Source organism: Spea bombifrons, chromosome 5, assembly GCF_027358695.1.
Source record: "Spea bombifrons isolate aSpeBom1 chromosome 5, aSpeBom1.2.pri, whole genome shotgun sequence".
Taxonomy (NCBI): Eukaryota; Metazoa; Chordata; class Amphibia; order Anura; family Pelobatidae; genus Spea; species Spea bombifrons.
Window position 1 is genome coordinate 100,222,264 of NC_071091.1, and position 144,179 is coordinate 100,366,442.

At 41.1% G+C, this 144,179-nt stretch overlaps 3 protein-coding genes across 3 annotated transcripts; 1 reads left to right on the forward strand and 2 right to left on the reverse strand.

Annotated features, from left to right (window-relative positions):
• Positions 1-31,367: 31,367 nt before the first annotated feature.
• Positions 31,368-85,963, reverse strand: EIF3H (eukaryotic translation initiation factor 3 subunit H). The gene is made up of 8 exons (XM_053466583.1): positions 85,830-85,963; positions 70,976-71,132; positions 45,339-45,506; positions 42,367-42,466; positions 41,568-41,717; positions 37,359-37,479; positions 34,708-34,840; positions 31,368-31,560 (listed from the first exon to the last, which is right to left on the reverse strand). Exons 1-8 carry the CDS (start codon positions 85,920-85,922, stop codon positions 31,463-31,465), a joined length of 1,020 nt encoding a protein of 339 aa, XP_053322558.1. The 5' UTR covers positions 85,923-85,963; the 3' UTR covers positions 31,368-31,462.
• A 6,319-nt stretch (positions 85,964-92,282) lies between these two features.
• On the forward strand, positions 92,283-97,433 carry UTP23 (UTP23 small subunit processome component). Its single transcript, XM_053466615.1, has 3 exons — positions 92,283-92,571; positions 94,682-94,856; positions 96,803-97,433. The coding sequence occupies exons 1-3, from the start codon at positions 92,384-92,386 to the stop codon at positions 97,175-97,177; spliced, it is 738 nt and encodes a 245-aa protein (XP_053322590.1). The 5' UTR covers positions 92,283-92,383; the 3' UTR covers positions 97,178-97,433.
• A 29,547-nt stretch (positions 97,434-126,980) lies between these two features.
• RAD21 (RAD21 cohesin complex component) lies at positions 126,981-138,424 on the reverse strand. Its single transcript, XM_053466391.1, has 14 exons — positions 138,267-138,424; positions 133,770-133,948; positions 133,308-133,437; positions 132,881-132,980; positions 132,490-132,596; positions 131,765-131,968; positions 131,314-131,442; positions 131,109-131,231; positions 130,733-130,956; positions 130,397-130,544; positions 130,055-130,206; positions 129,146-129,277; positions 127,995-128,078; positions 126,981-127,513 (listed from the first exon to the last, which is right to left on the reverse strand). The coding sequence occupies exons 2-14, from the start codon at positions 133,911-133,913 to the stop codon at positions 127,322-127,324; spliced, it is 1,869 nt and encodes a 622-aa protein (XP_053322366.1). The 5' UTR covers positions 133,914-133,948; positions 138,267-138,424; the 3' UTR covers positions 126,981-127,321.
• Positions 138,425-144,179: the final 5,755 nt, after the last annotated feature.

The following is a 144,179-nucleotide window of genomic DNA, read 5'->3' on the forward strand; positions in this document are numbered from 1 at the left end:
TAATAGCAAAGCTCTGTAAATCCTGAATATACCGAACAAACAAATGTGGGAAAATATAAGCTATATTATATTAAATGAACCACAGTTACAGTTTATATATATATATATATATATGTAACTGTGGTTCATTTAATATAATATATATATATATATATATATATATATATATATACACTTTGAAATGGTATACCTTTAGAGGCTTTCTAATAGTAATGTAATTTATCTATAACTACAATTTTATAAAATATCATGCATTGTTTCCATCTACCAAGAAACGAGAATAATTCAATTTGAAATGTTTGGATATTGGTTTTCATAGTCATTCTTTTACATGAAATACTTACATGTGGATACTATTTATTGTATCTATAGATATTTTTATCCCGTGGATATGGTCTGCTGCTCTCCTCCAACAAACGATAAAGTATGCACAATTACACTTCACTTAACATTGAAGTATTGCGTTTCTCCTTATGTGTATTTTTATGAGCTGAATTCCTGCCATGATCCCTAATTTTACCTGCCTTAGAGGTAGATAGCAGAACCTGGCAGAGCTCTACAAACAATACTACCAAGTTGCCAGGAATCCTCTGCTTTTCAGAAAACTTTCTTAAATATTTTAGCGATGTATCATTTCTCTTTCCATTAGCGACAGGCTTTGTAGCAGGCATTTTATTAATTACATCATAATCATGTATCATTGTTCGCCACAAGTTTTGTCATGGACACCAATATCCAGATACAGACATGTAACTACCCCTGTACTAGGGTATAAGGTTGAATATGCGTTACAGAAGAAGATTATGGAGACATGTTTAAGGAAATGTATCTAGCAAATAGAAGGATGGAGAATATGGAAAAAAAAGAAAATATTAAATGTTCACTATAACGGTCCAATGCCAGTGAGATGCCCAGCATGATGGGTTTGCTCTGCGTAATGTACTGCTGGGCTAGAGGATATTGGTTTGCTGGCCCAGGATGGCCATCTGACAAACCAGACAAATGCCGCCTCAACTGGTGGCTCTAGTGCCTTTACTGCCACTTGAGCGTTGAATCAGGTTCTCCAGAGTTGAATACCAGATATACGTAGCCACGAGATGCAAGGGACGCAACATATGTCATTTAGCGGCCACTGGCCTTAAAGTGCCAGAGCCACTTTTCTCCAGTCCAACCCTGCTGGTCTGAACCCAACACTGTAACTTTCCCTAACACGTAGTCAGGCTTTGTAAAACTTTTCATCATACCAATACATAAAAGAATAAGCCCTTGTGTGGAGCATATAGGTTATTGAGATAACGGAAACCAAGCAATTAATACAATGCAAATGTAACAAGGTCTTAATATTTTTGCTCCTGAAGGATCTTCAAATTCTTTAGTATATGGCAGGGGTGGGCAATTAATTTTCCCATGGGGCCACATGAGAAATTGGAATGGTTTTAGAGGGCCAGACCTCTACAAACTACAAACTCCGAAGCCTTGTCCATTTTGTTAACTTATGTGCTGTTTAATAAAGTTATTCAAGCCTACGTCATTGGTAGAGGTGCTTGAATAAGTAAGGCCTGAATAACTATTAGCACAGCACAGAAGTGAACAAAATGAACAAGGCTTCGGAGTGCATACCGTATTTTTCGCTCTATAAGACGCACCTGCTGATAAGACGCACCTAGATTTTAGAGGAGAAAAAAAAGGAAAAAATATTTTGAGCTAAAAAATGGGCTAAAATATTTATTACAATAACTGAATAAGCTATGAACACAGTAAGACACACGCAGTAAGACACACACAGACACAGTAAGACACACACAGACACAGTAAGACACACACAGACACAGTGAGACACACACAGACACAGTAAGACACACACAGACACAGTAAGACACACACAGACACAGTGAGACACACACAGACACAGTAAGATACACACAGACACAGTAAGACACACACAGACACAGTGAGACACACACAGACACAGTAAGATACACACACACACAGTAAGACACACACACACAAACACAGTAAGACACACACACACAGTAAGACCTCCCTCCCTAACCCCCCTTCTCAGTATCTCCCCTCTAACTCCCTAACCCCCCCTTCTCAGTATCTCCCCTCTAACTCCCTAACCCCCCCTTCTCAGGATCTCCCCCCCCCGCCCCGGTCACTTACCTTAAACTCCTGTGTTGGAAGCGTGAGGCGTTTGTCTCGGGTGCCGGCGCTTCACTGCTGATCGCCGGCATCTGACGTAATATGCCGGCGCCCAGCGTAAAGCGCCGGCACCTGAGACAAACGCTTCCAACACAGGAGTTTAAGGTAAGTGACCGGGGCGGGGGGGGACACCGGACTCATTGGTGAGTCACCAGGACACTCTTTGCGGGCCGGTCCGAGCTATTCAGCGGGCCGGATGTGGCCCGCGGGCCGTGCTTTGCCCAGGTCTGGTATATGGTCACCAATAGATAAAGAATAAGTATACGCAAACCTTCGCTGTCAGGATTAAAAAAAATTTGTGCATTGCTAACACAAAACAGGTTGAACAATTAATAGATTATATAGATAAAACTAAGTCCCCATTGCATGACCAACAAAGGATAAATAATCAGCAGATGCCACCCAGTCTCCATTTGTGAAGATGAACAAAAAATAGTTTTAATCATTTTAAAAGGAACAATAATGATAGGTAAGTGATAAAATATTCCTGAAACCATTTTTATGAGAAGAGTTCATCATAAAATTTCAGTGATTTGATAGGAGATAAGAACCAGACTTTTTTTCTGACCCGGCTTGATCCTTGGTGGGCTTGTCTATTCAAGTTCAACAGAAACATATAACACCAGCGTGTTACGCTAATTGGGTATAAAGCTATATATAGCATGTGTATGGCAGTTTAAGTGTTCCTTGCTACTGTTTCATATGCAGTCCAAACAGAATGCACTTTTTAAAGCTTTGCTACTAAAGGAACCGAGTTTGTGGTCATTTCTCATGATTGTAATAGCAGAAGTGCCTTTGGAAGCATTACACGAGATCAGATAAAAATCCCTTTTAGAGGACGGCGGAATCTGTTGCTAATTTGCAGTTCTTGTATTCTGATTCATTCTCAAATCAAGGATACTTCCTGCTTTACAGCTCCTTTAGGGATGCAGGTGGTCAAGATCTAAATCTATTGTAAATGAAAATACATTTTCCACTTATCTTAAACATTTGTAAAATCTCAAGTTTATGTCTAGACCGTTTTATCGGCCCCGTGTCATACGGCGTATGTGAGTATTGATAAGTTACATATGCCAGCCTGTCAGATGTCCAAAGTATCAAAATGTGTTTTGAAATAGTGGTTCGTGTTAGCCTTGCTATAAAAATAGAGCTTTTTATTATATCCTATCAAAGTGATACACTATAATGGAAAATGTGCACCAAAACTTTATTTCTTTTTTTGCCTATGGAAGTGTCAATGTAATTGCCAAGATCCAAGACATTTAAGGTATACAATAAATTGTTTTTGTTGCGTTCTAAACAGAACTGTAGTTATTTTCTATGAAGACGACCTGAACTAACCTTAAAAGAAAAATCTGTGAGTATATTTTAGGTGCTAAAACACTCTAGCCATCATACGAACTTTTAGACCTGGACTGGTCTTGTGGCACACGGGGCAAATACCAGGTGGGTCACTGGCCATTAGAACCACATATTAACTATTCCTGGTCCTTCAGCGGCAGATCACTGGATACACATGGCCACGCTCTGTAAGATGTGCAACCGCACACACATCATTTAGTTGTTGCTGGCTGTAAAGTGCCAGGACCGCCGTGAGGTAGCTCTCCTTGATATGTTTCCCGAATATCTCTTTGTTTCACATCATAAACGTTTGTCCCATGTATCGACTGCTGCGAAACTCGAGCATTGGAAGAATCATGTATCTCCAACTATCCAAGAGGGCCCCTTCCTTGACAACACTACTATGAGAAAATAGCCACTCAGCTTCCAATACCTCACATATTTTCACTAAGACATGGAGCCAGTGGGACTCGCAACTCTTGCCCTGCACCATGGGGTTTCATTCTCTGTTTTAGACATACACCATGGTATAGTAAAGCTCTCAGTGCCCCTCCGCACCTTCTTTTCTCTCACTCCTGTCTCTTTCTTTCTTGTTCACCTTCCTTGTTCTTCCTTCAATGCACTTTTGTTTAATCTTTCTTCTGTTATGTATATATTGGGCGCGTTTGACCGCCTATTGATATTGCACATGTGAACATGTATGTAACACTTTGTATTCGATCGAAGGTATATGTGTGTATGTTTCTGTAATATTGTAACAGAAGACCTATTAAACCTATGTTATGACTACCATAATAAAATATAAGTGACGTCACTCTAACAGCTACTATAACAATAAAAGCATTCACAATATATCACTTTTTTATTTTTACTTTGGCGACCAGGAAAGGAATATACCGCGACATTAACGTAGTGCACCAGCAAGCTTCTGGCAGGGAATTATTGCATATTTTATATTCCTTTATTAGACTGACAAATTAAAGGTATGCTTTAGCCGTGACATCATGCCATAAAGCTTGTCACAGGTTAAGGAGGGATGATTGATCAATGGGCAAGATGCAACTCAAGGTCTATCACAACCCAGAAATGTGTCACCGGTTCCTATGGGAAATTAAAGTCATCCGTTTATTCCTTTGTAATTATAAATCTCGTGTTCCTCTTACACGATCACATTCTGCAAATCTTTTTTTTTTTAACTATATAAATTAGTATCTTAGAATCTAAAATATGATATAAATATAGAGATCCAAATATAACAAAATATGCTGAAAGATGTGCCTTTGTATTACATTCCAGATACAAGGAAAAGTGGTGGTTTATTTTTTTACCAAATATTTGCTTTTTAAATGTTTGATGCTTCTCGTCATCAGGTGTATCTTCTATAAAAAAAAAAATATGGCTGTGGAAAAAGCAATCTCACGGTTTCTGAGTCTGAGCCTATTTCAGGTAGGGGCCTGGAGCTGCAGCTCGATCAGCCCCTACGTTATCCCGGCCCTGATCGCTCCCCTTGGTTGATAGGAAACCCCAGTTTAATTTGTTTATTAGTAATTTTATTTTTGTTTTTGCAAATTGCAGGCAAGGTCATGTGAATCATCATTCAGATCGCATGCCCTCTCTTGCAACTTGCAAAATATATGCCTGCATGCGCTCTCAGCCAACCAATATCCAAGTGAATATATACATTTTTGCGAGTATTAACACACATGGGAATGTGACTTCCGTTGGGTCACTCAAAGTTTTAGCGAATGGACCCAAAAAGATCTACTCGGCATATAGCAAACCTAGGAACACAAGTTTTTCTTTGAAAGCTGCATGGGATAAGTTCAACGTCTAAATGTTTACGTAGATAAATACACATTTCCTATATAAACATTTAGAAGTTTGATCTTTAAGGAGTTACCAATGCTACCGGCTTTCATGTCATGTTGCAAATTTTCAACATTTTAGTTTTAGGTTATTTCTTGGCTTTTTATAATCTTATTAGTGTGTCAATCATACCTAAATTTTATGCAGTATTAGAGAAAATCAAACTTGATATCAATATGTACGGCAAATTAGTGAATTGAGTCAAGGTGAAGGATACAATCGGGATGAGAAATGTCCTTTAAAATAATTTGGAGTAAGGAGAAAACATTTGAGAAATTAATCGAGGCTACGGTGGATTGTAGTAGTAGGATCGCTAATTATTTAAAAAGTTTGTGTGGTGAATTGGTAAATCTTTGAGAAAGTTAAAACAAAAGATAAATATTTTTTATATAATTATTTTATCGCAGACAGGGCATGATGAAATTTGTTAATGATGAATTTGTTGTCCGCTGAAGCCAAAAAAACAAAAAAAAGATTAATTATCTTAATATTTAAGCATGAAGAGAAGGTGTTTGATTGATTGATAGTCTAATATGTAATTAGCACTTTATGAAAATGTCATGAAAATTAAAACAAGCATTGTTTATATAAAAAAGTATGTAAAAAAGAACTTTGTTGTGAAAGGACAAAGTAACTCTCGCCATTTGTGAAGTCACTCTTTATATAGAAAGTCCTATGTTCCTGTAAATGTAAATTATTGGACATTGCGTTTTCTTACATTTGGATCCGCGGACCATTTGCTAACCAAAATGTGGATATTTTTAGCCATTTTTGTTTGCTGCTGGCTCATATGAGATGAGGAGATCTGTTCACTTAATTGTTAGTGTTAAAAATAACTAAAAAAATTCCTCTCCATCTCCCTCTATCCCTACCCTGTGAGACAGACGAGTAACATAAAATGATGAGGTTGGGGTGACGAGGTCCCTCAAAGCTCCTTCTGGGTGTAAAAATCCCTCTCCACCATTTTGCCACTCCAAATAAAACGATCATCACTTTCCTTTTCTGTGACAATCTGTAAAACCATAGATCCTCATTTTCCAACCCAAAAATAACATTTAGCTAGACGCACACTGAAAAAGTGTACATAAAAAAATGTAAAGTAATTTATCAGCGCCCAATGGCAGCCGATTGAAAAACAACTGCAGGTTGCAGGGGAGAGGTTTTAGATTTTATATATACCGTATTGACTCGGATATAGGCCGCACCCGAGTATAGGCCGCACCTTAAAAGTTAGGTGCTTTTTAAAAGAAAAAATGTGATTTAAAGTGTAATAGATATGCTGCCACTCTGTGTGTCCCACTCTGTGTGTCTCCCCCCCCCCCGAGATATGCTGCCACTCTGTGTGTGTCCCTCAGCATAGTGTCGTTAGAGAGGCTCCAATTGGGAGCTAGGTTGTTTCTTTTTAGGATTTTGTTTTGGTGTGTTTAGGTTGAGCAGTTAAAATAAAGTGATGTTTTGCTACGTGTTGGTGTTCCTGACTCTGATTGCCCTAGAGGACTGTGCTTAAGACCCCTAATCGTGACATTATGGCCTTCAAGCTACAGGGTTCATCACATATATATTTATACAGCTCTTGGTATGCATTGCATCCTCTGTTAACTTGAATGGACCCCATATACTTGAGTGGCTCCGTTTGACTTTTACAGGCTTGAGTTAATCACCATTATTTATTATAACCACCACCACCTTTATGGCAGAAAAAATGTGCATGCAGTATTGATTAATTTACATGTCTTTGAAATGGTCTTGAATTATCTTTTTCTATCATCTCCGTTTTAGCAGTGCTGATTTTCAGTAGCGCCTCCCCAGGTTGATACCCCTTGGTGAGGGTAAATGTTGAAGGAAAGCTAAAGATTCAAGCATGATCCTGAAAACAGCATTTTGATATCTAGATATATACCGAGATTTATATGCCAGATTATTTGTGTACGTGTTTAATGGAGCACCCTGCAGTGTTTACTGAAGAATTTATGGCTTTAATAAGACCACTGACTTCTCGTTACGCTTCAAATGCCTGACTGACAGAACAGGCTCTGCTTGAAAAACTTCATTCTTATGTTTCTTCACTGTTCTGGCAATAGCTTTATCTGCAAAATGAAAAGTGATACGTTATGTGGAACGACAGACAAGAAGCCCTCTTAAGAATCATCATGACTACTATTTTGCAGATCTGTCCTCCATCACCCTTAATAATAATATAGATTTTTAGGCTACCCCGGCCAGATTTAGTCAATGGCTTCATTATGCCTTCATCCGAAGATACTCTTCCAACCTGACCTGCTAAAAGAAACCTGAGGACAGACATGAGTAACGGTAATCTACTGTTCTGTGATTCTACTGTTATCCATTTCTATTAATATGTGAATTATAAAATAATGTAAAATCTTTACATGAGCCCCTGGACAAAACAATTTTAAATCAAGTATCAGAAATGTGATCACTCTCCCACCCGATGCGGCTGACTTCTAAATAAAAATAGGATTATCCTTACCTTATAGGCAACCTAGATGGCCACCGGCTTCCTATCAAATTGGATCAGGCCAAGCTCATCAGTGCCTGTTCGAAACTTGAGTAGCAAATATGCTACACCCAAATAATAGAAACGGTGCCTTTGCACACATGGGGGGATCTGGGCCAGATGGGCAACAAGATTATTGCCCCCAACAGAGTAAGACATCCCGCGTGCTGGATTTACATCTTTATATTCCTAATTTCAAAGAGGAGGTTGCATGTGTGTCCTGGTATGGTAGTGTGTGTCTGTGTTGGTGTTGAGTGTCTGGTTGTGTTAGTGTGTGTCTGTGTTGAGTGTCTGGTTATGTCATTGTGTGCCTATGCTAGTATGAGTTCCCCTTCCTAGATAGGACTCTGGATCCGCCATCATTTGGACAGAAGTAGTAGCAGAATGCCCCTTTTTTGGTGTAATTAGAGGAGTGTAATCCGCCAATTCAGATGACTGTCCTTGCATATGACTCCTTGCCTAATAAATCTAACCAAAGCAACACAAATAAGCATGGTGATAATACATTTCTATCACGTCTATATAGATCATTCTATAGATCTGGGTAACATGCATCTTACCTTGATTTATTTTAATCATATTCTTAAACGATCTTTGTTTTTGACAAGTGGGATGAGTGATTCTAATACTTCTGGTTCCAGGAAGCACTTTGTTACTTATTCATTTCTCTGCAGAACCAGGCTGCAGCAAAATCAAGGTGGGAAAATAAAAGAAAACAAATGAAGAATTATGAATACCGGACGCATCAAGTTTACCGACTCGCTGAAAGGTATTTTACGTAGCACTTGTGCAGAGTTACATTCTGACCCATGTCTTTGATGTCTGGCGCAGAATAACCCATTTAACAAGTTTTGTGTTAAGCGAATCACCATCCCAGAATTATTATCATATATGTATGCGTTATCAACAAATTACCGCACACGGGATCTATAATTACAGCCCATGCTGTTGATCTTTGCACAGCAGGTGGCAACTTAATTGGAAAATGTGGTTCCCTCGTAACATAATTTGCTTTATTCTATGTCCCTGGAAGCACTTTCTATATCCTACAACATGTCTCTAAGCGATAAACATTTTCCCAAAATATTTTATACTATCCCTGAATGAAATTACCTGATTACCAAGAAATAATAATGAAAGACTCATTTCATGTCCTGTATGCATTTTAATTGCATCGAGTCAATTAGCAAAATAAGCGTGTGTGTGCGTGCCTGTGTGTGTGTGTACAGAATTTGTCTCTAAAAATAAAATAGATTTAAAAAGTGTATTTTAAGTTGTCTCATAAAAGAGACCGTTGTATGAGTAGAGAGGATGGGTACTTTTAAACTCTCGGCCTCACTCGCCTTTATTATAATAATGTATCTAAACGTTTTCCAGGAAGCAGACTGTCTTTTTATTTAATAGTCCACTTAATGTTTAGTCTTTACTGCTCCATTGAAAAGTAGAATGCCTCAGTGCAATCCACGCTGAAATGGTTATGTGCAGATTCCCGTGGATGCACGCAAAGTGATTCTTCTATCTGTCCTGGAGATGTTGCCGTTGGCGAGCTGTATACCCATCTCGATAACAATGCTTTATTACCGGCAGCAGGGATTTATTTTCTGACAGGCTCTTTAAACCATTTTCTTTCAGGACAAGTTGCCTTTATGCTACCAAGAAGACTATACCCGTCTTGGGTCTGGTGAAGCCAAGCTATATTGTGCATGCCATTGAGTTCCATTTTTTTCGTCCGCCATGTTTGAATCTGGACTACTATCATGCCATGGCTTTACTGGGACTTCTGGTCATCTTATTCATTTCCCATTACAGCTGCTTTCTTGATTATAAAGTCTTTCGCAAAAATAGCCAATAGTCCAAAATAACCAATAACTAATTTTTTGGCTTTAAATTAATAAAATTATAGCTTTACCAGGAGAATTGCTAGACATATATTTAAATGAATAAAGAACCTGTGATCCAATTCCCTTCTAACATTTACATCACCAGGAGAAACCTTTTTGGATATAATAAGTGTGGGACACTTTTTTATCTGTTGGTGAAGATCCTTTCAAAACGTGTCTGAATAAACACGACTACAACAGAGACTAAAACGAGACAGACTAGCTATTTACAGGTTTGGTCCCACTCTGTTGTTGACTTGGTTAAGAGGTATTTCCATGGTTGAAGACCAGCTGGTCCTGTTCAATAGTTTAATTGGTGAGATGACCGTCCCACTGCGGACTCCACATGGTCAGCTCAGCCATTCTTGTAGGAAAAGTCAATGAATTATACTATACTGTATTGAACGCAGAATTTATTTTCCGTAAGATCTGTTTACAATGGCCACCAACGTCTTCGCTGTATAGATAGGATGTCACCTGTATAACGTTCTTCAACATTATATCGCTGTCTTATTTCTGTTATGAACAGAGGATACTTTATCATAATAGGTCCCAAAAGGCTTTAAGGGATTCGTCTAATATCAGTCGTAAGATAATGTATCAGCGGCATTCTGGAATCCTCCGTCACTTTCTTTCTGTTTCACATAAATTCACATATTTGTGCCATCTGAAACGGATGAAACGGCTCGATGGAAAGCATATATTATCCCACCATATGGAAAAGAACTTTTAACTAATAGTCTTTCTTTGCTAGCAAGTAGACCACTGGATGAAATTACCCTAACTGCTTAACCAGACAATAAACGAACATCATTCATACTTAAATCACATCGTTCTTCCATGTTTATCGCATAACAGGCTGAAAACAAACTCATTTTTACTTTCTAATGGTCTCGTTTTCCAAGAGCACTTTTCTTTGTGATGTTAGCATTAGATTCCATAACTCATTTCAGGCTCAAAAAGTAACATAAAACATAATTTAATCTTATAACTCATCTTAAGTTACTTAGAGATTATTTATGTTTTCAATAAAATATAATATTTGGAAGGAGGCTACGGAGAATTATTCTTATGGTCTTTCCAGATTGTATAGATTTATTTCTATTCTTAATAAAAGGTATTTTCTTTAAGATATTTTAAGCATTGCTAGGAACAAATGCTAATAATTATTAAAGTGTGCCCTGTTTTTCCAGCAGTACACTGTTTATATATTTGTTTAAGTTATATGTTGGACAAAATTATTTTTTTTCTTTTCAAACTTCTTCATTAATGATACATCTCTTTTTCATTCTTTGCCTGTAACATTTTGGAACCATCTAAATAAAATGAAATAAAAATGTCCACAGTGCTCAGTTTTACTGTAAATACTATATTGAGAAGCAATAATGATGGCATTTAGTGATCAGCGACTTAAGTCCCCCATTGGTCTCAGGAGCCCCCTAGAGGACAAACGAGAAAGTGATCTACAAGATAAGCGTTTTTTAAACAAAACCTGGGATATTTAATACAACTTATACAAAGAAAATCGTTGTCGCCATTCTCTCGTCCCCTTTTGTGACAGAATGTGGCATAATTTTGTGTCTGCCCGTATTACTTTAACTATTTGGCACATTTGGAAGTTATCTTTAAATGTGTATTTTTTTTCTCCTCAGTTTCGGTGTCATTGTATATTATTTGTGGGTGATATTCAGTACAAAAAAAATGTTAGTGACGATATTTTTATTAACATGTGGACTGATAAATCATATGTGAGACTTGTGAGCCTCAGCCTGCCATTTCTCACAGTATCTAAGACTTTATAAAGTTTTGATTTAATTAAAAACATTAATTCATTTAATTAAGATCATACCAGCCCACTACTATCCTTAACCTTAACCCTATAACTCTAATTTAATTTTGACCCTCCTTCCTCCATCGATTGTTCTCGAATTCCCTATTGAACTTCTTCTACATATTTATTTCCTATTTCCATTGCAAGGGGATTAAAGAAATACTGAGATTTCCGAAAAAAACTGAAAATGTTTGACAAATTTCCGCCAGCACCCAAGTCTAATAATACGTATCATTATTTGTCTTAAAGATGGGACCCTGGTATTTTATTAGCATCACTTTAATTAGGGCATCCAAAAAAAGTAAAGCTGCCGCTGCCTGCCATGGCTACGTGTAAATGACAGTAATATTAAATATTAGCACACATATTAAAACCTTACTTTTTAATGCGGTAAGGCAAAGGACATTTCATTTATTTGTACCAAGGTGAGGTGTCATAAATCCATCTTGGAAAAAAGCCCATAGGCAGTGGCGTCACAACCCGGGTGCGGGGGGTGCATACCGCACCCGGGTGACACCTTACAGGGGTGACACCACACCAGGCAGGGAACTCTATGAGTTCTATAGGAATTCTATACGATTCTATAAGAATCCTCCGGGGCGTGGGGTCTTGGCTCGCCCCGCTCCCCACCCATTTTTTCCTTCAAATGGGGGCTTTCCCGCTGCCGTCAATGGGAATGCCCAAGACGTCAGCAGGAATTCCCTCCACGTCAGCGGGACCACCCACCGTCAGTGACACCATGCGTCATCGCACCGGGTGACACCAACCCTAGTGACGCCACTGCCCATAGGCTAATCACAAATAAATATTAACAAAAGCTAATTGGAGTCAGGAGTTAGAAAACCTATACATACTCAAAATACAGAAAGCGAAGCACACTGTAAAGCACATAAGTTAAGATTTTGGTGTGCTACCTAAAGGACCAATATGTACAGCAAATCTATTTAAAAGCTCCTCATGGAAGCATACATTTTAGGGTTTCCATCACTAGATGGCCATATATTGCTTAGTCCGCCACTATGTCAAAGTACCTAAACTTTCACAAGTCCTATCTAATTCGACATGGTTATATTGCTTACTATGGAGCTGAATCAGTGGGACTGCACTGCTTTTAACCCACTGGGGCTGTCCTGCAATCTAAAGCCTTCTCCGGACACCATTAATGAGGACCGCATTTGCAGGACCTGCAAATTAGCCCCCCAAAAATATGCCGTATAATGATCATCTATTGCTTAGCCTATTTATTATGTCAAAGTACCTCAATTATGATGTCAAATTATATAGGACCCAACAAAATTGGGGTACTTTTACATAGTAGCGGGTTAAGCAATATAATGTGATGGAATCCCCAATATTTATGCCTCAGATAGGTGCTTTTAAATGCTATTTACTGGGTGTGTGCTGACTTTTGGCTTTGTATATATATATATATATATAGATTGCATGTATTTATTTAGTGTACTAAACAGTAAAATTTAGAATTTGGGAAAACATGGCAGATCCACATTAGACACATTGAGACACAGCGTTAAAGTTCTACCTTTTCTTTTAATGAAAAAGCATAATTGTAATGTTAAAGAAATTGTAAAAGGTTTTCTTATTCAAAACGTTCGAAAAGACAAAGCAGACAAGCTGCAAAAAAAGAAAGCTAATGAGGACAAAAAAAAAAACAACAAAATTAGATATTCTAAGAAATGGAACCAAAATAGACACAGGTTAGGAAAATAAGAGCTGCTTTGTATGCTTAGAAGTGATCTGCGCAAATAACATAATACAAGATGTGGAAAAATTTACTTTCCTGTAATCCATGGTTTAGAAGCCGTCTTCTGCCGTACAAAAAGTAAAATTACTGAGCTTTTTATAGCTGAAATAGGATGTTGGAACTTTGCGTAATTGAACACAAATTTCATACTCACATAATTGCTGAGGATGAAAGAAAATTACCAGTCAATCTAGTATTTTTACTGCAAATATTTATTGAATCTGCCAGGGCTGTCTCTCTCTGACTGACCTGATGCACAAAAACCCTTCCTGTTTAAAAGATAAAATCAGTTCTGCTTGAGCTGGAAATATTTCTCTGTGGGAATTTTTTTGTACTGTGCCCGTCCTAAAGCTCCTTGGGCATGATGCAGGTACAGCACATGCTTAACATGCGCCAACGTTCAAGAGAGATGATGAGCATAACTAGAAAGACTCGGGTTTGAATCTTCCCCAGGTCTCCGGGTCGCTCTTCTTTCTCTGGGACTGGTGATTGGGGTTTAACCATGCCAGCCCCCCGCTCATTTCTCCTTATACTTCCAACCCGTTTAATATAATCTGAGGCTAGACCTACCATTGACTTGCCCCACTCCTTCCATGACTAGCCCTACCCCCTCAAGAGAGCTCCAGGTAGCCTGCCATGGAAAGTTCCCAGGTATGATGACAAACCAACCTCAGCAATATTCTATTGCAACAAAGGGACGTGATATCTAAGCTCACTGGGGAAGACCTTTTTAATGCCATGTTATTGTTTGTCAAGGCTTCCAAACAGTCATAACCTTGATCTAAATCAAGACCAGAGCTGCAGAAACACTTCTCTTTCTCTGCATTATTCTGGCCTATCAGAGTACTTCCACAGAGATAGCCTCTCCTTCGTTCCTCCAATCAAAGGAGAGGGGAACCCGGAGGTTCTGCCATTTTGCAGAAGTGCCCTGGAAGGCCTGGTTCACAGAGAAGGGGGCGAAGAAAGAATTAGAAGAAGATGCAAGAGAAGAAGTGGAGCTGCAGGAAAGGAGATGGGGACACGGAAGCAGTTGATGGAGAAGGTAGGGAGAAATTGAGACAGCATGACAGAGAGCGAGAGAGCGAGAGAGCATGACAAAGAGAGCGAGAGAGCATGACAGAGAGCAAGAGGGAGTGAAAAAAATCAATGAAATACTAATTAAATTTGGAGCTCTCTGCATGTGGTCCCTCCCCCATTTTTTAGACATTCGTACAAAATGACGAAATTGCCAAAATTTCATTCAAATTCATACAAATGCTTTAAAAGAAAGAAAATACTTTAAAGTAGAATAAAAAAATATTTCCGTATATTTTGTGAAGTAGAATATGTTCTGAGCAGAGTTTGAGGCTGAAACCTGTTTAACCAAATAGTGATTCATGTAAAGTATTCAAACCAACTTTATGAGATTCTGAAACCTTCAGGCAATTCGGTTCTCTGCTCCGCTGTTTACATTTCAGCTGCTGCGTTCCTACCCGTGCATTTCATCCGAATAATATTTCTTCATACATTTAGAATGTATATAATAATAATCATTACACGAGAAAGTGACCTTCGTGTAAGTAAGATATTGGTTGCTACAATACCTACTAGAAGAACAAGATGCATTTTGTGAACTATGATAGCCTCACCTTTGGACAATTGAAGGACTTTTTATTTTATTTTTGCCGGAAAAAAGAACAATTCTATATCAAAACGGGAATATACTTATTCACGACAGAGTGAAAAGCTGATAGGTGGCAGCATGTTTTACTTAAAGGGAAGGCATTATTGTTTATATTTGTTTTGTTGGTTTTTGTTTACAATAAGTACTAAAATTTACCTTTTGCATAACATCAAATATAGAAAAGTGATTAAAAAGTTAAAGGTGCTGTTCCACTAGTGGTGAATTTTATACTTGTCCAACTGCAGCATAACTATAGATCAGCTGAAAATGGCACACTTTTTTCTTCTTTTTACTAATGACATAGTAGCACTCGGTTTACTGCGTAGCCAATATGCGCACTGCTATCATCGGACACATACATGACTCTCTTTTTTTTGCTTGTCAGTTTTTTAAGAAACTACTAATCAATCTTGCTATTAAAATTTAGCAGCTATATAATTTTCACCCTTTCCATTTCATTCAGAATAAAGAGACGAACCAGCAGACAGTACCAATGAGAAGTATCAGAGACAGGCAATATATTTTCTTGAGGCCAGCAGGGTCAGTTTCTTTCAGCAGCTACTTCCATCCAGAAGAGTACAGCCTTTAGTGTTCAACCCTATAGGCTGGTATCTAAACTAGGGAGCAAACATATATATATATAAAGTGAACTGCTCTCAGAGCAGAAAACAAAATGCTGCGAGAGAGGAGAGAAAGAAAGAGTAATGGAGAAATGAAGGAAGAAAGAGTAATAGAGAGAAGAGAAGAGAGATGAAAGAGTCAAAGAAAGAGGGGAAGAGAAAAAAGAAAGGGAGATAAAGAAAAAAAGTGAAAAGTAAAATGTTGGAGATGAAAGAAAGGAGTGGGGGATAGAGCGAGTAGCAAGAGAAAAGGGAGAAAAGGATGAAGAAAGGGGAAGATAGGAAAAGAGAAGAAAAAAACAAGAGAGAAGTATAAGTGGAAATAGGTGGTGAGAGAGAGAGAGAGAGAGAGAGAGAGACAGAGAGAAAGGGAATAAAGATAGAGAAAGAAAACAAAAGAGAGATAGAGAGAGTGAAAGAATGAAGAAGGGGAGAAAAAAGAGGGCGAGCGAAGGAAAGGTGAGGAGGAAAAAAGAGGGAAACAGAGAACAAGAGGAGGACAAGGAAGAAAAGATGAGAGAGAAAGGATGAAAGAGAAAGATTTTGGCCACGTCATTTCAGTGAGGGTGCTAGGACATAAATAAACATGAAGATTTAGGCAGGGCAAGGGATTACATTCACAACAAATAAGCAATTTTGTCTTTGGATTTCTTCCTACAACTTAATTTTAAGAATCCATTTTCAGCTCGCTTCACATTCCTACACACTGCCACCCTAACTATGGGCCCAACATATTTTATTTGCTTGGAAATTTTGCAAGTAGCTCAAAGCTAGAAGATTTAAAGGCAATGTTGTTCAGTTTCTTAAACTAAATTACCCTGTTGTGCACAGAAACGCAGGGACAATGCAAAAGAGCCTGTTTATCATAAAAGCGTACATCTCAGTACTCAACCTTCACCTACAGTATGCCACAGTCTTTAATATTTACTATGTCATTTATTTCAGGGAATCGGGTATGCAATCATAGCCTTTCTTTCATGGCTGTAATGACTTATGAATATATATATATAAATGCATGTTTTGCTGTGTGGAGCGGGAGAAAATGTTCCGCTTGGGTTCAGGAGCCTTTTAAGACATTCTGTTCCAGAATGAGAGGGAAAAAAAAACAATGCACATATTTCTAAATAAGTTTAAATAAATGTAACGATCACCACAAAAGGAGACTTTATTACTTAACTGGATATTTTTTTTTTTTTAAAAATAGTTCGATCTGACACAGTGTCATTTATCGAGGATGAAAAGGAGCTTTATTGTCACCTCTGCATTCTACTTACAACGGGAAGCCATCAAAACAGGATGCACTCGGCGATATACTTTTGTAATTTTATCTCCATAGACCATTGAAACATTAGCAAATTAATTAATGAATATCCTCCCAAAAATATGTGGTATTTCTCAATTATAATTTTATCGCTATGGATGCTTTCTTTGTTTTACATGAAACTCTCCAACTTGCGCTGTGTGGCGTTTATATGTTTTATTATAGTCTGTGAGAAAATTCATCTTTATCATTAATACATTTATTATTTCATTTCTCCTGTTTAATCCAATTCATGACACCACGTATGTAAAGGCCCATTTCAATGACCTCTTAAAGAATATTGTAATCTATTACATTACATTACTTTTTATATTTTATTTTCTAAGGGGAGAAGTAAAAAAAAAAATATATATATATATAAAAAAAAAAAGAGGGGGAATATAATAAGAAAAAGAGGTGGAATATAGGCCTATGTTTAGCAGTGACTGGAGCTACCATCAAGCAATAATAATTTGCCCCAAAAATGGCTCCTATGATCTTTTTAGATATGGGGATTGTGAATCAGATGCAAGCCCACCAGTACTCCTCTAAATTTATCGTATTGGCCCGAATATAGGCCGCACTTTTTTCCCCCACTTTAAGTGGGGGTGCGGCCTATATTCGGGGTCTAGCGCCAGGCAGGCAGCGGGGTTAGGATACAGATCCCCCGCAGCGGTGCAGGGGGCCTGTATCCTACTCTCTGATACGCTTAGACAGCCTCCCCTGCCGGCACTTCCCACGGGGGGGAGTGCCGGCACGGGGGATTGTCTAAGCGCATCGCGCAGACGTTCACCGGCAGCGGCGATGAGCGTGAACGACCTCCGCTGCCGGCACGTCTGCTCGATGTGCTTGAACAATCTCCCTTGCCGGGAATTCCCACGGGGGGAGTCCCGGCAAGGGAGATTTTAAAGCACATCTTGCAGACGTGCCGGCAGCGGAGGTTGTTTATGCTCGCATCGCCGCTGCCGGTGAATGTCGAACAATCTTCCTTGCCGGTACTTCCCACGGCACCGCAAGTTTAATACGCGTTATGCGTAGATGTCCCCCGCCGGCCCCGCAAGACCCCGTGGAGTCTGCACCGGTAAGTCTGGTGGGGGGGGACATCTTGGGGACAGAGTGGCAGCATATCTCGGGGGGGGTAGAGTGGCAGCATATCTCAGGGGGGGTAGAGTGACAGCATATCTCGGAGGGGGGGATAGATGCGTCTAACTCTACCCATATGCCACATATATTTCTAAATATTTTCTTTGTTAATATCTGTGTCTGCTAGTTGTTTAACCCCTTGGCTGCTAAGCCATTTCCCACCCTGGTGCTAAGCTGGTTTTCGGCATTTTGGTGCATCTCACGTTTAAAGGTAAATTTCTTGGGAATAAACTATACAAACCATATATTGTTTTTTTCAGCACACCCAGCAGATTCCAAATATACCATTTTTATATGTGTATGTCTCATTAGGTTTGCAAAATAAAGCCAAAAATGGGAAAAAAGTGTAATTTTTCACTTCCGACTCAATAAAAACTAGTTCGTAATGTTATTTTTCTAAACTCTAATATCAAAAGCTGTGTTGCTAAATATTTGTAGCAGGTAACCGGTCTAAAATAAACAGAAATTGAGAACAGTAGACTGTGTTTTTCTAATATTTTATAGCTAAAAGTCAAATTTATTAGACTATCACAAAAGACATCTTTAAATTTAATGCATGGCTGCCGTCAATTAAACAGCTCTAGCTGCCCGGGATGTTAAAATATGCCAACAAAACTATATATTTTTTAGAAACTACACCCCCAGCTGCAGCAAATGAGGTCTTAGTTGTATTTGTATCACAAATCTGACGTGCACAACAAATAAGTGAATATCACACTTCTAAAAATAAAAAAAAAATTAAATTAAAAGCGGCAAGTTCATTTACGTCTTGCGCACTCCAGTCTTGTGCTACAAATACATGCAGCCCCTCATTTGATGCGACAAGGGGTGTAGTTTCTGAAAATATATACTTTATGTACCATAATTTAACTTTCCAGCTGTCTAGAGCTGTCTAATTGCAGGCATCACCCCTAAATGTTTTAAGACAATTTTTTAACAAGATTCTCCAATCTGCCATATCTGAAGTTAAAGTGGTCGAGACATCTGGGAAGTTAAATTAGGGTACATAAAGTACACATTTCAAGAAACTACACCCCTTGGAGCTTCAAATGAGGGGTTACATGTATTTCTAGGACAAAAGTTAAGTTCACAGATAATGATGGAATATGTCGCTTTGGCTAGAAAATATGTTTTTTCTAACCATAGCGACATGTTCATTTGTGTCTTGCGCACTCCAGGTTTGTACTAGAAACACACGCAGCCCCTCATTTGATGCGCCAAGGGGTGTAGTTTTTACAAATATGTACTTTTTGTGCCATAATTTAACTTCTTACGTGAGCAGTTATGCCACGTCAAGGCTTCAACCCTAATTGCTGACCATTCACACGCCTTTCATATCTCCATTCACTCGCAGAAGCACACACCATACTTTCCATACATTCACTCGCAGAAGGACACACCATTCTTTCCCCTTACAAACCCAAAGAAATGATGGTAAAGGGAGAACAAAAATCACTTTTACAGCAAAAATATGTTTTGCAGTAAAAATGCAAGGCGCTCCAGGGATGAGATGGTTACTCACGTACCGCACAGGCTAAATGGCTGATTTTAATAATATTTGCAGTTCATCAGGATTTAAAAAATTGCCTTCCTCTACCATTGGCTAAATTTAACCCCATGATCAAAGGGATCATGGGATTAAAAATTAGTATCGGCCATTTTTAAAAAGGGAATGTGACTTTTTCATAGCTATATGATCGCTGTGGTAACATTGGCTACCACAGTGATCATTTAGCTAGAATACTTAAACTTTTTTTTTAAAGTTAAACTGGTTTATGTTTAGATAATTAAATTTGGGAGTCTCTAGGCAATTTTGATCTTTATTTATCTGCCTTTAGAGACCCACAAATATTTTTTTTTAACTTTTTTTGTACATTTTTATTTTTTAACTTAATATTTTTTATTCTTTTTTCACATGCATTATACCGTTGGAAAGGTGCATGGTGCCGTCGTTAGCACCTGACTGGGACTGCTAGCGACGGCACCATGCCGTCGTTAGCAGTCAAGGGGTTAATATAATTTCAAATTTTAAAATCGAGGGGCTTTATACAGCGTTTGTATAATCTATAGGCTGATCCCTATCGAGGAGGATCTTTAATTCTATAGCCCGTTATGGTAGGTAGCCATCATCGGTAGATCATCTCGGCCCATAGATCGTAGTATTTCCATCACGTTATGCGTGTGATTGATGCTTGTCTTATTCTTCCACTGGCTGAGATGTTCTAGTCTGCATCCGCTCTCATCTGACATGCAACAGCTGGAACAATTAATTATAGTTTCTGTAAATAAGTAATCATTTTAGGTGTTATAAATATATTAGTTAGTAACACGCCTCTGTTTATGCATCCATCCCTTCTTTTTCATGCATTTTGAGTCCTTATTTTTTTCCCTTTGGAAGAAATGAGAGTCCCTGGAATACTAAACCGTTCTTTTGAGAATTGTTTTAAACAATCCTGGCTTCTCACCAGACTTCGAGGAACTAAACGCTCCCGCGAATTAAGTCCTTTGAGAAATAGCGCTTTTTTTCACAAAAACAAAAAATTCCTTTAATAAAATCTTCCAAATGATTACATAAAATATTATAACTTGTACCCTCGTTGAAGCTAATTCTGGTCTGTGAAATTAGACGACAATGCCACGTATATTCCTAAATATTTTCTTTGTTAATATCTGTGTCTACGAGTTGATTAATATAATTTCAAAATTTAAAATCGATGGGCTTTACAAAATCCCTATGGAAAAATATATGTTCTAGGGGAAAATGAAATATATACGATTAAATACTAGTTCATTAGGGATGATAAAGTAACCAAAACTGCAAAAACCCTGATTATTTTTAGTATCACACATAATATTAGCTTTAATTTAAGGGGAAATTACAGTGTCGGTTAAAAATCTAGCTGTTCAGCATGGAGAAATTTATTTAAATAAATATCCCTGGGATCACAATATTTTTTTGTTTACCAAGTAAAGAAAAAAAAAAAAAAAAAATCTAAAAACGGAATATAGGAAGCATTTAACTTTTTAGACATTATTTGATTACTTTAATATAGAAAAAAAACTAACAGACCAATATTTTTTTCTATCTTTCATTCAATTATATGTTTCTAATTAATTAAACGGTTTTAATATTTGACATTCAAACAAACTTTGGTTCAGTTCTACCCCTCCCCCACCTTTCGCTATACACTCATTTTCCTTCCCCACCACTCTGCCAATTATTATCGTTTTATATAGCGCCATCAAATTCCGTAGCGCTGTACAATGGGTATTCCTACGTTGGGTCCCTCTACCCTCCAGGATTAAATTCAAGCTCCAGACACTGACATCTATAGAGCCCTTAACAACTCTGCGCCTCCCCATATCTCTACTCTTATATTCAAACACACTCCTAACCACAATGCTTTCAGGATTTCAGCCATGCTGTACCAATCCGGATATTCCCTACTCCATCCTGTTAGACCTTTTCCTACTTACTCTTATATTTAAACTCTCACAAAATCTCACCTGTTCCAAGAAGCATACAACCTTCCCTTCTTATACCCTCAGTCAGCATGCCACGGACAGAGACGGCCTTAAGTGTTCTGGCGCCCTGTGCAGACTACTCCTCTGGCGCCCCCCATCCCCCCCATCCCCCCAAAAAAGAAAGGATAAGAATAATTCTGGCGCTCAGCATGAAACGCCGGCACCACGAGGGAGTCACAGAGATTGAGGGCCGCCGAGCGGTTTCTGAAAACTTCACGAGCGACCGCTCGGCGCCCCCTGCCCGGGACTTAAATTAAAACACCGGGTTTTTTTTGTTTTAGCTTTATTTAACATCCTCCGTGTTAAATAAAGTTAAAAAAAAAACTTTATTTAACATGGAGGATGTTAAATAAAGTAAAAAAAACCCAAACAAACAAAACCCGGATTTAAGTTCCGGGCAGTCGCCCCTGTTGCCATAGCGCCCTGTGTGGCCGCACAGGTCGCACACCCCTAAGGCCGGCCCTGGCCACGGAAGCCCTCTGCCATGCCCACCTGCAAGATCAACACAGAGGTCTCCATATCGACCTCTCTACAATCAACTCATCCAAGAAGTCCTCTCCTACTGCCCCACTTCCCCCTCATCCACCGAATAGTTTGTGAGAGCAGGACCCTCTTCTCCTTCTGTAGCCGAATGTTTTAACATGTGTTAATGTCTCGTTTTAAAATGTCTTTAGATATTTTCACCGTCCTATTGTAACAGCCTTACAGAATTTGTTGGCGCCATCTAAATAAGTGTACTGTAATACAAATCTGGCAATTTTAAGTACGCCTGAAACTTGCAATATAAAATATATGATTCATTTCTAGATGAAACAAGCAGAATAGCACGAGGAAGAAAATTTACAGCGCGGCTGTGATGTGATATCATTAGCAGATATGGGGAATTAACTGTGTCTTGATCTGCAGACGTGATGTCATTGAGAAAGCAATCCGCGCTCATATGATACATTTGGTAACAGAAGCCAATGTACAGAGGGCCAGATTGACTCTCTGGTAATCTCTACATACAGAAGCATCTACTCCAGGACGATAAATGAGCTTCTGCTCACCATTCCATCCCACACATAAGGAGATCTGTAAGAACTGCCTGGGATCGTTTTCTTGCGCACACCGGCAGTAACAAAGGGTAAGAAGCAGGCAAGAGTTGGATTTGACGCACATCAGTCTCTGCCTGCAGCCAGAAACGGAATTGTTTGCTTATCAGATCGGCACTTTTTGTATCAGAAAATCAGCCTTGGAGAAAAGTAGAGAGGGTGTAGCATGAAGCAAGCATCCATTTTTTTTCTTCTGTTTTATTTTATGTTTAGTTTGTATGTCCTTTTACTTTGATGAAAAATAAATATAATTATTTACAACGTAAAACTAACTGACTTTCTTTGAAAGAAGGGGTCATATTATGTTAACCTTTAATAGCAATTTAAATTATGCCTAAAGAAGGAACCTTAGTGTCTTAAAAGCTTGCTAAAATAGCCTAGGCATCTTCTAGCAGGAAAAACCCCTCTCCCAGAGGACACTGAAGCATTCATTAGGGCTTTCTGGGCAATAAGCCTGGATGCACAAAGGCAGAAGAGGCAATAGGACAATATGTGTGCGGCTCAATACACAGCCCCGTTTCTTAGCCTTTGAAGTCGATTTAAATCCTGAAGACCTCAGTGCTACTTTCAGGAAAGGTTTGAGGGATACAAGAGACAAGGAAAATCATTTTCTATGTTCTACGGAATTCAGACAAATTCATCTCTTTCCAGGAAAAAGGCCTGGAACAGGAACGAGGTCTGGAGCAAAATGGAAAAGAAAGGGGGAACCGATTTCCCATTCCAGCTATTCTCTTCCATAGCACAGGAATATCTGCCTTTCAATGAGTTGATGCCAAGAAAGCTGATTTAGAAACAGTTCTTAAACGTAGTATTAAAAACTGTTTCATTCTTTACCTAGATGCGACCATACTTAATTTCATAACGTCTCATTCACAGCAGGTATTTCTTCCCCATAAGAGGTCCCAAATATGTAATTAAATTTCACATTACAGGAACAAAGGTGGCTATTTCATTTGTGCAAGAGGCTCGGCTTTTTACTAAATAGTATACTGCAATGGCAACCTGTGCTACCCGACAAGAGGTAAGCACGGTAGTGTCCGTCAGCGTATTTACTAAAATTGTCTTTGTCACATAAGAGCGTGTGCTTGGGATTTGAGGCCGGATGCTTTTGGTTCATATGGCACTGCGGCAAGAACTGGACGTAGCGGCACATGGTGCACACAGCATTGTTTTCAGTAGGAAGAATTATTATGCCCTTCTAGGCTTTAAAATCAATTTCTTTTCAGAATGTACTAGTATAACCCAAGGGTGAGAACTGGTCAGGTACCATTGTTATACACAGCGGTATAAAACATCCGATTAAGTATGGATATGCCACATTGATGAGCCATCCTTTTCAGGTTGCAAAGCTGCAGAAGTTAAAGGACAGCACAGGGTGCGGAGGATTGTTAACATTTTAAAAGTGGTCTTCTAACCTTAATAGGATGATCAGTAAAGGATAAGGGGAGCGGATTGAATTCTGAAAGAAAAGAGTGATCTTCAAGAAAGCTTCCGCTAAAAGCACATTGTTACCTCTTACCTCAGCAATAAAGTACCAATATTGATTTTCACTTAAAAAGGTGCTGTTGCTAAGCTCTTTACTTTATTTCACAGACTAACAAAACCGGACCTGAATAAGATCCAGAATTTGTGCGATTAAGAGGCTTAACTTGACTTTCTTACCTAAACGGGGCTCATTTGCGCGGGTCTGGAGCATTAAACTACAAGTTATAGATCACAGGCAGGGGGAACAAATATCCAGATTTGGGGAAAATGTGTTTTGTGTCTCCTAAAATCCCCAAAAATCCAGAAACATCAATCTGAATATGGGGCAAGAAAGAAAAAGGGTACTGCCTCACTCAGTTTTGAGCTGTCGCTCAAATACATTTAACCTGGTATGTAGCTGGCACTCTAAAGTTTAATCTGTCTCTTCATAGGTTGGGGTTCGGTCCCATTAACCATAACCCACTGTCCAATAGTAAAAACAGTACAAATGCAGCATAGGACTTTTTATGCCATTCCAAAATAAAACTTTGAGTTCTGTAATGTTATGCCGCAGTCCCTATTAAGCAGAGTCTTGAAGCTACAGATGAGAAAGTGACCTTGCCTCCTCTGGACATAACTGCGGAGACCTGGCCATCTGACACACCAGCAAATGCCTGATGGGCCGATGGCCAACAGATCCACACACTCACCCGGCCACATGGAACGTGACCATACAAACGTAGTACGATCATGCATATACAGTGGTCTGATGTGTTGGCGTAATGATATGACCCTTCTTGTGAAACGTGTATGCAAAAAGGTGAAGATGCCCTAAGGAGGAATTTCTGCCGAAATAGCGGCACTTCCGGTGACGTCTTACCCCCACTGGAGGGTCGGGTGAGAGGACATCAGAGAAAGGATAAAAGACAAGAGAGAAGATGAAAAGTAGAGGATAGAAGGTGAACATGAAGAAGCGGAAGTGGTCGGCAGAGAAGGTAGGGAAACATTTAGAGAGCATGAGAGTGAACAAGAATGAGAAGTGTGAGAATGTGAGTGAATGTGGCACAAAGCAACAAATTCCAAACATGAATGCGCCAAAAAACAAAGCGAAGAAAAACGTCTGAATCTTTTTTGTCGTATTTGCACATGTGTCTACTCACTAGGGTACGTAAAGTGAAGGGTTTGCCTGTACAGTTTCATGTGCACAAGAAGTGATTTTATTTTGGTCAGGATCATGTGAATGGTCTCTCCTCTTCTGTCTCCTTCATACCCCACCCAGTTTTTGAAGCTTCTCGCTGGTACTTTTACTGATCTGGCAGCATGCAGACATTTAATGCATTGCCAGGATGAAATAATGACTTCACTTTTTAAGTGCATACATAATTTCTATCCATAAATTTTTAAGCTAGGAAGCCAAATTTAGGTCTCCATTTGGAATTTTCCCAATCAAGACAAGTCTGTAAACAGCTCCAACGTAAGCAATAAAACTGTACTAGCTAAGAGCGCTTATGAGCATCGAATGATTCTCCCCATGGATTTTATGTACTTTCTATGAAACAAGAAAAGATTTCCAGTGATGATATTAGTGGGTGGGCCCTAAGAGGAGTGCACTTGAAATAATTATAAATTTTAAATACCAATTACAAGTAAATGGTTTGAATGGATGACACAAAAGACGTGAAAACGCAAAACAGATGCAGCAAAATTCTTTCACTTAAATATACAAAAAGAAAAATGTAAACATATTTGGAGACTAATGAAAAAAATCCTTATAATAACATAACAATGTCCCCAAACTTTTCTCCTACAAGGAGATGAGACCTAGGAAGTATCTAGGCATGGTTATTTACATAAAGCAGGACAGTTTATGAAGAGGGCGATGCCTGCTGGTTGGAAGTTGGAAGAGCACTGGTTCTTACAGAAAGCTAGACTGACAGCGTGCGCCACATGATCTACTTAACAGAGCAGTAAGAACAAGGCCAGTCCTTCAACTGAAATGATTGATAATGGCCCAGATGGAATGGCAGGAGGAAGTGGCTCAGGCTGAGTGACCCACAGTGAGAGGGCAAAAAAACTATGTACTGTAGTGCTGGACTGAAGCAGCGTCAGAACTTGGGGGATACTCATCTCAGGGAAATCATGTGTCCCACCAGGCCTTTGAGGTTTCCAATGAGAGATGGTGGTATTGACTGGTACATTCAAAATTTTGAGTGACAACATGCCCTGCATGATGTAAAACTCAGTGACAAGGTCTCTATCCTGGTTGAGAAGATAATGGACAGAGCAGCTATATTGGGTAATTACCGATGGACTCGGCCACTGAGGTGAAGCTGTGACTGCTTGCAACAGCAATTCAAACAGGCCTGCTAACAAGAACAAAACTGATGCTGAGTGGATTGAGTTAAACATGAACTGGTAGATTGGATGCAAAACCCAAACACTGAAGGACCGTAGGCAGCTCGTATTGTTGCAGCTGGAGTTTTACTAGAAAACCCATCCAGATGTACATTATTGTGTCCGATATTATGACTTTGGATGAGGTGGTACCAAAGTGTACCTCACTACCTACCAACATCAAGTCACACCATTGCCATTCATGTTACATCAAGAAAGAATTCGTAACTCATGTCCCAGAAGCTCGCCAACTGATTGTGTTACCACAACTCTGGCCTGCAATGATTAGCATGTGGGCAACTATGGCGACTGACATAAATGTAATTGTCCCCAGAATTATCCCAAGCCTGGACCTTACAACAGCATTCATTACATCCAGTGAAGGTAGGGATGCAGCTGTAAGTAGGGTAGCTCCAGAATTTCCCCATTATATTTAATGGTCTGATGTCTTGCGATGGTTCTGGTTATAAACATATAGGCTCTAAATAGCCTAATAGGGCCAGAAGCTTGAGAAAGACAGGGTTAAAGAAACAATATGACATCTTCCATGAAGTTGTACCCACCATGCATGCCAAAATCCAATTAAAGTAATCACTGCTTTTCATAACACCAATCCTCCTGGAACACGCCATTATAAACTTTACTCCAGAGAAAGGATTGGCAGATTAATGAACTTTACAAGATTTAATAGCATCTACTAGAACTAATTTTCGGAATGAGTGGTAATACATGGTCCTCTAGGTGATGCTGGCAGGATTGATGTCCCCACACAGAGTCTGGATTTAAAACCAAATTTAAAAAACACAACCAAGTAAGACTCTCCGTAATGTTTTTTCCCCCTTTTTTTTCTTTATTTGTTTTTAAGAATGCATTACTCTTAGAATAGCAGTGTAGTAATATTTTATTCTTACACGGCCCTGACAGTTTAATCAGTGTTCCGCGGTGTAAAGTGTATTCCTTAAACGAGCCTCACTGCAAGAGTAATAAATGTGTCCTTGTTTTCAATAGTAATATATAGTCTATTGTATAGGACTTGTGCAAATATAATAGACTAGAATCGAATGATCTAGAGCTAGATAACTAAATTAAAAAGCTATAGTAACTTGAACAGTGTCAGATTTTGAGCACCTTTTATATATCTTCTACATTAGAGAGGAAAATAACTTATTCCCACCGATGCCCTGGACTCTGTTTTCCTAGACGGGTGCACCAGATTCACCTGAAGACTTTTGTTCCCATTAAAAATGTTCTTTTCTAAATTAATTTGGAAATAGATTTGTCACTTAAAAAAAAAGATGAAGCTGAGGAGGAGTTTGGCTCCACCGGCTTCCTAAATCCTAACGTTGGGTGCGATCCACACTCTTGCATGGCATGTTTGTAGAGGTTGCCATTTCTTTAGCATCAGAAAAAGGCATTCTCATACAATAATTGTTAATTTTGTAATTCTTTTTTTCTTTTTAACAGAATAGTTCACAATAGAGTTCTAGCTCATCGCTCAATGGGCCTTTCAATGTCCAAATATTTAAATAGACTTACAACGCCAGGACAGCTTCTCCTATTGTGACACTTACGTCCAGAAAACACAAGGCACAATATTCCCAAACTTTTCACGGGACAGAAACATTTCCATATATACTTTCAAAAATTGCAGACCAGAAATTGTATACCGGAGAGATTTTCAATGTAGCATTTGTTTCTGGCTAAAGGAAACCAAAAGATGTTTATAGAACGATCAACAGATTATAACAGTACAAATGAAACAAGCTTTCTTCTAAGGAGAAGAGGGGAAAAACACCGAGCGCAGAATGAATTAAATGTGGAAGTAGACTACGAGCCCGTCCTACCGAAACACTTAGCAATTTCACTATTATAATAATCACGCTGCAGGAATGTAATGCAATTATACCAGGATTCAGATATCATTTTCCTTACTCCCAGAAGTTGACTTTGAAGATGCAGACAAGCTCTCTATAAGCTTGAGAAGCAGAACACCCAATTACGTTTCTCATATCCGAAATGGTTTTTGTTTGGGATCTTGTGTACAAAGAAGACTGAGGTTACTTTGTTATTATTTGTCTTTTCCCGGGAATCGCTCCCCTACGCTCCAAAGCTTGACAAACGATTTAAGAAGAGGCCAGCCGATAGAACGAGGATGCGCTGGATTGACATAGAGGGTGAAGTTTCAGGCTAACGAGACACTTTATGAGAAGAAATAGCATCCGATGATCTCAGCCACCGGTCTGCCAGCTGTGCAGCGACTAAAACTTTTTCAGAATCTTATACTGTCAGAAAGTCATGCTGTGGTAGAAAATGACAGGGCGCCTTCCAATAAGTATATTTTAAGGATACTGGAAATCCACGCGTCTGAATGGAAGGCTTCTCATTTTCATCAGAATTAGGCTGGAAGATCCGATCAGGCAATAAGTAACTCGGATTTGTCTGTAGAAGTTGAAATCGCTTTCTTATGAAAATGTGAAGCTAGATACTTCATGCCCTCCTTAGTGGTAGAGTAGCCAATTGCTTGTTGTCATTATGCCCAATAAGATAAACCGTCCTACCTTAGATATAAAGACAGCTGCCAACTATAAATAGGATGAACGGATTTAGCTGTATTAACCCAAGAGAGAAAACGGAGTCTTGTTGACCTCAAGAGACCTCTTACGATGGGATCATCCATCTACAGTATGTTGCCCCAATAAATAACTTGCCGAGTATAATATGTATTCCAAAATACGCAACACATTTCCCTAAATAAAAGCGCACAATTACACTATTTATCCACACTCCTAGAAGCATACGTTACATATGAATTAAAAAAAAACATAACATTAAAAAATATTGCACATATATTGCAATACACACACACACACCTACCAAAACTACTTAAACATGGCTCCGTCGGGAGTCGGGTATATTGCCACAGCCATCAATCCATATACTATTACTGAAACGTATGACACAAGGTGCTCTGACTCCTGCACAGCAATGTCCTCGTCTCCTAAAACTCTGCTACCAGCCTTGATCTTGGAAAGGGTCCCTAGCATTGATTTATGGTGCATGCACATTTGCATATGTAAGGTAAGGAAGTTTGACTTCACTGAGATGAGGGGTAGGTAACTAAAAATCCTTACAGCAGAAACCGATTTAAAAATAAGGTTTGCGGTTCCCACGGCAGGTATATACCGGCAGACTAGATGGACCAAATGGTTATAAGTCATCAAATTTTATGTACGTACATTTCTGTCTTCCATACATCACCCGGACAGAATGTCCCTACATGGTTGAAACGCTTTACCCACCACGTGCTAGGATAGACAGAGCTTCCTAAAAAAACAATGCAGTTTTGAGATTTAAAGACTAATCAAACTTATAACACAATGAACAAACGGATTGGTTACTCCAAAAGAATTGCAGCCAAATGTGACAACGCTTTATTGGATTGAGGTCTGGGCTTTTACTAGGCCATTCCAAGACATTTAAATGATTCCCCTTAAACCACTCGATGAGAAACATCCCCACAGCGTGATGCTGCCCCCATCATGCTTCTCTGTAGGGAGAGAAGTGTTGGGTTTGCGCCAGACACAGTGTTTTCTTTGATGGCCAAAAAGCTCAAATTAAGTCTCATCTGAGCAGAGTACCTTCTTCCATGTTTGGGGAGTCTCCCACATGTCTACGTGTTCGCTTATTTTTTTTATTTCAGCTATGGCTTTTTTTCTGGCTACTCTTCTGTAAAGCCCAGCTCTGTGGAGTGCACGGCTTAAAGCGGTCCCATGGGCAGATGTTCCAATCTCCGCTGTGGAGCTTTGCAGTCTCTTCAGTTATATTTGGTCTCTTTGTTGCCTCTCTGATTAATCCCCCCCCCTTGCCTGGTCTGAGCGTTTAGGTGGGTGGCCCTCTCTTGGCAGGTTTGATGTGGTGCTATATTCTTCCCATTTCTTAATAGATTTAATGGTGCTCCATGGGATGTTTCAGATTTTTTTTTAATAACCAAAATTTTTTATATATATATATATATATATATATATATATATATATATATATATATATATATATATATATATATATATATATATATATATATATATATATATATATATATATATATATATATACACACATACACACATACATACACACACACATACACATATATATACATATATACACACACACACACACACTTCTGAAGGTAATGCACCAGGTATTTAGGGGCTTCACAGCAAAGGGGGGTGGAATACATATGCATACACCACTTCTCTTATTTTTTTTAGAATTGTGTGTATGTGCCAATGTTCTCTATTTTGTGTATGTGTATTACATGAAATCCATTTTAATCCCAGGTTGTAATGCAACAAAATAGGAAAAATGCCAAGGGGGTAAATACTTTTTCAAGGCACTGTAACTGCTTACAAATTCAGATAAATATATTATTAAAGTTTAGAAAGGGCATTCCCCAAACCGTTCCAACAAAATTCAAAGCCTAATTCAAAGTGTCTTGTCCCTCATTCTTCATTTGTTTCATTCACTTTCTGGTCATTCTATATTAAGCCACAATTAGGCCATATCAGTGAAACTCAATTGTTGTTGCCCCATTCTTTGAAAATCCTACCAACAGCCACTTTTCTGCAATCCTCCCTAGACAGCCTTCGCAACTTCTAATTGACCTTTAAAGAGATACGTCCTGTTTATATCAGAGATGTAGACTTTGTTCTATTCCGACAACTAGACTATTCTTTTAATAATCTTGAAACGTTAAATAGGGATGTTAAAACAAGTTTTATTTTCTTGAAAGGAGACGGTTAAAGGGATGCACAGCAGAGATGTAACAATGCGCTTATTTCTAGACAGTAGATGTTTCAATTGGTCTGGTTTTGGAGCGCTTCGGCCATGAAAAGCTTCCCCATATTCTGAGAGGTGAACTCCTTTATGTTCTCGATGTAAGTGTCAATTTGACCTGTTGAAGAAAAAGAAAAAATATTCCTAACATTAGCATCGAGAAAACAATTTATTCCACCTCTCAACAGTCTGCTTTGACAAAATCATCATTTGTAGACTTATACAAGCCCCACCATATCGGGCAGTTCTGTAGAGCGGCTGAATAGGACATTTTTTTGTTTTTTTACAGTTTATTCACTGAAAATGAGTTAAATTTTTTTTTTTTTTTTTTTTTTTTTTAGAGAAATGGAGTTTGACAGCACAGTTTTAGTGAATGACTTCTCTGTCCAGGAGATAATCATATGAGCTGAGAACATTATATAGATATAGATAATATTATATAGAACATTATCTCAAAAACTCTACGATCTAAGGCAGTACGAAGCATCATCAGGAGCGGAGGAGAAAATTTGAGAAAAATAACACTAGCAAATAATGGGAAAGATTTTAACCGATTAGAGAACCACTGAGCTCCCTGGGCCCGTCCGCAAATTGAGTATTTGAGAAAACACAGCTTTATATACAGCTCATAAAGTATTAAAACATATGAAACATGTAATGTTGCCAGAAAAGCTGTTTTATTGTCTTTAGGTGAAACCTCCCCAGAAGCTCTGTCCACAGACGGGAAACGCGAGGGGCACGGGGAATAATTCTAAGCAGAACGTCTGTCACGAGAGACAGGGTAACAAACTATGATATAATATAAAAGGACAAATGAAATGTATACTAAAACCCAAATAGTAAAAATGCAGTTAAAGTACATTAAAAAAAACAATAAATTAGGAGTTAATGTGGGATAATATCCTATTTTGCATCTTCCTTATGGTTCTAATTTCTAAATATTTGTTTTTTCAATGCTTTCTATCCCTTGAGCTCTGCTTAGGAAGGCCGGCATGTCCCAGTAAGAAACGTGCTGAAGGATTTAGCCCTGAACGGTCAGCATAGCACCACGGCACCGGCACGGCGACGGAGAAGGTTACGGCTGTGCGGTATGTGCCGTCACGGCGGGTGGAATGTAAATGCACAATGTAATTACGGGAACAGTAATTGATTTTTCTCACATTGTATTCCCGGGTCTCATAGGTACACAAACCGTGCGCTATATAATTGTGCTTTTTTTGTTCTACCTTGTAAATGTCTGGGTAAGGATAGTCTCTGTAGTTGAAATCTGTTTTATATTTATTGCTGCTGAATGTAAATTGTCCTTAAAAAAATAAATATATTAAAAAAAACCCTCTTCCTGAATAGTCCGAATTATAGTCCAGCAGTCATCCAAGTAGAAAATGAATCCAGGACCTTACAGGGTATCATGTGTAAGCAATTTCATTTGCGTATCTGCAATGCTCTTCTCATTCAGCCGTAATAACTGAAGGTGGAGGGAAGATGTGGGGCTAATAAATAACATATTTTCACCCTGGATGGCTTCCATAGAGGAAAGGAGTAAATAATTGGGCAATAATCAGTATTCACGATTGTCTGTCTGGCAGTGCATAATAGCATTACCCGAATGAGTCAACGCGTTCGAAAGAAAGTGGCCAGTATGCTCCAGAAGCATGCATTACACATGATTCGGCATACTTTCCTCCTCTATTAGACACAATTAAGCAGCAATTATGGGGGTTGTAAGGCAGATCTGGAGCAGGGCCCTTCTCGCTGTATATCGCTTCACAGAAACGAGAGCTGAACGGAGGCTCCACAAACACAGATTATCCCGTAATTAAGCTCCATAGGGGAAGCCCGTCAATCTACAGATGCCAAAAGGTCTCGTTAATACCTAATTGTACCGTATTTTCCACGAGGACGGTAACTACTTTCACTGCCGTGTCAAGTAGCCTAGGATCAGCACTTAAAATATAAGAACCAAGAAAGGGTTCATTAACCCTTTCGTGACCTGTGCCGTGGTTTTTTTTTTTTGCCATGTCCGTTATACCATGATTCCCCTTTTCCATATTTGACCAAGCCAGCACAATGTATACGTTGCTTGTTCAGGACAAGTAAGGCCTTGAATTAAAAATCATAAAAATACATAAAACAGTTATTAGTGATATGTGAAAAAACCCTATATTGCGATAGGAAAAGTCTATTTATTTATTTTTTACACACAGTAGCTACCACAACATACATAGTATTTGTATGTTAGAGGGTCGCATTCATACTTGCATATTACCTTATATTATATTATACATTTATAGGGTATATATTTTCTCTCATATTTGCTGTGGTAGAGCTAAGGGATATTGGGGCAGTTTTTTTAAAATTTTGTTAGCCCGTCACGGATAGCAGTGCCGGGTTCTAGTGAAATTTTAAATCGTATAGGAAGGTTCACTTTAGGAGAAGAGAACAGAACTTTCCTGACAGTTTAAGCAGCTTGCTGAATACTGAAAAACTTTAGTCCTGCAGGCTACTAATAAACTCAACTCGGAATCAAGTGTTTTATCATGTCTTTGCTTAACACTTGTTTCGCCCCCCTCTCTCTTTTAGCGTAACACAAGTTATATTTTTTTTCCAGGAAAATCCCCCCAAGAAGTCCTATATGTAATCATGCATGAGTATAAACTTGAAAATAAAAAAGTAGGTAAAAATAGAGGGGACAGCCACAGGGGTGACACCGTCTAGTACCGATGACATACCAGGTATGTCATTGGCCCTCTAGGGACATCCTTTCATGAAATACCTAGTACGTATATGGTCACAAAGGGGTTAAAGGGGAACTGGAGTCCTGTCCCTTCACATCTCTTACAAAGACTTCCTGAACTGTCATTTTAATAAAGATATAACAATGAGGAATAATCATGACGTGCTAGAAAAAGGATGAAAGGAGGCTGCACCTATGTGATACAAATACGGTGGGCTTTCACTACATATGTTTCCTTCGTTATATATATATATATATATATATATATATATATATATATATATATATATATATATATATATATATATATATATATATATTTTGATTTAGTATGAAGAATTTGTTAAAAAGCGGCTAAGATATCAGGGGTACAAGCGATAAAAACACATTAACCACATGCACTGACTGCTCTTAACGATATTCTTTACACATAACCCTAAATTATGCAAATTGCATTATCGCAAATGTACATATTCAATGAAGCGGGAGTTAGCGTGCGCCTCTAAAAGCCGTGTGTAAATTAGGCTTTACCTGCAATCAGAAGGGAATCCATTCGAGGTGGGGGTAGAGGGGGCTTAAACATTTTGGTCACATCCTCTTCAGGTAGCGGGGGCTCTCCACGGCTCTGACGCTGAAGGTTCTCCTGCTGCCGTCTCTGCAAGTACTACGGAGAAAGAAGAAAACATTTTAAAAGCGCATCCACGATAATAAACCACAAAAATGTGAAACGTACACTGCAATCTACTTCCAAGCCCCAAAACATAAGGTTCCGACGAAAAAAAAAAAATCTCTTTTCACTCTGGAAGTAGGATTCACACCAATAGTTTCTTGCTTCCATGGCTCATCTCTACTTTCACCCACGCTACAGTATATATTACCTGATGTCACGGACATTCACCTAAACTTTATAAATATGATATATATATATATATATATCCCTTCTGTAGCATGCATTACAAAGCCCCCAAGGGGACAGCATCTACAGATTTCCAGGGGCCATTAAACGGTCTACGGAGTGAGAGATGCCATAAAGCGTCACCGCAGAAACCTGATGAAGTCATGTTACAAACGAATGCCCGTAACTTAAGTGCGGCGTTTTATAAACACATTAAAATAAAGGTTTTCGCGTACAGACCGCCGTGTCGGGTAGCAGCGGCTCCGTGTTAGATCTCTTAAGCCAAGCGAGCGGCGAAATGTTTCCCTGCCTTTCACAAAATTAAGTTTGATCTTTTAATTACCTTCAATAATGATTTAAATTTACTTTACTCCTCTATTCCTAGGGGGATTCTTGCATTGCTTTACAGACTCCCAGAAATGATTAAAGAAGAAAAAAAAAAGTAATTATTTGCATGCCCTCTACTAAATGAAATTTATCTATTTCATTAGTAACTGAAATGCGACAGGCATTGAGAATTCGTGGACGGATAGGCCTACCTGACAAACGGGCGCTGATCTTCAGCATTCTATTTACCGCAAGCGGAGAAGACAAAGGTTTCTATTCTAAGTACTCCAAGAGGACACGTGTCCAGGTTAGTTACAGAAAAACAAAGTTTTGAAATGAAGGAATACCGTAGAAAGAGGTTTAATTTGTGGCTTCTGGCTTTGATGTTCAAAAGGAAACATAATGGAAATAATTCCCCAAATCTATATTGGAGCAAACAGAACTAGAGAGTAATCTAACAGCTGGGAGAGTTCGGTTGGAATTTTGAGAGCCGGAAGTTTTGTTTGTTTTGCCGAATAGTAATATGTATAGTGTTTAAGAAAAGAAAAAAAAAAAACATTTAAGACATGATTTTTTAAACAATTTTTTTTTCTTGAGATATTGTTGAGGTTTACTATAAGGTTATTGTATACCATTTTATATTTTTGTTAAGGTATGTCGAGTTCAATAAAACCACACTTAAAGTGGTGGAAGTGCGAATTTCCTAAAAATCCATGTGAAATGGTTAATTGGTAGAACAGAACCTTCAGAGTTTGGAAAATAGAAAAAAATGCATTTTTTTTAGTTTTCTGTTTAGTTCTAATCAAATAACGACACCGTGGAATCCCAACAAACCCCCCCACAGAAAAGAAAAAAAGTGCGTTTTGTGCAAAAAGCAGGGGGCTAGAAAAGCCGTATGGGACAGCCCGGTCGAGAGTAAGTTAAAGAAACTATGACGGGGGAAATTTACAGACCTTACATTCTAAGATCAAAGGGATGAAAACTTCAACCATAAGAAAGAAAACGGTCGCCCATATTAAGTTGAACAAAACCACAGTCAACGAGTCCAAGCTCGAGAGACACACATTGGGCGAGCCTGGAAGGAACTATGGTTCGGTTGTGGATAAAGCATGACCTACTGGTGTACTTCATGAAAAAGCAAAAACGTTAAGACTTAAAATTTGGTGGGAAATTTGGCGACGGAGTCTCAACAGTTGTGGCCGAAGCAGCGGGAGATCCAACAAGAATTAGCACCTTCATTCTGTTAATCAACAAGTACTCAAGTGGCCTTTGGCAAGAATAGTTCGATGAGCCATCTAAATCAAATGCATTATATTTATGATTCTGGCCCTATATACGGATATGCAAGCTCGTTTAAGCCCTCCTCAACTGTTGTCTCGTTTAGTAAATTTGTTATGTTACATACTACTTGTTATGCCCCGTCTACCCATTGTACAGCACTACAAAATTTGATGGCGCTATATAAAACAATAAATAATATCCCTGCTACAATGTCTTTCTTCCAAGCCTTCCGCAGCATAGATAAACCTGGGTAACAGCCTTGTAATTAATGTGATCGGGATGGCCATGTTGAATCTGGCTGCCGCTTGGGTTTACCGTCCAAAGTGCAAATTATGAAAGTCTTGGACTTCAGGGGGAAGGTGGCAGACACAATGTCTTCAAAATGGTTTTGCTTTCTTGAAAGGAATCCTAAAAACGAGTTTCTGCTCTTTTGGCAACATCATTTTCTAAGTCCGAGACAGGAATGTTTACAGACATACATGCCTCCTATACCAATAGAAGATATGTACATATGCACATAGATAATGAAGCGTAGATAATGAAGCGTACAATTAAACCATAGTTACGGTGGGTGCAATGTATATATCTAAGCCGTGTTTTGCGACGTGACCGTTACTTTAAAAAGTAGGACTTCCTATTGTCCGTGGCATCTCCTGTCCCTCAAACCCTCTGTACAAACCTGATTTTTCTGTTGCTGCTGCTTGCTTGCGTTCCTTAAGTAGGTGTTGTATTTCACGATGTCCTGGCTCATTTCATCAACGCGCTCCATGAGAAGCTGAAGGCTCTTCTCCAGATGATTGCTGTGCACGGGAGAAGGAGAAACAGCCAAATTAATGTAGAACACTTGGAGATAAGGAGTTGGAAATTATAGTCGGGCCATAGAAACATGAATATGGCAGAGCTGTACAGCACACGTGACGTTAGGCGCACGCCGTCCTCGAGTGGGGATTTTCATTTCAACAGGTAGAAAAAGAGCTCTTCACAAAGAAAATCACCACTAGAGCACAGTCTGGGGGCTTTAACTACTTTACGGAGGAAAGCGGCCCTATCAATTTTGAACGTCAATCATGTCCTCCTACATACTGAATCATGGAAGAGGTCCTTGGTTAAAAGTGTCGAGCACTTACAATCAGACGCTATAGCCTGCAGGAGAAATGATCAAATGATTCACCAAATGAACATGTTTTACCGGTTTATATAGCAAAGACACGCATTTTAATGTTCTAGGTCGAAACCTCAACACCCGTTCTGGCAAACCCTCCTTTAATGCTCTTATTGGAAACACTCGTGTATTATACTTAATGGTGGCGCTCGTGTTGACATCAAAGAAGCACAGCGTGCTTGTTGAGAAGACAACGTACCCATGCATGCATATCCGGACCTGTATGCTCACACTGCTCATACACAAACCAGAAAAAACATACCGGAACCAGTGGCAACACTACAACTCCCACAATCCTCTTCCAGCTAGCTGTGCATGAGTATCACAAATCATGTTTGCCCGCTCACAGAATGTAAGCTCACAAGACCAGGCTTTCCCTTTCCAGTATTCGGTTTCTTATTTATCCATATATTACGGCAGATTATTATTATTTATTGTTTTATATAGCGATATCAAATTCCGTAGCGCTGTACAATGGGCTGACAGGGATATACAGGAGAGGAAAGCGGTCTGCCTGCCGAAAACCCCTCAGACTGCTGCCCCAGAATGTCATTTGACCGCCACGATCTGCCAAAAAAGTTCCCAATATACAGCAGTTTATTCCCCTCCGTTCTGCAGGGCTTAGTCTAACCGTTTAGCTCAGTATTCGTCTGTCACTATAAAGCAACGAGGTACCGGCTCAGAAATCCCCCCGGTGAGCCCAAGGCATATATCACTATTTTTTTTTTTCTTGTTTCACGGCATTAATGCTATGAAACAAATTGAGTTGCATGAGCAGATTTTATATGAATCTCTGGGAATTCGGCACTAAAACACTGAAACAGGGAGTTATTGTTAGATGTTGCGGTAATGCGGTGTTTGCTTTCGTCGCCGGGGAAACGGGGAACCGAAAACAGATAACTTAAACAGATGTGGTCCGAGACATGAAGTAACTGATAAGTATGATCCAAGTGCACAAGCAGTTTTTCCACAGATCTCCGCTGAGCGATACGCCCCTAATTCAGCTATTAAACAAATTTATATTATACATATTATATGTATTATATGTAATATATGGGTGAACTACAACGCTGCCCAATCTTGCAACAGACTAGACAAACATTTAAAGGGACAATGATGCCATCATATGCCCCTTTAATGCTTAATTCAGAGCTGCATGTATAGGTGAATAAAACGGGAACCCGTTGCCTCGCGCTTGTTTTGTGAATTGCGGACACAATGATCCCGCGCAGTACTGCGGGGGAAATTCTTCAGTAACACATAGGGGCTTGTTCACTAAACGGCTTGCAAAAAATAAGCCCCGCGTGCCTACCTACCGGCGAGTCAAGTGTATGAGATTTAATGCACAAACTGACCTGTGTTCTGAAAGCTATACCCTTCAGCTTGCATGCCATCACCTGAAACTTACAAAGATCAATGATATCCAAAAGCAACACATTGTTGCGAATGAAAGTTTTGCATGCATCAGTTGAGTTAACCCTTAACTGACCACTAGTGGGTAAGCCCGAATGAGTGTCAACAAGCTGGGCATTACATTGTGTTTATGAGGTCTGTTCATTAAAGGTCTCATACCATAGTCAATTATCCTCAGGAGAGGCCCACATTTCTATCAGTTTATTTATATATATTTTATCCATCATCTAGCAATAAAGTATTTTCTACTGCAAGATTCCCTCTTACCACCTGTTCAAAAGGCATCAAAGATACAGCTATTCTCAAGGACCCGTAACACTTAAAATTAAAGTCGGTATTAAAGCACATTTGGCAGTTCAAGCGTTACATATCTCAGGATGAGAAAGTCTGATCTTGATCAATAAAATGCAGTAAAATCCCCTAACGCCGGCTCCTCAGCCGAGCCACGGGGAATCAAAGAATGCCAATAGAAGAAATACATTTCCTGCTACCCACAGCTTGTGCTTTTGGTTTTAATAAGGAAAATGAATGTAGCGTTCCATCCTCAGATCTATGGTAATAAGCGACGCGATTCGTATATTAATTCCTGGATCTGCCGGCAAAATACCATGATTGTCCCTTTAAGAGCTGCGATAAGCAAACCGGTCAATTGTGAATCATTATCCATCAGACTTGAAAACGAAGGTCCTCGCGCCACAGACTAAAGCAAGTTTGAGGTTATCAGGGTCATTCGCTGACGATTACCGCAGTAAAGCAGGCTCTGAAATCCTGATGCCTAACCTTGAGTTCTTTATTTTTTTTATAGAATCCTATTAAAACAGAGAATGGCATCCAACAGCGCTCCACACAACCGTTACATAGAACAAAGGAATACACCCGACGTCAAATAACGTAAAGTGCCAAGTTCAAAGTGCGAAGCCAATAGAAATCCTGCCATAAGAATAACTGGTTGCTATGGCGATAAGTCCACTTCTTGATTGGTCACGTTCAATACTTGGAATGTAATATATAAAAACACACATTATACAAATAGAGGGGTCTTGCAAATTTTAAGAGCTGCTAACCTCAGGGTTATGGTGTGAATTTGGGGTCAGGTGGGTAGAAGCTTAAAATATCCAACCTTCAAGGGGGGCGAAGTGGGGGCCACGCAGAAGTTCCAATACAGGAGTGCCTTGAGGAGCACTGCATTAGATCACTTTATATATTATGTCATATAGAAAGCAACTCCCATCACTCTCCGCCTCCTCAATCAGATGCAAGCTGACATCCCTAACATGCCCGGAGCCAGTGGTTGCTCAGCATGGACTTACTGGCTATGGGGTGGGTTAACCCTTTAATCAGTGGGAGCTGGCAAGAAATGTAAAGGGGAGGCTTGAAAGACAGATCCAAGCTAGGCTAAAAAGAAATAAAGTCCCTGAAAGCGCGCATGGGAGCAGAGCATACGTTTTGAATTAAGAGCACAGACCCCGACGGGAAGACTTTACAGTGTGCAGCATGACATTAGCTCCGCTTTACAATGTTACCGGATCAGCTAACGTGTTATGCCTTTCCGAATAGCCGCTCACCCTTGGTTTACATTTGCCGTGCGTTGTGTTTCTGGGTTCCACTTTCAGAGCCAGCGGGAAGATATACAACGTGTCTGCCGAGCGGCTGCAGAGTGACGGTTTCATTCCACATGGAGATATTAGATTTGGGGCTTGTCATGCCAATGACTTTGGCAAACTGTAGGTTCGCTCTCCCCTTCCCCGTGACCACAAAGCAATACAGCAGATCTAGAAGTAGCCGCCGCCGGCCCCAGACTCAAAACACATTCATCAGTTTATAACCTTGTTGGGCTCGCGTGTAAAAGCCTCATGAATCAGGAGACACGTTTGCGGCTGTCAGCAGAGCCGGCCATATTCTCAGCTACATTACTGTCCCCGTGCCAAGTCTCGTAATAGAAAAACTAATAAGGTGAAACCCAGAACTCCTGAGTGATAAGAAGGCTTGATGCCCGGAGGATTGTGCCGTCGGGATCTGCCGCTTCACAGACTTCTGGCCGCACCTCACCAGGGCCGTTCTGCAGACCCAGGGTTTATTACAAAGGAGGCAAAATGATAGAAGAGTTAACCTAAAACTAGAGGGACGGGGCTTAGATGGAACGCAAGAAAGTTTTACTTTACTGAGAAGAATTGGTCGAGGCTAAAACTGCGACAGAATGTAAATATGCATGGGCGAGGCATAAATCTAAGCTATATAAGAGTTTGCGAAGAAGCTGGCCGAACAACGCTGGGTAACTGAGTGTAAATAACAGCTCGGTGGTAAAACGCCTACCTGCTGGACAGACTGAGCAGCTCGTGTTTTTCGGATACCGGCGCCTTCTTACTCAGCTCCCAGAGCATAACGTTGAGGAGATGCGAGTTCTTTATTACAATAGGGACTTCTTCAAACATGTCCTCAAACGCGATGTTTGCTTTTTTCAACCTGTGGGCAAAAAGACCGAACATTTTTTTTTCCAGAATATTTAGCAATAAAAGTCTGGTTCTCAGTCAACAGCCTCCTAGATGACAGAAGCTCCGCTTAAAATGAACCCGTCGGCTAAAAACTACTATCCATTAAGTTGTGTTTTTAGATGTTTAGTATATATTACGCTTCCAGCCCCAAAATGCACCAGACAGCAAACAAAGCATGTTTAAAGTACTTTAATAAAATGAAAGGATTTGCCCGTAGGAGAAGCTAGATTTAATCATTACTTTATGACTGCTTTTGTTCCACTGCCGCAGGTACAGTACTGTCCACCTTTGAGGTGGAACTCATGGACCACAGAAGAGGGAAGCAGCTGCAAAGCTGCAGCTTCTGCCTCCGGTTAAGTGATTTTATTTTTCTTTTAATTTTGAGGAACATTAACATACATTCCTCTTTAGCGGGGCAGTCGGGAACAGCAAACTCCCCTTTAAAATTGCACTCGGGTACGGTAATCTGGAGAATACATCAGCGGCGGCTCAATACTTGGATCCAACTCGCTTTCCCGTACTTTCCTGAACTGCAAGAAGCAGGGACCTTACGCCTCACACTCCCCACAATGTATCAGACAAGTTCCGGGCCAAGTTCCTCACAATGCCAATACACATACCCTTCCGCAGAGAAGTCCTTTTCCTTGCAGACTTCCATCAGCTTGGGGGTCAGGCGGTAAGCCTTCAGCGACAAGGAGCCCTGGGCGGTTTTAATAGGATCTGGGGGGAAAAAAAAAAAGTTTTTTTTATTAAAATAATCTCGCACAGCAGAAAACATACTTGCCAATATATAATCCTTCAAAAAGGGGCAAATAAGTGGAAATATTTCCTAATAGGGTTTTTAAAAGCCATGCAGACATTTCTAAGGGCCGCGACTTGCTACTCGTGGAAGGTTTACAGAGAACCCTTGGGGAGACGGGTCAGGACAGGAGACTTGGATCTTATTCTGTAGAACGGTGCAGAAGGCAACGTCAGAGGGTTTTCTTCTGAAAGGAAGCCAATGTATCTTCAAGTGAGGACGCCCAATCTCCGGACGCACAAGGTGCATAAAAAATATTCTATAAACATACTTTATTTTGCGGGGGGAAAGGTGCAGACTGGCCATATATCGGATTTGGGTTTAGGAAAGTACAGAAGCTGCAGGTGAATTATTTAAGCTCTATAATGGTATGTAATGAAGAAAAACACAGCTGTACCTGCGGGTTATTTCTAAAAAACGATGTTATCGGAAAGTACCATTATTTGTGACGTACGACGCGTGCCGAGCGCGCCTTATGCAGGACCAGAGGCACAATTCTGTTCCCTCCAATTCTTAGTTTCATTGAAACGGACCCAATGAAGCCGCGTTTAACCTGATCCCCTTTTATTCACGACCCAATCTTTTGCTTGCTGGCACACAGATACATTTTAGGTTTTTAGAACTATTTAGGCAGCATACTGTATACTTTTACGTGATACACAAAGGTTCTATATCCACCGGATGGCCATTATCGCCACGCCGTCCGCGTTCCTTCCCTAGAACTATCCAACGGGCCGAGATCAAAAACTATAAGCAAGCGCCTGGTGGAGACGCCGCTGCGCAGTCTAGGATTTCAGAGGTTAATCAGGAGGTGTATAATGCTAGGAGGCCGCGCTACGCCCAAAGACAATTAGTTCATCTATTTGTCGCCTGCCTGCTGCTTTCACCGGGCGATAAGGAGGGGAGAAGCGGCCCGCTGAAAAACGACTCCAATTTCAATGCTCTACTTATTAGCATGCAGACTACAAAGCTCCCCGGCCAGCGCTCGCCTCCGGTGCATCTCAAATCAGCAACACAAAAGCCATGGAGAGACATGCAGAACACAAGCAGTGTCTGCCTGCCACCGGCAGCACAGAGCAGAGGAGCAGCCGAAAGGTGTATGTACCGGGCAGCGCTTGCTTTCAGACCCTACTAGCGGGTCTCTTAGCAGAATATTTAAGGAGGAATAAGGGGGCTCGGCGACTGCTTAAGGGTGAAGACCTCGCGCAAGCAGGGATAAACTGGATTATACGTCGGAGGCGCAGGCACCGGCAGGCAGGCAGCACGCCGTTCTGTTTAGCGTGATGAATCTCACCGGCGGGGAGGCAGGAGAAATGCCACCCCACGTAAAGAATTCATGCAAATACAGGAATATGCCGCACGACGCTATGAATATTAAAGAATTCCGTGGAACGAGATACCCGACAGCTTACAGGCCGCGTGTAAACACATCGCGGATAACGTGCTAAGCGGCATGGAGATTAATTACAGCCGGCCTCTGGTTTATTGTGCAGGAGGCTGCGGGGCCGTCCGTCAATTGTCTACACAAATAAAAAGATTCGGCAATATTCCGCCTTTATCGGGGAATTTGTGTATTGTGTGTTTAGATTCATATTTATCCCGTGCTATGTTACAATTCCCTCACTGTATCTGCTTCTACCAGCTCTGTTGGGAGGCTGTTCCACTTACCTACCTACCCTCTCATTAAAGTAAAACGCCACCCAGTTTTGGATTATAAACATACGGTCCATAACGGCCATACAGACACTATGTACTTACTGCAGATTTTTATACTTCTAGATCGTAAGCTCCTTTGAGCCCAGCTCACCTGTTTCTGTAAGTCAAATTATGTTATATCCTACTTATGTCCTGTCTACCCTTTGTACAGCGCTACGGAATATGATGGCGCTATATACAACAATACTACGACTACACATAACTCCAAGTATAGAAATGAGGAGCGTCACTCGTACAGAGGGGTGACGAGACCACCTGAAATAGAGTGGAAAACTCATCGTATTCATTCATATTTCCAGACAACCTGCAGTATACTTTAACTTGTACTGTACAGTAATCCGATTGTTATCGGGCCAGAATGATTTGAGGGCGGCCGGTAAGATGGATTGTATTCATTAGTAGTTTTTGGGACTGATACGCGGGTCGTTACATTCACGTTTCAGCTGGAAACTATAGGCAAGACTGCCAGATATGGCAAAGCGAGGAGTTTGGGGGGGGGGGTTAGGCCATAAAGCTGTTAAATTGCCTATGGTTCTGATACAGCGCAGAACATCTGGTCTGGAGAGCTTGAGGAAACACCATTAAAACCAGCAGAAAAGAAATGTTTGTGTTCGGGGAAACAGAGAGGGGTTTGTGCGCCCCTGTCAGAGGTATTAAGGGAGAGATGGAAATGGGGAGGAAAAAAATGAAGGTAAAAAAAAAAAAAAACTTGGCAAACTGTTATGAGTGGTCAGTCACGTAGTACAGAGCCAGACATTCTAGTAATCGAGGTTTGTTGAGACATCTGGTCGAGTTCCACCAGCCTTCACCGAGGGAGAGGAGATGCAGGAATAAAAACGAGGCATTCCAGAGCGTACACATCAGGGCTCTGATAGCAAGAAAAATAAACACGCCGAAGGAAACGCTGTCTAGACGGAGCTGCTGCTCCAGCTTCTGCAGACACGGGCTTGGTATTTACTTAAACGGGACTGCCAGGCTACCTCAGACAACACCCCGCGCCCCCGCCTCTCGCCCACAGCCCCCAAAAACACAACGGGCTCAGAGAATTAACATGCCAGTGCGGGGGGGTTCTCTCACCGTAAATGAGGACCACGGACTCCTCGATGGCGTGCTGGTAGCTGAACTGGGAGTCGAGGAGAGCGCGGCTGACGAAGGTGCCGTAGAACGTGGACTGGTACCAGCCGACGTGGAGATGGTCGATGTTGACGTGCCGCAGGCTTCGCATCATTTCCATCTGATACTGGACTGCAGGGAGAGACACAATGTATCGGTTAGCGATTCTATCACACAATTCCGCCAGAATATTGGGCCAGCATTAACTCATCAATTTCCTATCTGCTTCCCCTCACCACGGCCTTCCGAGGGCTGCCTGAACCAATCAACAATCAGCAGCATAACAGGGGAGATACGATGTAACGGGGAGGAATAATCACACATATCCTAAGAAAAGGAAGTTACGATACTCATGGCGCACATAGAAAGTGGTTTTTAACCGGGTATTTATTGGTTATTTACACGCGCTCACACCGTTACATTCGCTTATTTTGTGTGTATAACGGCAAGATGCAGGATTTGCTGAAAGCGGTATTTTTTTGAACACTTATCCCAAAGTACAGTAAAGAACTCATTCTCGTTATAGTTGTTGGACGTGAGCGAGAAGTTTGCATCCGAACTCTCCTGATAACATAAGATATTTCTCCGCCCCGTCTCCTGGAACGTGTATGGCATGCCTGCTCCGGGGAGGAAAATCAAAGCAGATTCAGCCCGTGAATGAGCGGCTTTGTGTGATACGAATGCACGGTGGCCGAAAAGCAGGAAACCGAAGGGGGTCAGACGGGGATGAGGAGGAAAAACTGCGATTAGACCAGCGAGGGGCGCGAACGACAAATGGGACCCTTCAACACCTCCACGTGTCCTCATGATTTAACCGGGAACTATTTGAGTAAATGCTAGCCCCTTCCAGCACCCGTCACGTGTCACGTGTCACATGTTTAAGGTGAATGACTATACATTCAGTGTGGCAGCTGAACGGGATGCCAATTAACACCGTTAGTGCCAGCGTGCATTTAATGCAGCGCACACCTGTGCCCTCTGGTTGCCCGGGTACTCCCAGCCATCATCACACACGCAATGCAAAGAAACACGCGTGTGAAGAAAACCTGCTATTTAGTCACTTCCGCAGGATTACATCTGCAGCGAATCTTTGAAATCCGTTCAGATTTTCCTGATGAATCTCTTAATCTTCTAGCAGTTTTATAATTGAAATAGCAAATAATTTATTTTGTTTCACGCGGTGGAACCCCGCACGCTCTGTGCCGGTAAAGATAAGGGCTGCTGTGGAAATCCTTTTAAGCCTGCCGAATTCACGCACCGGCAACGCACTAAAAGAACAGCCGCCCCGCGTCATCGCACTTTAAAGATTACGGGGTGCTGGAGATTTCAGATATTACGGAGAGACCCCCCCCCCCTGCTATTATATAACACCGGGCATCATACGCAGTTACTGCATTATTATTATTATATGGATTTTGGCTCAAAGAATTTGGCAGCATCATAGAATGCCTGTCTGGGTACAGCAAGAATTAACATAAAAGACATCTTACACACCCCTACAGCCAGACCCCCCAGCCACACACACACCCCCAGCCACACACACACCCCCATTGAACGCTAGCCGCCATTACTCTTAGTACTTTGCAGCGAGACGGAAATGGATCTGTGAAACCGCCGGCTAAACAACGAGCAGAGATCGCTGTCAAACTGAAGTCAGGCACCTCGGCACAAGTGCAGTGTTGTGTCTGGGTCATCGTGACACCAGAGTCCATGCGCGTTATCGAGAACAGCATAAAAGATCGCTGTAAACATGGTTGGACTTTTCTTCCCAGCGCGTAGCTTCAGGAGATGCTCAGACGCTTGCGAGGCTGAAACGATCCCGCACAAACTTATCGGCTGGGAGGTTAATCCATTTTTAATGATAAGAAGCGCATCTGCTCCAGGCATTACAATACATCTGAACAGATTTGGCAAAAACAAGGAGGGAGATGGATTTTGTGCACAACCCGCTGCAACCGAAGCAGACAATTCCACGTGTAATGCTATCACGGGTACACCCCAGGCAGTCAAATGGTTAAACAGACATACTCTAGAATACAGCTACAGAATGTCTATATTTTATATTTGATTTCATGTGGAGGGGAGACCTCTGAGGTCCCAAAAGCAAATGTAAAATCTTATATATTTTTTCTTTGTTGGCCCAATAACCAACATCTGCATATGGAATGGGGGGCTCAAAACCTGCACACAGGAACCCCTCATGTGCCCGGAAAATACGCCATATATTTCAATTGATCCTGTTCAAGAAAAAAAAAAAGTGTCAAGGCCTTACAATGAGACATCAGCCCTTCGAATGAATTCATCCAGATAGGAGACTGAAGAAATATTGATTTCATTATACATCATACAGGTCCAGCCAAGCTTTCTGCAGCAGAAGCTCTTTGGGGGTTGGACCTTCATAACGCATAGAGAAGTCACATCTCTCCTCAAACTCACCCTATAGCGAATAGACCCCAAATTTGATACAACAGATCTGAACATGAATCCAACAGGCCGTGTCCGAGATCTCATCAAATCAATCTGACCGGGATCCCCAGCTTGTGACTTCATGCAGAATGGAAGGAAAAGACAGCCGCCTCGTTCTTATCCACAAAGGTGCTCTAAAGAGAATATCACTGATACAACAAGAATGATACTTTATCTCCATGAACCTTCAAGATGCTTAATAAACGAACGTCTTCTAGCGGAAAGGCCCCCGGAACACACAATAACCCTGCGTGCCAAGCGCTGTATAACGCATATAGAAGTCATTGCTCGTTGTAAGGTCCTGTTAAGTGTCAGCGGCCAGGCTAGTTTTAGTAACCAGGCCTCTGCAGTCCATAAAGTGTTATAATTAAACATTTATACCCGGCATTAAAAATCACAGTAACTGGTAAAATTATACAAAAAAAAAACACTTGAAATTAGATTTCTAAATAAATCACTGATATTCTCAGAACACAGCAGAAAAGAAGGCTGATATAGTGGAACGTGTGACGGGATTACAGGAGCAGTCAGTAAAGCCAATATATATATAAATATATAATATATATTATATATATAGGATGGGTGCGGAGGAAACGAGACAGAAGAGAACGTCTGGAGGGCCCCTTGTCTGGTCTCTCGGCGAGTCAGAAATTGGCTAATTGGCCAGTGATGACCGCGGCTGGTCCTAATCAGTATCAATTAGACGATCCTGATTAAAGATAACAGAGCAGCTAATATTGTTGGAAAAGCCGGGATATACACATTAGCTCATGTCTAGAAATGGATACACCCTGACATGTCTGAGCAATTAGTCCAAGGCCATTCAGAGATACCCGCCTCTTGCGAGACACGTAGCCATCACAGCCATCGGCTACGAGACCTCTGAACGGACAGGATGAGCTTTAGTACACGTAATACAGCCTGTAAATATATACGGCAATTACTGTCTTACTCCAAAAAACTAATTTAACTCTTGCAATTCTGCTTGTATTTAACGCAAGCCAAGCAGTCTCACAGATCTTCCCGAAAAGTATTTTGAACGTATCCCCTCCTGATAAACGAGGGGGGAAATAATGGTAACGCTACGTCATCGTGGCAGAACGCATTAAAAAAGGCCATCACAGAACAGGGCATTTACAAGCCAAGGATGATGGGAGTTGCAACTCAAAGCCTGGAGTTTAAACTCACTACGTCAGGGTTATAGGGTTAATATTTTGCACCAGGTTATGTGATGACATCACGTACTGTGGATGGAGCAACATGACATCACAGGGCCTCGGGTGTCCAGGCTGAATGTAGCCGTGGTATAATTTTAGGTTTGTAGCGTATTTTATGAAAAACACACAATTATGCATGATTAGGGCCTTCCAACACTCGCTTATCCAAAACCCACCAACCCAGAGCCTGGGTGGCCGGAGGTATTTATATATAAACTAAACAGAAAATATATGTACAATTTATTATATATAGATATATCGCTTCATTGCATGATCGGAATGATCTGGTGGGAAAGCTTGGTAGAGCACAAAAAAGGTTTAAGCGAAGAGCTCGGGGAGCACCTGCTAAAGTCTCATCACATTAATGACCCCCGGCGAAATAATTCCCGGTGAAGGCCACAGGCCTACAAGTCTGCCCTACGTGCTTAATTAAATACGAGGGATTTATTATTTTCAAGAGCCAAAAGCATCCCTGCTGCTCCTTAACCGCGTCGACCGGTATTTGGATCATCAAAAGAGCGCAGGTTAAACGCCATATACATACGGCTGTAGCCGTGTATGACGGATTAGACACGCGTGTTCTGGCTCTACCAGCAGGGCTGAGGTGGGTGAGAACACATACTGGGACGTATCCAAGCAATCAGCTGCTGAATGGTTAATGTCAGCGCCGGGGGTCTTACACCAGAGACGCAGCACCCTCGTGACGGCATTTAACCCGCGTGAAGTTGGGAGCGGCGGTTTCTTAAACGTGTGTATATTGATGGTTTTAAAGAGTCATTTGGTTTTAGAGCTCAGGATATAAAATGGAACATTTGGAAAAGGTGACGGACCTGGGTATTAAAACGTCTCGGTCCTTCCTGCCCGTCCATGTCTGCTAGCGTCCTTGTAAAGGATTTTAATGGTTTTTCCATCTACGCGAGATAAATGTTAATACCGGAGCGAATCAGGCCAGCTCCCATGCTGCGGACTCGCGGTCCGTGCTGGGTAAATTACAAGATGCCGTTCCTCTTCTAATTAGGGTCTAAAGCGGGTCCTGATAGACGGCGAGTATCGGAGCAGCGACCAGAAGACGAGATTTTACGGTAACAGAGCCGGGGCACATGCTATTTAGGGGTTTTAATGAGCCAGACATTACTGCTGTGCGTACGAACATCTGGGACAGCTTCAAACGCAAACGCAGGGACCGCGCCAGCCAAGGAACAGCAGAGGACCCGCGCCAAACACAACATTTTGTGTACGGACCCATTATTCCGTTCAAACAATATTTGCCTTTACTCAACGAGACACAAAAGTGACAAACGCCAGGGACACATCGAGCCCAATTATACCGGCAGAAGAACCGGCGTGTGCCCGTTACGCAGAGGCTGGGAACGCAACCGCCCCGCACAAATTACACGCGATCTCGCCGTGCCCATCACGTGGAGACCATGTCACATCAGAGACTGCGGGCGGAAATGGGACAAAGTCACTCAAACAGCCTTCAAAGAGCATACCGCAAAGGGTAAACGTGAGGGGGCAGAAGTGGAGGGTAGGGTGACAGAGGATAACAAAGGGGTTTTTTCACTAAACACAGTGGTTTCAATTTGCAAACTATTGATCTTCTCAAACCAGAAGGGCTGAGCTGGCCCTGTATACTGCATAATTCAAAGTTTTAATAAGATATTTGCGTTGCAGAATCAATAACATTCCCATGCTTCTTAAAATTATTACTCAAAACGTCTCTACACACGCACAGGATAACCCTAGAACAAAGTGCGTTACTACTCGCCGCGGCAGAAATCACTATAATGTCAACTGGGCGGCAGATTATCCCCCCCCCGTGTATAAGGGAGATAAACAACTGTCAATCAAGTCTCCGCGCAGTAAGTTATTACATGAAAGATAATGCCTTCTGGCACAAGATTGCGTTTTTCTTCTGAAACCCGTTAACAAGGTAATTGGATGCATGTTTATTGCGGTCAGAACCAAGATGTGAGGAGCTACCATCAACTAGAGGGTCAGAGGCAAACACAAGGAGGTTTAACTTTACCGAGAGGGTAGTGGATAAGGAAAAAAAAATGCATAGGATAAGCATATCGCTCCCATGGATCTAAGACAAGAACAAAGATTAAGGTCCGAGTCTCTACATCCGGAAAAACGGGCAGACTAGACGGGGCGAGTGGTCTTTATCTGTCGTCAGATTCTGTTTTTCTAGTTTTGGCTGAAATTATTCCATTTGCTTTAGAATGGAGCCGTGGGATTTTGTTTAGTGAGACAATGAAGTGACTGCGCATGAGAACATAATCCAAAGCATGGTAAGGCAATGAATACGGGGAACATACACATGTACCGTACGCAGTACTGAACAGTATCCATCGCTCCTATAATACAAGGCTTGTGTTCTACGTGCGGAATAGCAGAAGCAGCACACAGTTTAAAGCCATATCTAGTCTGCGAAAAAGTTAAAGTCCGGGAAGTTGGTTAGAACTTCCTGTTTGGGTTCCAGCTCAATCTTCACGAAAAGGCTATATAGACAGGGAAAAAAAATATTTAACGGCAAATATCTAGTTTGCATTAAATTCTAATTTTCTCACATATAACACCTGTTCACAACGGATTCCATACCTAGAAGGTGATCTATAAGCTATAAACAATCTATGGGATTCCATGGAATTATATACACATATATAAGTGTGTGTGTGTGTGTGTGTGTGTGTGTGTGTGTGTGTGTGTGTGTGTGTGTGTGTGTGTGTAATTCCATGGGATCCCATAGGTTATAGTTTAGTAACCTCCCGTCGCTCACCTTGCAAACAGCTCTGACTCAAACATACAGCCTGTGCTACAACCCGTGTAACGTACCCTTTTATTCCCTTTCATTCATATAATAAAAAGGAACAAATATTTGTTAAATGCCATCGTAAATCAGAGTACCAGTTGGTGAGTGATGCTTAAGCGTACAAATGCATACACCATCTGGCACGTCTTGGTTTGAGCTGGTGGGGGTAGGAATGGGGTGCAAGTCGGCGGCACTTCAACAGTTAATAGAACGTCAGCCGAGCTGGCTGGTCCAACGTCCCTAGAACTGCCCATCAAATCAGATGATCGCATCGGCCCCCGGTGTAAATGTAGTCTCATAACGGCAGCTTCCCTGGACTTCAGGAATTCAGAAGCACAGCTGTGCGGGGATGACAGAGCGAGACGCCCGTCCCCTGAAAAAAAATGAATAAGTACCATATGTATGCGTTCAACCCAGACAGAAAGACACGGGGAGAAATGATTTCTTGTTGCTTAGCAGGCGAGGGCTGAGTTGACAATGAGTAATGACATGTCGACATTTTGTACGGATTCTGTAGAAAGCGAGCTTGTTAACCTGCCACGAGGCGTAGATGTTTAAGATAATATCCAGGGAAATTGGCACTGCTACTAGGAGGGAAAAAAAGGGATGCCGAAATCCAAGCACGCACCTCGTCGCTGCACGCTCATATGTCTCAAACCACGAGGAATTACAAAAAAAATGACAATAGTAACCGGAGGTCAATTACACGCACGTTTACAACGCTACGGACCGCAACCTGGAGCCATTGAATGGTTTAAGAGGAAACGCTGACCAAGGGGGATGTGAAAAGTAATATTGTGGGGGGGGTACATTAAAAAGAAAACCAAAGTAATAGAGTAGCAGGGTTCTACTCTGAGAACAGAAACTAACTTCTAATGTTAAACTACAGCGCGTTATTTTAACTTAATGATCCATTTATTAACTTATTCCCAGTTCTGTTTCTCCGCTCGGGAATCGCGTCGGCCTCCAAAGACTTTGCTTTAATCTGCCAGCCCCGAGCAGGACGTTGAAAGCCACCTCCTGGAGTCCACCGGCGCTTAGACGGACTTATGCTCGCGGTCTTGTGAGCGGATACGCTCAAGTCGCAAGCTAGGATCTCCGCTCGCTTCCTTGCGAGCTACGCTTCAAACGCACACAGAAGGCACAGAAGTAGCAGACAAGCAAGGAGGAAAACGGGACGGAAGTCTTACACGGATCTGCCAAGCGGCCAATTAAGAGGCCGGCGTCGGTACCGTAACGGCACTAAAGATTACATCAGAGGTTCCACCTAAACCACTGCTAATGCGTCGGGGGGCCTGCCGGACAGCTAAAGATGGCAGCCCAAATAGATTGCATTTCTAAACTACTGGAATCTATTTATACGCATCTTTGGAATTTAAACCAAAGCAGAAGATAGTCTTAAATATAATGAAACATCTGGTATAACATGCAGTAAGCTCGAGGCCGACATCTGCTACAAGAGTACGTATTACTGTATTATCATTTTCCACAAAGAGTGCTAACAGGGACTATCTGCCGAAGACAGTTCTTTGTGTACGCGGGAAATTAAACAATTCTCGCTCCGTTGTCCCTTTGCTGCTCTGACAGTAAGCGGTGATCTGTCTATTAAACAAAAATAATAAAAGGGTTACGTCATAACAGTAGTTACGGGAGACACACATACTTCACACTGCTTTATTTCCTTTATAAACCAAAATTACATTTTAAAGATATGCTGGAGGCAGCAAGAATTCCGTAAGTTAGCGAGATCTACTGCGGATACAGGGAAGCTTTAAAAACAACGGGATATCAATGAAATGAGGGAATTACTTTCCAAAGAAACGGATATATATGTATGTTCTGCTAGAGGTCGTACACATTGATGCCGGAAGGACTCAGACCCAAGAGAACCATGAGAAACTGCCTCTATAGTTACACAGCAGAAGGACATCTATTTCTCATTCCTAGAAGACATTGTTGGGATGAGGGTCAAAGAAAATCGAGAGGAAGAAAGCAGCTAGATATAGATGTTTAGAACAGAAATTGTTCACGCCGGAGATGGGGTGAAGAGGTTTCAGATCGTGTTATCCAGAAGAGGTCATTATGTAACACGCATCAGACGTTTAATCACTCGAAGGCTAGAGAGATGGGAGCAGGAGATCGAGCCCTAGGGCAGTGTCGTGGCCTGGTACGATCAGACCCGTCACACCACATGAAACACAACCATCGGATATATTGTGTCCACGTATTTCAGAGCCACAAAACGTTTGTACGTTTGGCAATAAGTGACTTCATGTGGGGTTTCTAACATCACCAATGGCTAGTATCGACCAATGAAGTTTGACATTTAGAGGAGAAAGGAGAGATCTTTCCTGCTCTTCTACGACAACTAATAACTACCTAGGATGACAAAAAATAGACTTGATTCTACAGACTCCATACATTATCCGTTAGGCCAGTTGCATTATAAATGTGTATACATAAAAAAAATGCCCAGAAACACTCCTTTGCAGTATCACATCCCAACTTTCATAGACTGGCGTAACGCCAGCTCCGGAGCTAGAACTCGCTGCTCGGCCATCGGACGTTTAGCAGCAATTCCAGCATGACACGGGTCAACTTCCGGATGAGTTGGTTTTTGCATCTCGGAAAAACTTAAAAAGCCCCCGTAGAGCTGTAACGTGCTCCGAGATGCAAAGATCTGCACAGCATGGGGAGGAGGCTTCGCTTGCATTCAGTAACAGCTGTTAAAGCTCCGTCCTCTAGAGTAATTGAAATCAACAGCCCCCTTTAAATTGTTTAGGAAATAAAACGTTTCCATCGGTTCACACCATAGCCCACTTCCATTATTAGACAAAGGAAGAGCAATGGTGGTTTTACAGGAGTTCAGCGACACGGGAGGCTGCGGCAGCGACACCTGGTTACCTAATTATTAAATAAAAGCACAGGAAGGAGAAAGCAGCGGGACATTCGGGCTGCGATTTTCAGCTATATCAATTGAATAATTTCCCTATATATTTTAGAAGACATTACATGAAGCTGGCTGGGCGAGCGCTGTATATAGATCACCCTCATCCAAAGCGGTCAATTAGGAAAGGCGCAACCTGTGGGTCATACCAAACACCACTGCAGGGGGGGGGGGGTTATCCACCAGCTGCAGAACCTGGCTTAATGCAGAAAAGCCAAAATTCTGTAAAGCTGGATTCAGTTTAAAAACTTGCAATTATGTACATTTTATATAAAAATAATTGAAATATGAAATAAAGTTTAAAAGTATTCCAAATATTATATCAAACAGCATCCAGTAGCCACCTAATTCTATTCCTTGGCCCTTCTCTCTATAGCCAATATATACAAACTTATTCACTGAAAAACTTACCTGAAAAGTCATAGTTTTCTAGATACGTTATTGATCATCCGGCACAATAAACACATACAGGACGGACCATTGGGACACTTTAGAAATACCGCAACTAAAACGTCATTAGGCTTTGAAAAGGTGAACCGAAGTGTCATATTATAATAGCTGAAACACACCGGGGTTGTTGGGATCATACGTCGTCATTCAGATGGCATACGTGTAGGAATACTGCTAGTTATTAGTATCCGAGATCTACACAGCAACCACAATATCGTCTTCACTTTTCCTTTAAACCGGACCCGTTCAGGACAGACAGTCCTTGGCGTACGACAGCTTGAATTAGCATGAAGTGCCACTGTGACGACAGCTCTATTTGACACCGACGCTGTCCGCAGACCTTGCTTCCCGCTACCGGGAACTACAATTGATGCAATTCGTCTTTCCTTTTTCTGAGCTAAACATCAAATCACTGCTATTATCTATATGTTGCCCAATTTACTCGTAACCAGAAATTACTTCAGCTGTTTCAAGGACAACACTGCTTTTAAAACAAGCAATTAGTGAGCGCGGCATCGCTTCAAAAAGCACGAGGGAGGCGAGCTTAAATTATATATCTGGATACCTCAACCTGTCTGGGAGCACTCGGTGAGGAGGCAGTGCAGCGGGAGGTGTTCCTGCTTCCCGAACAATGACATTTAACCGTGTGTGTGTGAGGAGAACAGAGAAGCTTCAACAGCTATAAAGCAGTATGGAGACTTTGGCTGTAAGATGTATTATACATGCACCCCCAGCCAAATCTCAGGATCTTGGTAACATCATCACTAACGCACTGCTTGCAGAGCAGCAGAAACGTCACATCTTCAAGTAACCCGGGAGATAGTTTGTCCTCTATGCATACATCCATGTATTAAAGGAACGGTTCCTGCACCCCCTGATGTTACATACATATTCCTTGTGCTGAAATGCCATTCCAAGCTGCGAAGTACACACGGAACATGCACTGACACGCGCGGCATAAAGCCAGCAGGTCCCCCCGAAAACATACCATTTTCCATTAAGGTCTGTCTTCAGGGATGCAGAGAGAACGTCTTCGGCAGCAGAAAATCTCACACGTGGCGCTCCACAAGCATATCTGCTGCTTTCCAGGGGACAAGAAAGCGAACAAGGGGCATTTCTGGATGAAAGAATAATTTTGTTGAAAGCAGAACTGCTTGCTTCACTGAAGCCTCGGAGGGAAGGCATATCGCTGCCCTTTTCATTGATGAAGGTAGATGCTACGTTGTTACAGGACAATAACCCGATCCGCGGCTGGAGTCGGAGTATTGGTAAGCATGGAACCCTACCGGGCATCTATACGGCGGTACCAGGCGGACTTCCTGGTACTGCATATTTTTATAACTATTCGGAATCTGTATAAATTCATACAAACCTCAGGCTGCCGGACATGTCAACAGTAGCAAAGTTGACGAGTGATCCCTACCACATTACAAGGGAGCGAAGAAGGAGCCAAAGTAGTTTTGACATGTGGCTGGAAAAAGGGAGCTGGGGGGGTGTTGTCAGGTCACACAGTGTACATGTTCCAACGGTGAACTCTGAACACTAACAATGCATTTAAAAGAATGGGAAGCAATGCAATTCCAGACATGTCACCGCAGATGTGGGCTGAAAAGGGAATAGTGAGACGCAATCTGATTTCTATTGTGATGCAGCATGGTGAGAAGGCCTGCAAACTGTCAGCCCGCACCAGGGGAGTAATCAATAACCGCGCATTGTACGAGTATGTATGAAAACGGGCCACGCAATGCCTGCGCAAGTGATGGAACACAACGTACAGTATGTACATCACATTAGTAATCTCTTCACTGACAACACAGTAATAACGGAGTGTCAACTACGCCTAATAATTCTTTCCTTATTACACGCACAAAAAAAACAAAGTTACAGTCTGACAGCCTGCTCAAAAAAAAAAAATTTAAATAAAAATATAATAAAAGCAATTCATAGAAGGCACAGAGCACGGCATATGGCTTAAGAGGAAACGATTAAAATAACAGATGACCATGCAGTAGGCTCAGGACCTGCATCCACCAACACATTTCACTTACCTCGAGCCTGGACCGGAGATCTTCTCCTAATAAAGCCCAACTCGGCCGGGATGCCCAACAAACATGTCTACATACAAAGTCTCTTAGCACACCAAAATGTTGTCCATGACCCACGGGTAACAGCAAAACATAATTTAGACCTAAAAACACTGGAAGAAAATACCGTACATGTGTTGTTGCACGTGTTTCACATGTTCCAACTTTTCCCGTGTTACAAGACACCATAATGTACCCCAAGTGCATTAAACGTGAGCGACCTAAGAGGCACATCATGCGTGTATTTGATAACCACACAAATGCGTGGCTGTAATTCGCCCTCAAACGTCTACAAACAGCCTTAAAACGCTGCTGTTGCCTTAATGGGCTGTCAATGGCAGGGCGAAGCTCCTTGTGTGTGACGGCACCCCGTCCTTACCGGTTATGTTTATTCTGCCTCCCTCGATGACTTGAATAAGTCGTGTAACATGGGTGGGGGGGGCTTGCGAACCACCAAGTTTAAATCTGCTAAAAAGGAACTTTTGTAGCTGTAATGGTGGAAAAGGAAGGGTTTTTGTTTTACAAAGCGGTGCAATTCACGTGCGGGTTGAGTGAGCCAAATTAAGCTATCAGCAATTTTTAGATCTGGATCGGTCTGCTACATTTTAGCTACGTTTTAGAAATCCCCTCGGGCGATCCAGAGCAGGTCATTAAAGCACCGGCTCCACACACTATTTCATACAATAAAAAGTTATGAAACACGCCATTTACTTTAGATTTTTTTTTTTTTATTCATTACAGAAGAAGCTTTTCTTGGCTCATTTTTGAAGCTTAATTAATCTTGAGGGAATATAAACTCTGCCCGGGTCCTCAATGCCAATTTTTTTTGTTACCATGGGGAGCCGAGCATTTATGGCCACCTGCATTTTTACTTTGTCTTCTTACTTTACAACAATGTACTTCGTATACTGTGAAACACTTTGCTATATAGTTAGATTTATCCAGCTTGAAAGTCCGGGGACATGCAAAACGTAGCTGTGAGCGTAGCTGGTAACGATCTTTACTTTGTAGCTCAATATTTAGATTGTTTTGGTTAAAACCAGCGTTCATTTGCAAGCCTCTCTGTATATCTACATCTTTTTATATAAAAAAGGCAGATATATTGCCTCGCATAGGTCCACTGACGCTTCGTGTAGTCTTGCAAATGTGAAAACGATGAATTGCAGGTCCCGTAGGCTCAAAAGGCGTAAAAGGAAATATTTGCTTTTGTTAGCTGCAGACAGTTTTCATAGGAAACAATTGCTGCAGGTTGTACTATAAAAAAAAAAAAGGTTGACGTGTAATTAATCAAAGTCCCGTTGAAGAAACGGGAATGTTTTACTATGTGCAATAGGTCGCGTGCCCCGGCTGTATGACAATGACATCAGCGCATGCGGGTTGCCAATACATAGAGAGACGTATCGCATTCATGGAAAAGGCCCACATTCGTCGACACAAAAGCTCGAGCAGCCAAAGGGTTGAAATTCAGGATACGGGGGAATTAAACAATGCCATACGATCAGGTGTGAAGGGATACACTAACAATCGTTTAGCGGATATGCCAATAAACGCCTATCTTGGAAAGGGTTCAAAATATGACTTATTGCAGCATGGCATTGAACACGCTGCAGCCAAACTATCTTTAAAAAGGCACAATATGAATTAAAAGGCTTCCGTCTTGATAATCAATGCATGTTTTCATTAACGTATTGACTTCTTTACATCAGTTTGTGTTTTGAGCTGACTGACAAGGAAAGGACAACTTGGTTTATTCACTAAAAAAAAGAGTTTTGGTTGTAAGTCCTAGATTTTACTATACATTATGATGGATTCCACCTTGGTTAGCGTGTTAGCAAGGAGAACTTGGCTGAGTCTGCATAATACACAGTTAAATCAGTGATATTTCTTTAAAGTCTTCCCATGCACTGAATTAAGCATTATACAGGTACTCTCCCTGCTCCTCTTGCTTGAGGAGCCTTGCTGGCCCTTCATAATGAATGGTGAAGTCAAGGAGCTGAAAGAAAAACTCTCCACGTGAGAACAACGATGTCATATCAATGAAAGGTTCTATAGAAAGTCATTAGAGAACTGGCTATATCATAATACATGGGAGTTCCAATTGACCCGGAGTCTCCAGGTGATGCGTCGTCTCCCCTGGTCTATGGGTCACTTTCTTCTCTCTCTGTACAACGAAGTAGTGTTTGGCCGTACCCACTTCCCATCCTACCCTGTGCCTTGCCAAGACAGTCCCCGGGGCTAACCCTACTTACATGACTGACTGCCCCTGCAAAACCACCGCTCTACAAGAAGGACCACTCGGGTAGCTACCCTGGTATATGTCTATCAAACAATTCCAGTGCCAGCTGTACTGCCAAGTCTATCATTATTTGGAATGCTATGTTTTTCCCCACTTTATATGACCCCCCCCCCTTGTTTAACTATGGCTGGAAAGATCTTATAAACTAAAGCTGTCTTAACTGTTTGGAGGAGCAGCAGCGTCCATGTTTTGTTTCAGAAATAAAAAAAAATTCTAGAAAATTATCAACAAACTAAACAGTTCCCTTTTAGCATTTAAGCCTAGAGCGCGTCTCCTGGAAGGCCGACTCGGTCACTTATCAGTTGTTTGGCGTTGCGATGGCCCAAACGCAGCCTGCTATCACGTATCCAGCTGTTGTGTTTAGTCACGCAATGACAACTCCAGATAAAACCCGCCGTTCTCTAGGAAGCGCTGCAAGCTGGGAATTCTGTTCTCACATGTCCTGTAACTCTGCCTGTAACCTGTACAAAATACTCTGCTGTATTATAAAAAAGAAAAAAAGAAACTTCCATAACGGGGGGGGGGGTAGAGTACAGCAGCCAACATCTACAGACCAGGTGCATCCATACGCAGATACATCCATAAAATGTAACTTTCAGGTCAGCCGCGCTCCGCATCGCTAGAGTCAAAGCAGACGGCGAGGAAAACGCGCAACCGGGCAGGACGGACCTAATCGTTACCACGGTTTGTCTGAGTGACACTCATTCTGTTGTGAGCCAAATAGCCGGTCGCATATGAAATAAATCGGTTATCAGGAACCAAAACGGGGGTAACCGCTACGCTTCATCCGCAGTCATAACTCCCGTGGGAAAGAATCTCCAGCTATTAACTACCGGCGGGCGAGCGGGGCTTGCAGAAGACATATACAATGAATTCTAACACGTTACATGCTGTGGGTTTCGTTTCCTCGGCTGTACAATACACACAAAAACCACACACTTTCCACCAAATCTACAGCCAACAAAAGCTTCTGGCATATCAATATCCCAGGAATAATCGCTTTGGTCATATTAAAAAGGTGCCGTTTCAACTACTGGATTCTTAACTAAATCCAATACTAGAAACCCCATTCCTAGCGCTGTTGGGCGTATCATTCCCAACACGTCGGTCTAAAACGTTGCCACATTCAATTTTGCCAGGAACACTTAATTTTCACGTGACACAAAATCTGGGGCAGAGGATGTCACTAAACGCAAATGATCCCCATATTTTGTTCTAAACGTCAAGCAATCACCATATTAAGATCTTATTTATTATAGAAATAATTGAACCTACCATTGTGCACTAAAACGGCCTTTCAGAAATATGGACCACTAAATCCGGGAGCCGTCCAAATGATGTAAGTGCCCCATGTGTATGGAGACCCCCCCCTAAACTGCACAGGGGGTTCTTTAAACTTTTTGTCTGCAGGCTGACCAAGTTTTAACAGAATGAAAAAAAAACAAAAAAACAAAAAGATAGGGAATCCTGATGACCACAGACTGTATTAAGCTTTAACATTAATTAGCATCAACTTTGGAAATTGTCTGATGCACTTTTTCTACTCCACTTGTATTCAAAATTAACCTCGTCACCCCCAACTGTACAGAAAACAAGACCAGCAGAAATTACATTAAGATAAGGATGATTGATTTGAAGCGATGCCCCCAATTAGGAGGTCAGGCTGCGATTAGCCCGTTAGTAAACAGGGTTATTAACAGTAATACCTGCGGCTACCTGCTCATACAGACACGCGCTGCCATCCCACCATTTAATAGACATTTCTGGAAACGTATGAGGAGACACCGCGGGGAGGAGCGAAATGTACTGTAATGGCAGGTGGAATTACGCCATTAGAAGTAAGCTAGGACTTTCATTCCATAGTCATTTTATGAGCTCTTAGCTAAAGAAGGGAGCGGAGGACACCCCGAGCGCAGCCTTTCAGTACAAATACGTGCATTTATATAAAACGATCTGCACAAACGTTTGCTACAAAATCACATAATGAAGTCTGAAGAGGTCCTGGAGTGTAAGAGCCGTTCAGATCATTGCATGTTTAATAAACGTCGGTCAGTTGTTTAGGAGATATTTAGTTTTAGTTCCCGGTCAAAAAAAAAAAAAAAATGAACCATAGAATAAAACTATAGATCTAAAGTTTACTACTACTACTACGAAGTATATATTATATACATTTGTCATGAGGCACAAAAACCAGGTACAGATAGGTCATCAGGAACAAGGTAAGTAAATGTTTTTGAGCTCCTAAATAAAGTAATGCCTCCCAAACATGATCTTGCAGGCCGGACCGCTGCTAAGCAGCAGGTGAATGAATAACCGGCACGCCATACCCCTCATCTGTTTCTGCAATGGTTCTTTGTAGCACGGTTAGGAAAGCCTTACAATGATGGGATTTGTGCTTGATCTCATTCCTTTACACGTGCTTCATTCGCCGATAGCTGGAGATGATCTACGGTCATTGTCAAAGCACTTACGTTTTCAAATACGTCCACACTTTCACAGCCCGCAATTTGCTTATTCAAAGGACGTAGCGGCACGGTGCAGAAAAGCGGCTTCGTTTTTCATCCGGAATAAAAAGGCCAATTAATCACTTTCTCGTTGAGCATCTGGGACTTTTGAACGCGGCCACGGCCTGTACAAGCATGAAGGAGTTAATAAGCACTTCCGAATATCGATTATTTTTTCTTGACCAAATCCATTTAATTATTTTCAGCCCAGTTGCTGGATTTCGATGGGATTTTTTGTTTTCAGTGGCCCATTTACTTTATGCCAATGAGAGAGAATACATCTGCTTAAGATATAACATTAAATCCACCAGTCACTCATTTGCAGAGGCTGTTAGAAAAAGAAATCAATAGAAATAGAGCAGCATTAATCTTGTGCGGTACGCGGAGTATTCCATTCCGACAATTCACTACATTTTATTTTTGATGGCTTTATGTGTGCGGTTAGCACCCCTTGATGGAATAAGGCATGCTTAGTCCCATAGTTGCACATGCATTTCAAATCTATACATTTCCTGAATAGAAAGGGGAGTAAAAAGGGTAATATTTACTAGCGGGCTGCTTGGGGGACAGATGGATCAGACAGGCTGCTTGGGGACTGATAAGCCATCTGTGGAAAAAGATGGCACTGGCAAGCCTTTTGGGGACATAGATGGCACAGACTATGGGCAGCACATGAAGGGTGTGTTTTATCTTATAATCTTTAATATGTAACCCTTCATGGGTAGCACATATACAATTATTGAGTTAAGTGCTTTATTTTCCATAACAAATTGGAGTATAAAGGCATAAACTATCCTTGTCACTGTTGCCGATTTTGTTATTCTGTCTAGCGTTGCTGTTTAGAAAGGGATTGAAAAAAGGTTTAGGCTCTCAAATTCATGGACTGGACTATGGAGAACTTCCCCTTTCGGAGGATGATGATGATGATGATGATATCATCAGTCAAGTGCCCAACAACGGGACCTGTAGCCTGAATCTACTTGGGAAGACGTAGGTTCAAAGGATTTTCTGATCATAAAATAGATGCAGACTGGAATATTGGGGAAAGGAGGAATACCGTATTTGCTCGATTATAAGACGACCCTGATTATAAGACGACCCCCCAAAATCTGAATATTAACTTAGGAAAAAAAGAAAAAGCCTGAATATAAGACGACCCTAAAGGAAAAAAGTTTTACCAGTAAATGTTAATTCATGTAAACTATTTTTTTTAATAAAAGCTATGATTGAGAAAAATATTTTTTTTTTGTTTTTATTTCTTGTATTTTCCAACCTGTCCCCCAGTTACGCACATCTGCCCCCAGGCTTGCCACACCAATGTCACTGTGCCCCATGGTATGCCTTTTGACCCCCTATGTGCCACTCTGCCTCCAGAAATGCCTTATACCCCTATATCCCATTCTGGCATTTAGGGGGTTAAAATGCATATTATGGGGCAGAGTGGCATATAGGGAGGTATAAGGCATTCCAGGAGGCAGAGTGGCATTAAGGGAGTTAAAAGGCATTATATAGAGCACTCTGCCTCCAGAAATGCCTTATACCCCTATATGCCACTCTGGCATTTAGGGGGTTAAAAGGCATATTATGGGGCAGAGTGGCATATAGGGAGGTATAAGGCATTTCAGGATGCCACTCTGCCCCATAATATGCCTTTTAACCCCCTAAGTGCCAGAGTGGCATATAGGGGTGTAAGGCATTCCAGAAATGCCCTACACACACACACACACACACACACACACACTTACTTACTTACTTACTCTGGAACTCTGATCTCTGACAGTCGGGGAAGGTATTTGCGACGGACGCATACAAACCCCCGCTGCCAACTTCACCTCCGGAAGCACCGGTAAGTGTGTGGTGGGGGGGGGGCGACGACAGGAGGATCCAGGTCCCCTGCAGCGGTGCGGGGGATCTGGATCTTAGTCTCCTAATCAGACCTCTATTTGAGGTCTGATTAGAAGACGACCCCGATTAGAAGACGAGGGGTATTTTTCAGAGCATTTGCTCTGAAAAAAACCTCGTCTTATAATCGAGCAAATACGGTATATAGAGAGGGGTTTTGGGGTATTAGCTTTGATGTCATTCACGCTCCGTCGCCTGAGGAAGTCAGGTGCTAGTAGATCATTTATGTATTATTGGAGAATTTTTTTATCGTTGGGATTCTGGTGCCATCACTGTGTCCTTTGTATCCATCTGCGTGCTGACGATACATCTACTAGTCCTTGCTGACCTTGTTTGGCACTTGTGGAGAATTAAAATCACTCAACGACAGAGGGCTCATGACTGGTAACCTGCACCCATATACTTTATAGGTGCTTAAGCTGGACTCTGCACATCAATCTTGTGAGTGTATAAGAAATAAAATGGCGCAGGCAAGCTGCTTGCAGGTCAAACATGGCGCATGTTGATTGGTCGGGGGGGGCTCTAGCACAATTTTCTGCACCAGGGCCCTGTGGTTTCTAGCTACTTTCTGCCTCCAGATTGGTGAGCGCTATGGGGGGCACCAAATATACGATAGGCCCCGGGGTGCCAAGCACTCTAGGCACGCCCCTGCTCTGTTTCTCCATTGTTTCTTTACGTTTAGCTTTAGGTTGGATAATTGATGCAAGTGTATGTAACATTTAAAAATATTCTATCAATCGTTAACAATTCTGATGTCATATTACAGCAGCGCAGGATTCCAGGGCTCCTAAATGATTTTGTTATCCCCCAAACTTAGAGTACATTATACCAATAGCCAAGAAAGCAAAACTGACCCTTTAATTATAGAAACATTTGTCAAACCCAGACATACACGACGTGATGCTCGCTTCTCGCAGTCCTCTAATGTATATTACATTTATAAGGAGGTTTCAGTACAGTTCCCGGCTCCCAAGTATCGATATAACTCCAGATGAACCACTGGAGCGATCAACTGAATTGGTTTATTACAGAAGCAATTAGAAAAGAAAACCAGCACCTTTTATTGGAGATGCAATAAGGAGAAAGCACTCGGCTATGTAAGAGCTTCCCCGGGAACTAATAGCATTACGTGGAGCGATTGTTACATGGCTGAGGGATTTTAGTTTATTGACGCTCCAATACAGGTTTGCTCATCGGAAGAGAAGCCTCAGCACATTACAGGGTTCTCCAATTCCAGGAGTGTTAAAAAGCCATCGTCTTAGTCTTCCCGGTCCTTCCTGCTTTTCAGCAAGATTATCAGCAGGTGGGAAATTGGGAAGGCGGGGGCTGGCGGACACGTCCCTCCGGCGTGGACAGAGGAACAGGAACTCATCTGTGTGAAGAAATGACACTTTGGATGGAAATTGAACTCCTGGGGCAGGCTGGTCACAGAAGGGAGATAGGATCGGTTTAAAGATACCTTTCTGTGGATGAGGCATTTAGGGAATCAGAGGAATATCCAAGTAAAGAGGGCGGGGGGGTTCTAAACATTTTTAAGCTCAAACCCAAATTTGCCTCTTAGACAAGGTTTTTCATTGACTCTCAAACGAAGAGTTTAGGGTCCCTGAAAGCACCACTATAGAAGAATACATCTGAGTACTTTAATATGCATTGTTTTCCTATTTTTTTAAGCAGCACATTATCTATATATTGTATATCTATACACACACATACATTGGTCAATAGTAGTACAATAAAAAAAAAAACATTTAATGTCCACACAAATTTGGCCAGCAGTAATCCAGGCTTAACGTACGCTTTCATAAAACCAACCTATATATAAAAATTGGCCTCCGAAACGATTCTTTGAAATTTAAAGTTTCAAACCTGGTGCCCTCTAGATTAGCGGCGAGATAAAGCCAGCGGGGCACATACTGTAAACCACTTAACATTTTTAATCCATTCATTAAAAACAAAGAAGGGATCGTTAAGCAGAAAAAAAGCAATAAAATTCTGTTGAAGTGTGGCATATCCAAGTAACAAAAAAAAAAAAAAAATATATACTCCATCCGACCCCTATTTAACTTTTCACTTCTTTAAAAAAAAAAAAAAAAAAATGATCCCCGCTTTATGTGTGTATTTTTAATACTTACTTTACCCCCCCCCCATGAGTGTTTGCTGCGTTGATAATTGAAGGGGTTAAGAATTCGTCCGGTACAAAACCACATGGCTTGCGAGGCTTGTCAAAAATGGCACCCGTCTTAATCCACATGATTTGAGATCATAACTTTGGTAAAGGGAGGACAATTCTTTTCCCCTCACTTCATAAATCAAGTAACAGATTGTTGACGGCCTGGCTTTCTCCTTTTTATTGTTGGGATGTTTGTAACATGTTTCGCGAGGTGTGGTCTCCTTACTCGGCGCGGGGAGGAAAAAGCAAAGCCTCCGAGACCAAAATGCATGCTGTACACACGAGTGGGGAGAGCAATGGAAATAACAAACGCTTCCACTTGTCCCCAAATCCCCAGTAACTTATTACAGAAAGGAATCTGTTGTCCTTCTGATAATTAATTTGGGCTCAGGAGACTACACAAGGCTCTTCTGTCGATACATTCATCACTTTCATTCAGGAGACAAAAGGCTTATTACAGAATAGAGAATAAATGATATAAAATATGATATAAATAAAAGGCATGTGTCAGGGGGGACCTGTTACTTTACCCCAAATCCTACCGACTCCTCTACAAATCCAAATAAGCGACATACGTGTCGGAAAACCCACCACATGCCCATGCCATGCCGATAGGTATTTGAAGGTCCTGTTCCCCGGGGCTGTGTGATTATTCCTCGCTATTCACTTCTCCCACCTGTTCTTAAGCAGGTGAACGATGTGGATCAGTATAGGCAGCCTTTGCATGAGGTAGGAGGAGGAAAACATCCAGAAATTGTTTAGATAATCTGGCTCTGCCAATCTCGCAGTCTTACATGAGGTTAACATTTAAACTAAAGACGATGTCCAATCGATGGACAAACAATGTGTCGTTTACATGAGTTCCTTTACCTTTAAAGTTACTCTTCCATTAACGTCGTTCATACTTCCGACGAGCCCAAGATATCTAGACCGTTACCCTACTGGTAGAGCCGGGTGGGATGGCCATTTTTACCTTTGTACTATGATATTGTTGATACAGGTTGCCCCTTCATCTCCAATGTACGTAAAGGAATAGCGGATCGGGAGAAACCTTCAGCTTTTTGTCAGATTAGTTTCCTAATGAAAGCGCCCGTCTCTCAGATTGATCCTCAGTACAACCGATTAGGATCTCAGGTAGCTAAAGGCTTGGACTTCAAATTGTCTCGCGCCTTTGGCTTTTGCCCACAAAAAAAAACATAACCCCCTTGGCTCTATTACCATTAACCCTTGACACAGCGATGCCTTTAACGTGACTGCAGATCTGAATGCCGTATCTGACGTGGTTAGCCACTAACCATGTCAAATAACCATATAAAAAAGATGTGAAATGTGTACATCCAACACAAACACGCAGGTGGAAAGCTCTTACTGCAGACGACATGTATTCTACAACGTAAACAGGCTTATGATGAATGTGCACAGAGGAAAAAAACCTGCTGTGACCATATTGTGAGCGCATCAGATAATCCTCCGCGCTTCAAAGACGACGGGCAGGAGGCACACGGTAAAAACGCACTCTCTGACTTCAGCGTGGGCTTCTACAAAGGCTTTCCGGAGCTGGAAGGGCTAGAAAGGTTTTAACGCTACCAACGCCTTTGGAAAGGACAAAACTGGATTAACAAAAGGCTTAACCATTACTCAAGGTAGCACACGCCACGGACATAAGCACAGGATCACGCACCGCTCCACATGCCTGCGACTTTAAATGATACGTGTTAGCCAGCGGACAGTAAAAGGAGATTTATCATGATCTGCCACGTTTCTCTTGAGACGGACATTCTTGGGATGAGGCTACAGGTGAAACGCTTGTGGTTTACGGGGTTGGCAAAGAAATTATTGAAGCCAACTGAAGGCCACACCAGACGTGCAAAAGAAATTCGAGTAAATGATCTATATAATAAATAAAAAAAGCCATGGGAATGTCAAATTTAATCTGCCCGTTCAATTTCTGAAGGAGTTAATGTTACAGAAGTCCGATCGCTGGATCACAGAAAGGCTCTGATAGCAAAAACAGATCTACCTTTTGATTCCGTGTGCTTCCCCGAGCAACTTAACGCCGTGGTATATTAGGAGCAAAGGAGATTAGTTAAAGATTTTTTTTTATAAGATATATGAAAAGGGGAAATGCTCATTTGGAATGAGATGAAGCATTCTGGAATGATCAGTTGGAACCTTATAAAAATAAATAAGTCTGCTATTCTTAAAGGGTCCGCCGCAACCCCCCTTGAATTTCTTCTAAATAGGGAAGAGACGTCCACGTGCTTGGCGATAGTGCCCTCTAGTGGAAAGTCTATGAATGCATCACAAGTCATATCGCAGTTTACCCCGTATTGCCCGTATTTATAAATACCAAGCATAACTTTTTTATTTTTGGTATTTTGGTGTGGAACGCACCATTTGGGCGAACTGTGAATACGGTCTTATCACTAGATTCCCTGGACTCAAACACATTATGTGCTTACATATTAAGCAAAATACAACATACCGTAGTGTAAAGGGGGATTTGGCAGTAGATTCTCCTGCAGGAAGACCCCGACTGTTTCTATACACCTAGTTAAATGAATGAGAGCTCCGTGGAGTTTATTCACACAGAGCAGAATGCATATAGGCTGACATCTTGGCTCCTCCATGTCCTCAAAACACACCAGTGGTTCCCCTCTTCAGAAGAGGACCGAGAAGATCCAGCCTTGCCCTGGTTTTAGGGATACATATTCCTTCTGCGCGCGAGACCCCAGAGGAAAATTAGGCACTTTGTCCTCTCTATGGCCCTACCACAGTCACCATCTTCACTGATGCGGCTAAAGGAGAGCCAAATGGGCTTTTTCGTTCAAATCACACGTTGCTTATTGTTACCGGTAAACCGTGTTCTGCCGCCAAGTCTATAGGATGATTTAAAATTTAAATAGAACATAGAAATGGGGGAAAAAAGCAACAAGCAAGGCCTCAGGGATGTCTACAGTAATGTCTGCGATGACAACACACAGGCCGGCGAAATCTCAACAAATCAATAGGTTTCGAAATCTTTAAAAGCTTCAAAAATATCCGAACTGCCGGCGAAACTCTATTCTTTGAAATTTAAAGTTTCAAACCCGGTGCCCTCTAGATTAGCGGCGAGATAAAGCCAGTGGGGCACATACTGTAAACCACTTAACATTTTTAATCCATTCATCAAAAACAAAGAATGTTTGCAGACGGCGAGCGGGTTGTTTATCATTCTGTCACATCACACGGCGCGGCGTGGACTGCAGTTTGCTCGAGGTAAATTGATTTAGTCTTGTTAAATCCTGAGACGCATTTTTATACATTTTTTTTTTCCAAATCAGATTTTTATCATTGTCTCCTCGGCAGCATTATTATTAACCCGTTGGTACTGTTGTGGACCAAGCTTTAGGTTTCAGCCATCCGCGGCAACTTTTTATCCGACAAGTAACCCTTCAGCAACTGCCCCCTTTAACTAAAGCTCCTGAGGACCACTGAAACATACAAACGTGGCGTCCTCTGTATGATTTGAACTCTCCCATAACCAGGCACACGTTCCTTGCTGATGCGGTCGGAGCAAATTTAACGGTTGCGACTACATGGACGCTGGGACATCAACGTCAATACCACGGGAGCTGCTCCAAAAAACACGCCCGGTACGTAACGGTAACTAATATCCGAGTTGCTGCACTGAATTGTTCCCGAGGCGTTTCTACCGCATTACACGTGTCCTCAAGGGGCTGAAATAAATCTTCTCGCTGCATTGGGAAATCTCCCAGGGAACATTTTTTTCCTCCCACCGATTTTCATTCTTCACACACAGGACAAACATCTGCACCGCCTGCATGTGATGCACATTTTCACTTTCCCCACATTCGTACATTATAAAGCAGACTATCAAGTTGTATTTATTGCAATCAGGATCTGAAAACCTTGCAGCAGCCTCCCGACAATTCATGCTTATTTGGGCTCTAGTTATTCTTTTTTTTTTTTTTTTTTTTTTTACTTATGACATCATGCAGTTATTAATGCATATGACAGCGGAGGTCACTTTAAATGTTCGTGGGGGTCCTTCTTACAACGTTAAGACTTTAAGACTATGCTTTATCGGTGAAGTTGGCATTAAAGTTCACTTACTACTTCCCCAATAATTAATATGCACCAGGGTATCAGCAGGTTACGTATCTCATGTATAGCTACCCTTTCTGGTTTATGATGGAGCGCATGTCTTGTAACCGATAAGGGCGTAACAGTATGTATCTGTAAACCGAGGGCACGCATGTTTGAAGGCTGATGGATAAATATGATATGAACTTTAAAAAGTTTCCCACCGATTATTTTGAATCTTTGCACTTAAGTAACTAATATTGCTATAGTAAGACCTGCACCATAAGGTGATGCATTGGAGGACCGAGCATCACGAGGTCTAATGAGGAGCTATTCATTCATTTTGGTAGCATGAATAAGTCATGGAAAGAGGCCAAGGCTCAATCTTATGATCCCCAAAACCGATGAAACGCCATTTAATAACAATGGGTATAGAAAGAGAATTTAAGAGCAAATATCTTTCCTCTATATAGCGAATACATTAGTGATCGGCAGAAGTGAAGTCGGTCAAGTCACACAGCCCATACGCAGGCTCTACAGCCCATACGCAGGCTCTACAGCCCATACGCAGGCTCTACCTCCCATACGCAGGCTCTACAGCCCATACGCAGGCTCTACAGCCCATACGCAGGCTCTACAGCCCATACGCCGCTTCTATTGTTACCTTCATCAAAATCGGCATCATCTTCTGTGTGCTGTGGGAATGGGAAGCAGTTTGTTATTTCGAGGCGATCGTCGACCACCAGACCGAGTAGAACTCCTTGCACCACTTCACTTCCATGGCCCTCTTCTTGGTAATGCTTAATGATCTTCAATACCACCTACAGGGTAAAAAATAAACATTATGTATCTTGTTCATAAAACTTCAATAACCTGATCATTCTGCGTGTGCAAAAAAAAAAAGCGAAAAAGACCATTGGAAGCCCTCAAAATACCTTCATTTGCTCTCCCTGGTATTTGAAATAAAAAAAATTAGTAGATCTGACATTTTAACACTTCAATGGGTTTAACTCTTAAAACGCCTTTTTGGTTTACATGGCAACTACTGATTTGTCACATGAAAAAATGTTCCAGGCTGGGCTGCCTTGATTATAAAGCATCTCCAAGATTAAGCCTCCTGCCCGTCTCCGGTAATCAGCAAAGCTGTCTTACAGCAGTCACACAACGCATGCATTTTATACATGGCACACAAATACATTTTAAAAAGTCACATGACCCAGCTCCCAGATTTTGTGGCTGACACCTGTGTGCCAAAAACTCATCCCTACCCGGCCCGCTTTTGAAACATCAGCAGAATCATTAAACCCAAATCTCCCAAGAAAACTTTATTCAGGAGAAATAAAAACTGAGCTTAAAGTTTATTTATTTCCACAGAAATGGGGGGGCGCACAAAACAGTCAGGAGCTGGTAGAAAAAGCATATTTCTTAAGAGAGAAGCTAAAATCTTCCGGCTTTTTTTTATTTATTTATTTTTATTCCTAGTAATTGATTTGATATCCTATTGTAAATCACAAAGCCATTCTTATTTGGTCATCGAGATGATGTAAGCAGCAGCCGGCTTTGTTTCTTTGAGGTTACCCCAATCGGTGACTTCTCTCCCCATGCATCGGTCACTCAGGCCCCTGCTTTACACAGCGAGATTTCAGAGGCTTTTAACCGTGATGAGAGCTCATTAAAGGCAGTAATCACATCCACCATTGTCATCCCGCTCAGGTGTTCTTTCAGCCCTCCGTTCAGCATTTCTTCTGCTCATTCACCTGGCTCTCTGTAAAACGTTTGCTTTCAGGCTCTCTTTTCGGCAGTAACGAACATTCGTTAAGATTTAGCCGTCAATTATCACTCCTCGAGACGCAAACCTCTCTCTCTGCCCGGCAGCCACGGCTCTTCGGTATACTACGTCTCTTTTACAACCGACGGCAGTGCCCGCGATGCAACATCAAACTGCGATGGTTAGTACTAAATACTAAAACGTTTAACCAGACGCTGTCTGGGGGGTTCTGACTGATATTCGGCCCAGACTCGCTTCAAGCAATCAGCGGGAGGAAAGTTGAAAGCAACAGGAAGACTTTCTACATCTGTGGACAGGGGTCTGAAGAGACCCCCGCTGCCCGTAGCGCTCCTCGAGCCGGCACCGACCTGGAGAAAATACACAACGTGGCAGGAGATGGAACTGACTGGACGCACACTATTCAGGTGCAGACGCATATGGGGGGGTCCTGCAGAAGACCCCATGCATTTCCAAAAAATTTAAAGGGACCATGCAGCATTAAAGTACATAAGACGGCTAGAGAGCCCCTTTAAATTTCATCTCATTGCATTTTTTTCTGTTGATCTCGAGTGACCTGAATTAACCATTTAATGCCTACTTTAAACCAGTCCTCTCTCTCTATATATATATTTTTATTATTGCATAATATTAATCCTACAGAGCGATCAATGTTCTTCTGTTAAACGCCCCATACAAAGGCTGATAATGGTAAATTACATCAGACCAGAAGAGTAAATTTGAATCCCTATTAATAGACCTTTTTAGATATAAAAATATGGTTGAGATTTCTCATGTAAATAAACAGTTAGCGAGCCACGAGGATATTAATTCCAGTCTGCTCGCGTTAAGCATTTCTGCGGCGGAGGCTCGGGAAGACAGACGGCACCTCAGCCGTGCGATAAGAGAGCCCGGGCTCAAAGCATAAAATTCCATTAGCCGCCAGAAATTAATGGTTTCAGAGGGGGGGCGACGGAGCGGTAAGAAGGAACTGGAAACCGCCAAGCCTTGTACGCAAGCGTGTAGTCTGAATAACTTCAGTGACAGCCCGGCAGAGAGCAGAAAATTACACTCAAATTTCGGCGTCACAGGCCATTTCTCGTACTTGCCGGAACATATGTCTGCGGCGACACAGAACACGAGGGGTTAACCCATTTGACTACCACAACGAAGGCAAGTCATGCCCGGGGGTTCTCTTTCCAGTGTGACCGGCGTACAAACAGTTAAAGTGACCGGGCCCTAGTATTCGAGTCCCCAGACAGGAGAGAACGCAGTGAAATAAAGACTAGCGCGGGGAGAGCAGCTATTTTATTTCTGACTGTCAGGCCCGTAGCCGTAATTCTTATAAAAGGCCTCGCTATTACCCATCAAACATACTCAAGGACAGCGGCAAACAGTTTTTACAGTCTGGAAGCTACCAGGTCATCAATCACGTTTTACTCGTACAGTAAGAGGAGAACTTAACCAGGGATGGAGACTTTTGGAGGTCTGTGCTTTCATAACCCGGATTATTAATCCTTCCAGAGTAAGGGCCGCTACGGCCCCCTACATAACGCAGACAAGAAATTGAACGACGTGCATTAAAAGGGATAGTGCTTATTTTTCCCAAACCTCTATGTGCCACTGAAACTGCTTATCCTATTAACTTTACCCTATAACCTATTAGTGACTGTCCCTGTAAACTATTCTGTCCCACACCCCCCCCCCAAAAAAAGTAAACCAAGAACATGCAATAAAAGTAATGATACTGGTTTACAAAATGATTGCTTGTATAAATTTAAAGGGGAATTTTTATTCCTATTATTATTCATATTATTGATTAAATTATCCCAAATATTGTGGATTTTTTTTTTTTTGGGGGGGGGGAATATATTTTCAGACAGCTCCGTATTAGCCACTTGTATATGCTCTAGCTTTGTGGTAAACAGGCATTGGGCTTAATCACCGAGCCAGACACTGTAACAGAAGTCTATGGATAAAGGACTTCATTAGCATTGCCATAAAGCATCAGCTCGGCGTGGTGCTTCAGCTACATCCTGACGATGGCCATCTCCAGATAAAGTTTAACATAGCTTAATCCAGGTTCGTCAATGCTAACCTTTATAACTATCTTTATAAAGATAAATATTCAAAGTCAGTGTCAACTAAGCTCTTTAGAACTCTGTATTTGAGGACTGATCTGTAACGGCCTTAGGTGAACCCCAGAATAGCATTACACATGGCGCACGTTATTTTAAACCTGCATCTTCCTTGTGATTGAGTATTTTTTTGTTGTTCATTTAGCCTACTCCAAGTATGCAGAACGGATGCAGTCTCTGAATATAGAGCTGGCCGTTTCATCGTGGATAATTTCCAACTTTACCAGGAACCCAGAGGCTTCTAATTGTCCCTGTCAGAGAACTTCCATATCTTGGGGTTCCAAATTATAATCAATATCTTTATCAAAACAGAAAATAACACCTCACAGCCTATGTCCACATTGCTTAGCGTAGGTAAAACTCTGTTTCAGACGAGACTGAACTTAATACAAAAACAAAATAGATAACACAGGAACAAGATGTGTTCCTTCACACTCAAGAATGGCATTTTTGGTCAACTGAGAACAACGCTAATCTTCAGGGATAAACTAAAAGGGGGAATTATTGAAATATGATGGTATTTAATGGTGCAATGTCACAATGTTTAGCATAATTACATTTATAAACTTTACCTGTAACTCGTTTGATTTGGAGGCATTTGGTTTCAAGGTAAAGGACTTCTTTAACCCAACGGAAGCCAAGATCTCCATATGTCCTGCCTCATGTATTGGTATTTTTGGGATCTATAGACGCCATTTATTTAGAGAAGATGGCAAAATAAGCAACATTAATGTGAGCAAAAGTGTTAATCGTTGGGAGGGAAAAGCGAGACTTTCATTGAGGTCTCTATTTAATGCTCACAAAAAAAAACCTGCAGAAATACTATTTTCTGCATAATGGGAAATAAAATTACTATAATACAAAGATTTGCTGGGAAACTGTTGCACGGAAGCGCCGCGCAGGCCTATTGTATATCGGAGATCTGCCGTCAAAGAGCATTTACTTGAGATTTTAGATTTTGGACGAATGAATAAAAACCACTTAAAGCAACCTGCGCTCACGAACGCGAAGCCGGAGAGAGAGAGGTTTAAATAGAGACATTTGCATTTAAAACACAAGCGTCATGTCGCAGGCCTTTCTGAAGGAACGCCGTGCTTTTGTACTGTAATAGGATGTCGGGGCGCAGAGAGTTTTGGACAACACCTTCCGCTGTGCAATCTGCCAAGAAAACGCATTATCGTTCATTACCATGGTAACCGTGAAGGCCCGGCACCTCGCGAATATCACCGGTGTAGAATAAATTCTATCCTACCACTCTGGGACTCCAATTGTTTGAGCAGCGGGGCATTAGATGTCATTACTAGGCTGTCAGGAAGCAATCATGTGGCTGCGATACGATTAAGGACTCGTAATGGATATCTTGAGGTCGCTAGCAGAGAGCGAAGCTCCCAAACAGCGGATTAGGTCGGTTCTGCCCCAATTTGTCATTGAGTTTATATTTCTGCTTTAGAGCATAGGCAGGAGTATACAGTTTTACATTCACGTTGCTAAATCTGTTCGGGGAACACTCTGCTAATCATATCCCAAAGTGTTTTAATGTGGTTGCAGCCACCGTCTACCCAGCACACCGCCGCTCGCCAACTTCAGACAAGCTTTTATTTACCGATTTTATTTTCACTTAAAAAAAAAACCGTGCCGGTTTCGGTTGGCAGCAGATCCCCAGGGTGAGCGGAAGGGACCTTTTCGCAGCCCGTATAATTTTAGTACTTTGACCACCTCGTGGTCTCATGGTTATTCAGAAAAATCTATGAGGTTTCCCGCTTTCAGTTTGTGTTACAAAGATTTAGCACTGATGTCCACCTGCTGGACCCATGTATTCCAGAAGAGGAAGGTCCTACAGACACCCAACAACCCATGGACTGCCTTATGAAATCAGAACTAAGATCGTTTTCTCCTTTCCCCTCCACCTAGATCGGTTGTCTTATCTTAACACTAGGAACGCACTTCTGATCCTTTGGAGGGGTCCATCTAGATCATCTCTACATTAAATCATTTCTGGAATAGTCTGGTCTTCTGCCTCCATTGTATGGAAACACTAGCAGAACACCCATCATTTCCATTAGAGTTAATGTTTGGGCAATCTGACCACCATATAAAAACATGTTGTACGGAAGCCACACCGGATGTAACAAAACTACAGCCCGTGCTCTACTGACGTATCACTTTATTTCCTCTTTCATTACAAATATGAGAAAAATAAAATGCAAGCAGATTCATCAAATATACGTTCAGTAACATTCATTTCTCTTACGGGGCTCTCAATCTTGGTATTTTGAAACAAAACAGCACAAGCTCTTTTTGAAGTTCCTATTGGTAATTTTTTTTGAAGTGGTGCCTTGTGGTTTACTGAAATATAAAAAATGTCTTAATATTGAAATGTACATTCAAAAAAAACATACTTAAACTTAATGCAAAGTAATCACTCCAGCCTTTGAAAGCTAATTCTGCAACTACGTCGTCTCCGAACCAGAAGCCGGTGCTGAAAATGGTCCCTGGACGTAAGGGCCAGACAAATGCATTATGTGCATCTACTTCGCCCATCACACGTGAAGGAACCAAATGTAACGGAAATAAGCGTGTTGCCATCACAGGCGGCTGGAAATGAGTGACCTTTAACTGCTAACAAACAGCAGGCTTTCTACTGGGCATACTGGTGCTTTAAATGTCAGACTCACAACATGGGAAATTACATCTATTACATAGCCTGTGGTCAGCACATAGCCAAACACACTATCACACAAATAAACCCTTTCCACTAAACTAATTACTGAAGATGGCCGAGCGTCATCAAAAAAATAACACTCAAACGCCTTACTCCTGATTCACTAACACGTTCCATCTAATGTAAGCTGTACGGCCGCTTGTTGTATACATCTGAAAAAGAAACGCTACGGAACATCGTGGAATTTCCAGCACAAAACAAAGAAAGCATGTATTTCATGCAATTTATACTTTTTATATAGGATGAAAAGTTACTAGTCAGATCAAGTTAGGACTACAGCGCAGAGGACAACCCGGAGCCCCGTATCAAGCACCTTCTGGCATCAGATACCTGGATTAAAGCTCACATGGAACCGCAGCCTTCCACATACATACGCTTTACATACGCGGCACAAATGTAGCAGGTTCCGTTACATGTGTTGCAGATTTTGGTGAATGGCGGTGACCCTACTGCATGACTGGATTTGCGCCGGGGCATACAGAGAGTAAGGGAGGCCGGAGCAAGATTCCTTATAAACGGATCATCCGTTGCACGTTTAACCATTAATTGGTGAAAAATCATCATAGCGTTTTGCTCACAAATTTGGAGACAGACCGTCCACTTCCTATTTCCCTGAATATCTGGCGAATAGTTTTTTCCTCCCTTTTATGCCCATAAGAGAAAGATAAATTTTCGTTCTAGTTTTGCCACCTTTTGTCACACACCTCAGCCAGCCTGTGCTAAAAGCTTTCCTTTACTCTTCAATCAGATCTTTCCAAACCACAGAAAACAAGGTATAACGGGTTTAAATAAATGATGTTAAGAGGCTGTGAAGGAGACATTGCCCCTTTAACATTATCACAGCCCGATCTGCTCCCAATCACGGGGGGGGGGTACCTCAATTCCAGCTCATTACAGTTAACATACAGGACACTGTTTGTACCAAAGTTTGCTAACAGAAGACTAATTGCATGTTATAAACCATAGAGAGCTTAACAGGTAAAGAAACAAATTAGGTATTCCTATGAAAGGGCAAACGAAGCCCCTGTAAACACATTTTGACCCAACAAGGTTTAGCAAAACAGAACACTACCAGATTCACCAAGTTGCTTTCCCAAACTAACTGTCCGGAGCCACCGGTAAATAAATAAATATACTGGCCAGTCCGTAACGCAAACCGAGCATTGGATAACCATTGTTCTTGGCTTTAGTTTGTTAGACAAACTATCAATATAATAAGATTGGCCTTAACTATGGTGAAGTTAAGAGAAATGTATGTAAAACTGCATATTTACTCAAAAAAATTAAAACAAATAAAATTTAAAAAAAAAAATATATATATATATATATATTTTTTTTTTTATATTCCAAGTTTAGTAGGAGCTTGCAGAATTACACAGGATCTGTTCAAAGAATTCCCTTCCATATCGAAACAGAGTTTAAAAAGCAGACATGAAGAGGACAGAGGGGGTCTAGGAAGAAGATACCCCGGCCTTGGGTTTGGGGATGCTTTTTTTTTTCTCTTAAACTTGGCTGTTGCATTTGTTAGGTTTACAGCCCTTTTAACAGAACAGTCACATTTCTGCTGATTAAATCTGCTTTTTTTATGGGGCTGTTGAAAGAGCAGAGATAGAGGTACAGTCAGCATTTTTACGACGCTGTAACTCCGTTTTATCCAGTAATATTTTAGGCGAAAAAGAAATGCTGTCTGTTTTGCGGCAAGAACCGAACGCCAGGTAAAGGATGGGAGACGATCGATTAAACACCTATAAGAGGGTTTCATACCACGGGATGCATCATTTCAGCAAATATCTTGGCGTGACGATCACGTGGGTCAGTTAGGCTTATTTCATATGACTAAAATGAAAAGGCCAATATTGGAAAGCGAGATGAATACAATTCATGAATACCGGTGATGCAATGGGGTTTCCCAACATTTAAAGCATAACAAAAGCCAATGATAACGCATTGACAGTCCAATATATAAATAAAAACATGAACGCACAAAAGGTCTACCTAATGCGAGTGTTAATGTCCAACACCAAAGAGTGTTAAGAAATAGACGATTGTAATAGCACCCCAACACCCCAATTTCCAGAAAAAAAAAGAAAAAAAAAACAAGTTTCCATGAATTTTCCATCTATAAGCAAAACAACTCAGTGATTCCTAATTAAATTTACAACTCCCATTTGTAGATACATTTAGAAGATGTATAGATTGCATACGTGAGTGAGGACGCTTAGCGTGTGATCCTTTGGGATGCAGCGTAGCCAGCTGCGTACAACGCATGGAACTTGAAGGCTCGTGTTAGATATTTGTCAGCAATAAGACGGCTAAGGGACCCAGCAGTCTCCTTCCTCTCGCACGTCGTCTTCTCAACCACTCTGGAGAGCTACATTTAGTACATTGCACTCCTCGGGCCATTCCTAATCCGTCCCGTCTTCTTACAGTCATATCCGTCGGTACTCTTGGTGACAAACTGAGCGGTACGTTTCTACCCTACAGCACCTCAACCGCTGCTTTCTCTCACCGCAGCCAACAATACGGAAATTAAACTTGCTACGAGTGGGTGTCATGGCAAATAAGGTTTATTAACAGCTACGGCAGAAAAAGAATGAAGGAAAGAAGAGTTTCTTTAATTCTGCCCAGAAAGGTCTCCGGCTACATGGTCATTACAAGCCGTGAAGAACGCAGTATTAAGGTGAAAATGAAACCTGGGCTCAGTCATGACTCAGAAGACGCTTTTCCGACAGCGTGAAAAATGAACCAACTTCAGGCCACAAAACGCACGGTTTGATAAACATTTAACCATGTGCATGCCACAGGGATGAAACAACCCTCACTGCAGAACTCCTGTGAACATTTTATAACAGATCTCAAAGGAAAAGTCGCTGAGCTGCTAAACGGTTTAATCCCGAACCTGGCTGCTGGGGGGGGGGGATCCTCCTGGATCTGAAACACGAGCGCATGGAAGCCACGCAGCTGCGCTACCCAGAAGTTTTAGTTGGAGATAAATATAGAGAGGAAGTTACAGTGTGCGCAGCCTCCTGATTCTAAGACAGGAATGATAAAGGTATCTAACTTCAGAAAAAACAAGTATTTGTAACAATTTGACATTTTTTTAACTTTTAAAAGGGAATTCTTACCAGAAAATGGTTTCCTTGTTACTTTCCAGTAGGTGCTACTGGGAGTGACATTGGAAAAAAGTCTTTCAGTTTGCCCAGCTCAACAACGGGTGGCCCCACAATGTGACAATCTTATCAGCTGTCCGCACTACTTTTCTAGCAAAGTTTTGATGACAAAGTAGCCCCCCCACCCCAAACACATCCCAGGCTCCCCCAACAAAATGTTTTACAGGCCACCAAAGGCAAGTGTACAAGTCCCTCCAAATCACTATGACCAGCAAGCAAGGAACCGGCAAATTCCATGAGCGGCGGTAAGGGCCAGACTCAGATACTGGTGGCTAGTCTAGACTCCACAAATAATATTTTTAATGGATGTTGCAGTGCATTTTGGTTGAAATGCAATTAATATGTGCTTTGCTTAGTTCAAAAAGGCTTCTTATACAACTCTACCTCCTGCAGTATTAATAAGGAATCTTCTTGCACAATTCCAGTTGCACTCCATGAAGTAGCAGCCAACCACAACAGGGTTCAGATGGCACACGTGTGACTGGCAACTATTTTTCCTACTGAGCATGTGCAAGAAGTGTATTGTGGTATGGGGGGTTTGATGACACCGAAGAACTACATACAGTATTTATAGAAGGCCTGCACCTATTTGCATGCAGCGAAACACACACCGGACTCTAAAATGCATTTAACATGAAAATCGGGATGAGTCATAATATAAACCTTACCACAGCCAAAGTAAAACATATAGCCAGATTATCTTCATATCACATATTAATGCCAAAGGGGCAAAAAATATACACCGACATGATTCCAAATCTTAATCCATCTAGACCTGGGCTGCAGCCCTCCAGCTGCTGCAGGACTACATCTCCCATACTCCTCAGCCAGCCTCTTAGCATTATGGGAAATGTAGTTCTGCAGCAGCTGGAGGGCTGCAGGTTAGACACCCCTGATCTAGACAATTTTTATTTTTTGGGATAATAAATTCATCCCATGTAAAACCTGCAGTCTTTTTTTTATCATGAAAAGGTATTTGCTTGTGGCCCAGGAAAGATTACAACCCGCCAGTGTTTTGCTTTAAGTGTTGCTCTCCAGATATCGCTCGCTCACCGAGGGGGGGGGGTTGCCATTTATCTGCTGGACACTTTGTACTCATCCTGCTCCCGAGAGTTGTCAGAGGGACAAAAGCCTCGATTCATTTTCCGTTGCGGAGAGGAGGCCTCTGTAACCGTGTCCCATCCCTCAGACTGCTTGGCAAGTCACGGAGTATCCGTCTTTAAGTTAAAAAGCGTGTTCTTCATCTTGCTAAGACACTCTTTCCCAGGCTCCCAGAGCAGTAAGTACCACCGAGAGATCACAGTTCCACTAAATCCATCAAGCTATTTAGCGAGCAGGCATGCATAACTAGCCTGCAGGAGAACAATAAGCTATAGTATCTGTCTCATTACAGCAAGTCATATTAATGGCAAGGCGATACACAGAGACAATTACACATTCAGCTAATCCATTCCACCTCATCCAGCGCGGGCGGCCAAATACGTCTTCACGGCAAAAATTGTATTGACAAGGTTACCGGGCGGCTGACAGCAAGGGGAGAATGGGTTTATATATCTCGCGGCACAGCAGCCACTTCCACGGCGTCCTCGAGGTTAGCATAAGCTCATTAGTTAACTGGCCTTGTAGAGCAGCGCAGAACGGCTCCAGGACAGGAGTATCCATCCCTTTAAAAATCTGACGCATCCACACATTTTCTATTCTTTCACTTTTTTTTTTCCTTCTCGTACTGTCAGCATTTTCAATCAAAAACAACTGCCTACAGCACAAGTCACAAAAACAATGTTTTTCAGTCTGGCCAAAGTATTCCACAGGGGGTTCTTCATGCTTCATGCTTCTGTACCCCTTATAGACCAGGGTGGTATTTTTCTTTTTATATCCCCAGATCATTATGTGGCACCTGGAAAGCTATGGAAGTTCATCCGACAGCAATAGAAAGTATCTGAACTTACAATTATGCAGCTTTTGCCTCTTTCCCCACAAACTTCCATTTTTCTGGACTTAAGAGTCCCCTTTTTGAAAAATAAACAAATATTTCTAAATAAAAAAAATACAAACCACTCAAATAATTGCACTAAAACCATATTAGGAGATCACACAGACACAAAAACTACCATTAAAAAGTCTGGGGTCACTTGACTGTTTTAATGGGAATTTCTAGCTGTAAGTATTCTAAAAGTTTTTTTCTAGTGGTCAATACGCATTTTAAACTTAAACTAGCAAACAATGTGCCATTGGAACACAGGAGTGATGGGAGTGATACAGGGCCTCTGTACGTCTACGCAGATATTCTAATAAAAATCAGTGCCAGGGCAGGTCATGAGGTGAGCACAGGAGTATGTGTATGTATAGTGCCAGAGTCAGCGTGTGCGTATGTGTATGTGTGTATATAGTGCCAGAGTCAGAGTGTGTGTGTGTGTGTGTGTATATTGCCAGTCAGTGTGTGTGTGTGTGTGTGTGTGTGTAGTGCCAGTCAGTGTGTGTGTGTGTGTGTGTAGTGCCAGCCAGTGTGTGTGTAGTGCCAGCCAGTGTATGTGTAGTGTGTGTGTGTATAGTGTGTGTGTGCGTGTATAGTGCCAGAGTCAGTGTGTGTGTGTGTGTGTGTGTGTGTGTGTGTGTGTGTGTGTGTGTGTGTGTGTGTGTAGTGCCAGAGTCAGTAAGTCTACTGCATTCTAGTGCCAGATTCAGTGTGTGTATTTTTATATATGTGCAGTGTTGGCCAGCGCGTGTAAGTATATGTTGATGGACAGTGTGTGCATGTGTACAGTGTGGTGTTAGTGTGTATGGTGTTGGGGGGGGGTTGGCTCCAAGAATCAAATGAAATTTGTCATCCCCTGATATAATATCTACGAGTCTTTACATCTGAAATTCTTCCGAACGGAGTATAAAAAAAACCCCAAGAACCTGCCACAGCAGACAATGCTTTAGAGAACAAAGCACCATGAAAGTTAACAATGTCACTAAAAGGCTCATAAGGGAGCAAACTATCAAAAAAGGTAAAGTTATATATATTTTAGAGGTTACAGCAGAGCGGTTTTGTGATTATAGCGTTATTATATAAAAGGAAATCTGCTCACCGGATGCCCCTGAAGTAAAAGAAGTAGGTATTTCAATTTGACACGAATAATTTCTATCGACTTCAAAATGAATATTAAACACCCCACACAACATATAAAAGACATCAACGATGAGGACGCTTAGCTTCACAATAAAACCAATTCACAGCTCACAGAACGCATACAGAATTCATTTGAACGTCACCCATCAGCAACGCAATATTTATGAGCCAGGAGGCGATAGTAAAAGTAAACAAAATAAACACAAAAACAAGGCGTTTGCGGTAAAACGTTAGCAGCCAAAACAATTTGGATTCTGAAATTTCCCCCAAGACTGCCCAGGAGTCCTGTGTAATAAGACCTCTAGTATTTAAGGCATAGGTGACTAAATCTAAAGTACAGAAGGTAAGTTTGTTTCAAAGGAGGAGATATGTTAGAACAAGATATCAATCTAAAAGTAGAGGGTTAGACATACATTTAATGTAATGACATTTTTTTCTTTACTAGTGTGGCATGTAAATGGAGCAGCCTCCCAGCAGAAGAGGTAGAAGTTAATACAGAATTCAAACATGCATGGGATAGATTTATGCCTAAAACAAGACCTAAGACTAGTTTAGGTCTACATCTTCACATCAGCAAAAACAGGCAAACTAGACGAGCAAAATGGTTCTTATCTACTGTTAAATTCAATGTTTCTTTAATTCTATAGTAATTTTTGGCCACTTATCACAGACTAAAGAAAAAGTTATTTCTTGGGATTAATCCAAAAAATAGATACATTTTATTAATATAAGGTCACACAATTAACACAAAGTAGTGCGACTAGGAGAAAAAGGGACACGGAAGCAGTCAGCGGAGAAGGTAGGGAGACATTCAGAGGGAGCGTGAGAGACCATGAGAGCAACAATGAATGAACCAAAAAGAAATTAAAGATTTATTCAAGTTGTTTTTGGTCAATTTGTGTGAGTCTAATAATAATAACAACGAAAAAAGGTGAGGGGGGAAACGATGTGGAACAGCACCCTTAAGCACCATGTTCTATACGTGTTGTGCAGGTCTAGTGATGAGCATGGCCCACAACAGCAGTGATTAGAAGAAGAACAATCGAAGGGCCAGGAGACAATGCATCTCCTTTAACATATTGGTTCATAGATGGGTCTATTACAGGCGGTGTAACAAATTACTGAAACAGATGTGTTCATTGCCGAGACTCCACGCTATGGGCTTGGAGCTGAGTGGCAAGTTTGTTTCCCATCTCTCCGTCCAACTACAATCACACTGCATCGGTCAAGGATTCCTTACGTTTTTGTACTTATACAACTATTACACTCCTCATTCACTTAAGGGGAAAGTGTGATTTGTAACCTAGACATCACTACAGGTTAGGCAGGTTCATTCTCAGCAAGTGTCTGCAACAAAAACTTGGCTGCACCTGTAAACTGTATGGTTATCAGTAAGATCTTGTATACATTATACATGGTCAGCTCAGCCACTCAAGCTACAGAAACTGACCAGCGAAGGGAGTTAAAACCAGAACCCTCCTGCCAGTTACCCCCTTAAGTTAACAAAACCCAAAGATGGTCTGTATAAATTATACCCACAAAATTAGACGCTTGGACCCTTTAAAGGAATCGGTATAACTAAAGGTTGCCAAAAAAGTGCGGATTCAACAGTAAAGAGTTAGAGAAGGCTACAATTGTACAGAAAGCGATGGGTACAGTAATGGGTACATTTACATGTGTTCAGAATTACTTAAATGTGTTTGGAATTCACCAAAGTATCGATTTAGAAAGCAAGGAACCAATAGTTGCCAAGAGTTACGTCGCCAATACCTGTAGATGCTTTTACCCCGATCCCTGCACTCCATGGTGGTATAGATAACGGGCCGTAAAGGAAACCTCAACAATCAATCATGTCTACTAGAGTAAAAGAGCTCTGAATCGGTTTCTGGTCTCTGACCTCGATCTTAAAAGGAAAACTGTTTTATGGAGCCCTTTAGATGAACAATAGCCCTGTGATTGCCATTTGAGAAACAGGTCCTTCACAGGGTATACAGCCTTTACATGCTGTACGTTATTATTAACACCTTACTAAAGGGACATTGCGCAATCTCATGCACTTTAAAACATATGATAACTGAGAGGTCCCTTCCAATAGCAAGGGATGATTATGATGCAGAATAGCCCTGTCCCCTGCTAGATTCCATAGGATCTGTGGGGTCCGATCTACCTACTGCCACTCAGCACCACCACTAACAAAGCAGGCGGGCACGCTGATCGCATCGGGGTACTTTCATGCCACTAGTTAGCTGGAGGGGGTGGGAAGCTGCAGCTTGTCCCTGATTTTTGTACTTTTCACATACAAAGAGTACATTTAAAGTACCTTTATAAGCATTGGCTGCTTAGTGGGCACCCAGGGCACCTTCAACAGAACGAGGTGAACATATTTATCCCGCCATTAAAATGATTGAGTTGTTATCAGTATGGGTCACAATATGCGGAGGATTTCATAACACTAAGCGCCAGCACAATAAGCACATACATGCGATAAGCTAGCGCAGGTCTCCACAACCCTCAATGCCCAGCCAGCTGCTAAACACCCCCTGATAGCCACAACATCCACCCGTGTAAGCGACCGGGCCCAAGTCCCTCCGCGGCCTATTCCACTCACCACTCCGTCTATCTGCACTTGTTTCACCGCAAGTTCTGCAGCAGGGGTGGTAGCAGCAACTGCTGGTGTGCCGGTTTCTCTGCGAGACGCCATGTTTCTGCAGCAAGCAAGAAAGAGAGAACACGCGCGCCGGAAACAGGAAGTACTGATGGGAAATAGAAATACATCACTTCCTTACTGGCTGTGGTAGCTTCCGTGAACGAGCGGCCGCCATGTTTACTGTGGGAAACCGCCCACTTTTCAATAGTTTTTCAATTTCTTTTTTGATTATGGCTAAGTAAGAAATTAATTACATGAGTTCCGGGATGATACTTTTTAAATGTCTAAGTAACGAATATCTGTACTTCTTTTATACCAGAATATAAAGATTTGTCTATCTGTACAAATAAATAAAATGTGAGACATGTATTTGACAATGTGATGTGTTGGTACATACACCTCACCTATACATAAGATCATTCTTAACGATAAGGCGCATAACCTTGGATATTAATATTAATTTAGTAGTCCGTTAAGATTCCATTGTGATGACTTGCTAAAAGGTGGCATCCAAATGGTTCTGAATATTCTTAAGTCACCTTTATTCATGCAGGGGATTTAACTTATTATAGCAAAAAAGAAAAGATCCAATGTTAATGCTCGGATACAGACGGGAAGCTTATTTCAAATTAGGAGAAATGTTAGAACAAGAGGTCATAATCTAAAACCACAGGGTCAGAGGCTTAGATGTAATATAAGGAAGTTTTACTCTACCGAGAAAGTGGTAGATAAGTGGAACAGCCTCCCTGCAGAAGTGGTAGAGGCTAACATGTGAGGGAATTTAAACATGCATGGGATCCTGAATCTAACACCATATTAAGGACAGAAATTCTATGTTTCCATAAATCCTCTCCAGGCAAGGCGGCCGTGGGATGCTGTCCATTCACTCTGAGACTGGAATAAACACCTGGAGACAGAGGCAAACCATGAAGATCCCCCGGTATGCTTATACATTATACTGTATAATTATGTAATGTACATATATAACCTATAATTTATACACATACCCATACCAGGATTTCTGCCCCAGTCTCAGGGTTAAGGGGCAGATTCTCCGAGTCACGCTGTCTGGAGCAGACGCCTTCCTCTTCTGCATTGTTGCGATCATATCTTAGACTTCCAGTTGGTATTTCCGCTACTGGTATGTAATGGTATGTAATACCTGCTTGATTGTAGGTGTATCAAAATCTCAGGGTCAGCTCATTTAAACATTTCCCAGGTGTGAATATCACATGATTTTTGAACTTTAAAATGATATAGTTTTAATATTAAGTTCTCTGGCGCAGTTTGTGAAAATGTAGCTAATGATAACCCCCAACCAAGTAATTAATTAAAACTATACGGGGGGATTCCTAATTATCAGCCAGTTGACAATAAAGAAGTTGATAAGTGTGATCAGCACAGAAAAGTTAAAATGAATGATAAAGAATATAAAAGCAACGAGGAGATGGAAATATCGAATATAACCAGAAAATCGGGGATGGAAAGAGATAGTGGAAACAGCGTCCAGATTGAAGAACTGGGAGGATGATGAAGACTATAGAGAGAAATTGCCGTAACATATTTCTGTAAGCTCTGACAGCTTCTGATGAAGGCAGCGAGCTTCCTCGTGAACCTAGACACCAAAAGGTGCATGTGCTCCATTAGTTACAGTGTTTCACTGCTATTGCTACCGTGGCAGCTACTTACCCGATCAGTCACCTAGTGATGTTAGCATGACAAAGCGGCAATGTTGGACCTGTAAAAGTAGGTGCTGAAGTTTTTGCCTGGGCTGGTCGTCTTAAGGGTCTCCTTAACCTGGCCATTGTCCCTACTGCCTGTAAAAGTGGGGCAGCTACCCAGTACAACGGGCAATGTCCAAAAATCAGGATCTTCCCACATGAACCAGGACTGTTGGGATGTATGGAAATGGATGGGCAGCGTTTTTTGCGTGTTTGTATCATTATCTTTTATTTATATAGCGCCAACAATTTACGCAGCGCTTAATACAATACATACATACATAAGGGGTATAACAACACGAGAATTGACAGACTAAGACAAACCGATATATTAGGTGGAGAGGCCCTGCTCGCAAGCTTACAATCTAGAGGGAATGGGGTGACAAACACAAGGCACAGAGAAAGGGTGAGAGGTAGTGTGGTGGTTTTATCAATGACAAGGAAATTCTAGCAGCTCAGATGGTGCGGCTTCTCTGAAGAAGTGAGTTTTGAGATGTTTCTTGAATGTTGGGAGGGAGGGTGAAAGCTGAAGGTTCGGTGGAAGTAGATTCCAGAGATATGGGGGCAGCCCGAGTGAAATCTTGTAGACGGGAAAAGGAAGAGGTGATAAGTGAGGAGGAGAGCCTTAGCCCATGGGAAGAACGTAAGGATCGAGTAGGGGAGTATTTGCTTATGAGGGCAGAAATGTATGTAAGGACTCTACTGTATCCAAATTCTAATCTTGTAAGCTACAAAAGTATTTTGAAGATGATGCATAACCTTTTGCAGCCTCGAGTGTAATCAATATCGGTTTTATTCAGCGAATATATTTTGTGGAAGGATATTCTTCTCAGAAGCAAATTCACTGTAAGCAGCATCAGCACGACCCATTATCCTGTACCGAGCGTAACAAATGATTATTTTTCAGAATAACTTCCTTCAAGGTCTGAGAACATAATATTGACTTTACGAGCTCTAAGAAGATTTTTTGTGCACTTTGAGAAATCTGTATGAGTTTTAAAAGAAGTTAGAATATTCTCGGCACATGTGAGAGAATATCGGTGAAATCAGCACCTATTTTATATAAAACCCTGCCTGAATTGCTGTTCCTTCACATGTATGTGCCTGTGTTTGCAGCAGATCATATAATATATAAATATTATAATTGTATTCTGCATGTTAGCTGATTTGGGAGATGGAAATCAGGGGAGGGGGTCGCCCCATTTAACTCTTTCAGATCCCTGTGGCCGTTAATGCATATGTCATACTAATAAAGTTAAAGCCTTGGAGCTTTCAAGGAGCCAAGTCATCCTGGCACCTACAGTTTTTTCTGCTAGACACGAGCCGGCTCTATATAGAGCCAATTTATGTATACAGCAATAGAGACGCCTTTTAGTATGGACTGGTGGGAGGCGTGAGCTCAGTGGGGTCAGCTAATGTCACATTACCCAGTAGTAGTAGTAGCGTGACACATCCTGGATTTTGTATAGCAGGCACCTGCATGTAAAACAAATTTAGAGTAACAGCTAAAGGCTTGAGGAAATCACTGGAACTGGCTAACATGAGTCTACCATATGCAAAACATTAAACGGGCATGTAGTCCATGCTCTTCTCAGCTCGTTTGAGCGGGGCCCTCCTCACCTGTTGTCTCTGTAAGTCAATTTGTTATGTTACATACTACTTGTTATGTCCTGTCTACCCATTGTACAGCGCTACGGAATTTGATGGCACTATATAAAACAATAAATAATAATAATAATAAAGGCAGAACGTAATAAAGGAATATTTATTATGAACAAAAAAAATAGTCACAGTGCATACAAAAAACACCCCCTGTCTTGTGGAAACATATCAGTCAAAATAACTCATTTTAATTTTATTGTCCCTCCTATGCTCGCCACAGCAATAATTCTTGTATTTATGAATTTCCTGTAGATTATGAAGTCCATAGATATGTCACACTTGCTACTTATGACTGAAAACCACAGACTTTACAATTTCTTTCAAATGGCCATACCATCTCTACCGGGTAGCAAGCCCATGAATGCACTACACAAGTTGGCGTGACACATGAAGACATCATCCCAATTATGAAGTATGGTGGAAGGAGCATAAGTATTTTGGGCTGCTTTTCTGCCTTGGGGCAGTCTATAAAAGTATCATTTAGTATAATGTCAGGGTGGTCTTCAAGCAGAAGTTCAGTAGAAGTTGGGTGATGCAGCAAGTAAATCTACTACAGAATGGTTTAAAAAAAAATCCGCTTTTTGGAGAGAGTCAGAACCTTAACCCATTAGAAATGCTGTGAAATGAACTCAAGAGACTCGGTCACACTAGACGTCCTAGAAATATGGCTGATCTTAAGAAGTTCTGTAAGGAAGAATGGTCCAGAATGTTGTTCAAAAGGGTTCACTTGTTTTTTTCCACCAGCACGGTTAATATATAATGGATGTGTCCAATAAAAACATGAAAGAGTATCATTGTTTGTGTGTTATTAGCTTAAGCACATTGTGTTTGTCTATACTTGTGAATTAGATGTAGAACAGATCACATTTTAAGAACAATTACTGCAGAAAACCAGGTAATTCCAAATAAACCATTACCGACGAGTTTGAGTAGCATATCATTTTTGAAAGGATTGAGCAATTAATGTTACAGAATAATGTTTCGAGAAAAAATAAAGCATTTTAAATAGTACTTTTCTAGACTGCAGAACCCATTTCTAAGTAGCTAATGATAGCATTGAATGGGATGAAAATGACAGCACATCAGTACTCCTAATACACACAGGACTTATTGTCTGAAAAATGTCTCCACAACGAGGATACACTTCTGTATATTGATGAGGAGCTGCTCAGGAGGAGTGTCTGCCTACATACAGATTACTTGGAAATCGTACACCCCAGGGAGTTACTGAAGTGTCTCGTGCACAGCTCAATTTTATTTCAACATATTCCATGCATACACACAGGATAACCTCTTATTATATGTGGAACTGCACCCTGGGTAAAAACAAAGAAGGTTTCATTTTATGATTTTCTATGCAGTATAATACAAAAAACCCATAAATTATTTTTGACTAGCTTTGAGAGGAAAGGAGGTAGACAGAAGTTTCCTCCATAGCCTAAACTTGGGTCCCTTGCATTTTGATGCGATTTCAGGAGACAGTTTGTGAGGTGAGTGAGAAGAGCGGGAGAGAGGTCAGGAGAGGAATAGAGGATTAGCGCGTCATCAGCATCGTGGTGGCATTGGAATGCAATGATGATGAGTTTTCCAAGAGGAGACATGAAGATGGGGTATTTTAGGGTTCCCAAGCAGGCCCAGGCTGGCCACTCGCCAATAACACCCCATACTTAACCTTACTGACACTCCAGTGGCAGATCAGGTCCTGTTGTGTGGTTGCACATTGTAGTAACTTGTGCAATTTGTTGCCCGCTGGCCTTAAAGCTCCAGCCCCACATTTTACCCTCAATCCAACCCTGGTCCTAAAGCACATCCAGGGCCGGCCCAAGACAAAATGCCACCTGGGACAAAGTTTAAAATGCCGCCCTCCCCCATTATCTACCCTTCCTCTCCCTGCCCCCCCCCCACTTACCTTTCATTAGTCCTGCGGTGAGTCTCCCTGCTCGGTCTCAGCGCTGGCTTGTAATGCTGAGCGCCGGAAATGACGTCATCTTCCGGCGCTCAACATTACAAGCCGGCACCGAGACCGAGCTAGAGGGCTCGCAGAGGAGAGAGAGAGGAGCGCTCTCTCTTCTCAGCTTTAAAAAAAAAAAAGAAAAAAGGGCTTGGGGCAAAGTGCCGCCCCTTCAAAAGTGCCGCCTGGAGCGGTTGCCCCACTCGGCTCCATTGTCGGGCCGGCCCTGAGCACATCAAAGAAGAACAGTAGTGGAGAAGAACTAGTATCACCAAAGGCGATACTCGTCCAGTCAACGAGGTAGGATTTCAGCCAGGAGAGAGCCGTGTCGTGAGTGCCATGAAAATAAACAATTTGGAGGAGATGATCAACAGTTTCAAAAGCTGCAGAGACCTCGGAGAGCAGAGGCAATGAAAAGTGACCATTTGTCTTGGTGGTGAGGCGATCATTAGCAAGATGTTCTATGGGGCTTCAGGGACATATTTGTCTAAGCAGCGTACATTTTTTTCCTCTGTCTGCCATGATGAACATGATGTTCTACTGGAGGGAGTAGCAGGGAGTATAGGAGGCATGGAAGGGATAAAACACGTTTAGAGATGGACAGGTTTCCATGGCATAGCGCAATGACCCGCACTCTGCCAGTTTAGCTGACCTTCAGCCCAATTCTAGCCCTATCTATAGACCAGTCCAGTGCATTCACCAAAAGGACTGCACAGATAACCCAGAAAAGAAACCCAGAATGTGACGGCTGATCAGAACCCTTCGGCCCATCCAGTCGGCCCACTTTTCTTAATGTAGAGCCTCTGACCCCAATCGGTCCTTGGTCCCGTCTTCCATTAGTCTTCCAGCACTTTACAAGCAAAACTGAATGTGTCCCACAATGTTTAACAAAAGTGCCCCAGAGGTGTGAGATTCTGCATTAATTAACACAGATTAAAACTGGCCTCTGACAGGAAGCCGGCCCAAACCGCCCGTTCTAAGTAACCACGCAGGGGTCACATCTGTCACGGACCGTGCAGTGCGCGGGACTCACTCTAGATGGCGGCAGAGCGCACACACCGAGATCACGTGACACGCGACGTCACTTCCAGCCCTTCATTCCCATGCGCTATCCGGTGTGGGTGCTCTGGTTCGGTCACGTTGGTTACCCCGGGAGCGTTGGATGAGGTGACCCTAACGCCATGAAGATCACTCGTCAAAAGCACGCTAAAAAGATCCTGACTCTTTACCGGTACAGCTTCCGCTTCCGGGAACCGTACCAGGTGCTGCTGGACGGGACTTTCTGCCAAGCGGCTCTAAAGAACAAGATTCAGATCAAGGAGCAGCTGCCGAAGTACCTGATGGGGGAGGTGCAGCTGTGCACCACGAAGTGAGTGCGGCGCTTTACCCTAGCGTTACACTGTACGGCTGCGGACTGCCACTCTCATGATGCACAGCCCAGAGTGCCAGCCAGTGAGCGATGCTCCTTATCGCACGGGCATTGCAAACGATAGGAGCACTACTCTCAACATGCTCAGCCTGCATTTGGGTTGGCTCAATGTCATGGGAGTGGGAGTTCACTTGTGCAGAAATGGCAGAGGCAGTCAATTACTTTGCAGAATATGTATTTGCATTAGATATGCGAAAAGCACTTTTTATAACTAGTTCTGCTGCCTGAGTGTCATGGGAGTCATCAGGGTTATGTAGCTTCTAAGCTCAGGAGGTATGACTTGTTCTAATAAATGCAGATGTAGGTGAAGTTTCCTGGCCCTGGTGGCCCCTCTGCGACTTCTTTAATATGCATTCTAACAGTGAAGCTGCACTCCTGTTATGTGAACGTTATCGCCACTGATTGGGCAAAAACAGGTGCACACAGAGCTCCGCCCAGAGCGTTTGCCAGTCCCGCCCCGGAGGTGAGTGTATCCCGCGCAGGGAGGTTTGTTCGGCTGAACCCGTCTCCTGCATGGAAACTACACGGGGGGGGGGGGCTGTGAAAATGGCAAATGTGTATTGGAGGGGGATTCTCTAGATGCACCCTTCTAAAAGAGACGCCACAAACATTTTAAGGGACCGGCGTGCATATGATGGCTGGAGTGTCCCTTTAAATGCTCCGCTCCTACTAGTATACGAGCCCTAGCCTGAGTCCGCTAGTCTTACTGCTCATCTCTGGAGTTATACTACACGCTTTACGATTAAATGCCCACGGAGCACCATTACTTTTGTCATCTTTAGTTAACAATTTATAAAAATTAAGCATTACGCGTGAAATTAAACTGTGTGTTAACTTAGGGACCAAGGAGGTGCTTATAGTGGATATCGTTTAGAACGCATATTAAAGGGACCCTCCCGCCACCGCGTGCGCTTTAATGCGCGTGACAGCCGATGGCTCCCTTTAAAGGCTGCGTTGTGTCCCCCTTGTAAAAGCATAAATGATTCTGCAGAACCCCAGAACTCTGATGACAGAGACCTCCTCAAGTTCAATGGTGGCACCACAGAGGAGCTAGGGGGTCTGCCGCTTATACCTAAGGTAAGAGTTGGTTTTTTTTACACGCATACAGCTGGTTTAATGCTTTTTTCCCACCCAATACCCCTGTTTGACACAACTGCTTGTCTTTAGAGCACCGGCTTCATTCGAAGTGACTCATAGTTGCTAAACATTCTGTACCTCATGTTGAGCAATAAGGATCTACGCTGTTTCTCTGCCCTACAAATAGTACCCCCAAAATAATTGGGTTACAAAGAAGTTGTCCTTCCATATAGGGACATTTCCCCCCGAACATACATAGAGGCTTTGTATAAAAAGCAAATATGGTGGGGGGTCTTATCACCATGGAAACCTGTGGAATGCTCCTGCGTATTGGACAGTCCTATTTGACTCTTGTAAGATTCCTAAAACCTCGCATCTTCATAGCATTAACCATTATTTAACCGGTCGTGTAAGTATTTGGTCTTTAGGAACTGCTTCCATTGGGTTATTGGCATTTTTTATTGTTGTTATCGTTGTATATCGCGCCATCGTATTCCGCCGCCCTGTACTCTGGGTGGACCATTCTGTCCGATGTTATTTATATGCATTTTTTTTTCTTTGTGTTTATCTGGCTTTTTCCTTTTCAGTGCTCTCAAACTGCAGAAAACGTTGAATTATCACAGTGTGTTTTGGAGAGTCCTGCAACCTGCGTATTTAATAATTATTTAAATGCCCGCACAGTATAACCAGTTTAAGGGAAAGCCGTTGCATCTGTGCTGGGTGTAAAATAGAACAGCAATTCTGCTCCCTGTTTTTGGATTGTTTCCCACAGACGTTGTTATCATAGAAAACATAGCGAATCGATATATCTGAGAATCATCTTCTGATCGTGAGCCAGAGATCTGGTCCTTTGAAAACGCATTCCGGGTTTCTGTATTAAAACACAAAACAGAATTGTTTGCTGATAATATTGATTTTTATTTTTTTATGCAGAAGATGTCTGTGAATAAAGCGCTGTGTTGTTTCTTTTCAGCTGCGTTTTAAAGGAGTTGGAATCCTTGGGGAAAGAACTGTATGGAGCTAAATTAATCGCCCAAAGATTTCAAGTGAGGAGCTGTTCTCATTTCAAGAATCCCGTCGGTGGCTCTGCATGCCTTTTATCCATGACTGCGGATAACAACCCACACCATTACTTCATCGCCACGCAGGTATCCGCGGGAAATGTCACTTGGAGACAATTTATTCCTGTTGTTGAGTCGGCAGGGCTGCCTAGCCGCTTGCATTATGTTTTAGCTATCACGAAGCAGGACTAAATAAATCCGCTGATAGTCAGTGGGGTGGGGAGCTCCTCACCCCCCCCCCAGTACCCCATGGCTTACAGAATGTGGATTCGGTGTGAATAGAAGAAAGTAGACAATCTGGTGTGAGTGAAGTTAACAGGTAGTGATGTGTAACAGGAGGCAGATGGCTACTGTCAGCGGTGAAATGTACGACAGGCGAGGGGATGATTTATAGCAAACAATAAGGGGGCCGTTGGGATTCTCTTTGTGGCATTTGTGTGTTAAAGCTAGTTCTTTGTAATTACTGGATCTGTAGTAGTTTCGGATGCCCCTATCATTGTGCTTATATATATATAATATATATATATATATATATATATATATATATATATATATATATATATATATATATATATATATATATATATATATATATATATAATCTCGTATAACCCTGTAGCTTTCCTTGTTGCACGTGTGTTCCAATTACAGAACGTAGAAAAGAAGATACACAAAAAAAAAGCCGTGCTTTAAAAAGGCAGATGCCAGGTTGATACACAAGGGGTGTGCAATGCGTTATACTTTAAAATACCCGCACACCAGGTTCTAGGTCTTCTAGGTCTTCATCTCATTTTGGGATTTATTCACTAAAAGGAGAGTTGTGGTTCCAAGTCTCCAAGTATATAATTGATCATTAAATAAGCGAGGAGACCGAATGAAACCTCACACATTTAACTATACATTATACAGGGCCTGCCAAGCTCTTCCTGAAGCGCGCTGGGGTTGGACCTTCGTAATGTATAGTTAAGTGAGGGAGTTGAGCCCACAACTTTCTGCAAACTCCCCTGTCAGCTCTGCGAGGGATAAATCTCCCTATTCAGATCTTCCCACGTGCTCCAGATGAGACGGAGACCCGTTCTTTTAGTTTAACCCCTAAAGGGCAGAGCTGCATTTTAATGGCTGTTTTCATGTTTCTGTGGTGCTCGTGTTTAGCTGTAATCATCTCCTTTTTGTCTCATTCAAACACCCCATGGGTAGTAGTTTAACTCTTTCCGTGTCAGGATTTTTGTGAAGATACACCGCTAAATTTTTTATATACATTTTTTTGGAACTGGATGGTTGCCTTGATGGTAACGTCACAGAAGAATCATGTTTTACATGTTACCAATTTTTGTTCATTGATATTAATCACATTGTGATAAGTAAGTTGGGCTCCATTGACTTGCATGGTGTTGCTGAATGCTAGGCTTTTTTACAAAAAAAAAAAAAAAAAAATTTAATAACTGCTGGAGGGCCGTTAAATCTGAATCCGTTTGGACATTGTGGACATTCTGAAAATGAACATGTCTCGGCCCCTCTCTCTGTATGCACCGTGATGGTGGAATAGGGACAGCTGTCTTTCTGTCTGTCTCCAACACAGCAAAACACATCCAAACTTTCTATCTGTATGTGAAGCCTCCGGTTCGCTTTATCCCCCATTCCTGGCTTAGGTGTGCTTTGGATGCAGTAACCAATGTTTTCATATTACTCTTCCATTTGTATAGACGGCATAGAATAACTAATCAGATGTTTGAATTAGAGCGGTGTTTCGCTTCTCTATGTGATCAATTTGTTTTGTGCTCCGATATCCGCGTACTGCATCATAATCCTCGGTATAATATGCTAATACCAGCTCCACAAAGCACCGCGTTCCTGCTTAAATGAATAAATAATAATCTCTCTCTGCCTTGTATCGCATTTCTCCTGTGTTTTTAATCCAATGCGAATTCATTATGCGACCCGGAGGATTAGTAAACATGAAAACAGTAAAGGGAATATTAAAAAATGTTCCCGATATATCTCAAACTAAACGTGTGTGTTCTCTGTCGTTTCAGGATCAGGAACTGGCAGCAAAAATTAAGAAAAAGGCAGGCGTGCCTCTGATGTTTATTATTCAGAACACTATAGTGCTTGACAAGCCTTCCCAAAAATCTGTGGCCGCTGTCCAAAGCGGGCAGACCAGTCAGATCATTCCTGAACACCAGAAGCAGAACATCGAGCACCTCAAGGATGAGCAGGAGTTGTCGAAGGCGCCCGAACGCAGAGGGAAGAAACGAAAAAGAGTCAGCGGCCCCAACCCCTTAAGTTGCCTTAAGAAAAAGAATAAGCCGGCAGCTCCTCCGGCCACGTCGGCTTCGGAACAAGCCAAACGCAAGAGGAGAAGGAAGCGCAGTAAAGCAGCAGGGACAGAGGCTTTAAAGGCATCGTAACGTGTCTGAGGACTGAAAACCACATTTGGACAATGACTTTATAATTACTGCAAATGTTATTTTTATATTAAGGGTTTTTTATCTTTCGTTTGATGTATTCATAATTCATTGTGAATAATATACATAACTGGGAAACACTTCTGTGTGTGTGTGTGTGTGTGTGTGTGTGTGTGTGTGTGTGCGCGCGCAAATGTAATTTGTCAACCACCAAGGTTTTACTTAAAAAAGCAGGAATTTGCAGGAGAATTGTAAGAAAGGAGCAAGAAGTGCTGAGCTGGCCCTGTATACAGCCTGTTATGTTTATATAGGGTTAGCTTCTTCTTGTAGGGAAAGATCACTGGGATCGGACCGTTCTGTAATGTAAAGCGAAGTCAGGAGTCTGGGAATCCCATTTAGTGAAGAAACTATAAAATGCCTTATAGTGCATCCGGGGCTGGTTGAGCCAGACTAGGTTCGATTTACATAACAATAAAAAGGAAAGCAGATCGAATGGACATATAATTCATGTTTCAGTTTAGGATGCGTTTTCCCCCTATATAGCAAATTGAATTTTTCATATCCAGATCACACAGCTAGATAGGCTATAAATATTTTTTATGCATGCTAAATCCCGGATGTATGTTTTAACTGTTTACTATACACACAAAAAAAGCAAAACTGATTCTTTGCATCAATATTTCAGTTCCATAAAGTTTTATCAAATCCATAATTTACCGTTTCAGATCTGTATATGAAATGGAAAGATGCATGGGGGAAAAGTAGTTTTTTTTTTTTTTTTTTTTCCTTTAGCAGATAATCCAGTATGTATACAGTATTGTAGGATAGAATTGTCAAAAACTGGTTTTATCTCATTTTGTTCCAATAAACTTCCTTTATCTGCAGACATGGATGTCGCCATTGTCAGTCGTGTGATTTTAGAACTCAAACACCACACTTCGTTTATTTGTTTTTGCGGTGCTAATGAAGTCCTGTCCTCCTTTAGGCTTTCGTTAGTTAGTATGTCTGGCATGGCAATTAAGACTGAGCCAGTCTATTGTTTACCATAAACCATATGACAAGGTTGTTTGTCTAGTAGATTGGGCTAAGATAAAGCTAGAACACAAACAAATGAAATATTATGAAAATTTAGAACCATTGTAAAAGGAAATACAATATTTTTGACAATGAGTAAGATAGATATTTGGATATTAAATCCCTTTGAAATATACTATATTCCAGCACTGGGCAGTGATGCAATTAACCCTTAAGGACAATGGGCGGTCCCTAAACCCATTGAAAACAATGCATTTTGAGCCCGTACATGTACAGGCTTTGTCATTAAGGGGTTAATTCTAAATGTGTTTGGCATCCCTTCTAAGGTAAATAGTTGTTTTTTTTTCTAATTATGTGTTTGGGTTTTTTTGTGCTGTTGGTGGATTTGTTTTTTCAAAGCGCAACTTACTAAAGTGCACCAAAGTGCAAAAAACACATATTCTGCAGGGTTCATGATAGCGACTGATGGAGGTAAAATTATAGCGTTCAGACTCCGAAACTTCACAGCTTTCTGCTTCTAACTTAATGTCACCGTGCAGTGGGGAGGAAATTTACTCCAGCTCTTAATGTCAACGCAGTCAAGTGCGGAATGAAAAGTTGGGAGCAATTGTTGCCAGCTGGTCATATAGTGGCGTGACCCTGAGTTTGAAGATGTGATCATTTTATACTTATCTGAATCTGTGCATTCTTCCACCAGAATAATAATAATCCAAGGGTCCTCTATAATTCAGCTAAAAGTGAACCTTCTATTGATTTGTACGATATATATGTATGTAAAAATATATATATTTTTTTTTATTTGTAAGCTAACCTAAACCTGGCAGTATGAAGAAGACGAACGTATAGCCTCTGACGTTAATTCTTATTACTTAAGTTCTCACTCGGGTCGAAAGACTGCGGTTTGTTTCCTTATTGTGGTATGCTGTGGTTCCGTAACCTCCTTATCAGAGTTTATTTTTTATCCTTTTAAAAGGAGTCATTATTTCGTGTGCGTTTATTGGTATGGTTCGGCAGCTAAAGCATCTTCTGTGGTGTCATTTCCACCATGGTGGACAGTAAAGGGCCACGCTGGCTCCGCTGATCCGAGTTTACTCCTGACAGGCTGCATCGTATATGGGGATAATAGAGTTGCAAAACATCTGATGCGGAAAGATAGTTCATCTTTATGGTGTCAAGACTGTATGATGTTGGACATGGAAACGCAGAAATGTGTTAGCTGCTAAACTATACCAGCGGTATCAAATACGTGAATTAAAATAGCCAAGAAGGAGAAAAATATAGTTTTTTAATATTGCAAACATTTTTTTTCTGCAGGTTGCATCCTTTTTAACAAAAATGTGTTACTGTGAAATCTCATGTATAATGCATTTTGTTTTCATGTTTTTAGGTCATCTACAGGGGGTGTAAAATACAGACCGGCACAAAGTAACATAATAGTTTGAAAGTTTAAAAAAACAAAAACAAATTAGCCCTGAATCAAGAATTTGCTCTAAAGGTGATAGGAATAAATGTGTTTTCATTGCGCTTAGAATGTAATTAATTAGCCTTTTATTCTTGTAGCTATATGGAAAATATTATATATATATATATAATAGATTGAATTAGACTCTGCAGCCATCATATGCACTTTAATGCAAATTTTGGTGATGTACCCCCTGTAAATGCATAGAGAGGGTGCTGCAGAATTGGGGGGGGGAAGCATGTTACCCAAAAATGCATTTTCAGCAGATACATGCAGTAAAAATAAGACGTAGGTCCTATGGCAGGGACATCCAACATGCGGCTCGACAAACAACCAAGAGCGTCTTGCAAGACAGATCCAAGTTTGGCAACAGGCCAATGACCCCCCCCCCCACAGAAAAGGGGGGCACATTCCTGCTATTCATGTCTTTTAAAGCTGATAAGAGATCATTATAAGTCCAGGTGGCTCAGTTTATGTGACTAACACCCTGACATATGTCCTGAACATTAAATCCTTACGCATGGATTTATAGGTTCTCTCCAAGAGTTCTTAGAGAGAACCGGACGGGTCAGGGTCAGAGGATTACCTGGTTGCTCTTGACCAGCATATCTGTAAATCCTGGGCCTATACAGGGTTTGAGAACTTTTTCAGCAATAGCTGGGAGATATTTATCATCTCTTTTCCCCCCTATTGCTCTTCGTTAACATACCATTGGGAACGGCCTGGAAAAAAGGAAAAACCTTGCGTGTCGCCAAGTCAAGTCAAAATGTATTAGGTTTTCCGTCGACGCAAGTCAATGTATGTATAAATCATACTTCTGTTCCCTTAGCCATTATCTGCAAGAATCAGATATAATGCAATAAATAAGTTTAATATGTAGAAAAAAAGGCTTTGTGGTAGGTGTTGCTGGACCACATATTTCAATTGAGTTCTGAGTGGGTTGTAATGGATTTACTGCCACTGACTGTAGATTGAGTTTACTGCGGGGATCAATCCTCCAAAGGATGACAGTCCTTTTAATTCCGTGTCCTTTATTAATACACATTGCTCTTGAAGGTCTGTGCAATGCGCTATTCAACCTTGTAAAGCACAAAATGAGTTAAATAGAACCAGATTTCCTTTCTGCGTCGCTTGTCAAGTTGTCTCTTTCGGGTTTCGTACTTTATGTGCTTTGCTGCCTATCGGAAACTGCCGCGAGCGCATTAAAATATACATCTTTTCTAGTAGCTCGATGTTAAACAGGAGATACCATTATTTGTACTCGGCGTAATAAAGTAAACCCTGATCTTCGATGTAATTTACACAGTGTTATCCGCAGTGACTCCAGCTAATTGAGTTATATTTCTCAAAGGAAGCAGATAAATACAGTTTGAGATATCTCTCCGGTAGTCATTCCATACTGAAGCATAATATATTCAGGAAGCTGTCGTAATCTATCAACTTATCTTTTTTTTTGGTATCAGTAGATCCGCTTGTTCTCTGTGGGATAGAACATTATTTTGTGGAATGGGTCCTTATCTTTTGTCACCGATACAAAGGCCTTGATCTGCGTTAGAACTGGTTTTCTTACTCTCTACTTCCTGACGCTAGATCCAGACCCAGACCAGACCAGACCCAGACCAGACCCATCTGGTCTATGAGAAGGCAAATGAGAAAAAAAAAATATGGCGGATACAAACAGAAAATGAGACGTGAAACAAGTGTGATGGCGTTAAGATTGTGATATCTCACAGTTTTGTGGTCTTCTTTATCCAAATCACTATTTCAAGGGTCAATCCCAGGAGTTGCTGCCACTAGAATGGATCCAGAGAGCAGTGCCACAATGTAGGGTTAGGAATCACTGAGACATGGGACTCGATCGTTGTAGGAAATATATAAACAAAGATAATAAGTGGGAAAAGAGAGGTGTGGACAATTTATTTTCCTTTGATACCATATACATCAAGGGTGCACAACACCTGTCCTTGAGGGCCACAAACAGGCCAGGAATTCTGTGTATCCTTGCATTACAAAAAGTAATTTAATGTATTGTTAATTAAGATGTCTGTGCTCCAGCTCAGACGTCAGAAGGTTGTAGCATGTTTGCAGCCATGTTATATATATATATATATATATATATATATACACCATATACATACCCTAATCCCATATATTTCTAATTGTAAATATCAAATATCAATATCAAATTGTAAATATCAACTACATATTAATACTTAAACATTTCTAAATTCTGTTTAAAATAAACTCTTCTTGCTCACGAGTTCCAATGCCTGCTTTGTCCGGTGTTAATGTGTTTACGTTAACGCATCTGTAGGGCACTTTACCATTTTTTAAGTATATTTAGTAGATGGGAAATCAGGATACAGTCGATGAAGTTTCCTAGCTCGGTAAACATCATCTCACCATGGAAGAAAGAGATTTAACTCTTAGAAATGTTAAACTGGTCCTTTGGGAGTCCCTTAGGATTTAATTTGATGCCATTAGCGACAGAGGGTTTGAACGACTATCGATCACATCCCTCCTTTGAAAGCCAATAGGTAATAAAGAATTTTGCCAATATCTCATTTTCTACTCATGGTTTCAGCTTTTTATTGCGCTGTATGTTTTCAGAGTAACCCTAAAGTATTAGAATTAAAATCTAATAAACCTTATTTCCTGGAGACTTAATTATATATATATATATATATATATATATATTTACATTTCTAAATGTTGGTGCCTTCTATTATGTCGCATGGCAATTGAGTGTTCCTGGCAAACTTTCTGAATGAGACACGATTAAGGAATTAGCACTGGGGAGGGTTTGTTCATTCAACAGGAAAGCAGGCAGATCGGAAAAATAACCTTAACCGTATGTAATGGTTTCACTTCGCTTATCATCACACTTTATGGGATTGCAGGAGCCCATTATTTGCCACCATAATTTGAGGACTTTTTTATTGGGGAAAAAGAATTACACAATTCCTGGGAACAGAATTTTAAGAGGCCCGTGTCTGTGGTATGGATTTCACATTTTTTATATTGTTTATTTTGAGGTGTTAACACAATCATGTAGATTAATTATATTGGATTGTAAACTGAATTGGAGAATTTGGAGAATGGTAGATTCAAAACAAGATCCAGACTTTTCAGCAGTATATTAGTCGAACATATCCAAAATTGGTTTATTTAAGGCCAATAAGTCCCCTGGGCTTTCCTTCTCGGGGAGACGCATCATAGAAACAGATTATTTAAAGGCAGAAGACGCACTACATCAATGTATTAGGAAATATGAGGGCGAATAACTTGGGCTGGAAACACCACGGCAGACAAAGCTGACTTTATCCACATCTAACAAAGTACAAATACTACAGATTCTTACATACGCCAACCTATCTTCTAAACAAAAACGGGTGATCATTGAGGAATGCATTGGAAGAGAAACCTTTCCGACACCTAAAGTAAAACCTAAGGCCACACTTTCTCACCTCCAGTAGCCCCCCAAGAGCAGTGATGTATTGTGACCTAGGGCAACTAGGCTTAGAGCAGTTCAGGGGGGGAGCAGCAGCCTCTCACATAACCGGGTGCAGACCACCCTATAGGGCAATCAGGCTCCTCGACACACTACTTAAACGTGACTTAAACTTAATGGAGCACTGCGCCTGACAGCCTCCATAGGGACTTTAGCATTGTAGAAGGTGGCTGCAGATGCAGAGATAATTTTCTCTCATTTTTATTTTACAAAAATCATTCTTTTTAGATGTCTAAATTCTTACAAACTCCTTACAGCTGCCCTACTGGGTGAGAGTCCTTTCTCATTTCCCTATATGCAGAAAAACAACAAGAAAATATCTTCTGGCCCTTTTATAATTGCAGAATTTTAGCTTCTGGAATGTCCATAAAAGCCACAGCTCACACATGACTATTGCATTATTTTACTCGGAGCGGGGCCCTCGTTCATCTCTTGTGATGATTCCATTCAAGCACATCATGAGTGATCCAGATGAAGTCAATTTTCTGGCCGGTGCACATGCCATTTTAACAATTGACCAGGAGATTACAATCCTATGTTACTCCACCTCAAACCCTTTCAGACTTATCCGCTCTATTCTTTGGGAGAAGGGAGGCTAGATAATATCCTTGTTCATTTATCTCCTCCAAGGGAATACTTTTTTAACTACTTCAGCGCCGGAAGGGATGAACAATACGTGTCTCAATAAACCTCGAAACTCAAGGGAGGTAAAAAATAATTTGACAAATACCCTTTTCAAGGTATATATATATATGTATTATATATATATATATATATATATATATATATATACTGTATTTATGTATCTTTCCCTCTGTCGAGATATATTATATATATATATATATATATATATATATATGTATGTTTCTTTATTAACAGCTTCTTGGGGAAGTGGGCTAGCTTTAGGTCTGCTATTTGATTCAAATCTTTTCTATCATAAGAAATATCTTAGAGATTCATTTCAGGAGCTATGTGATGCGGCATCTCCGTCCTAAGTCGGGTTAGCCCATATACCATCTTCTACGAAACAACATTATAGTTCAATAGAGAAATGATAGGAATGAAATGTAATATCCTCTCTGCTTTCATTCTAGAACCTTCGAATCTATAGAGTAGCAGCCAGCAATGCAGCCGGTACAGCCGTGGAATAGATCTCACTAGAAGCAAACCGTCGGTCTCGTACTGTACAAAATAATTAATCCTCTACGTATTTTACAGATATCTCCGACACATTCTTGTTTTCTGTTATTTTGTGGCGCGTTTTTCCCAGCCGATTCTCAGGTCCAACGTGGAGACATACTGACCCCTGTAGACAATGCAGGGATATTCCCGCTGTTACTATGACAAACGTCGTCTGAACGAGTAACATTTATTATTTACCAAGCTGTAAAGGAATCATTTGCAGTCACAGAAGGGTCTCTGACTCCCGCTTTATTCAGCGGCGTCTTGAAAGCGAATGGAGAGGTTATTGATACACCCTTTGAACCAACAGCTACTTTAAGTTATTGAACTGCGGTGTTTACTATCCAGTCCATTAGATATTCGAGTCAGGGTATAAAATAATTGGGCGACAAAATGGGTTTCGGAAACAATAATCTGAAAATGTTGAGGCAATAAATAATAATATTACCGTAATAATAATAATTTTCATGATAAGTTGTAATGACATTCTGAGGTACAGAGATAATTAAGAAATATTTGTGATAATGACAGTTGAATGATGAATATTTCAAACATTTTAATGTTACATTGATAACCTTGTAAAGGTTACATCTTTAGGACTCAAATCCCTCTGCCCCTTTTCCTCCCCGGATTTGACTCTTTTTCAGGAGCCCTAAAAGGCACAATAATGTATATAAGCTGCAGAAAATGTATGTTAATCTTTTTAACCCCATAAAGCTTGAGAATGTAATATGATGTCTTCCCAAAACCAGCACTCAAAGTTGAGGACGTAACATTATGTCCTTCAATGCCACGAACTGCTGATCGCCCCCCCCCCACCAGCAACTAAAACCAAATGAATCACAAAGAAACAAACAAATAATAAATATAATCACTCACATTTTATAAACACTTTCATCTTTTTTTTTCTTGTGGGCTGATGATCCTCTGGATTACAGCTCCTATCACCCCCAGCCAGGCTGATGATAAGAGTTATGGGAGCCGTGGCTTACAAACACGCGTGCAAAAGACTGACATACTTGTGAAAATATGTTTTTTTTTTAAAAAAAAATCTAAGCTGTGTTTGTATAGTGTATTATGTCATTTAACCCTTTATTTTCTGTGTGTCTACTCTGCCCTATTTTGTGTGCTGGTGCACAGTGAAATGAGTGCGTCGTGCAAATTTAAAAAAAATTATACAAAAACCTATGCATGTGGGGTATTTCTATAACCTGGAGATGAAGCTGAATGCATTTTTGTTTCTGCACAAATAGCTGTACGAAACGTGGAATGGTGGGTGAAAAAAGCAAAGAAAATTAATGTTACGGATCCCTTTGCCACAGATTGTTGACCAAATGATTGTATAAGTGTCCAAATGCTCCTTGTGAAATAACTTGGGTTGTTTTCTCTCCAAAAATGTGTATGGGGTATTTTGAGCTGGTGGTCTGCGAAACATTCCCATATGAGACATAGGCCTCACAAATTAAAATTTTAAAATTTCAAGACACATAATTAATTAATATAATTGGTGGTGATTTGGTCAACTAAACTAGTTTGGGGACAATGCTCAAAGGAAAAACACTACCAAAAATCTTTCTTTTCATTCTAAATGTTGGACTATACATCTAAAAAGCCCTGAAAAAAACCATATATATAATTTGCACGGGTACATGTGAAATTTAAAAAAGGAATATCATGGTTATAATTATAATATTATATATATATAATTATAATATTATATTATATAATATATATAATATATAATATTATATAATTAGAATTATAATACAAAAATGCAGGAAAAGTTTTGGGTACAGAATACCACCAGGAAATAAAGGGTTATTTTTTTTTTTTTTTAACTTCTTACAGATTAATCAGCAGTCTGGGCAGCCACCCAGTTTTCTTTTATTAACCCCAAAAGGTGATTATTTTTTATTGCGACGGGCAGGGTTAGAGGAGTTATTTTAGGGCAGAACCATAGATTTAGGGTAACAATTCATACAAATAGAAAAATAAAACAAAAAAGAACATTTAAAAAACTGGATGTACATGATCCAACACATGACATACCATTGACATGTACCGTATATACGCATAGTGTCTGGGGCTCTTGCTAGAGTAGTCCCAAATTATGCCTTTTTTTTTTTCTCTAGAAAATCAACATTTATTTATTTTCCAAAGAGGGGTGCAAAAAGAAAGATGGAGGAGAGAAGACAAATGTGCGGCACAGGCCTACTTTATAGAGTCACAATAAGGGTTGTGGGAAGGCAAGCAATCAAGGAGGTTACCCTTGATCTCAACCCTCCAGCCCCAAATGAACCCCCTTGTATTGGACAACTTCACCAGACGGCCATGTTCTCGTTCCATCAGTGATGTTTGCTCGAGCAGCTTCCCTTATTTCAAGGCAAGGAGGCAGAGACCTTCTCTGTGGAGGACTCAGGGGCAGTGTCACGCCTTAATCCCCTTCCATGAGAGGATCTACAGATAGCCCTTACCCGAACCAAACATTCGGACAGAAAGATAGAAAGAGAGGAAGGAGAAGGATGAGGGTAGGAAAAAAGGGAAGAAGGGTGAGAGAGAGAAAAAATGGTGGTAAAGGAGAGGTATGAAATGGTTCCACACATCACATGGCGCAAAAAGTTAGAGTCGACCCTTATAGTCCAGCCCAGGAGGAGAAGGGCCAGGAGCATCAAGTTGTTCAGCTCTCTGTAAACCTGTTCTAGTGAAATTAAACCACGTGCAAATGAAGGAGCTGAAAACGTAGGGTACTATATCAATTATCACTCTCTTATTTAAAAGAGTAAGATACCTTGACAAGTGTGTAATGTTAATTACTACTGGTTTCAAGCCTCGACAGTTCTATGTGTGATGATGTGAGGTCTATGCTTGAAGCATTACGTTGGTGTAAGGAGGGTATTTATCAAAATGATGTTCGATTTGACACGTCTAGATACATCTTCCCGCCAGGTCAACAGAAACCATTAATATTACTTTCCTCATCCTTTTTCTGCAAAACACTAAGTAGTTATGATGAAAATAAATGAAGCCTCCAAATAGGAAGAGAACCAAATCAATGTTTTCAGTATAAATTAAATAGAAATGAAAAATGTACTATTCCGATTACAGTTTTTAGTGACTTGTGGGAAAATTATGATATATCATTTAATATTTAACTTGTAATAAGTATCTGGTATTTTTTTTCAGAGCTCCACAATATTGGAGGAAAGGTTTACTTATATAGTTTAATAAAATGTGACCACTGAAAAATTAATTGATTCCGTTTTCTAAATTTTAACTCAAATGATACAGAAATCCAATTTCGTAAAGGAGAAATCTGTTCCCGGGAAATCGATATCGCTTAAGTTTATGTGACTCGTAGGTTATAGTCTGCTGCTTGGACAAGCCTAATGTGAATGAATTTGCAATTCATAAATGGGAACTCTAGGCCACATGTAAAGTGATGATGGTAAAGGAACGTGACCTGTTACCGTGGAAATGAATAATGATAAATTTAATACAAAAAATTTAATATAAGATATAAAAACTTAACCGTTAATCAACCAAGTAACATCCCAGGAAAGAAGGCCCTTTGTTTCCCTATACATTGACCATATATTTTTTATATATTTATTATGCTGATGTGTGATAGGAGCAGTCATCCAAACTTCCTATTTGGCTAAAGTCTGTTTGTACATGAGGTTTGACTTCAGTTTTGCTTTGGGCTCATGGAGAGATTTTATATGACTTTCTTAAATGCGATAGGAGGAATGAAGGAAAATAAATTTATTGAGGGTTAAATGCAGTACTGTATTCAGTAACGTAGTTTATTATTGAAGCAGGAGTAGGCACAGACATGGTGGACATTTTTATAGTTACCTGACTCATTGAAGGACATTATCAGCTTTGTTAATAGTTCCTGTAGGTTAAAGTGTGTTAGAATGAATCATTCTATTCTCTTTACAAAGCCTGCAGCAGAAACAGTAGAAAGAAGTCAAGACACACACATATATACTTGCCCTTACACACGGCTGCTCATACACACATATTTACACTTGCACTTACAGATATACATACTTGCCCTTACAGATGTACACTTGGCCTAATATGCAAACTTTTCTTTCACACTTTCAAAACACACTCTATCCCTTTCTCTGTCTGTCCCTTTCGTCTTTGGCTTTGCTTATTCTCTTTCGTTTGTTTCTCTGTTTCTTTTCTCATTCTCTTCCTTCACCTGTTCCTATAGACCTTCACTTCCGTGCTCCCTCACTCCAACCATTGCACCAACCATTGGTACTGAGCCCCGAGATATGATGTCATATAAGCTGACGCTCAGCTCTAAAGCCGTGAGCGCTGCGAGGAAACGCTGAAGTGAAGGTGTAACGACTGCAGGTACCGGGTCAGGTGGGAGTCTCTTCAGATGCTTGTAGCAGGGCCACCATAAGAAATCTTGGGGCCCAGTACTGTATTTATTCAGGGCCCCCCTATAACTAACACGCATACATACTGTCATGGCTGCGGGTACAGGATTAGGTAGGAGTCTCTTTGCAGGGACAGGTTCAGGCTCCTGTGTAGGGCAGGCCAGTATAGAAGTGCCTAATTGCAAACGGCAGTCTGCAGTAGCTTTAGGCTTCTTTCTAGGCACGATTTTGAGGAACAGGACTGGCAGACAGCAGGTGAAACAATGCAAGGTACCAAAGGATGATCCAAAAAAAAGTCACAGTCCAAGCCAAAGGTCAAAATCTGGATACATGCTAATATCATAGTCTCACAAATACTAACACCTTAAAGTAACACTAACAACATACACACTAACACCTGACACTGATGCACAGGGATTACCATCATACACCAATACACACTCAAACACAACATGATGATATACACACTCACGCTAATGCTATAAAATAACGCACACCACACCATACGCTCACATGCACTAACACCACTCTCCTATATACATGCGTACATTATTCAACAACATACACTAACACACGCCACACTACTGCCTCTCTAGTCAGTGGTGTAACAAAAAATGTCAGGGACCACTTGTGAGATGTACGGTTGGGACCTCCAACTTCCTCCTAAACACCCAGTAGCGTACCTATTCACACTATAACACACACATTAAAATGTATTCTCACACACTAATATACTAACATACTTACAAACGCATACTAATATACACACACTAGCATACTTACACACATATACTAATATACATACATACACAGACTAACATTCTTACACACACACAAACAAAAACACAAACACATATAGAAACTTACCTACACATACAGTATCACACTTAAACACCCGCAGTAACATACTTACACATACTAACATGCTTATTTACACCTACACACACACACACAGTCTACCCTTGTTGGCTAGGGATGGGGTAGGCCGGTGCCAGCTGTTCTCCTCCCATATGGTGTCTATGTCTACATGCTGGGAAATGACATCATATCTATGACATGTCTGCTTTGCATCATTATATGAGATCTCAAAGCAGCTGTCCACCAGCAAGCCTGACAGCCCAATAGGGCAATCTGCCCCTGGTTTTGTGGCCACTATATGGTAGTGCTATGCTTTGGGCTAACTAATGAGAGAAGAGGTTGGCCGACAGTAGCAGCCATTGTAATTTAAATAGTTCAGAGAGTTGAATACCTGGATGCCTCTGTATATATATTTTCATATCTTTATATAAACTTTCGATGTTTTATGGGGTTTTTAGGTCTGTGAAATAATAAAAGCTGCGAAAGGATCTCATTCTGGTTCAAATGAAACAATATTTCAGAATGAAATCTGTCTGCATGGTCTACTTTGAACTCCTAGTTGCTCAATATTAAAACTTAAACTCGGTACAAGATCACTTTAGGCTTTATATATTACTGTAATAAAATGTATCATACAGACCGACTCGTCATGCTTTCAAACCTGTGGCTTTGCTTATTGTTTTTCCAACACAAGAACGGAACAAATCATTGGAACAATGAAAATGAGCCTGAAATAATAAACTAGATGTCAGCTTGTCACCTTTGGTTAAGGAGAATAAAGTCTCAACTCACAGAGCAGCCTGAAATGACAGCTTATAATAAATTCTATATATATATATATATATATATATATATATATATATATAGATCTGGTACTGAAACTCTCACAGAAGATATGAGCTGAATTTAAAGGGGAAGTTTATGTGTATAACACGGGAGAAGCTACTTTTACTTCCTACTCTCAGGTGTTGCACGGTTTCTTCCCAACTAAGTTATTCCTCCCCTATTGTTATATTGCTGGGGGTTTTTTTTATATGTTTAAGAGCCTTATAAGAGAGTACAAATGGGAGAACTTCGGGACAGGATAAAATAAAGCTAGTTGTGCAACATTTACACCCAGTTTACCAATTTTTACCCCAAAATTTCCATGGATTGGCACATAAAAAGTACAAACCATACCACAGGTAGCTGATGCATAACCCGCTTTGTCTGCACAGAACAATCGGGTTTACATTGTTCCTTCAATTGAAGGTATTCTGAGTTTTGAAAATATTTGTACAATATTATCAACTTCATGATTCCGAGACTCCTAAAATATTAAACCTTTAACAACCTATACCAAACATTCTGTTATAGCGACTCACTACCGGTCAGCAGGTAAAGAATTCTAGCCCTATAATAGTTCTTCTAAAAGAAATATGAATAAGGGTACAGATATTCGAAATTAGGTCTTTCAGCTGGAGAATACCAGCACAAAAAGAACCAATCGGGATGCTTAGATATCATAACATCACAATATAATATAGGTCAGGGCCACGCTGTGTTACTTTGGGAATCTGCTTCTTCGCTCTGAGACCCTGTTATTTTAGGTAAGTATACACAAGAACCACTATTTTTTGGTTGTTGCGGCAGCTGTATGGGTACCAGAGGGAGCAGGGATCTAATTAGCTAAAAGTTTTTTTTTAACCCCTTAATGACAAAAGGCCGTACATGTACGGGCTCAAAATGCATTGTTTTCAACGGCTTTAAGGACCGCCCATTGTCCTTAAGGGGTTAAAATCATTAAGTCCTTCTTCATGATGCCTATTCACCACCTTTTCCAAAATTAATAATGTAATCATTTGCATTCTATATCATTTAAGGTGTAGTTGGTGGTTCTGAGGTCTTAAGATCTTGCTAAATGTATTCCACCCAGACAGCCTTTGAGTAAAAGGTCAAACGCGGAGATTCACCCGAAGACTCCAGGTCACACCAGAAGAGTTCTTGGCTATGGTCACTACCTGATAAATCTATTCTATGTCTGTATGCCCCATAATTTCTAAATAAAATGTTAAAAGGCATTCTAGCGAGCCGACTAAGAGTACAATTTCAATGACAAATGTTAACAACAGGGATCAACAGATAAGTTAATGAACATAATAAGATAATTGAACATAAAAAAACATCAATGCCCTTAGTATACAATTATAGCAGTGATATGTACATAAAACAATGCAATGGTCCTAAACCGTATTAGGAGGAATATTACACATGGATCAATCGATGATGTAAATTACTGATTTAGGAGACGAGGTAGGATTAATGTCAAAACTAATGCGGCAATTATTACTATTATTGAGTTAGCCTTACAAACTGAAAACAAAATACCAATGTGATCTAAAATCCAATCTTAGAATTTTAATGGTATTAGTAACAAACTATGCATTGATTTACCTAAGGCATGGTAGCCTAATGGGGCAGCAAGGATTCAAATCCTATGATTGTTCTGGTGATATTTAGATTAAACATCATGAAAACTACGATTAGTGCCTCAAAGTGCCAGGGCCAGCAATTTCATGTCCTGAAGTTCTCTTCCTTCAAAAACTACCTCTGAGGTCCTAATGTCTGAGGGAAAGAGAGACCGCTCACCAGTCATATATCTGAAATACCCTACATAGAATCCAGGTGCATTGAGGTGCACAGATAGGATCCAGTTGTAATGAAAAATCCAGAATTAAAATATAAAATATAAATAGAATATATGCTATCCCTTGTGTATATGATCATATGCCGAAGTACAGAAAAAGATAAGCCCTCCTAGTATAAAAGTTGAAGATATACTGAGAAGATGTGACTATTTTTCACACACCAGCTTATTACATTTTTTTACCAAACCATCACTTTTCAAACAATAGTTAACTTAACAGACAAGGGTCTACTGAGGTCCTGAAAGCTTATGTAACTTCCTATGTTTTTCTGTGTTTGCCCAATAAAAGTTTTCAAGGTCAATAAAAGATTCCATTATCTCTATTCCATTCTACTGATGTGTGTCCATTTTTATTATCTGTATAAATGCATGAACTTTAAAGAAAATCTGGTTCCCAAGTTCTACATTTCAGGGTTCAGTACACCAATCAAACTAAATGGGCATGGTAGGTCTCGGGTGGTGGCTGGGGGCATTGCCCTTGATGGTACCCAGCCCTCCATAATTATATCATCGTATTAGCCATCTTCACCCCTCATTCTTAGCATCTACATGATTATTAATCTAGTTTATGTTATCTATCTTGGCTATGGTTAAGTGGTTGTCGGCTCAGGCAGGCTTTGTAACGGTGGATGAGAGGAAAGTATATGGCTTCGGTACGGGAAGAAGATTAGACGTGCTAGTTTTGCCACCTTTTTACAGACATTGACTTGCTGAGTTCCTTAAAACTACTCAAACTATTGATCTGCTCAATGTTCTGTTGATCAGGTAACTTGGTACGATAGTGATTTTAAAATTAGGAAGTAAATGATAGGAAACCGTTTTCAAGGTCTCCAAGAATAACTTTCAGGTCCATAATAAACTTTTAAGGCCAATGACAATCACGGCACATCATTTTAATCCCTTCATGCAAAAATTCCATCTCCCTCATGCCCCAGATTTTCCAATATAAAACTCCCCCGACCATATATTACAAAGCTCTACCTTTTAAACATTACACTGATGTTCAAGGTAGGGGTGTTGGGGGGGGGGGTACACTAGTTTGGGACTGTAGGAGCCATAGGGGCCTTCATAACGTCTGGATCCAAAATGTCAGTACCGGCTGTATGTCTCTGATGGCAGCCCTGGCAGTTACAATAGAGGGTACACTGAATATGTAACACATTTAATCCGTACAACCTGACTAAGAGGGTTACTAGACTGACAAAGAGATGACTTTGAGAGATGGTGGACTAGCTCGTCTGTAATAGCTGTCAGTACGGAGCTCCCGGCACTTGCTCTACAATGAGAAACCACTTCAAGTGTTAACCGTTTTTTATAGAAATAACTTAAGAAAGTTTTGCCAATATCTCTTTCTCAGCCAGCAGACTGATTAGTTCAACCCTGTGCTGCTGAATGCCACCAGAGGTCCCGAACAAACAATAAAATGCTTTTTCTTCCAGAGTCGCTCTAATTTTGCACCAAAATTTTCCATCCAAGGAAGTGACTCCCAAAATGCATAGGTTACAAGCTGACATTCCGGGTCACAACATCATTCGTATCTCTGAGACTTGACAAAGGACAGAATGTACTGTTGATAAAATAGTTCTGTTCTAGAGTTTGTAAAAAAAAAAAAAAAGATAGAGACGAGATTTTAATTTTAAGAGTCAAATTTAAACTTTATATTTTTTCAAAAAGCTGAAGGATTTTATTCATCGGGATTTTTTTTTAAACAGCAATAAACAAATTTATATGGCTCAAGAAAAAATGGAGTCTTTAGTTGAAGCCGATACCCTTTATTCGGCCAACAAAGAAAAAAAAAGAGTAGAGTTACAGACGCGTTCAGAACCGCAGAAGTCGTTTTAGATGGAATTAAATATCGGCAATCATAGATATATTCCAGAATCCGATCCTGTCTGGGTTTCTAGTTTTCTTTATTTACAGCCCCTCGGAAATGCTCATTCAAGAAAATGTCCCATAATCAGCAAATGTACAGTTTCCTTATGTGTTTCTTCTCAGACAGCCTATTTATATCTTACTCGCCTTTCAAGTTGTCACCTACAATCCCTTCAGCGCTCGCTCTGTGTAACAGTATTTATCAGTCTGTGTTACGGTATCTGACAGTCTGAGATATTGTAACTATCTCCCGCTCTCTTGATTTTACTATAATTCAGACATCCTCAAAGCCTCTTGCCAGATTCTGTCACAGTTTCTGTCAATCTCCATTGCTGCGAGTTTCTTCTGATTTATTCCTCGGTCGCTGTGTCCAGCTCCCTCCGTCCCATGAATCTGTGAGGATAAGGTCCCTGTCAAGATACACGACCCTGCTTTCTGTCAATTAACCTCTTATTTTAGAGGCCTATTCACCGAAGAAGAACCTTAGAACATATTGGGCATGTTGCCTGACGCTATCTATCTTTCTATCTACCTATCTATCTATCTATCTATCTATCTATCTATCTATCTATCTATCTATCTATCTATCTATCTATTATCTATCTATCTATTCATCTATTGATATCTATCGGGGAGCCATTGTTTAATACTTGATTTACAATAGAATAATAAAAAAGCAATTAAAGATCACGGCAAGTGTTCAGTAGATAAATATTTTGTGAAATGTCTATCAAACATCTCCCAAATGAACAATGTTTATCTGTTTTGAATGAATGATGAACTATTTTATGCAACGTTATTATGGGCAGAGACCTGCAGTGAGTGTGGGAATAGCCATTAGCCGAGCCATAACTAGGCCTCTTCCAGAAGGTAAAAACAGACGGACGGCCATTCTTCTTGCTTTTTTTCCCTTATTTTCTCACTAGGCCCGGAGAAGCCATCTTGCTGACAGCCCTACACAGCAGTGTGCAACCTGCAGCCATATATGCCCAGCCGCTATATCCTTGATATCCTCAGTTAACTTGATATTTCTGACGTGCCTTCTGTGCCGCATTTTAAATGTAGTCGTCTACCTCCTTTGTCTGCCAACAATAGTCTAAGGGACAAACATAAAGAATGAAGCAGGCTCTAGAACAATACCTACGGCCCTTTACTCTATTTACCGTAGTAAAAACATTCATTCATCCACTAAAACCTCGCTGTTCTACGGTTGCCATGGATATCGCCGTCCTGCTTTACCTGGTCCCTGGATTGAGAGTAGCGTCCCTGAACCTGCTCATTGCTTATCCTCCATTGCTTCAAATCAAAGAACTTAAAATAGACTTTGCCTATGCACAGGAACTATACAATGTTCACCTTAGTTTTGTGTATGGAGATATGTTGTTGCTGTCCGCTAAGAATAATGACGTGGCTTTTTGATGCGGTTTCCTATTTGAACCATGCCGAGGACTTCCATGGTGCCAACATGCACTTGGTGCCTAAATGCATTTGGTATGCTGGGTCCAGCAATGAACCTTGGAAAAACTCATAGTCCCACTTAAAATGTTTAAGGGCAATGTTTCGACACCAAGGCTTGTCACCAGACTAATGGAAAATAATGTTACACGTATTGAATACCTTCCAAGTATCCCTCTTTAGGACAGACAGTGCTTCTTTCCTCCATGTTTTTTATTTCTGGAGGACCCTACTTGGGTTTACTCTTGGTGGCCTGGCTTTTTTTGTAGATTGATTTGTTCAATTCCAGACCTTTGCCTGGGGCTGACTTTGCCTGTTTGCCACATGCCTTGATCCAACCCTGTTATTTGACTGCCTTATCCTTAGGTACCCTGCTTTAGACTCTTTCGGATGTTACCACCAAACCATGCTGCTGGGATCCTCCGCCAACACATCATGAGAAGCAGAAACTTTCCATTCACTGTCCTGATAAATCAGAGATTTGCACATAAATAAAATTGTTTTTAGAGCACCATGGTCTGGATTCATCTTAAAATATCTTCAGCATCCCTTTCCCTACGAGAGAGGGGGAGAAATACATTTAACGGGTTAACTTGTGATTGCTTTAAATGGTATTTATCCCATATAATAAATAACAAATTAACTATATAGCCGATAATAGACAATCTGTGTGTGTTGCACATTCTGTGCTTTTTAATCGCCTGGTCTCCCTCGCACCTTCTAATTGAAAGAGATCTGATTAGTCTCCCTGGAAGAAAAGAAAAAAAACTATGTATCAAACCCAATATACCAAATTAACTCTCATTGAACAAAAAACTCTTAATTTAAGTGGGTCATTTGGTTATATCGTGCACTGATAAACAACGTGCAATTGCTTATTGGATAAAGAGCCATATCATGCTGAGGTTTGTAAGACAATTGTCCCAAAATGATTGCTCCTATGCTCCTCTGAAAATAATGTTTCTTAAGGCATTACATTTAAATTGTTATAAAGGTTCCTGTGGTTCCAATTTATCAAATCTTTCCTAAAATATATTACGCTCTAATTAACCCTCCGGGGAAGTACATCTTGCATATGTTCCTTATTTTCCAGCATGTCCATTCAACATTAGAAGACTTTTGTAATACTTTTCTGCTTTAATGTTTGTGACTCTAGAGTTATTCACAAAAACAAAGTTGGCTACTACTTTTATTTTTATTTGTTTGCTTTCTTGTTTTAAATCTGTAATTTATTTCATATACTGAACTCTAGACTAATGGAAAATAATGTTACGCTTATTGAATACCTTCCAAGTATCCCTCTTTAGGACAGACAGTGCTTCTTTCCTCCATGTTTTTCATTTCTGGGAGCAGAGGATGTTTGGAGGACAGAAGTCTAACACTTTTCTACAGCCCTAAACCTCACAATGATGTGTACACAATGATGTGTACACAATGATGTGTATGTAAATGTAAAATGGGAAGTAAAATACATTCTTCTTCTTGGTTTTTTGAGACGAGGTACTTATACTTCCCATTGTCTGGTGGGCTGGTGCTCCAAGTAGTAGGGTCACAGTGGAAACTAGGACCTCTGGATAGGAGCCAATAAAGTCTTCAAAGAAGGGTGATGGCCAAAAAGCACAGCGGACCCCCCCCCCACACATACCAAAAGCCAAGTCTTCAGGGACCCCACTCCACTGTGGAGTTTTTTAGTGACATAAAACAAAAATCGGTATACTATATGATATCACACATGCAATAGAAAAATATAACAAAAAAATATGGTACCATAATTGACCTCAGCCCATGACTGATGTCATAAAAAATTACCCTGACACCATCAGCCATAGGCTAGGGCATTTTAAATGCGTGAAATAAAAGAAGTAAAGTAGAATGGTTGGGGGTACAAGGGGGCTCTTCATTGCCCCTGGGGCTGTAAAAATGTCGACCACCCTGGTGCACCAAACCAGACCCTCCAAAAGTTTACTTTGGGCTTCTTAAAACCTGTGCAGGGAAGCGATTATTCTTCTTATAAATGCCCTAGAAATGACCTTCAATAGGTGACAAGGACCAACTCAACCATTTGAAACATTGTGTGGTATCTTTATTTCATTTTTTTTCTTTTCTTTTCTATTTTTTACTAAATAACTAAGATATCAATGTATGGATTGCAGTTAAAAGTTAATGAAAAAAGTAAGCAAGGATAAAAGTCTCTGTGATAACCAAATTGAGCATTAAAGAGGACTTTTTACACGTTTACAGAAGTAAACTTTTATTATTTTTATGTGGCTCTCCGGAGCAGTTGAAAACTCAGCAGCTGTTCGTAGCGCAGATGCGTTCGCACCGGCATATGCTGTGAGGTTGTGTGCTCTTTTAATGCCCGGTTTCTCTAAGACATTCGACATGAAACGAGAATCATAGCCCCCCCCCCCACGCACCCCCTCCCAGAACTTAAAATAATTATTTGTCTGATCAGACGGGAAAAGAAATCAACCTGCATCAAACACACTCCCGATATAATTAATGCACTCTCCGAGCGAGATGATTTCTAAATATAGGTTTTTACATTCTCCTATATATACGTGCATCAGCAGATTTTAATATTTACAATTTAGTCGATGAAATTATTTTCCTGCTGTTCTCGCTCAGGCTCCTCTCTGTAGGGAAACCATAACTACGTTGCCGCCAAATAAGTCAGCGGAGTGTGTATCCGTTATTCTTTTGTCTTTTCGGAAAATCTTATTTTGTGAACCTCAGGGACACGAGTTCTGCATAAATTTACCATCATCATGTGTAAAAAAAAAAAAAAAAAATTATGACCATTTTGCACATCCAGAATAAATGTAGAAATGACTGCAAATTAAAGTAAATGTTCCAATATAAGATGACAACTCTGATTCAATTCAGGTTACAGGAGCATATATTTAAAGGGGCATTATGTTGTAGGTAGTTAGACTTTTGTCCATTTGTATTCGGGGAGCAGGAAAACAAATACGAAGGGTGCGTTTTCATTGTTCAGCCCGAATACCAAAAAAACGAACATGGCGGCGGCAAAACGTATACGAAGATGCACAACATGAAGAATCTTTGTGTTGGTCTTCGTTAGTATCTCCTAACTAATCTCCCTGGTCCCTTCCCCTTCTAGAATACCTTGTCTATGCAGCATCACAGGGGTAAACTGGAGTGGGAATCCATCGGATCGGGCAAGGGGTTAAAGGTCCGTTTAGGTCCGAGTCTATTGGTCGCCGGCAGGGGCCTCTTCTGGCATCAACAGATCTCCAGGAGGCTCCCGGGTTGCAAGAACTAGCTTCCAAGTAGAAGACGATCATGGGCAGGTGAGTACTTTCATGAAACATAAAGTGAAAAATAAAGTGTTTATGTAACAATTTGTAGAAGCTTTGCGACAATATTAAGTATGCATTCCCATATTTGTCTCTTAATAAAAAGTATACAAAGGTTATATATAGTGGGCCCTCTATCCCTTTCTGTACCTGATCATTTTATGCTTCAAATAATTGTAATTTTACACAATTCTTAAGCACACAAAACCCAATGTTCTTTACTAAACATACCCCATGCGTACTGCTTTACACTGAGACTGATGATGTTACTGGGCCATCCGATTTAAATTGGCATAACATCATTAAGTTCATTATCTACCATAAACACACGGACAGGATCTGCTGCTTCGCTAGGCATTAAAAGCCATTCCACGACTCCCTCAGACTAATAGTATATCGATCACATTGATTACATTGGAAGTGAACAAAGCAGCATAACCTTTGCCACCCCTATCCTCTCCGTATGCTTAACCCAAAGATCCCTCGCTTCCACACTGCAGTGGGTTTATTCTATTTTTTCAGGAACTTGGGTGATTTCTTTTAAATAAAAGTATATTATAAAATCTAAAATTAAGACAAAAATATGTGAAATTGAGCAAAATAGTGGAAAGGCTCATGTAACCCATCTCTCTTCATATGGTGGCTTTACAATGCCTTCTCAGCTAGGATGGATCATACCATTCATGGCAAGGAACATCTTAAAATACAGATAACTAAATCATTTGTTGGGTCCCAAATAGTTGGGTGTAATATTTCTGTATGGGTTTAATCATGTGTTATATAACCGATACTCGGGTTCATGCTGTAAGACATGGCAGGATATATAGTGAGATTCCATGAACATACTATACAATTAAGGTAAAGGTTATAAATACGGTCCAATCCCCACAGCAACCATTGAAATGTCACCAGAACTGATTGTTATAATTCTTTAAGATTTAACACAAATGAAAGCTGTCATTAGACTATGTCCGGGCCGGAATAGGTTGGCACTTTAAGGCCAGCGGCCGCCTTACGACATAGGTGCGGCCAACAGATGGCTCCGTAGAGTGTGGCTGGGCATATCCAGCGACTGGCCACACCTGATCTGCCGCTGGAGTGGGAGATCAGGTGAGTGTGTGGTGCTGACGGTCACTGGCCTGCCGGGAATTTACCGGGAGTGCCAGATGGTCAGTCAGGGCCTGGACTATGTAATGTAATTTAAATGGGGGGAAGCAGAATTAATAAATGTGAAATCTAATTACATAGCGTTAGAATTTAATTCTTTGTCAGTAATCGGACGACCTCCAGACATACCCTTCACCCCACCGTGATCCCTTCTATATATATATCATATCACTAGGTTTATCACATCTCTATATAATATCTGAATTGCCAGAACTGGTTGAACTACAAACCCCTTTTACAGATTTCATTTGTAGCTCAACTACTTTTACTGAACTCTAAAAACACAAGGCGCTGATTCACATTTCTGAAAGGGCAATTATTGCCATTATTAAAAAACAGGCGAGAAATGCAGCACAATCATGTGAGCTCGATACATTTTATGCGACGCCGCATTCTAGATACCCGGCGCGGAAAAAACTATTTGTTTATTGAGAACAATCACAGAGCAGACAGCTGCGTGTAAACCCGACACATCTGCAAACGCTCTGAACAGTAGTCTTATTTTATGTGGATAGCACCAACAGATTCCACAACATTGTGAATTTCTGCCAAATTTAAGCAAGGAGGCCCCGGCCAATTAGTTCTTCAAATGTCACTCGTTCAACGCTACTGTGTGTGCCGTCCTGGAGGTCGCCATTCTTGTCAGTCGTGTAATATTTTGGGTGACTTTTCCTACCCACCACACTGAGTTGATTCTTTATGGCAATGCTAATGAAGTCAGAGTGTCAGGCTGGGTGATTAAGACAGAGTAATTCTATTGTTTACCACAAGGCAGTATGATACGGAGCCAGGATGTTTGTCTAGTAGATTGGGCTCAGATAGTGGCGAGATAACATAGAGATGGCCAATATGCAGCTGTCTGAAAACATTATATTACACAAAAAACTAGAACTGTTCTAAAAAAAGAATACAGTCCAATATAATTCTAAAGTATTTCAATCTGATACTCGTAATGAAAAACAAACTGGTAGAAGTTCAACTTTAATTAACATAGTCTTTTTGGACTGGGCAGGACCCCTGTCCATGAAGTCCAAGTGGTCCTTATTTGGTTTCTACGATGACTACTCCAAATGCAGCGTTTACCCACATTTTACTCCTATTACTGCTTTTTTAAATGCAATATCGAAGTATAGATTTACAAATGTAGTTTGAAATTAAAATATAATAGACAATTCTCTTGTTGGTGAAATACGCTAAGAGTATGTATGCAATGCTTTTGGGTGAGTTTACAAACATTTATTTGTAGAAACTTTAAAAAACCAAAAAAACAATAAAATAAAACAAAAGCAATTAAAAATTTCAACGCGAAACCTTCAGGCGGGTACTCCTGGGAAGAAGCCATAGCCCAAAGACAATGTCGAAGACATTACATAATAAAACAGAAAATTAGAAAGTCGTTGACCGTGGTCTCCAGCGGTGGAGGTCATCCTAACCGAGATACGCAAACAGCCACGATACTCTATCATATAAAATAATAATACATATTTTCCGGTCAGTTGAGGCAGAAGGTCATCTAAAGCAAAACATCCAGATAAAGTATAATAAGTTTAAAAAAATGAAATTTTATATTGTTGGACCCTTATAGGGGTCAAGGGAGGAGTTTTCTTCAGTGTTCTCCATTGTTCTCTATAAATAATTTTACCTGTCCTCATACCCGTCCCTACGGGCCTCACCTGTTGGGTACGTTTGTGTATGTGAGCCCAATAAATGGTTGATATTTTCATCGGGTATGGGATGAATTTGCACTGATTTGACTGATTGGACTTAGTCGGGAACTTTCACTAAGAAGGACAAACAATAAAAAATATGTCCTCATGAAAACGGTCTATTATTTAATGTGAAGAGAAAACCAAAATACATCAGATCTCTTCATTGACTTTATGGAAAATAAAACCGCAAAGCTGCAGTTACATTTCTTCTGGCCATACAACGTGTCCTTCGTCATAGAAAGGGTCAGTATTTAGAGGGGATCGCCCACCATTTAGATTGTAAGCTTGCGAGCCGGGCTCTCTCCACCTAATGTATCGGTTTGTCTTAGTCTGTCAATTCTCGTCTTGTCAGACCCCTTGAATGTATGTATTGTATGAAGCGCTGCGTAAATTGTTGGCGCTATATAAATAAAAGATAATAATAATTTAGCCATCATACTGCCTGCGGTAGACAATAGGATTACTCCATCAGTGGGACACTCCGAGTAATGGAAGTCTGTAGAGGACTTCATTAGCTTTGCCATAAAGAATGAGCTCGGTGTGGCGTTTGACCAGGGAAAGCCACCCAAAACATCACATGACTGACATTAATGGTGGCCTCCGGGCTGTGGATGAAGGACATTCCTTGGAACAAAATGAGACAAACCCAGGTTTTTGGTCATTATTAACCTACATTATTACCGTATTCATCGCTGGATTGTGTGCTCAATGAGAAATCAGTGGGACTTCACCTTTACGTCCCTTATTATTGGCACTGCACAAGTATGGTATCCATTATATCCAACCTAATGACGATGAAATGGCTCCACTATATCATTGTGAAAAAAAAGTAATTTTTTAACCCAGTTCCCCAGAACATTCAAACAACGAATTACTCAGTTTAATAGAAATATATTTTAATGCTTAATTTTAATGGGCTCTCTGAACACGTATTAAAGCGATCGCTTGTTAGTATGACATTGCTTGTCACGCTTCTTGTAACTTATCCCAGTCTCTAACAAGCCCAACTAACCAAAGTTTTAGTAAGCCAAGAGAATTATTCACACGAGTGAGTTCGGCATAAGGACAAACCGAACAGCTGGGCTGCGTATTTTTATCACTCGCATCAGAGGTAACATTGTATTTTTTTATTATTTTTTTTTTTTGTTTCTGCAACTCCCACATCTGATATTATTCAGCGGTGTTTGGGGGACAGTATTTCCGTTCAAAATGACTTGTAATATATGCATCTTCTGCTAGTTTTTTTGTTTTTTAAGAGAAAAGCACGCAAAACTTGTACTGTAACGGAATATGAATAGGATGAATCATGTTCCCCGCTCGTTGACGTACGTACATCGATCATTTCATTGTTTCGCCTTGTGGATGAAGAATTCTTTTAAATCCAAAGCATTTCGGCCATTGAATTTCCTAAAAACGTCTGGGGAAACGTCTTCTGTGTTTTGTGGTGTCTGTATGCGAGTGTTTTTCCTGGCATGGAAATACGGGTGGCCCAGGTCACCGGAAAAATGTAAAGCGGGCGACGTGACAAATCCCAAACACGTGTAATAAATTGCATATGTCCACGTTATGGCCGTGGATGAATGCACCATGAGTAATAGCAAAGGGAATCTAGCAATCGTATGTACTAAATACACATTTTTATGGGCAGAGCAACCACTTGGCATGTCTTGTTCGCCAACTAGCAGCTCCTTTAACCATAAGAGCAGACTTTTTCTTTTAGTGGTTATGTTGCCCTATAGTGCAGCTCTGGTTTGGTCTTCTGATGTGGGCCGACACCAAGCCAGCTGCCCCGTATAACAAAGGGAGACTCTGGAGATGTAACGAGGATGTACTGGTCTATGGGGGCTTGGCAGAGGAGGACACAAGAATCTCAGGTGGCTCGGAAACAGGGGATATCCACGTAGACCCTGCAGGTCATGCGGTGGCCAAATAGTCACCTGGATTAAGAACCTCCAATGTCAACATTACGGTTTCCAGCATGAAGTTTCTAGGACGTATAAACGTGTTTAGGAAATGAAGCTCTGTGATAAAATCGGAAAGATCTTGGTGTTCGGCACCAAGAACGATATAGAACAAGTCCCCCGGGCAACGTTTGCTGATGGTACTGGAATTTTTTTTTGCAGGTCATGAATGATTGGGTGGATCGAGTGGAAGGGAGGGCTACGAGAGCTAGAAACCACAGAAATCCTGGCTGCCGTATAAATGGATTCAATGGCCAGGTCACATAAAACCAACAGTAGCAGATACATCGGCAGAGTAACCAATGCCCTCTTTATTTAGGGTTCCCACATGGCTGCCTTTGCCAAAGATCCTATTTTTGTAAAGCTTTCATAGCTGAAGCGGACTCATGATAATAAAAAAAAAAAACACTAGGGACAAACGTGCAGATGTGGTTTTGTTTTAAAGTTCTTACATAGATTTTAATGTGTCAGAGTCCCAGATGCCAAAAGCTGAAAACAATTATCTGATTTAGTAGATATTGCAATAAAAACCTGCTTCCTGCTGTAGCGAATGTTACCAACATCATGGCTTTGCTATAGAGGGAATATGAATACTTACTGTATCGAGCAAACCATGACGTACGTAACATTTTCATTTCCAGCAGGGCAGAAGTCAGAACTGTAAAAGGATATCCACACCAATAATAGCTACGGATTTCTGATACCCCCTAGAGCAGCTACCTGGGGTATGAAAGTGGAGCACAGCAAGCCGCCTGCCTTCGTGATTTTCAATTGTCCAAGAAGCAGCAGCGAGTAATCATTACCTGTAACGGATCTCCAGCTACACGGCGGACACTGAAGTCTCCCGCACCGCAGGAGGTGGCGTTTAAAGGCAGAAATGATCGCACTACGGGTGCCGGCACTACCAAAAACAAGTCCTGTGCTGGGCACACAGTTTTAGTGTCTGAAATCCAAGGAATGATGGGTTTGCCAGTTACTGTATCGGAGGCAGGTTGTGAACATAAGTAAATACAATTTTATCCAACACTTAACTAATTTCAGAATGTCTTTTCACTCTCTGGTAAATAGTGCGTGTATATTATATATAGTGTGTGTATATTATATATGTAGTGTGTGTATTATATATGTAGTGTGTGTGTATTATATATAATCAGGGTGGAGGTTTAAAGCATGTCTGAACTTTGTGTATTAGGTTTAAAAGGTTAAGTTCCACCACCGTAATTGTCAGTAATGATATTCTAGGGGATTTCTCATGCTCAAAACTGCTCTAAGCTGATTAACAGCCATGCTAATGAAGTCTGTTCCTCCATAGACTTCCATTAGTCAGGGTGATTAAGACAGAGTCGCATTACTTTGTTTACCAGAAGGAATACACTTTTTATGCTAACAAAGGCAGTGTTAGACTCTCTCTCCTGGGTTTATGCAGAAACTCAAATGGTTTATGTACTCAGCCTTTGGTATACAGCGAGTAACCAGAGGTGCAAATTAAAACCCTACAAGCATACTCAATGGAAAGTGCTTATGGTTAATTAAGCCTCACCACAGACCCAGTTACATGCCAAGACCGCGGCATAAATGTGTGCCAATGCAACACTTCTCAGGAGTAATAAGTACGCGAAGAAAAGGTTACTTATCAAGACTTTTATTAGAAAAAGAGTTATACATAACAGCATCAACTATTTTCATCAATTATTCTTGAGAAGCAATGAAAACTGGCTAAAATGTGTAACAAGAAACAGATTAATTTCTATAATTAAAACATCCAAAGTTATCTACAATATCTCTTTATACAACAGGGAAACCGGCTTTCCAGACACAGCAAATAGAAAATAGAACGGTAGGAGTAAAGCTTTTATTCATAATAACTATTTTTTTTTTTTTTACATTTTCATGATTAAAACAAATCTTATTTTTTGTATCCATAATTGGAACGATAAATAAAGTGTTAGCCACAGCAATTCTGGGGGAAATGTATGCTTTTTGTAGACCAAACAAGTTACAGAAATGCAAAACAGATAATAGAAAGACCATATTCGGCATACGGACAAAAATACATAATATGAGTGTCATAGCCCATAAGACGCTGATTAAAATACACTATACCTGGTCCGTGATAATGACGAGCCTTAAACCAGTGATTTAAAAGTGGGCATAAAATAAGAGGACATTTGAAAATGAAAACTGCTTGTAACAAACACATTTAGATGGTAATAAAACCTTCCGAGAACAGTAGTGTGCAGTAGCAGAGAATGAAATGACAAATGGCAGCTTAACGTGGTTTATGCTACATAATTCTAGTGGACTGGAGGAAACTATATATAAATAACACAAAAAACAACAAGTGTAAGTTATGTCACTTCAGTGCCCCTTTATCATACAAGATTAAACTTTTTGTAAGTTACCTCCAAAAAAAAATAAAAATATATATCAGAAGAACATACAAGTCCTAAAGTGGCCAGAAACAGGAAGGTCACATTTACAGTAAGCCCCCACACACAGCTGTAAGCAATAAACTTCCAACATAGCGGCAACCTGAAAGAACCATTTTCAATTCAGGGAAAGTAGCTTAACACGCAACAAGCTTTCCGGTAAAGTTCAGCAAGCTACTTTACGGCACTTTTGAAGGAAAGTCCCACCTCAACAGGTACACTTAGAGAATCGCTTTCATCTTATTACTGACAGATAAAGAGTTAACTATTCCAGGCACAACGAGTAGCGTTTCTTGAAAACATTCTTTTGCTTGCTAAATATAGATGGCAATAGGAAAAAAATAAACTGCACTGATTTAGGTTGAGGTTTATGAGGAACAGAGTCATTTTTGGGAGTTGTCCAATACCTGCGTCGGCACCTTGAAGTAATTAAGTCCTTAATAACTACATATGTATTAAATAAAAAAAAAGTGAACAAAAGCCACTAAGCATTCTACAAGCTGACGGCAGGTACTACGGAGCTATAGATTTGGCCATCTTTGAGCTTCAGGCAAAAGATGTGGTTTAAAATAAAGAAATATTCACTAAAAGGTCCTTGAGCATAATAAAATGTAAAACATGAGCACAGACATTTTGCAGGCACCAGTGAAGATGTTAAAATTTTACTCAAGGGTCATTAGTCTTTAACTATTATAGTATTTAAGTCGTTGATAAAATGAAACGGTGACCGTTTGGCGTGGTATGAAAGCTATTCAGTAACTATTCAGTAACCCTCGGAATTCCATTTTCCAGTACTGCGCACAACTGTTACAGCATGAGAGCGGTCAAAAAAACGAGAATTCGGGAGAAATATGGTGTCTGCTGAATAAAAACCATCCCAACCACATTTATATCGCATAAAAATTGTTGTCACACTTAAAGAAAATAAAAAAGGCAAACTTTTGTACATACATTAAAATAAACGTAAGCAGGGGGAAGGAAGGGCCAGATCAACATGACATCTTTTGACCCAAATGGGTGTTGGAGAAGCCTTTTCTATACTGCTCTGCCATGCTATGCATCCTGCTCCAGCATAAAAAAAGGTCCATGGATATTTTGACAGGTCACACGATATGAAATCTTGGTCCTGGTGTGGCGATGATGTCGCTGTAAGGCTCCTCCTGGGTCAGCTCTATGGCTTGCTGCTTTTTAAGTACAAGGAAACTGTAAAACTTTGCTGCCGCTTGCTTGCGGTTTGTGTTTCTGCACAAGTCAAGCAAACTGATGGATTCCGCTCCGGTTTTAGCAAGAACTCTCTGCAGAAAAATAAAAACCGAAGATGTTATACGGGCAGCAGATGAATGAAAGGACTTCATGGCACAAGTAGTAAAACATACAGGACACCCAGATTAGATTAATTGGTTCCACTTAGTACATTAAGTCTACTGCGAGAGTCAAAGAACCTTGCCCTTCACCAACAATTTCTATGCAATATATGTACATTTCGGTCTGGTTTTCTGTACATTGCAACTTAGAAGGCTTAACCTGGGTTTCCCCAAGAATGAAAGCCAGGAGTGGCAGGGAGTAGAGCCAAAAAGTTGCTTCCCTCTGTCTGAAGAGCAGAATGCAGTCCTTTAGACGCAGTTATTTGCCAAACCTGAAGCCTCCAGAGACCAAGGCATTCAGGTTACCAAGTCAGGTACAAAACACTCAACTAGAAACTATTTCTATGAAACATCGGTAAGCCCCATTGAAACAGCGGAAAGGACGAGCAACAACAAGGCAGAGTCTCAGTACCTGAAGCCCATGTAGCATCTGCTGGGTTCTCTTGTTCCATCGTCTCTCCTCCTGATCCTGTTCGGTCCCTGTAGCATCCTCCTCCTTCGGTAAGAAAAACAGCAGTTAGGAAGCCAGCCGCAGGCTCTGATTAATATTCATAAGATAACAACTGAACTTGAAGATTAATTCATATTTCTCAGCGTCCCGAGAGCACCAGGCACTCGTCCTAAACTACCTGCTTGTCTGATACGCAGCAAATGGGTCTCCTGTCTCCTTGCTGAAAAAATATTTAGCACAGCAGATTCTTTATTGAGATGTTAAAAATCACAGATGTTCTAAGCTGGCTTGGAAGAACAATTACATTGTACCATTGTGTCATTTGAGAATGGCAAGCAGCGACGCACACAAGTGGTGCCAGGTTCCTATCGATGCTGCATATTTAAAGCAGCAGTTTTGCAGCTTGAGCCAAGAACGTCACAATGCAGAAGACTGAGGGTTACACAGCTAACAAGTGTACAAATCATACGGAAATAATGTACAAGCATCTGAATACAGTGAAACACCCAAGTGAATAAAACAATTGAGGTAACAGCTGTAAAAAGCTAATAACTAATTTCAAAATCCTCACTCTTACTTTCAAAGCCCTTCACCCCCCCACATCTCCTCGCTCATCTCTAAATACACTCCTAACCGGTCTCTCCGCTCATCCAATGATCTCCTATGCTCTCCTCTGATTTCTAGCTCTCATGCCCGCTTACAAGATTTCTCAAGGGCTGCCCCTATCCTCTGGAATGCTCTACCCCAGCCTTTATTCCTTCAAAAAAATCCCTCAAGACCCACCTCTTTAAGGACGCTTACAACATAGCACACCAACGCCCTGCATATTCCCTTAACTCATCTCTCCTAGTCCCTCTAATGCAATACTTACACGAGTGTGGCTGCTCCATCCCTTACACTGGCACTTTTACCTCTTGTGTAATACACCCTAAATCACTTTAGATTTTAAGCTTGTTTGGAGCAGGGCCCTCCTCACCTGTTTGTTAGTGAAATTGTTATGTTACATACTACTTATGTCCTGTCTACCCATTGCACAGCAATTTGATGGCGCTATATATAGAAATAAACTTATGAGGCACTTAAATCCATGCGCTAAATCCCCATTCAAATACCTCTTCTTCCTCCTCCTCCTCATCCTTTTCTTTCTCTCGTAGAAGGTTGAGTTCTGGGATCAGCTCATTGATGTTCTGAGGCTCCTCTGGGGGGAGTTCCATTGGGGGCATTTCTATCTGCGGCTCTGGTTGCTAATCAAAAGAAACAGAAAAACATACATGTCAGAATAAAAACTATAGCAAATGTTAAATATAAATGCATACATTTTCAGAACTTATTGGACAGGAGTATTTTTCAGCAAAAGCAAATACCAATAAATATATATATTATATCGCGAGTGTGGAAGAATTCAAGCAACAGTAGAAATAAAAACCTGATAAAAAGTCATTTAACATAAAACAAATGCACAAATCTATTTTGTGCTCCTTTCCTATACCTAATTTTCCTTACAGAAATGTCTGAGCGCTGTTACAGGGGACAGTGAAATGAAAATTTAAAATGTACAACATTCAAGCAGAAAAGAGGGTCCTGCTCTTGTGAGCTTACAATCTTGGCAGTAAAATACCATTAAAAAAGCCATGATTTTAGGTGCGATTTATGTTGCTTGCATCATACCGCTATTTAAAAGCCAGGATTATGACAAATAGCCATAGTGCTAAAGCACTAGCCCAAATGTATTGAAGAAAAATAAAAATGTGCTACCAGACAAAGTTGTGATGTTTTAAGTATATTGGCTTAAGCAGCTGTTACGTTCTGTTTTAAACAAAAATAACATTATCTGACGGACTTCACTAAGCTTTGTCATAATGTGGTCTTTAAGCAGGAAGACAAAAATATGATCACAAAAATATAGCTGAAATTGGGAGCCTTCAGGTATTCAGAAAAAGGAAGTACACCCCAAAGAAACAAGTTTTCCAAGATCAGAAGTAAAATAACCCATTTGCATACAGGATTTGTGAGCGTCTTACCGGCATTACAGGCTCTGGTTCCATTTGTTGCGAATCACGCTTGACGCCTTGCTGAGGAGGTGGAGGAGGCATGACAGTTTCATCCATCTGGGTCCGGCTTCCTTCCATCAAAGACTCCTGGAGACGACTAGCCTCTTCCAGGATGGGCTGATCTGCAAGGATATAAAGACATTAAGCAAAATGTTACAAGCCATTTCAACACAAAGACGCGTTACGCTCAGTCCTTCTAACGTATACTTCTGCATAGAGCGTAGGTACATAGTGGCTTATAATATACTGTTCTCCGTTACATCAATCTTTGGTATTATACCCTATTAAAGCCAATTACAGTGGAACACTAACCAATAACATCCTGTTGCCTCATTTCCTCCCTCGGAACTTCTGGGTTCTCAAATTCTTTAAGGAACTCATCCAGATTGTCAGCTTCACCACCTTTCCTTCTCTTGCGGAGCTCATCCGGTACAACAGGTGTAAGACAGCGTGTAAATAGCTAAAAACACACCAAAAAAGTGTGGGAAATAAGGTCGGGACAAAAACAGAGCTGTATAATCTAGAAGTCTTTTCCTTTCCAACCTTAAATATTAAGTTGCACTTTACATGATGTTTTAAAGAAATTGTAAGACAAACTAAAGAGTTATTAGCTAAAATAAAAAAGGCGAGTATTGATGGTTATAGTACCTTCAGTAGTCTGACATTCCACAAAGGCTGAGCAGGTAAGGAAAAGAGCTTCTCAACACCGCCTGTCTCCTTCCACATCATCAGTTTCTTTGTGGGGGGTGCAAGGTCCAGGGTAGTGACAATGTCGGAATAGTCACTCAACTGAGCACGAATGGTTTTGCTATCCAACTCCTTAACACTGTCCACAATCAGCTTCCTCTTCCTCTTGGCCTTGGTTTCCTTGACTACGAATTACATTGGATAAGGGATTTATTAGAAGAGATGGACAATGTCAAATCTATAGAGGGATGGGGTCTCCAAATGTGCATTTAATGAGCAGCACTTCATTTAATGAAGTCTTACAAATACAGGGGGGACAAAAACCCAAAACACACACCTGTGATGTCAATAGGCTCCAGGGCAAAAGCTTCCTCTTCATTGGGCACCAATGTAGTCTGATCTGTCATTGTTGGCATGGGTTCCACCGGATCAACAGAATCTGGACTATCCGGTCCGCCCACTACAATAAAACGTAACATTTCAGCTTGTTGCAACGATTCTACGGTTTTATGTATATTTGTGCATATTTGCAGAGCACCCACTTGAAACGATGTCATCGTCATCCATATCGTCATCATGGGGAGGCTGTGCAGGCATTGCGACACCTTCATCAGGGATAGCTGGTGGGTCATCAAAGATGCCTCCTCCGTCATTGCTTAACAGTTTATCATCTGAAAATGGAGGAAGACAAACCCTCAGTACGGCACGAGTCTGGACTAATAGCAATCTCTCAAAGCTACTTGCCAAAATGGCAAGTGAAATTGTGCAATAGTTAATGTGGTTTTCACGTTTCATTTTTATCCTTGCATATAAATTCAATGCAGATAGCCATTAGAATGACAATATCGTCATGTTACATGACATCCATGTCTTTTTATGGTCATTTTTGTTTTAATCTGAACTCACTCCAGATATACATGCTATAGAACAATTCCTTTTCACCTTGTATGTAGTCTACACTTGGCTTTACCCAAACGAGAAGATCTCAAATACCTAGAATTCCTCCATCATTTCCTTCTCCAAAGTTGTCGTCTTTGTACTGCTCATCGTATTCCAGGTGGTTGCTCTTCTCGTTCAGCTGACTGGTACCTTGCTCCGGCTCCAACAAGAGGTTGGAGGAGCTGGTGCTCACCAACATGTCATCTTCAAAGGCACTGCCATCACGCAACATCTCCCTGTCATCCATTCCAAAGTCACCTGTCAGAAGAAAGTCTGTTAAAGCCTTGACCAGAGGTTGAGTTTACAAAAGTATCCAAAATACAAGAGGAAGAGCACTTATATGCTGTCAATAGATCAGATCCTTTATCCGTGTCACTTCCTGCAACAATCCAAAATTGTCATCTTAACTGCTTTTAGCAAAAGTACATCTATTTACCGAAACTAAATCAGATTGCAGTTAGTTTCTCCATTTTCACACGTGATGTTTAAAAAGACTGAGCGAAACAGATTAAGTCGTCTGACTAGTAACTAAATAATTTAGTGGGGTGAAGTAATTCAAATGCTACCAATAGGAAGCAAAATTGATGCCATGGTGTCTCCAATGGTTTATAACAGATTCTATATATATTTGTCTGTAAACAGCACTACAGATCTATTTTGTGCACTCACTTGTAAAATGTACTTCACTTAAGCAAACACACATTTGCTTGCTGCTGGGAAACCAGACATTTTTGCAGCTTGGTATGGATATATGCATATGAAGTTAAAGATATACAAACCAAAATCATTGTCTTGCAGGATGTTGATGTTACCAACTTCTTCCCTCATTGTGATCTCTTCCACTCTGCTCTGGTTCAAGCTGAACTGCTGGGCCACATCAATGTCACTTGGAGAGGAAAGATAGTTAATGTTATATACATTAGGCTGTTTTTACCCTTAACCCCATTTGGGAACGCAGCGCTCATTAGAGGCGGGCATATTACTGAAAGCCTTCCTCACTGCTCAGTTGTATAAACGAGTGATCGGCCCCATACCGTCTATTTTTATATAACCATCTATGTTCTGGGTAGCAGCAGGGTCGGTACATGTTCTATTGGCAGGTTTACATGTTCTATTAATTCCCTCAACTTTTTGGGGAGAGGTGATGTGAGCATGACGGGTTTTGCTTACTCTAAATCCGGTAAGGGCTGGTCAAAGTCATGGAACTCCTCTGGCAGCGTGATGGCGTTATAAGCAGCTTCTCTGTTCTCTTCTGGCAAATCCACAACACCTACAAACAAATAATACCGTGTGGTCATGTATCCGACATGCACTCAACATCTTACCCGTGTCTACTGGGATAAATTGTTCAACTGCAAGAAGATCAACCTACTGTACTGGATCGATGATGCAAAAAAAAACAAACAAAAAAAAACACCACAGCCAGACTGCTGCCTTCTGCCTACAGTAACATTCTTCATACAAAGACTGGAGCGACTACTAGTCATTGAAATTCTCCATTCAACTGGCAGACTCTTATTAATGGAGGTTACTAGGTTACTCTTCACAATAACCCACCAGTATCTATTATGAAAAAATTACGTTAAAAAGTGCTTACCAGGACGAAAAGCCATCTTAATTTTGATGAAAGCTTCGTTACAGTCAGCAAGAAGATATTTTGCTTTCCGGTGGTAGATTCGAACAACACCCAAGAGAAGATGCCCAGAAGTTCGGAGAGCCATCTTTACCTGTAATTGACAAATGATGCTATATAAATCAGAGCAGAAGTGTGTAAAAGTTATATATATTCATTAGGGCATCCAGTGTGCAGCTTGCATCTCTACTCCGATTTGGGCAACAGGCACAGCTGCGTCTCGCGACAGATATAGCTGAATTTATAGACTTTATTGCAAATGAAGAATTTAAGAACTTCCAAAATTACTCTGATACCCAAGCCTTAGTTACACAAGAATTCCGTTGTAAACACAGATAATGCAGGCTTGTTGCCCCTAGTAGCGCATATAACTGCTGGCGTGACTCAATGCATTGCAGAAAACGACATCACGGTAATTTTACACACCTTGGGTGAAATAATACTCTCCACGCTGCTCTCCAAGTTGCACTCAAACACATGGGCTTTGGTCAGCTTCTTGTCCCAATGGGCCGCTAGCCAAATTTTGGCTAGCGGCCCCCTCTTGCTCAAAACAAAGTGCGCGTAGAACATTTTTTCCGGATTAGGTTAAAAACAAAGGAATAGACCTGAGGAGAAAGGAAAATGTACTTGGTTAATGGCATTATATTAAAAGAAATAATCGCTGTTATTTGAAAGCTGCTGGCTGTACCTGAGCTCTACAAATACTACGCATATGCCATAATATAAAGCCAAGGAACCATGAGACATATCACACGATGGCAACAACTCCAAGCAACATCACAATTACGCCATAAACACTTAGCAATACAGTAATTGTTACATCTCTCAAACTCAAGATTCATTGATAGATCTATCATCTACATAGATGATGCTTTCTGCACCCAACATACTATATGGCACCATCGGTAAATCCCAAATGCTTCTGTATTTATAGCAATCAGTAAGCGTTGCAGAGGAGTTCAGGTATTTGCTGGAGAACATCAAACAATTTATCTCCCATGAGCAATCACCTTTATCCATTTCTGTAACGGCAACAGATTAAGATTAAACAGAAACTGATAATTAGTTCCCCTTTCCCACAAGTTAGTCAAATGATTTATTAGCATTTTCATTTAAGGAGCGCCATGTTCTACGTTATTAGTTAGAATACCCAGGAAGAATAAGGCAGAGGTTTTTTTCGCTCAGCACTAGTCACACGCAATTAGCAAAATCAAGAGATGTCATTTCACACATAACAGTAGAATTTGTTACACGACTGTAAAAGGGACCCGCGGCCACCATATGCACTTCACAGCCCATGACTGCCGATCGCGTTTCACATTAACTTTACTCGCATGCAAACAAGATATTTGAATTCATCTCCAACGTTTCTGCCATTTCCACCCCTGGTAACGCACCGGCTTCAACAAGTCCCGCCGATGGGGGCGACTTCCACCGGGACACTTTCCGGACAGCTTTTTTGGGTTCTTCAAGCAGCCATGAAAGGCGGACAGAGGGGCCAGCTTTCTATAGCAGGTCTGGAGCATCTTCACAAGGTGAAGCATAACGCTTTAATACGCGCCGGCAGCTGCGGACAGGGGAACCGCGTGCTTCTCATAGAAACTCTGCTCGTGGGGGCTTTTTATTTTTAGAGAAGATTGTAACAGGCATTTCAAAAGCAACAGCACGTTCAAGGAACTATTGTGACTTCCACAAGTCCAGACAAGTTTCTCCCTGGAGAGTCGGGAGTTTTTATTTTAAAGTTTATGGCTACCTAGAAATCGACAAGCTTTTTATCACTTGATACTTTGGGGGTGGAGGTCGATAAAGCAAAGCTGTATTAGAACATAATACAGCAAAATAGAAGCATTCAGCCCATCCAGTCTTCCCCTGATGTAGAGACTCTTTCATCAGTCGGTCTTGTCCGATTCAGGATCCATATACCTATCCAATGCATGTTTACATTCCTTCACTTTATTAACCGCCACCACATCTCAAGGGTAAACAAAAAACGTCCTCACATTATATTTACAGCAGGATCTAAAGAATAAAAAAAACATACAAAAATGTCTGCATGGAGATTAAAGGAACAGCCACACGGCCCAGTAAAGTTTTTATCGTTACGGCAGACAGCTGACCGACCAAATAACCGGTTACTATGGCGATTCAGGAACACACCAGAAACCATGGAAGAGCTCGGTAACTATCCTCCCAGCACAGACGGGCAACGCTTCAAACTCACTAGATCTCACGCACCAGAATCAATGCTTCAGAAACGCAACAGGTGTAGAGAAGCACGCGGCCGCGCAATCGCCAGACTTTCATCTTCTCCATAACATAGCACCAGACTGCACAAAAAACAAAATCACCACGCAAAATGCCAACCAGCGCCTGTCTGTCACTAGACTCAAATAGCGGGGCTCCTGGAATCATACATCACTTCATCTGGCAGTTTAAGGGACTGCGTGTGACTGCTCTAGGAAAACACTAATGCCGGCTGTAAAGGAAAGGGACATTGTTTGCGGCAGCAGTCCATGGATGGCCCCTTGCACAATACACCTGTACACAGAGAAAAGAACACACAGGTAAGGTTAGTAGAGATGTGTGTGAAAGACCCCGATATCAAACACTTCAGGGTGAATCTGAACACATATTGGTGCCCAGTCCTATCTGTACCGGTAACGGCAGGCGGCTCACAGAATACTAACAACTGTGAAAGCCATCAATGAAGAGACAGTAAATGAAAACTCAGCATGAAACATGACTTCTAACTGCGGTAATAACATCCAAAAACAGCACTCTGGGTGAGTTACACAAACAGCCAGAAACCAGCTTCATGACACTTGTGGGGTACTGAAAGCCAGTCCAGGCACCAATGTGTTAAACATCACCTCGTGTCACCTCCGCGGCCGGCTGAACACAATAACGGCCCCTTTAGTACTCTGCTGCTTAAATAAGAATCAGAAGGGGGTTTCTATATTTATATGCGGTATAATCAGAAAACCTACTTGTAAAACAGTCCGTGTCACCGCGTTAAATGTTTATAGAAACATTTCACTGAACAGAAGCCAAGCGTGCTAAAAAAAAATAATAAAAAAACACTATACTGAAAAAAAGGCCGCCACACCCGACTCCCACCCGCTACGACGACGGTGCGATAATAGCCCCGCATCTCAAACACCATTCGGAACGTACCAAGTATGACCCTATACTAATGCAAACACTCAAAATAACGATTCAACACACCGGAGCTATTTGCCCCAAAACTCACCCCCCACCAATGAAACCAATATCACACTTTCCAAACGCTTTAATTCGCCTGGTTATTGTAAAAGCGAGATGCACAAGCACACGGCCCCGAGTACACACCACGTACTTCACCGCGGGGGGGGGGGGGCTGGGGACAGGAAAATCCAGGAGCAGCCATCAATATGAACACGGACACATCTAAAGTCTTCATCCCCATCCGTCATCACATGCGACACAAACTTCATTTACACAAAAGCTTTAAGACAAGAAAACACTTAGAAGCAGTTTAGTGACCCATATACATTATGAAGGTCCAACCCTGGTGAACCTCTACTGCAGGCCCTATATAATGTATAGTTAAGTCAGTGAGATTTTTAGTTGAGCACATTGAATTACACATTACACAGGGCCGGCTGAGTACTTCTTGCAGCACAAACCTGCCACTGTCAGTCCTTTACAATGAACTGTGACGTCAGGGTGTTAAAACCACAACGCTCCCTTTAGTGAATAACCCCCTTTGTCAGCTTGCCATGTAGATTTAGTTGGATGCAGCGCTGCTGAGAGCGCTTTTATAACACATGCCACAGGGACTCGGCTCATGGGCTGCAGGGTCTCTATATAAGCTTCTTACGGCAAAAACAAAGGGGGCAAACCTGGACAGACAGACAGACACACGGCAGCATGCGATCGCCGCGCTTTTGGGTCGTTACTTAAATACGAGCGCCAACCTTTAGATTATACATGCATGTTACATACACAACCAACACGTCAGTGTCCTGAAACATCATTACATGTGAGGCCACGAATACACAAAACATACGACAGGTAAACACGCAACACACACAGCCGCGTGCAAACTTTACATAAACACAGAGACACTGAAAGTACTTTTAACCCAATCAATGCCTTCATTGCAGTATGAGGCTTACTGAAAGCACTTATACAGTTAACCAAGGCAAGCAGATGGAATGTGTAAAGTTAAGTTTCCCGCTCAGCATGCAGGGCTTCAGCAGACAGGAAGGGGTTTATTCACTAAGGAGCAGGCTGACAGGAGAATTGGGGCTTCACTAGACGTTATGAATGGCCAAGCTTCTGCTGCAGGAAGAGTTTAGTTGGCCCTGGGATATGTATCGTTAAATTAGCGATTTTATACTCCTAATACATTGGATTATACATTGTACGGGGCAACACAGAGAAACCGCCATAATAAAGTTAAACCCACAACTCCTCTGTCAAGCCCCGCTTTGAGGAATAAACCCCACAGACCGCACATAGAAACATGAGGTGTCCGGTATCGAACGGGGGCCATAACTACCCGCGATTTATTCAGTTGTGTCAGACACGCACATCACAGAGTGGCAGGCGGTAACACGCGTGGGTCTCCGCTCCTGCGCTCTACAGTGCCGGGCTCATATTTTGACAACAGCCACTGCCCGGAAACCAAGTCTATGAACTGGGCGGGACGAATCCGGCCTACACTTCTCCAACAGCGCCGGCCTCTCCTGTATAGCTCTTTGGCGACCACTGCCGCATGGGACATTAGAACAGCCCACAGCCAGAGCGCGGCCTCCACCGAAACCCTCTACATGGGGCCCGCCATATTAGACGAGCCTCTGTTGGGGCTCGGTAACCGCCCAGGCCGCTCCCCGCATCTCACCCTCCCGCCCTACGCAGCCTCGGCCACTCAATACTCACCGCAGAGCGCTGGCGCCGTATTCCGGTCCCTCCTCAGGGCGACCGCCGTTGCCTCCCTCCTTTTTTCTCGCTCCCAGATCTACTCAAATAAACAAGATGGCGGTCATGCGCCTTCCGGCCGCCCAAACGCCGCTTTCAAATCCGCAGGATGTTTACTGACAAAATAAAAAGGGCACCCAACGGAGGCGGCGTCACCACAAAGATGACGAGAGGCCGGGAAAGAGCGTCCGTCTTCGTTGTACGTGATGACGTCTCTAAGACGCCATCTTGGTAGAGGAACTTCGCTGTAGAGCGCAGTCACTGTAGCCACGACATATTGTTTTAGATGATGTTACTGAGACTGCGCTTTAAAATGAATAGGAAATTATGTATTACAGCCTCCTAGGCTATTAATCTATTTACTGTCCTAAATTATTCTCCACTCTTTAGATAGTAAGGAATAATATATTAGAAATGTGTGATAAATGATATATAAGATGAGTTAAGGATGCTGCCTGTGAGTTTACCATCTAACTTATGGCATTTTCATACATAATTATAATATACACAGGTTTTGTCCCCTTAAGGAGCTTTCAATGATTCCTTTATTTGTTATTTGTTATATATATGTTCATGGAAAAAATTCCCGGGACACTGCAGCACAGCTATCGATTATTTACCACACCCACTGTCTCAAAAGCCCCGCCCACTCCACGCAACCTACATAAATAGCTGATTGCTCTCGCGTCTCTACATTCCGCAAATTTTATTTCAAAGCTTTAGCTTCAGCAGTTTTACCTTTGGCATATAGGGGGTATAAGGCATTTCTGTAGGCAGAGTGGCATATAGGGAGTTAAAAGGCATATCATGGGGCAGAGTGGCATATAGGGGGGTATAAGGCATTTCTGGGGGCAGAGTGGCAAGCCTGGGGGCAGATGTTCATAACTGGGGTGCAGGTTGTCAAATAAAAGGAAATAAAAACAAAAAATATTTTTCTCAATCATAGCTTTTCTTAAATATGAAAAAATAGTTTACATGAATTAATTAAGAAATAAAAGTTTCTTACAAGAATATCGCGAAGAATAATGTGATCTCTGTTTGTTCCACTGAATAAAATGGAACTTTTTCATCTAAAAATGTTTGCAGTATTTATTCCATTATGTGTAATGTATTTCATTTATTAGGGCCTTTTAACACTTTTGCTTTCTCGCATTTTAATACAAATAATGTGATAAAAAGAATCTTTTTTTTTTGTATGGCAAATAGTGTGACTCGGGTATGTATAAGGGGTGCGTGTGGGTAACATGCAAATCAATGTATAATTTATTTGAAATGCATTATTCTGGGTTTTTTTTGTTGTTATTCCCTCTCTCACTGTTCAAATAAACCTACTGTTAAAATTATATACTGATCATGTCTTTGTCAGTGGGCAAGTGTACAAAATCAGCAGGGGATCAAATAATTTTTTTTTGGTAATATATTTTTATTGGGTTTTCACAAATATAAGTCAAACAGTAAATCAGGGAGAGGGTAGAGGGGAAATACAGTATACCTGGAGAGGTAAGGGAAAGTGAAAAAGAAGTCCCGACGCAGCGGGAGTAGCAGCGAGTAATACAGTCACCAAGGAAGATCACAGGCAGTACAAAATAAAATAAAATACAGATACAAAACTACAGTAGTGCATGATGATAACCATACTCGACGCACAACCCGTGACTGGCAACAATAGGGAATGAGCTGACTAGGTGGAACGACATCACACATGGGGGACCGAAAGGAAAAGACAAGGGATTGCGGGAAGGGGAGAAGAACGGGAGGGAGGGTAGAGAAAGAAGAAGAGAGAGAGAAAAAAAAAAAAAAAAAAAAAAAAAGGGGGGGGGGAAGAAGGAAAAGCGTCTCCAACAGCACCTCAAGTACCTCAAGGGCCACACCTACATCTAAAGTCTAGAGTCCCAAAATGGCCCGAGCATCAGGGCTTGCAACATACTCCATCCAATAGAACCACGTTCTATTATATTTCTCAATTTGATCATCAGAGGACATAGTTAGTTCCTCCAATGTTCTAATGCTTTCCACCTTCACAATCCACTCCTTAAAGGAAGGAGGTACGGGGTCCCTCCAATGAAGCGGAATCAACGCCTTAGCAGCGTTAAAAAGATGAGGCACCACTGACTTCCTATAACTGGAGATCGAGCTAGTGGTATTATGCAAAAGGAAGGCAGACGGTGAAAAAGGAATGGAGCAATCCGTGAACTTCGGTAAAAGCTCATGAATCTTGCTCCAGAAGGGAACTATCTTCGGGCACTCCCACCAAATATGCAGCAGCGTACCCACCCCCTCCATGCACCTCCAACAAGTATTGGGCACATCCGGAAAGGCGCCATGAAGCGCTTCAGGGGTCCGGTACCAGCGAGCAAGAAGCTTATAGGAAGTTTCCTGTAACTTCGTGCTACGTGAGCATTTATGCGTAAGAAGGAAAATTCTTTCCCACTCCCGGGGGCTCAAAGAAATCTGCAGCACCCGCTCGGGATCAAATAATTTTTTCCTTCACTGTATACATAGCCAGGCATTAATTGTGGTACCATTGTCAGTGTCTGTCTGACAGACAGACAAAAGTGATGGCAGTTATGCTGTACCACCATCAATGTCTTGCTCAGTATATAGTGATGGCAGTTATGCTGTTCCACTGTCAATATCTGGCACAGTATATAGTGATTACAGTTATGCTGTACCCCGTCAATGTCTTGCTCAGTATATAGTGATGGCAGTTATGCTGTTCCACCGTCAATATCTGGCACAGTATATAGTGATTCTAGTTATGCTGTACCTCCGTCAATGTCTGTCTCAATGTAAAGTGATGGTAGTTATGCTGTTCCACTGTCAATATCTGGCACAGTATATAGTGATTACAGTTATGCTGTACCACCATCAATGTCAGTATATAGCAATGGCAGTTATTTTGTCCAACCGTCATTGTCCGGCTCAGTATATAATGATGGCAATCATTACTTATTTACTTTTATATTTTTTAGATGAATTCTCTGTATTTTTATATTTGTGATCAGAAGTACTTGTAATTTTCAATTACGGACGATATTATTTAATATATATTTAATAATAATTATATTTAGGTGATGTGTGAAAACCACACATTAAAATTGGTTTATTTGGTTTAAAAGTTATCTTTTATTAAGTACTACAAATACTGAAAAATAGATATAGGGGGGATCCCAAGGGAGGGGCTTAACCAATAAGAGGTGTGGTAATTATAGGGTGTTTTTCTAATCACATTACAGATCGGTTACAATTTGATGCCTGGATGAGGAACAAAGGACCTCCAAAATCCAAAGATACCTAATAGAGCTTGGGCTTCTTTCACAATTTACTGTATTTGCTCGATTATAAGACGAGGTTTTTTTCAGAGCAAATGCTCTGAAAAATACCCCTCGTCTTCTAATCGGGGTCGTCTTCTAATCAGACCTCAAATAGAGGTCTGATTATGAGACTAAGATCCAGATCCCCCGCACCGCTGCAGGGGACCTGGATCCTCCTGTCTCCCCCCCATACACACGCTTACCGGTGCTTCCTGCTGTATTGCCGGGGCAGCGATCCGCGTAGACAACGTCCGCTGCAGCCGGAAGGAAGTGTGGCTAGCAGCGGGGGTTGTCTGCGTCCGTCGCGCACCGGTGCGGGGAACTCTGATCTCTGACAGCCGGGGAAGGTATACGAGACGGACGCAGACAAACCCCCGCTGCCAACTCCACCTCCTTCCGGCTGCAGCGGAAGGAGACGTTAACCCGCTGCCCCGGCAAAACAGCAGGAAATTAGAAGCACCGGTAAGTGTGTGTGTGTGTGTGTTAGTGTGTTAAATGGGGGCATAGGGCATTTCTGGAATGTCTTATACCCCTATATGCCACTCTGGCACTAAGGGGGTTAAAAAGCATATTATGGGGCAGAGTGGCATATAGGGGTATAAGGCATTTCTGGAGGCAGAGTGCTCTATACAATGCCTTTTAACTCCCTTAATGCCACTCTGCCTCCTGGAATGCCTTATACCTCCCTATATGCCACTCTGTCCCATAATATGCATTTTAACCCCCTAAATGCCAGAATGGGATATAGGGGTATAAGGCATTTCCGGAGGCAGGGTCAAAAGGCATACCATGGGGCACAGTGGCATATAGAGGGTTAAAAGGCATATCATGGGCCACAGTGCCATATTGGAGTGGCAAGCTTGGGGGCAGATGTGCGTAATTGGGGGACAGGTTGGAAAATACAAGGAAATAAAAACAAAAAAAATATTTTTCTCAATCATAGCTTTTATTAAAAAAAATAGTTTACATGAATTAACATTTTCTGGTAAAACTTTTTTCCTTTAGGGTCGTCTTATATTCAGGCTTTTTCTTCTTTTCCTAAGTTAATATTCAGATTTTGGGGGGTCGTCTTATAATCAGGGTCGTCTTATAATCGAGCAAATACGGTACTATGGTGTCCAAAACAGGTTGATGTATGGTTTTTTAGATCCATGCCATACTATACTCAGAAACTTGTTGTTCAAACCCTTGTATTTTATTGATGCCCCCCCCTCAACTTTGCATCCATTTGATCATTCTGTCCTCAATATAACGATACACTTGACATGTTAAGGATGGCATTGCTGCCTTGTCCTCAGCATGACATAAAGTAGGAGAATACAAATAGCCATGTGGGAGTACAGTAAGCGTGCATTGTTGTCCCTGCCAAGTAAATTCACATTGTATCCAAGTAGAGTTGCCACTGCAGTTTGAGTAGAAGTATATCCATATGTTCTTGCACCCTTTGCTGCCCCTGCCGCAATATCCTCTCCACAGATGCTGCGGCCTTCATCTGTGCTGGGGAGTACCGTTATGTTCACTTGTTCAAGAAATTAAATGTGATCTATTAAGTCAAGATATAAAAATAATATGGCAGCATCAGCCAACGTCAACAACTGAGAGTACAGAATGGCTGGACATGAAAACGCAGTCAGATATTCAAAGAGAGCTTTAAATTAATTACAGCAAAACATCTTTTAATACACTGTATAAATGCTGTGGTGGCGCATATGTCTCCTCCTCTATGCTCCCTTGGTGCCTGAGTCACACTCAAGCCTCAGGGCACCCTCTGCTCTCTGAGCTGTAGGGTATCTTGCTTACTAAATGGACACTTAGAAATACATGGAACCTCCCAGGGTTGGCTAGCTAGAGCTCTCCCTCTTGAAGTGGCTTCATGTAGGGGCAGGGCTAGACAGCACAATCTGGGGAAAGTGGGCAGGGAGTAGGCAGAGGATGGCCAGGGGAGTGAGCATGACAAATGCCACATTCCCTTGGCCAGAGAAAGAAGAGATTGTCCTAGAGACCTAGAGAAGCTGCATTTCACCAGGAGACAAATTCTCATAAATGCTTATAGAGACCACTTCATTCAATAGATTGCAGCTCATGGCAGCATGTTGAGACTCATCCAATACCTCACACAGATCATGACCTTATTCTGAGCAGTCAGACTGACAGTCATCTGGAGGTCAAGCAGCATACCCTGTCACAGCTGTCAATACATGTACATAAAGAGACGGCAGGGCCGCTCAATCTGGGATTACACCCACTGAAATTGTACTGATTTCTAAGGAATTTATCTTGAGACAGCTTATCCCGGTAAGCAAGAAGCAAGTTTGACATACTCAGAACGATCTGTTCCTTCCTCCCCATTATCTTTTCACCAAACATCGGACAAAAGCTCTGTCACATCAACAAGAAAGAAATCTTTAGCTGACATTTTTTGTGAAACTGCTTGAGAGTGTTAAAAATCTATTACATGGTTCATTGTTCTCTCAAACACAAATATTCTTTTGACAGACTATTAGACTAATACGAATCCATTGTATTGTATCAATTGCCTGGATCACTTTGTTAACACAAG

Excerpts from the sequence above, each read along its gene's own strand:
- EIF3H (XM_053466583.1), bottom strand. The coding sequence starts at position 85,922 with ATGGCGTCTCGCAGAGAAACCGGCACACCAGCAGTTGCTGCTACCACC. Across the intron at positions 41,718-42,366 it reads AAGGACTTCTCTGCGGAAGG|GTTGAAAAAAGCAAACATCG; the intron begins GTATGTGTATTG and ends TTTTGCCCACAG. Across the intron at positions 37,480-41,567 it reads CTGCTCAGTCTGTCCAGCAG|CAATCATCTGGAGAAGAGCC; the intron begins GTAGGCGTTTTA and ends TCCCGTGCACAG.
- UTP23 (XM_053466615.1), top strand. The coding sequence starts at position 92,384 with ATGAAGATCACTCGTCAAAAGCACGCTAAAAAGATCCTGACTCTTTAC. Across the intron at positions 92,572-94,681 it reads GTGCAGCTGTGCACCACGAA|CTGCGTTTTAAAGGAGTTGG; the intron begins GTGAGTGCGGCG and ends GTTTCTTTTCAG. Across the intron at positions 94,857-96,802 it reads ATTACTTCATCGCCACGCAG|GATCAGGAACTGGCAGCAAA; the intron begins GTATCCGCGGGA and ends CTGTCGTTTCAG.
- RAD21 (XM_053466391.1), bottom strand. The coding sequence starts at position 133,913 with ATGTTCTACGCGCACTTTGTTTTGAGCAAGAGGGGGCCGCTAGCCAAA. Across the intron at positions 133,438-133,769 it reads AGAGTATTATTTCACCCAAG|GTAAAGATGGCTCTCCGAAC; the intron begins GTGTGTAAAATT and ends TGTCAATTACAG. Across the intron at positions 128,079-129,145 it reads AGGAGGAGGAGGAAGAAGAG|GAGGAGGATGCTACAGGGAC; the intron begins GTATTTGAATGG and ends TTCTTACCGAAG.